Source organism: Oncorhynchus tshawytscha, linkage group LG16, assembly GCF_018296145.1.
Source record: "Oncorhynchus tshawytscha isolate Ot180627B linkage group LG16, Otsh_v2.0, whole genome shotgun sequence".
NCBI lineage: Eukaryota > Metazoa > Chordata > Actinopteri > Salmoniformes > Salmonidae > Oncorhynchus > Oncorhynchus tshawytscha.
The window spans coordinates 72,691,596-72,835,774 of NC_056444.1; the positions used below are offsets into that span (position 1 = coordinate 72,691,596).

General features: G+C 41.4%; 1 protein-coding gene across 1 annotated transcript; it reads right to left on the reverse strand.

Annotated features, from left to right (window-relative positions):
- Nucleotides 1-38,277: 38,277 nt before the first annotated feature.
- Nucleotides 38,278-116,397, reverse strand: LOC112216299 (teashirt homolog 2). The gene is made up of 2 exons (XM_024376189.2): nt 115,888-116,397; nt 38,278-42,011 (listed from the first exon to the last, which is right to left on the reverse strand). The coding sequence occupies exons 1-2, from the start codon at nt 115,925-115,927 to the stop codon at nt 38,968-38,970; spliced, it is 3,084 nt and encodes a 1,027-aa protein (XP_024231957.1). The 5' UTR covers nt 115,928-116,397; the 3' UTR covers nt 38,278-38,967.
- Between the last annotated feature and the right edge of the window lie 27,782 nt (nt 116,398-144,179).

Here is a 144,179-nt window from a genome sequence, read left to right on the forward strand (position 1 = left end):
AGAGCAGGCACCTGCAATGCCAAGGTTGTAGGTTTGATTCCCACAGGGGACAAGTATGAAAGAGTACAAAAAAGATGCACTCACTACTGTAACTCTGGATAACAGTGTCTGCTGAAGTGTAGCATGTTTGAATGTCAAGCAAGTGTACTGTTACATTAAAAAAATAAACATTTATTTTTTGTGGTGCTTTGATGTTAGTGGAGTGAGGCTGACAGTCCAGTTATAGGAGCCCTTTGCTAATTATTTTTTTTGTGCAGCCCCCAACAGTGTCCTAAATGTCTGCAATATCCATAAACAACTCTATACTGTCCAATTAGGCAGACAGAGATGTACTGGGCTGTCAGGCAGATCTGCATGGCTAAGCACCTGAGATCCAATGGATGATATAGGGGGTGGGGGGGGTCATTGAGAGAGAATGCACATTATGGGCTTTACACGCTCCCAATTACTGACAGCTTTAATTGATTATCTCACCTTTCCCTCTCACTCAACACCCATCATAGCTGTCTACTCTGTCTGTCTGTCATGGTGTAACTGTTTTCCTACCATAACACCATATTGTCTTCATTTCTTGTATCCAACCAACCCACTCTCTCTCAGGTTTACACATCCTTCCAAAGCTTTTCATGTACAGTAAAAACAACCTTGTGGGGATTTGCAAGGTGTTTTGTTAGAGAATAAAGCTTAATTGGCTTGGCTGCCATTGAGAGGACAGAAGACAGCCATTTGCACCATTGTAGGCACACACACTGGGAGTAATTAGATTTTATGCACCCTAGCTCATCATCTCCCCACCCCTCCACACCCTCCCTTCCCTTCCCTCCCCTTGCTGTAGACAGACAGCCCTGTCAGAGGTTCACCACTTCCGCTCCTGTATCAAGGCAGCCATGTCAGAGGTTCACCCCTTGCTCTCCTGTATCCATGTAACCCAGTCAGAGGTTAATCCCTTCCGCCGTATCCAAGCAGCCCAGACAGAGGTCAGAGGTTAATTCCTTCCCCTGCTGTATCCAAGCAGCCCTGTCAGAGGTTAGAGGTTCACCCCTTCTCGTCCTGTAGCCTGGCAGCCCTGAAAGAGATTTACCGGAGCATGACTCGCTCCTGAGTGCGTTTGATCTGAATGAATGTTTGTCTTTTAGATTCATTATGCCACTTTATTTGTCACTTTATCTGCCCTCCTCCTCCCTTGTTTGTCCATCCAGGAGAACTAGGTGCAAATCAGATTTGTGACTGTGCGTTAAAGGAGAGACAAGGTACATGTGTTATTGTATGCATCTTGTCATGGTCATGCCCACATAGGTAGCATGTTGGCATATATTGGGATGACTCGTACTGGAGGCAGCTCTTCAGGGTAGCCACTTGCTGGCACAGCCACAGAGTCATACAATCTGATTTTAAACTGAATCCTAACCTTAACCCTAACCTTAAACTCAATTCTAACTTTATTCCTATCCTAAACCTTAAATTAAGACCAAAAAGCACATTTTACAATATTTGCAGCTGGCCCGTCTAGGTGGAAATCGCTCAGCTCTGCCTCCAGGACAAGATGAAACGTCAACCTGAGCATACACGTAGGTAGGAGAATATAAGGCCCTTACGTGTGTAGTATTCTATCTAGGTTGTGGACTGTGATATGATGTGAATACTGCACAAATGCTTCTGTTAGAGATTTCACTGACCATCTAAAAACTCCCATAAAGCTTCACCAAAACCTTATTTTAGTGTCTGTTATTATTGCATGGTGTATTGTGAACTGTGTTCTAGTGAGGGTGAGATTATGGCTTCATGCAGCAGCCATCAAAATAGAAAAATCTAAAAAATCTAAATGCTCAAGACTTTAAATCTAATGAAATAGACACTTCACGAAAATCAGATTGCAAAATAATATGACAAAAAAAACTAATTGAACTCACGCTTATTTAAGATAAGTTAATATACAAATGAGTCCTCACTTAATTATCGCTAATCATGTGAACATCTACACACTCAAATGGCACCCTATGCTTTTGGGCGTTGGTAACAAATAGTGCACTATATAAGGAATCAGGTGCTATTTGGGACGCAGACCCTCTGGTTGAGGTTGTACACTTCTGGCATCTGTGAGTTGTGAACAGCAGGTCTAAATGAAGAGATATCCTGTTTCCTTCTCTGGATGACTGCTTGATAATATGTGTCTATGTCAGGGCTCTCCAACCCTGTTCCTAGAGAGCTACCATCCTGTAGGTTTTCACTCCACCCCTAATCTACCACACCTGATTCTAATAATTAACTGGTTGATAAGCTGAGCCAGGTTAGTTACAACTGGGGTTGGAGTGAAAACCTACAGGACGGTAGCTCTCCAGGAACAGGGTTGGAGAGCCCTGGTCTATATAGTGAGATGAACACACATTACGTTACAGTAGATACTCTGGCTTCAGTCAGGGATCGGATTGTAGGTAGTAAAATAGTCTGGTAGACTAGATTGGATTGGAGTAACAGTACCTTATAGGAACACTGGATATGAAACATTTAGAGACGTTAAGTTCTCACAATTTATATCGTACAGTGGTACTTTAACGAAATTACATTGTTTTCATCAGATCATGAACTATTAAAATGTTTTTAACCTAATGGTCTTTCTGGCTAGTATGTTAAAAATACAGTGCAATAGTAAGACATGACATACAGTACTTCAATATCCCCCATGAACATTCATTTCTGCATTTTCATTTCTATTTTCAAGGCCACTGTCCTTGTGGAGGCCGCCCAACCTAACTGAAAGGTTAGTAGTCTCTGATGCAACCAAGCTGCTGAATTTCAGATCATGTCTCAGTCTTTTTCTGTTAGCATTTGCAGCATGGTTAATAATGTAGTCACCTATCCCCAGCCATTTATAATGCTAGCCTGCTACCACCATGGTAGGTTGATATTCAGGGAAATGTGATCTAGGCCCAGACCTATACTCTCCTAAAACAATTACCATTATGGAGTGGTCAGATTTTTTTTCAAATGTTATTGTTCTGCTTCCGACTCAGATTCATCAGTAATCAAGGGTTAATTTCACATCTTAGTGGATCCCCTGCTTTAATCTCTATTCATAGACATTCAATCGGTGAAATAAAGAGAACACTTCTTTCCTCTTTATTCTCTTGCTCATCTCCTTATTTGACACCCTTCACATCTCATCTCCTTGTTTTGTTTTACACCCTTCACATCTCATCTCCTTATTTTACTCCCTCCACATCTCCTCCTCCTTATTTTACACCCTTCACATCACATCTCCTTATTTTACTCCCTTCACATCTCATCTCCTTGTTTTACACCCTTCACATCTCATCTCCTAGTTTTACACCCTTCACATCTTATCTTCTTATTTTACACCTTTCACATCTCATCTACTGAACTACATGCAATCATGCCACCTTGCATGACAGGCAGAATCTATCCTTAAAATTAAAACATTCCTGACCTATCAGATGACAAGACGGCAGGAGAGAGAGACAAGGGAGTGAGAGAGGGGAGAGAGAGAAGGGAGGTAGAGAGAGGGGAGAGATAGACAAAGAGACATGTAGAGAGATGGAGAGGGGGAAATAGGAGAGAATCGTTACCAAGTTCAGTGGATGGGTGCATAAGAACACATATCTCTATATTACATAGAACTTTGTGGCAATGAAGCTAACACATTCAGGGATCTAGGGTTTTATTTCCCTTTTTAATTTTTTATAAAATGGAATATGAAGACTTGACCCTGTCAATCAGGCCTAGTGACAAGATTAATCACAGTGTGCCCTACATCAGATCATGGTAAAATAGGAATATAAATAATGGAGCGCCGGGGCCTTTTATAAATGCTAATCAAGAGCACTAATCAACTGACATGTCCACAGATCTCCTTCGTTGAAGGAGTCACTCAAACTTCCTTTCTCTCTTTTCTTTCTATTTCGCTTTCTCATTCCAAACTCTTCCACTCTCCAGCGAGTCCACACTCTTTTTTATGACCAGAGTGGTGTAAGGGGGAAATCTGAATGCATAATCGGGCCTACTCTTCTCTTAACCCAGCTCCCGTCTCTCCATCACACTGTAAGGTTATTTCATTGAAGTCTCTCTCCGGTTTGATCTATTTACACGGTTGTAACGTGTCAATTATGGCTGCCTTTGATGTTCAAGAGTATTATTTTTCAATTCGGAGTGGAAGAAGAAAGGTTATTCTTCAGTCTTGTAAAATAATCAATCTGATAAAGTATCCCCTTTATTTTTCAAGGTGGACCAGTGAGCTGCCTATTTCTAAACCATGTTAATGAAGTCTTGCCAATCCACTCCTCTGTGCTCCGTCTCAAAAGTAGAGAGCTCCGTAGACTTCGAAATGTTGATTTAGTTTTGAGTTTTAGTATGGCCAGTTCTTGCTGCACTGCACTTAAAATCAATTGATCTGAAGTTGTATGTGTTCTTCAAAGTTGTGAAGGTTGCCTTTCTCCACAATTGTTAAGCTCCCTATTAAGGATACTTCAGCAAGCATTGATGTTGGCAGTTGACAATACATGTTCGCTGTTATTAGCTTATAAATATAAATTACGATCACAGATTATAGGAAATAGTAGCCTATTGTTGACATGGTGATATGAGGTCTCTATCTTGACTTAAACTTTGAATATGTTCAGGTTCAGCAAAAACTTGAAACACTGTGACAAAGTTACACAGTTGGTGATACAATTCATGACTGACCTGGTTTAGATACGCTGTTTTATTTTCTTCTATCTTCTCAGAATGCGCAGGCAGCCCAGAGCTACTGCCAAAAGTTCCATGCAGGAAAATGTTTGAAGTCTCACAAATATGAGGTGTGGAAAAATGTTGCCCTACCACGGCTGCGTCAAGCGTCAGTAAGGACAATATTTTTGAAGTCCACAACATCACAAGATTTGGAACAAAAGCCAACACATTGCTATAATTTTTGGCTAGTGTTTTGGATTCTGTATGTTTTTGTAGACTGTCCAATCAAATCAGGCAATGACACAAATGAGGCAGTAAAACAATGTTGTTTTGTTGAACAGTCTATACTATATTTTAATATTTAAAAAAAAGTTATATCCAAGCTGTATCACAACTGACCATGATGGGGAGTCCCATAGGGCGGCGCGCAATTGGCCCGGCATTGTCAGGGTTTGGCCGGTGTAAGTCGTCATTGTGAATAATAATTTGTTCTTAATTGACTTGCCTAGTTAAATAAAGGTTAAATAAAATTAAAATAAACTATGATTTTACAATCAAAACACAGTAGGAGTAAAGAGTATGCTACGCTCATAGTTTCAGGCTCATGACCCTCAGGGTTGAAAAAGCTTAATTCTCATTTGCTTTGTTTACAATAAAAAAATTGATTCAAAAGAGTAGAATAAATCTAACATAATTAAACATGATTTGAGATGGTTTGTCAGTCGGAATTAGGGGTTTAGAACTAGAATCTTAAAAACTATCCCACTGGGCACAGACGTCAATTCAACATCTATTCCACTTTGGTTCCATATCATTTTGACTTGCAAACAACGTTGATTCAACCAGTGTGTGCGTTGATTCAACCAGCGTGTGCCCATTGGGATCCTTCTCTATTCGCAAATAACAGTTTACAGGCTAAATCTCCTTGGCCTGTGTGAGTGCTTCCAATATATCCCATCTTCACAGGCAATCGACATAACTTAGTCTGGCAATGCCATAGGTATAAAGAGAGGTATAAATACATAGAGAGTATAAATAAAGTATACATACAGTAAATAGTATAAATAAATGAATACATAGATAGGTATAAAGAGAGCTATAAATACATTGATAGTATAAATAAATAAATAAATAAATAGTTTAAATAAATAAATAGTGTACATAAATGAATACATAGATAGGTATGAGGACAAGCCAAGATAATGAATAAGATACGATAAATACACCACTGACGTAACTCTGAAGAAAGTAAACACAACCCCTACAACTCCTGACATCCCGTCCTCGTTTTAGCTCCAACCCTAACCTGACATATTAATGACTGAAAACTGGTCCGCAGGTGCATTGATTTATGTTGATGTCTTTTGATTTGTGAGCCTTTATGAAGAAACGTTCAATGGAGAGCGTCAGAAGGGTGGTAAGTGGTCTAAGATCTACCCCAGAAGAGGCCTGAGATATGTTGATGTCACATATCACATATTTACACACAGTGAGCTCCAAAAGTGTTGGGACAGTGACACATGTTTTGTTGTTTTGGCTCTGTACTGTACTCTAGCACTTTGGGTTTGGAAATGATGCAATGACTATGAGGTTAAAGATAAGACTGTCAGCTTTAATTTAAGGGTATTTTTATAAATAAGATTAGACAAAGTTTATAAACACTTCTACATTAATGTGGATGCTACGGATCATCCTGAATGAATCGTGAATAATGATTATACCCCCCCCCCAAAAAATGCTAACCTCCCATGTTATTGTAATGGTGAAAGGTTAGCATGTCTTGGGGGTATGATATTGTGCACCAGTAAATTTCTCACTCATCATTATTCAGGATTCATTCAGGATGATCTGTAATCATGGTAGCATCCGCAGTAATGTAGAAGTGTGTAGAAATATATTATATTCTTATTTACAATAAAAGTCACTCCAAAATGACGCAATACATTATTTACCATTAATTTCTTTTGAGGATAAAAATATCTGAAACAATTATCTGCATCTAACAAATGTGTGCTATGAATATGGGACCAATGCTACTTTAATACACATTTAATCGAATTTATCCCAATACTTTGGTTCTCCTAAAATGTTCAGATCACCTTGTGAGCTGATTGCAACAGACTTGAAATGACAATGGGGCTCCCTGCTTCTGTCTGACCCTTAGAGGGGGATCAACCAGCAGACCAACTGACTGACCAGACCAGACATAAAGTAACCTGTGGCAACAACATCTTGAAGTCTACTCCCCCTGTGAGACACCACCCCTCCACTTTTACATTTCAGACTTGATTTTCCCTTCCAAAAATTGTCCTTTAATTTGAATCCAAATAATAATTCACATTTCCCATTGCTGCAGGATTATTTTCCTGCTGTGGCAAACTGGCTCAAATGAAGCACCTACATCTGTAGTACTAATGATGCCCTGAGTTTGTCAATTCACATACAGCGCTGTTTGACCAGGTAGCAGATAAATGCCCACCATTGAACCCCTCTCCTACCACTCTTCAGCACTTAGTGATCCCAGACATGAAGAGGTACCAGGGAAACTGTGAGCCTTGACTGATCTGTCAGTTTCAGCCTGTCTGTCTGTCAGCCTCTAATAGTGCTCTCTTGGTGAAGTATGAAAGTCAAAAACTGAAAAAGGCAGATATTTTATGAATGTCCATGTAGATGCAGTACAAACAAACTCTCTTGACAGAACATCTTTGTGGGCCATGGTACAGTGTGAAGCCACATAGTGTAAGGTTTACATATACTGTATATACACATTTTTTTTCTCTAATTTACGTTATGCAATTTGCCTACCAACTGTACTGTTCATGCTCCCCATAACCTTCCTTAAACAAATGGGGGAGCAACTCAGAGAGCTTTTATGCATTCTCCAGACTATCCAGTCTTCAGTCCTGCAGTGGAATGGTATGTAGACAATATGAGGACTTGAGAATGATGTAATTATAGCATCTAGATGCTGTTAGGGGGAAATTGACAGCCAGGCTAATGATCTTTCACAAAGTGGCATGGATGCAGACGAGCGGCCCTCTTCAAATGTGAGGACGATCCCTGCTGACACAGGGGATGATAGCCCAACCACAGCGATCATTGTCTGAGCCACCCACACCAAGGCATTTGGAATTGAGAAGCTCCTATCCCCCTTGAGAAATAATCCACACATCATGTCACACCTTCCAGTTCATTCCATTGAAGGGTGTAAGTTGACGCAGTTTTTCTTAACCCTGGTATTTATGTATAATTAGATTGATGAATCTCTATGTACCCCCCTCCCCTATCTCTCTCTCTATCTCTTCCCCTATGTATCTCCCTATGTATCTCTCTCATCCTCTCTCCCCTATGTATCTCCCTATTTCTCTCTCTCTCTCTTTTCCTCTCCTCCCTTTCCTTTAATTTCCTTTCCTTTCCTTTCCATTCCTTCTCTTCCCTTCCCTTCCCTTCCCTTCCCTTCCCTTCCCCTTCCCTTCCTTCCCTTCCCTTCCTTCCTTCCCTTCCTTCCCTTCCCTTCCCTTCCCTTCCCTTCCCTTCTTCTTTCCCTTCCCTTCCCTTCCCTTCATTTCTGTTTCCTTCCAATCCTTTCCTTCCCCTCACCATTTCCTTTCCACCTCTTCCCTTCCTGTTTCTTTCTTTTCCCTTCCCTTTCCCTTAGTTTCCCTTCCTTTACGTTATTTTCGGTCCCTTCTCTTCTTTCCCTTTTCTTTAATTTATTTCCCTTCCCTTCACTTCCCCTTTCCGTTCCCTTCCTTTCCTTCCTTCCCTGCCTTCTTTTTCCCTTCCCTTGCCATTCCTTTCCCTTCTCTACCTTCCTTTCCACCCTTCCCTTCTTTTCCTCTACCTTCCCTTCCCTCTTCATGACTGTCTTGAAGTGTTCCCTTCCCTTAATTTTCCTTTCCCTTCCCTTCCCTTAATTTTCCTTCCTTCCTTCCTTCCTTCCTTCCTTCCTTCCTTCCTTCCTTCCTTCCTTCCTTCCTTCCTTCCTTCCTTCCTTCCTTCCTTCCTTCCTTCCTTCCTTCCTTCCTTCCTTCCTTCCTTCCTTCCTTTTCCTCTCATTTCCTTTCCCTTCCTTCCCTTCCCTTCCTTCCCCTTCCCTTCCTTCACATTCCCTTCCTTTATAATCCCTTTCCCTTCCTTTATATTCCCTTTCCTTTCCCTTCCCTTCCTTTATATTCCCTTTCCTTTCCCTTCCCTTAATTTCTGTTTCCTTCCATCCCTTCCTTCCTCTCACCCTTTCCTTGCCACCCCTTCCCTTCCTTTTGCTATTTTCCTTTCCCTTTACCCTTTACCTTTACTTTACCTTACCCTTCCCTTCTCTTTCCTTCCTACCTTCCTTCCTTCCTTCCCCTTCCCTTCCTCCCCTTCCTTTCCTTTAATTTCCCTTCCCTTTCCTTTCCTTTAATTTCTGTTTCCCTTCCAATCCCTTCCTTCCTTCCCCTCACCCTTTCCTTTCCACCCGTTCTCCTCCTTTCCCTTCCTTTCCTTTCCCTTCCTTTCCTTTCCGTTCCCTTCCTTCCTTCCCCTTCCCTCCCTTTCCATTCCCTCCCCTTCCCTTCCTTCCCTTCCTTCCTTTAATTTCCCTTCCTTTCATTTCCCTTCCCTTCCCTTTCCGTTCTCTTCCTCCCTTTCCCTTCCCTTCCTTCCATTTCCTTCTCCTTACCCTTTCCCTTCCCTTTCATTCCCTTCCTTTCTCTCCCCTTCCCTTCCTTTCTGTTCCATGCCATTCCCTTCCCTTCCCTTCCTTTCCTTTCCTTTCCCTTTCCTTTTCCCTTTTCGTGCCATTCCTTTCCCTTCCTTTCTCTTTCCTTTCCCTTCTCCTCCATTCACTTCCCTTCCCTTCCTTTTCTTTCTCTTTCCTTTCCCCTTTCCCTTCCCCTTTTCTTGCCATTAATTTCCCTTCCTTTCTCTTTCCTTTCCCTTCTCCTCCATTCACTTCCCTTCCCTTCCTTTTCTTTCTCTTTCCTTTCCCCTTTCCCTTCCCCTTTTCTTGCCATTAATTTCCCTTCCTTTCTCTTTCCTTTCCCTTCTCCTCCATTCACCTCCCTCCCTTCCTTTCCACTCCTTTCCTTTATCTTCCCTTCACTTCCTTTCCCTCCCCTCCTTTCCATTCCTTTCCTTTATCTTCCCTTCACTTCCTTTCCCTTCCCTTCCTTTCCCTTCCTTTCCATTCCTTTCCTTTATCTTCCCTTCATTTCCTTTCTCTTCCCTTCCTTTAATTTTCATTCACTTTCTTTCCTTTCCATTTCATTCCCTTCATCTTCCCTTCATATCCCTTCCTTTCCTTTCTTTTCCCTTCCTTTAATTTCCCGTAATTTAACATATTTTTCCCTTCCTTTCCTTTTCTTTCCTTTCCCTTCCTTTAATTTCCCTTCCCTTCCTTCCCTTTCCATTCCCTCCCCTTCCCTTCCTTCCCTTCCCTTCCTTTCCTTTCCCTTCCCTTCCCTTCCTTTCATTTCCCTTCCCTTCCCTTCCCTTCCTTCCTTTCATTTCCCTTCCCTTCCCTTCCCTTCCCTTCCCTTCCCTTCCCTTCCCTTCCCTTCCTTTCATTTCCCTCCCCTCCCTTCCCTTCCCTTCCTTTCCCTTCCCTTCCTTTCATTTCCTTCCTTTCATTTCCTTCCTTTCCATTCCCTTCCCTCCCTTCCCTTCCCTTCCTTTCCCTTCCCTTCCTTTCATTTCCTTCCTTTCATTTCCTTCCCTTTCCATTCCCTCCCCTCCCTTCCCTTCCCTTCCTTTCCCTTCCCTTCCTTTCATTTCCTTCCTTTCATTTCCTTCCCTTTCCATTCCCTTCCTTTCCTTTCCTTTCCTTTCCTTTCCTTTCCTTTCCTTTCCTTTCCTTTCCTTTCCTTTCCTTCCTTCATCTTCCCTACCCTACCCTTCCTTTCCTTTATCTTATCTACCTTTCCTTTATCTTCCCTTCCTTTCACCTTTCCCTCTTCCTTTCCCCTCATTCCCTTTGCTTCCCTTAATTTCCCTTCCCCAAATCCTACAGGCAACAGGACACTCTTGTATATTAAATAAGAACTGTCACCCTGGGCAACTTGCAGCAGTGAAGTATTTATTCTTCCTCACATTTCCTGGCAATTAGAATTATTTCCTTCATGCCTGATAACCAAATTACAATATGGCAGGTTTCCCCGGAGTCACGGGATTGTTAGTGCCAGCTCACAACATACTTTCAACTGATGTGGCATTTCATGTACAGCTGCCAATCAAAGATGCGGCAGAAGGGAGAGATGTAAATGAGGGCGGGCCCGGCGGTGTTCAATTACCGCTCTTAGCCCTGCATCATCCCCCATCCCTGCTACTGACTGACAGACTGACGGACGGACAGCTGCACGTTTCCTAGGATTCCCAGTTTCTGCACCCAATTTCAATACCAATATTTTCACTTAGAGAAAGACCTGGATTAGAAACAGCCACTGGAAGGACCTTGGAACACTGTGTCAATTTGGCATTTGCTGTTGTAAAAATCTCACATTTATCCAAATGTATCCACATTTATCCATTCATATTGCATTGTAATGTCCACACAACATAATATGGTTCAGAAAAAGACTAGTCCATTTACTTGAATCATTCAAAATGACAAGAGGAAAACATGTAATAATTCCAGAGTCTTTCACATTTTGGGTGAATATTTTGTGTATTCTGCATAATAGAAAAGGAGAGGTGCTGGATGATTGCAAGACATTGACATATTTAAAACCCCTATTTCAGTCTCAAGTAGGGGATGTCTTCTGAGCTGTCTGTTCAGCATCACCCTTTAGTAAATATTCAGATTTAGAAGATACATGAATAGAGTTGGTCTTCCTTTATCTTGTGAAATTAAGCTTTTAAGTTTTCCCACTAATCGTTCTCTGAAAGGTAAGCCAGCTGAATGGCTTAAGCAATGTTCAGCAAGTGTGATTAAATGACTGCAAAAATGTGTCCCATTAGATCAGCTAGAATTAAATATTCAAAAGACAACATACAGTACCAGTCAAAAGTTTGGACCCACCTACTCATTCCAGGGTTTTTCTTTATTTTTTACTCTTTTCTACATTGTAGAATAATAGTGAAGACATCAAAACAATGAAATAACACACATGGAATAATGTAGTAACCAAAGAAATGTTAAACAAATCGAAATATATTTTATATTTGAGATTCTTCAAAGTAGCCACCGTTTGCCACGATGACAGCTTTGCATACTCTTGGCAATCTCTCAACCAGCTTCATGAGGAATGCTTTTCCAACAATCTTGAAGGAGTTCCTACATATGCGGAGCACTGTTGGCTGCTTTTCATTCACTCCTCGGTCCAACACATCCCAAACCATCTCAATTGGGTTGTTGTCGGGTGATTGTTGAGGCCAGGTCATCTGATGTAGCACTCCATCACTCTCCTTCTTGGTCAAATAGCCACTACACAGTCTGGAGGTGTGTTGGGTCATTGTCCTGTTGAAAAACAAATGATAGCCCACTATCTAAAATCTAAAATATATTTTAATTTGTTTAACAGTTTATTGATTACTAGATGATTCCATGTGTGTTATTTCATAGTTTTAATGTCTTCACTATTATTCTACAATGTAGAAAATAGTGAAAAATAAAGAAAAAGCCTTGAGTGGGTAGTGTGTCCAAACTTTGGACTTGTACTGTATGTCACCAAGGAATGCTTTTATAACATAATATATCACTGATGGACACAGTTTCAGGTTGCCTGACATTATTCCATTTTAATGAATGCGTTTTTTTTCCCATCTCTCCTGTCACCTAATTTCATGTCTGGTGTCTCCATTGTCTTACTTTTCTCCAACCGTCTCTTTTTTTCTGTATGAAATTGCTGCTTTTGTTGCAATCCAAGAGGCTGATAAATCAATCCATCAAAAAATTCTGTGCGGTGAAACTCAATCAAGAAAAGGTCATGTCGGCGGGAAAAGAACAGATTAAATTAGCATTGAATTAGACATGGAAAGTGAGCTCTGTCAAAACCATCACTGTGCTCAGCACAATTAGAATATGTTAATTATGCATTTCATTAAGGGCCTATGCGCTCTTTGAATGTGAGATGAAATGTCACTGGTGTAGGCAGCCGAAAAATGGAAGAATGCCAGGCACAACTTTCTTTGTGCAATGTGTGACACCTTCATTAACATCAGGGATTGCTCGTCTGATTAGACTTTTTGTATTATTTTAAGCCTTTAGGCTTTCTGCGTTTTGATGTGGCAGTCTGTAAAAATCTGTCTCAGTTTCCTTGCAGATATTGTCTATTGGTTTGATTCTTTGTTGAAACATTTTCAAACCTAATGCCCTGGCACTGGATGGGTGTTCGATTAGCCTATGTGAGTAAGACCTTTAAACATGTTAACATTTACAAGGCCGCAGGGCCAGACGGATTACAAGAACGTGTACTCAGAGCGTGAGCTAGCCAGCTGGCAAGTGTCTTCACTGACATTTTCAACCTCTCCCTGACCTAGTCTGTAATACCTACGTGTTTCAAGCAGACCACCATAGTCCCTGTGCCCAAGAATGCCAAGGTAACCTGTCTAAATGACTATTGCCCCATAGCACACATCTGTAGCCATGAAAAATGCTTTGAAACTCTGGGTATGGCTCACATCAACATCATCATCCCAGACACCCCGGACCCACTCCAATTCTCATACCACCCCAAAAGATCCACAAATGATGCAGTCTCTATTGCACTCCACACTGCCCTTTCTCACTGGGACAAAAGGAACACCTACGTGAGAATGCTGTTCATTGACTACAGCTTAGTGTTCAACACAATAGTGCCCTTGAATCTCATCACTAAGCTAGGGTCACTGGGACTGAACACCTCCCTCTGCAACAGGATCCTGGACATCCTGTCATGCAGCCCTCATGTGGTGAGGGTAGGCAACACCACATCTGCCACTCTGACCCTCAACAAGGGGTGCGTGCTTAGTCCCCTAGTCATGTTCACCCACGACTGCGTGGCCGCGTACAACTCCAACACCATCATTAAGTTTGCTTGACGAGAAGCTGATTAAACAGCATGATCATTACACAGGTGCACCTTGTGCTGGGGACAATAAAAGGCAACTCTAAAATGTGCAGTTTTGCCACAGATGTGTCAAGTTTTGAAGGAGAGTGCAATTTGCATGCTGACTGCAGGAATGTCCACCAGAGCTGTTTCCAGAGAATTTAAAGTTTCTCTACCATTAGCTGCCTCCAATGTAATTTTAGAGAATTTGGCAGTACGTCCAACCATCCACACAACTGCAGACCAAGTGTCACCACACCAGCCCGTGACCTCCACATCCGGCTTCTTCACCTGCAGGATTGTCTGAGACTAGCCACCGAAACAGCTGATGAAACTGAGGAGTATTTCTGTCTGTAATAAAGCCCTTTTGTGAGGAAAAAAACTATCCTGATTGGCTGGGCCTGGCTCCCAAGTGGGTGTGCCTGGCTCCCAAGTGGGTGGGCCTATGCCCTCCCAGTCCCCCCCTGCCCAGTTATGTGAAACCCATAGATTTGGGCCTAATGAATTTATTTCAATTGACTGATTTCCTTATATGAACTGTAACTCAGTAAAATCGTTGAAATTGTTGTATGTTGCATTTTTATTTTTGTTCAGTATATACAGTATGTAAAGTGCATAGCTACCTCAATTAACTCGTACCCCTGCACATCGACTCGGTATACAGCCATGTTATTTCCTCCTCCCTATATATAGCCATGTTATTTTTTACAAGTTATTTGTAGTTCACTGTGCCACTATTTCTGTTAGTCTATACCTATTGTCTATGAAACATGTTACAAATAGAATGTGATTAGATTTTTGTTGTTGATTTTGCATGGCTGACGACATCTGCCATGGCTTTGATGTTTTTCGGGTCAATTTCACTGCTTTCAATATCATTTCAGTAAGTAGCATTTGGTAAGTAGCCTATTCATTTATGAGTGGTTATTGAGTACATGCAGTTGTATTATGCTTGTTAGCATGAGCTCATGATAATGCCTTTCAAGGTTTTTGGAAATGTGTTTGTTATAGTGATGATATGGCAATTTTATGAGGACATTCTGGGAGCATTATGGTTATGTTTTGGGTACTTTATGATGTTTTGGGGACAATATAGAAACATTATAGTAATGTTATGGGGACATTATAGGAACATTTTGAGGATATTATGGGTACCTTATGGGAATGTTGTGATTTTATGGGAACATCAGTGACTTTATGGTAATGTTATTGGAACATTATGGGGTCTTTATGGGAACATCAGTGACATTATGGTAATGTTATTGGAACATTATGGGGTCTTTATGGGAACATCAGTGACATTATGGTAATGTTATTGGAACATTATGGGGTCTTTATGGGAACATCAGTGACATTATGGTATGTGATTGGAACATTATGGGGTCATTATGGGAATGTTATAGTGATGTTATGGGTACATAATGAGAATGTTTTGCTGATGTTATGGGGTAGGTTTTGGAGAGGTTATGGGAAAGTTATGGAGATGTTATGGGGCAGTCTTGCTATATTTAAAATATGTTGTTGAGGTCTGTATGATGATGCATTGTTGCTAAGTCTACCTTTACATTAAATATTCAAGACTTTCTTTTAATAGGAGAAAAGTCCAGTATATGAGAGTCACACAAAGAAGATAGAAAGAAAAACTTGGACTGGAACAGCTTACATTAGAGATCAGTCAACTTCAGAAACGTCATTAAAACAAAACGCATGTACTTCCCAGAACACTTAAATAGAAATGCTTGGGAGAAGGATGATGAGAGCTCAGAGTGGGAGCTGTCTGACAAGTTGAGTGTTCACATTATTTTATGACATAAGATGATTATTTGTGCCGAAAGTGAAGCAAAGACATTATTGTATTTGGAGGCCTGCATCTCACAGTTATCATATAGGTGTCTTGAATGTGTGACTATACCTACAGGTCAGGTTATGTAGCTATTAGCTATAGTAGCTATTTACAGTAGCACAAATAGCATCTATTGTAGCAAGATCAAGGGTGTGGAGTTTCCACGTCACCAATTCACTAACAAAACCAGGAACCAGTAACACAAATAGAATGCAAAGGGGAAGTTTATCAGGGTTTTTCATACACGGGGAAAGAAGGGAGAATTCACCAATCACAATTCTCTTTTCCAGGGGTAATCCTCACACTCGGGTCCTCAGCCAATCCGGTCCGGTACATGGGGGTAGTCTAACAGTCCAGGTCACAATGGGCACTCACGCAGATTTTTTTGCTCTCGTTTTTCTCACTGTTCATACCTCTCTTGTCTCTTACTTCCTCTGCCCCTTTGTGGAGGCTGCATCCTCCTTTATCCCGAAGCACTCCCTGGCTTAACGACTCACAGCCTTTCCTCGTTGGGGCAGGAAGTCCATATAAGGCTTGGGGGTGGAGCCAGCTACCTGCAAGATATCTCTCCTCAATTACCACTCCCCTCACCTCTAACTGCCGTCTGCCACACTATGTAGGCAAAATAAAGAAATGACAATTTAGCAATTAACACTGGAGTGATAGATGTGCAGATGAGGATGTGCAAGTAGACATACTGGTGTGCAAAAGAGCAGAAAAACAAAAACAATTATGGGGATGAGGTAGGTAGCTGGTTGGATGGGCGATTTACAGATGGGGTGTGTACAGCTGCAGCTGTAAGCTGCTCTGTCAGCTGATGCCTAAAGTTAGTTAGGGAGATGTAATTCTCCAATTTCAGTGATTTTTGCAATTTGTTCCAGTCTTTGGCAGCAGAGAACTGGAAGGAAAGGCATCCAAAGGAGTTGTTGGCTTTGGGCATGACCAGTGAAATGTACCTGCTGGAGCGCGTGCTACGGGTGGGTGTTGCTATGGTGACCAGTGAGCTGAGATAAGGCGGAGCTTTATCTAGCAGGGTCTTGTAGATGATCTGGAGTCAGTGGGTTTGGCGATGAATATGTAGCGAGGACCAGCCAACGAAAACATACAGGTCGCAGTGGTGGGTAGTATATGGGGCTTTGGTGACAAAATGGATGGCACTGTGATATACTGCATCCAATTTGTTGAGTAGAGTGTTGGAGGCTATTTTGTAAATGACATCGCCGAAGTCAAGGATCGGTAGGATAGTCAGTTTTACGAGGGTATGTTTGGCAGCATGAGAGAAGGAGGCCTTATTGCGAAATAGGAAGCTGATTCTAGAATTAATTTTGGATTGGAGATGCTTTATGTGAGTCTGGAAGGAGAGACTACAGTCTAGCCAGAAACCTAGGTATTTATAGTTGTCAACATATTCAAAGTCATATTCTAAGTCAGTATGTAGCTATAATAGGAGCTACTTAGCCATAATAGAGATCAGGAATATACAGTTGAAGTCGAAAGTTTACATACACTTAGGTTGGAGTCATTAAAACTTGTTTTCAACCACTCCACAAATGTCTTGTAAAAAAGTATAGTTTGGGCAAGTCGGTTAGGACATCTACTTTGTGCATGACACAAGTCATTTTCCCAACAATTGTTTACAGACAGATTATTTCACTTAAAATTCACTGTATCACAATTCCAGTGGGTTAGAAGTTGACACGAAGTTGACTGTGCCTTTAAACAGCTTGGAAAATTCCAGAAAATGATGTCAAGGCTTTAGAAGCTTCTGATAGGCTCATTTACATAATTTGAGTCAATTGGAGGTGTACCTGTGGATGTATTTCAAGGCCTACCTTCAAACCTACCTTCAGTGCCTCTTTGCTTGACATCATGGCAAAATCAAAAGAAATCAGCCAAGACCTCAGAAAGAAATGGTAGACCTCCACAAGTCTGGTTCATCCTTGGGAGCAATTTCTAAATGCATGAAGGTACCATGTTCATCTGTACGAACAATAGTATGCAAGTATAAACACCATGGGACCACACAGCTGTCATACCGCTCAGGAAGATGAATGTACTTTGGTGAGAAAAGTGCAAATCAATCCCAGAACAACAGCAAAGGACCTTGTGAAGATGCTGGAGGAAACAGGTTCAAAAGTATCTATATCCACAGTAAAACGAGTCATATATCGACATAACCTGAAAGGCCGCTCAGCAAGATAGAAGCCACTGCTCCAAAACCTCCATTAAAAAGCCAGACTACGGTTTGCAACTGCACATGAGGACAAAGATGGAGAAATGTCAATTTTTGGAGAAATGTCCTCTGGTCTGATGAAACAAAAATAGAACTGTTTGGCCATAATGACCATCATTATGTTCAGAGGAAAAAGGGGGATGCTTGCAAGCCAAAGAACACCATCCCAAACGTGAAGCACAGGGGTGGCAGCATCATGTTGTGGTGGTGATTTGCTGCAGGAGGGACTGGTGCACTTCACAAAATAGATGGCATCATGAGGCAGGAACATCATGTGGATATATTGAAGCAACATCTCAAGACATCACCAAGTTAAAGCTTGGTCGCAAATGGGTCTTCTAAGTGGACAATGACCCCAAGCATACTTCCAAATTTGTGGCAAAATGGCTTAAGGACAACAAAGTCAAGGTATTGGAGTGGCCATCACAAAGCCCTGTCCTCAATCCTATCGAAAATGTTTGGGCAGAACTGAAAAAGCGTGTGCGAGCAAGGAGGCCTACAAACCTGACTCAGTTACACCAGCTCTGTCAGGAGGAATGGGCCAAAATTCATCCAACTTATTGTGGGAAACTTGTGGAAGGCTACCCAAATCGTTTGACCCAAGTTAAACCATTTAACGGCAATGCTACCAAATACTAATTGAGTGTATGTAAACTTCTGACCCACTGGGAATGTGATGAAAGAAATAAAAGCTGAAATGAATAGTTCTCTCTACTATTATACTGACATTTCACATTCTTAAAATAAAGTGGTGATTCTAGCTGACCTAAAACAGTGAATTTTTACTCGGATTAAATGTCAGGAATTGTGAAAAACTGAGTTTAAATGTATTTGGCTAAGGTGTATGTAAACGTCCGAATTCAACTGTACAGTACCATGCTGTAGCTTCCGCCGTGGTACTGCCTGCCTGGGGAGAGCTGAACAAGGGCTGTCTTATTTGTCTTGAAGAGCATGTACTGTATATTTATACTTAAACTAAAATTACATTTTAACCTTAAATTATGACACAAGAGGACGTTGGAAATTAACTTTTATTATCTTTGATGATGATTTGTTTTAACTTTAATAGTTGTTTCCACCATGATGCAGTTTACTTATACTACCCAAGTATGTTGGTATGATATTTATGACATCCTGAACCATTCTGAGAGAATGTATTACAGCATATTTTGTGTGACTACTATGCTTTTAACTTTTCTGCACTGGCTGGTGTGGTCAGCATTATGTTCTACATGAGAAATGGTTCACAGAAACTCCACAAGGCTGAAGGGCATGTAAATAATGAAGTCAGATCATTCATTGTTGAAGCGCCATCTGTGTTTTGGGTTCTGAAAGTCCCAAGGTAGCACTCAATACTTTAACGTGTACAGGACAGATTACCCTGATGGGAGAAATTCAAAGTCTTAAGTTTACCACAATTGTGTCATTTGCTTATCTTGTCCTGCTGTCAAAACTTTGTCACATTAAAACTTGAACTGTTCTGACAGTCATTCCCTTTGGGGCAGCATAATAATTCAAATACAATACAAAAACAATACAATGTTTTGAGTTAATAAAGCTACTTCTTCTTCTGGTTTGAGTTCACAAGGACAGTTAACGAAACAAATAATGAAAAGGTGTATGATTAAAAAACAAGAATCTATATAACAACACCAACAATTGCTGAAAGCACTCAATTAAATAGGAGAAGTGGAAGCCTAAATGTATTCCGTGGCCGGAGAATGAACTTTCCGGCCATGTGACACATGATTTACACACGAAAGCCTACTGACTCTACAATGATAGATCTCCTCCTCAGTCTGCTCATGCTCATTCTATGACATAGAATCCTTCTCTTTAAAGCTGTAGGATAGAGATAGATAACAAAACGCTATATTGTTTTCCCTGTCTGCACAGGCTGGGCTTTATAAGAGAGCACTATAATATCATGACCATGTCTGAATGCTGAAATTAAAGATGGCTGCTATTGCAGTTATTCATTTTTTCCCCTGCTGTAAATTGTTATTATGCTTTTTACATCGAATGTTAACATATTGTATATGAATTTCTATATTCATTCAATAACAATTTTCATTTTGTTTCACACACTATCATTACATTGTAAATGTTGAATATAATGGTTAATATGCATATCACCTTTCAGTGCAATTCAATCATATTGAATTGAATTCAAATAATGGGTTGCAATACTGGGTGGAATTAGAATTTGGTTTTGTGAGAAAATTGAAAGCAATGTTTCTCCTAATCAAACCAGCCTTTTATTGGGTTTGTGGACTACTGTTTATCTTGTAAAAAAACAAACATTACTCTGAATCAAATCAAATCAAATCAAATAAAATGTATTTGTCACGTACACATGGTTTGCAGATGTTGATGCGAGTGTAGCGAAATGCTTGTGCTTCTAGTTCCGACAATGCAGTAATAACCAACGAGTAATCTAACCTAACAATTCCAAAACTACTAAATCAAATCAAATTTTATTTGTCACATACACATGGTTAGCAGATGTTAATGCGAGTGTAGCGAAATACACTTAGGTTGGAGTCATTAAAACTTGTTTTCAACCACTCCACAAATGTCTTGTAAAAAAGTATAGTTTGGGCAAGTCGGTTAGGACATCTACTTTGTGCATGACACAAGTCATTTTCCCAACAATTGTTTACAGACAGATTATTTCACTTAAAATTCACTGTATCACAATTCCAGTGGGTCAGAAGTTGACACGAAGTTGACTGTGCCTTTAAACAGCTTGGAAAATTCCAGAAAATGATGTCAAGGCTTATACACACAAGTGTAAAGGGATAAAGAATATGTACATAAAGATATATGAACGAGTGATGGTACAGAACGGCATAGGCAAGATGGAGTAGATGGTATAGAGTACAGTAGTGGTGGGTAGTATATATAAACATATGAGATGAGTAATGTAGGGTATGTAAACAAAGTGGCAGAGTTTAAAGTGGCTAGTGATACATGTATTACATAAAGATGCAGTAGATGATAAAGAGTACAGTATACACATATACATATGAGATGAGTAATGTAGGGTATGTAAACATTATATTAAGTAGCATTGTTTAAAGTGGCTAGTGATATATTTTTACATCAATGTCCATCAATTTCCATTATTAATGTAGCTGGAGTTGAGTCAGTGTGTTGGCAGCAGCCACTCAATGTTAGTGGTGGCTGTTTAACAGTCTGATGGCCTTGAGATAGAAGCTGTTTTTCAGTCTCTCGGTCCCTGCTTTGATGCACCTGTACTGACCTCACCTTCTGGATGATAGCGGGGTGAACAGGCAGTGGCTCGGGTGGTTGTTGTCCTTGATGATCTTTATGGCCTTCCTGTGACATCGGGTGGTGTAGGTGTCCTGGAGGGCAGGTAGTTTGCCCCCGGTGATGCGTTGTGCATACCTCACTACCCTCTGGAGAGCCTTACGGTTGTGGATGGAGCAGTTGCCGTACCAGGCGGTGATACAGCCCGACAGGATGCTCTCGATTGTGCATCAGTAGAAGTTTGTGAGTGCTTTTGGTGTCAAGCCGAATTTCTTCAGCCTCCTGAGATTGAAGAGTCGCTGCTGCGCCTTCTTCATGACGTTGTCTGTGTGGGTGGACCAATTCAGTTTGTCCGTGATGTGTACGCCAAGGAACTTACAATTGACTACCCTCTCGACTACTGTCCCGTTGATGTGGATAGGGGGGTGCTCCCTCTGCTGTTTCCTGAAGTCCACAATCATCTTCTTTGTTTTGTTGACGTTGAGTGTGAGGTTATTTTCCTGACACCACACTCCGAGGGCCCTCACCTCCTCCCTGTAGGCCGTCTCGTCATTGTTGGTAATCAAGCCTACCACTGTAGTGTCGTCCGCAAACTTGATGATTGAGTTGGAGGCGTGCATGGCCACACAGTCGTGTGTGAACAGGGAGTACAGGAGAGGGCTCAGAACGCACCCTTGTGGGGCCCCAGTGTTGAGGATCAGCGGGGTGGAGATGTTGTTACCTACCCTCACCACCTGGGGACGGCCCGTCAGGAAGTCCAGTACCTAGTTGCACAGGGCGGGGTCGAGACCCAGGGTCTCGAACTTGGTGACGAGTTTGGAGGGTACTATGGTGTTAAATGCTGAGCTGTAGTTGATGAACAGCATTCTCACATAGGTATTCCTCTTGTCAAATGGGTTAGTGCAGTGTGCAGTGTGGTTGCGGTTGCGTCGTCTGTGGACCTATTTGAGCGGTAAGCAAATTGGAGTGGGTCTAGGGTGTCAGGTTGGGTGGAGGTGATATGGTCCTTGACTAGTCTCTCAAAGCACTTCATGATGACGGAAGTGAGTGCTACGGGGCGGTAGTCGTTTAGCTCAGTTACCTTAGCTTTCTTGGGAACAGGGACAATGGTGGCCCTCTTGAAGCATGTGGGAACAGCAGACTGGGATAAGGGTTGATTGAATATGTCAGTAAACACACCAGCCAGCTGGTCTGCGCATGCTCTGAGGACGCGGCTGGGGATGCCGTCTGGGCCTGCAGCCTTGCGAGGGTGAACACGTTTAAATGTTTTTCTCACATCGGTTGCAGTGAAGGAGAGTACGCAGGTTTTGGTAGCGGGCCGTGTCAGTGGCACTGTATTGTCCTCAATGCGGGCAAAAAAGTTATTTAGTCTGCCTGGGAGCAAGACATCCTGGTCCGCGACAGGGCTGGTTTTCTTTTTGTAATCTGTGATTTACTGTAGACCCTGCCCATACCTCTTGTGTCTGAGCCGTTGAATTGCGACTCTACTTTCTTTACTCTATACAGACGCTTAGCTTGTTTGACTGGCTTACGGAGGGAATAGCCTCACTGTTTGCATTCGGTCATGTTTCTGGTCACCTTGCCCTGGTTAAAAGCAGTGGTTCGTGCTTTCAGTTTCACGCGAATGCTGCCATCAATCCATGGTTTCTGGTTTGGGAATGTTTTAATCGATGCTATGGGTACGACATCGTGAATGCACTTTCTAATGAACTCGCTCACCGAGTCAGCGTATTCGCCACTGTTGTTGTTGGACGCAATCTGGAACATATCCCAATCCACGTTATCGAAGCAGTCTAGAAGCGTGGAATCAGATTGGTCGGACAAGCGTTGAACAGACCTGAGCATGGGAGCTTCTTGTTTTAGTTTCTGTCTGTAGGCAGGGAGCAACAAAAGGGAGTCGTGGTCAGCTTTTCCGAAAGGAGGGCGGGGGAGGGCCTTATATGCATCGTGGAAGTTAGAATAAAATGATCTAGCGTTTTACCAGCCCTGGTTGCGCAATCGATATGCTGATAGAATTTAGGGAGTCTTGTTTTCAGGTTAGCCTTGTTAAAATCCCCAGCTACAATGAATGCAGCCTCAGGATATGTGGTTTCCAGTTTGCATAGAGTCATATAAAGTTTGTTCAGGGCCATTGATGTGTCTGCTTGGGGGGGAATATATACGGCTGTGATAAATAATCTTAGAGAATTCCCTTGGTAGATAATGCGGTCGACATTTGATTGTGAGGAATTCTAAGTCAGGTGAACAGAAGGACTTGAGTTCCTGTATGTTGTTATGATCACACCACATCTCGTTAATCATAAGGCATACCCCCCCGCCCTTCTTACCAGAAAGATGGTTGTTTCTGTTGGCGCGATGCGTGAAGAAACCAGCTAGCTGCACCGACTCCATTAGCGTCTCTCGAGTGAGCCATGTTTCCGTGAAGCAAAGAACATTACAGTCTCTGATGTCTCTCTGGAATGCTACCCTTGCTCGGATTTCATCAACCTTGTTGTCAAGAGACTGGACATTGGCGAGTAGTATGTTAGGGAGTGGTGCGCGATGTGCCCGTCTCAGGAGCCTGACCAGAAGACCTCTTTTTTTGCCTCTTTTACGACTTCGTTGTTTTGGGTCACCAGCTGGGATCCGATCCATTGTCCTGGGTGGAAGGCAGAATACAGGATCCGCTTCGGGAAAGTCATATTCCTGGTCGTAATGATGGTGAAATGCTTACTTACAGGCTCTAACCAATGGTGTGGAAAAAAAGGTATGTGTGTGTGTGTAGGTAAGTAAAGAAATAAAACAACAGTAAAAAGACATTTGAAAAAAGAGTAGCAAGGCTATAAACAGACACCTGTTAGTCAGGCTTATTGAGGTAGTATGTACCTGTAGGTATCGTTAAAGTGACTATGCATATATGATGAACAGAGAGTAGCAGAAGCGTAAAAATCAAATTAAATCAAATCAAATTTTATTTGTCACATACACATGGTTAGCAGATGTTAATGCAAGCAGCATTGTGACGTATTTGTAGGCATATCATTGGAAGATTGACCATAAGAGACTACATTTACCAGGTGTCCGCCCGGTGTCCTGCGTCGAAATTATTGCGTAATCTCCAGGTCCATGCGCGTTCCATTTCTTCAGAGGAGAAACTAAACTGCCACGAATGACTTATCATCGAATAGATATGTGAAAAACACCTTGAGGATTGATTCTAAACAACGTTTGCCATGTTTCTGTCGATATTATGGAGTTAATTTGGAAAAAAGTTTGCATTTTAATGACTTAATTTTCATTTTTTTTCTTACCCAAACGTGTTGAAGAAAACGGAGCGATTTGTCTACACAAATAATATTTTTGTAAAAACTGAGCATTTGCTATCTAACTGAGAGTCTCCTCATTGAAAACATCTGAAGTTCTTCAAAGGTAAATGATTTTATTTGAATGCTTTTCTTGTTTTTGTGAAAATGTTGCATGCTGAATGCTAGGCTAAATGCTATGCTAGGCTATCAATACTCTTACACAAATGCTTGTTTAGCTATGGTTCAAAAGCATATTTTGAAAATCTGAGATGACAGTGTTGTTAACAAAAGGCTAATCTTGAGAGCAAATATATTTATTTCATTTCATTTGCGATTTTCATGAATAGTTAACGTTGCGTTATGGTAATGAGCTTGAGGCTGTATTCACGATCCCGGATCCGGGATGGCTAGAATCAAGAGGTTAATTAAGCATGTCCCAGTTTAGGTCACCTAACAGTACGAACTCTGAAGATAGATGGGGGGCGATCAATTCACATATGGTGTCCAGGGCACAGCTGGGGGCCGAGTGGGGTCTATAACAAGCATAAACGGTGTGAGACTTGTTTCTGGGAAGGTGGATTTTTAAAAGTAGAAGCTCGAATTGTTTTGGCACAGACCTGGATAGTATGACAGAACTCTGCAGGCTATCTCTGTGGTAGATTGCAACATTGCCCCCTTTGGCAGTTCTATCTTGTCGGAAAATGTTATAGTTAGGGATGGAATGCCAGGATTCAGACACTACTAGGACATCCGGGTTGGCGGAGTGTGCTAAAGCAGTGAATAGAACAAACTTAGGGAGGAGGCTTCTAATGTTAACATGCATGAAACCAATTATTTTACGGTTACAGAAGTCAACAAATGAGAGCGCCTGGTGAATGGGACTGATACTGGGGGCTGCAGGGCCTGGGTTAACTTCAACATCACCAGAGGAACAAAGGAGGAGTAGGATAAGGGTACGGCTAAAGACTAAAAGAACTGGTTGTCTAGTGCGCTCGGAACAGAGAGTAAAAGGAGCAGGTTTCTGGGCGCGAAAGAATAGATTCAATGCATAATGTACAGACAAGGTTATGGTAGGATATGAGTACAGTGGAGGTAAGCCTAGGCATTGAGCGATGATGAGAGAGGTTTTGTCTCTGGAGGCACCATTTAAGCCAGGTGCAGTCACTGCATGTGTGGGGGTGGAACATAAGGCATAGCTAAGGCTAGCTAAGGCATATTGAGCAGGGCTGGAGGCTCTACAGTGAAATAAGGCAAAAATGACTAACCAAAACAGCAATAGACAAGGCATATTGACATTAGGGAGAGGCATGTGTAGCCGAGTGATCATAGGGCCCAGTAAGTAGCTAGGCGAGCTGGAGGCACGGCGATTCAGACAACTTGCAGGCCGGGGCTAGCAGATGGGCCTCAGGGAGACATCGCAACAAGAGTCTGTTGAAACCCCTTCGGACAGTTATGTCGGCAGACCTGTAGTGATGGATCGGCTGGGCTCTGTTTCGGCAGCAAAGGGTCCAGGCCAATTGGCAGGAGATGTATTGAAGCCCAGGAATTATCTGATGGAATTCTTTGGCTAGCCTGGAGAAGGGCCTAGCTCCAGGCTAGCTCCAGGCTAACTGGTTCTTGCTTCGGGATAGAAACCCCCTCGGACGGTTACGTCGGTAGACCAGTCGTGATGGATCGGCGAGGCTCTGTGTCGGCAGCAAAGGGTCCAGGCCAATTGACAAAAGAGGTAATTGAAGCCCAGGGATTGCTTGATGGAATCTCTTCAGCTAGCTGGCAGATAGGCCTAGAATGAGGCTAGCTCCAGGCTAACTACTAGCTAGTAGCTAGTTAGCTGGCTAGCTTCAGAAGTGGGTTCGGGTTCAAAAGTGTAAAAACAGAAAGATCCATACCACATTGGGTGAGGCGTGTTGCAGGAGAGTATGTTTAGTCCGTAGATGAAAATTTTGATTTAAAAGAAATATATATATATACCAATATACATGAAATACTGTATATACGAAGAAAAACTATATATACAAGGGACGGGGACAAAACAATCAAAACAGACATCCCCACTGCTACTCGATCTTGGTTGACAGTGAAGAGGCGACTTTGGGATGCTGGCCTTCTAGGCAGAGTTCCTCTGTCCAGTGTCAGCCCAGTGTCTGTGTTCTTTTGCCCATCCTAATCTTAATCTTTTTATTGGCCAGTCTAATATATGGATTTTCTTTGCAACTCTGCCTAGAAGACCAGCATCCCGGAGTCGCCTCTTCACTGTTGATGTTGAGACTGCTGTTTTGAGGGTACTATTTAATGAAGCTGCCAGTTGAAGACTAGTGAATTAAGCCCACATAATTATACCTACGGAGGTGCGGTTTCTTATAAAGGAACTTTGAATGTCTTTGAACTTCAGAGAGTTGGCTTAACTAACGTTTGACTGGAGCTAGCCCTTGATCATGACTCTCAGTTCCATTACATTACACATAATGCTGCCTTTTCACGAGCTAGAGCAGAGCTAGCTAACAAGCTTGTGTTTGCAGAGCAGCACCAGAATTAAAATAAAAACACATCTTTACTTTCTGTAGTTAATCCAATGTGAAAGTGATAACTATAGTATCCTTAACTATAATTTAAAAAGTGAATCCGGTGTTCTCTAATTAAAAATCTCTCCCTAATTTCTGAATCACACCTATAACGTCAGTAGCTGCAGTAGACTATGTATGCTTTGAAGGGAGGGGAGGGGCAGGTAGCCTACACACATACACACTCGCAAAGTTTTTCAGCTGGCAGGCAGACAGACACTAGAATACGTTTCTTAGTGACAGTGAAGGCTTTGCATAGGCGCTCTGTTGCGTTTTTTGTGGGACTGGAAAAAAATGCTCAGAACATGAAAAGGAGTGTATTTACCAGTTCATGCTTTTAAACTAACGGTTCTGTTGGGGAAAAGTATAGATCACTTTCCTTCTCAGTTCTGGTTTTGTTCCTTGAAAAATGTATTTATTTTCCAGTATTTGGTTCTGTTTCCTGAACCGTTTCAAACCCGTGCTCTAAATGTAAAACTGCTCTTGTGGGTCATGCACCTGTCCTGAGGCCAGTGGTTTCAGGCCATGGTGTGGTTAGTGAAGGCTGTTCTTTCGATTTGGACCTGCTATGTGAACTCTGCCTGTGTTTACAGACTGAGAGAAATGGCTTAAATCTGCTGGCGTCAACCCTGATTCATGTCACTGTGAGTGATGGGTGACCTAGTAGCTGCTCGTCTGACAGTGAGACGGATTACAAGTGAGCACAACGCCAACAACCTCTGGCCTGCTGTGGGGCAACAGATGACAGGAGAGGAGGGCAGGAGGTGGAGAGAAAACACAGGGCCTGCATTCATCCTCCCATCCTTTTTATTTATCTCTGCATGCTCTTAGACAGCTTAGGCCTAATGTACAGAAGAGCGGTTGAAAAGCATCCTAAGGCCAAAACTTCATCTTTCTGTTTTTCATCAATCTAATAATAGACATATAATCATCAAGCATAAAGAATTTGCTACAAATTATATATTTTTATGAATCATTTCTGAAAAATCCATATATAGTCGGAAGTTTACATACACTTAGGTTGGAGTCATTAAAACTCGTTTTTTCAACCACTCCACAAATTTCTTCAAAACAAATTATAGTTTTGGCAAGTCGGTTAGGACATCTACTTTGTGGATGACACAAGTAATTTTCCCAACAATTGTTTACAGACAGATTATTTCACTTATAATTCACTGTATCACAATTCCAGGGGTCAGAAGCTTACATACACTAAGTTGACTGTGCCTTTAAACAGCTTGGAAAATTCCAGAAAATTATGTCATGGCTTTAGAAGCTTCTGATACCTGTGGATGTATTTCAAGGCCTACCTTCAAACTCAGTGCTTCTTTGCTTGACATTATGGGAAAATCAAAAGAAATCAGCTAAGACCACAGAAAAAAATTGCAGTCCTCCACAAGTCTGGTTCATTATTGGGAGCAATTTCCAAACGCCTAAAGGTACCACGTTCATCTGTACAAACAATAGTACGTATAAACAATAGTAAGTATAAACACCATGGGACCACGCAGCCGCCATACCGCTCAGGAACGCGTTCTGTCTCCTAGAGATGAACGTACTTCGGTGGGAAAAGTGCAAATCAATCCCAGAACGACAGCAAAGGACCTTGTGAAGATGCTGGAGGAAACAGGTACAAAAGTATCTATGTCCACAATAAAATGAGTTCCATATTGACATAACCTGAAAGGCCGCTCAGCAAGGAAGAATCCACTGCTCAAATACCACCATAAAAAGCCAGATTACGGTTTGCAACTGCACATGGGGACAAAGATGGTACTTTTTGGAGAAATGTCCACTGGTCTGATGAAACAAAAATAGAACTGTTTGGCCATAATGACCCCAAGCATACTTGCAAAGTTGTGGCAAAATGGCTTAAGGACAGCAAAGTCGAGGTATTGGAGTGGTCATCACAAAGCCCTGACCTCAATCCTATAGAAAATGTTTGGGCAGAACTGAAAAAGCGTGTGCGAGCAAGGAGGCCTACAAACCTGACTCAGTTACACCAGCTCTGTCAGGAGGAATGGGCCAAAATTAACCCAACTTATTGTGGGAAGCTTGTGGAAGGCTACATGAAATGTTTGACCAAAGTTAAACAACTTCTGACCCATTGGGAATGTGATGAAAGAAATAAAAACTAAAATTAAATAATTCTCTCTTCTATTATTCTGACATTTCACATTCCTAAAATAAAGTGGTGATCCTAACTGACCTAAGACAGGGATTTCTTACTATGATTAAATGTCAGGTATTGTGAAGAACTGAGTTTAAATGTATTTGTATGTAAACTTCCGACTTCAACTGTAGGCTTTATAAAAGGTTTATAAAGACTTCATTAATGCATTGACAATTATATTTAGTTTAATGCTTTTGACCAAATACCATACAGACAATATAGCTACATTCAGAGTTGGTTTAGCACCCACACTGTCTTCCATCAAACAACCACATTTGATTTGACTGAACACAGACATTGTTGCAGATGTAAGCTCTATTTACATCTCAACCATGTATTTACCGAGGCAGAGTCCTCCTCTCTCCCCTCACACATCTTTACAACTGTATTAAAGTCATCTGATAAGCATAGGTGTCACCCTCATCTCTGGCGTCCAGCCATTAGTGTTTGGTCTGTGAGTCTGAAGATGCTTGGGAGGCACAAGCAGCCAGTCGGCAGGAATTAGAGAGGCGTCTGTGATTGTGCTGACGTCTGCAAGGGGGCTAGATTAGGCTCCAATAAAAATGTGTGATTTGTTGTGTTCATATTTGGGACATGTCAGCTTCAATTTGAGCCAGCATGGTGCCTTGAGTCAGGCTAGGTGACACATTTGAAGGATGCACTGATGAACTGCTGGCAATCAAGTGTTTACTCCTCCAGTAAATGATGGCAATGAAAATGTTGGCCATGCATTCCTATGCTGAAATTCGTCCACATTTCTCTGTGGCAAACTTATCCTGTTTAAAAATAAACTTTGGAAGGGGAATACAGAAATGCTAAATGTGGACTTTAAACAATATTTGAATTAAGAGGATTTGAATAGATGGTCTATGTCTGGCTAAAAATAATCACACTATCCAAAGCAAATAGGAGAATATTGGATAAACGGGGGGGACTGTTTCACCTTAGCGTCCTCTGAACTACTCAATTACCCCATGTCAGATACATTTTTTTAGATCGCCAAGTAAGTTAGTCTAACCAGATTTTGAAACCTTGTAGTCATCATGGCCAAATTACTGACCGTGCACAGTGGCCCCTGACCTTCAGGGGGCCCCCATTAATTTTGACAGTTACTCTCACTCAGATATCATATGAAGATGGCTTAAGTCATGGAAAAATGTGTAGAACTGAAGGGCATTAGCTTTAAAACGGCTAAATATTATCTCCATCCCATTGTAAAATGAGTAGAATCAGATTAAATTAGTTTTGGTCACACTTTATTTGAATAGTCTGGGTGTTCCATCTGTAGATGCTCTACAGATGATCATACTATCAAAAAACTACATTTTAATAAGCAACTGCTTGCTACGGTTAGGGTTAGTTTTAGTATAAGGGTAAGGGTTAAGTTTAGGGTTAGGATAGGAATTAAGGTTAGAGCTAGAGATAGGGTTAGTAGATAGTTAGTTGAAATGGTACCGATTGTCTGTAGATAATCTGTAGAGCATCTACAGATGGACTATCCAAATAAAGTGTTACCTTAGTTTTAACACTGCAACATTTTGTCTCTGACCCATGGAAAAATGGCAACAAAGGAGTGGCTCAAGAAGAAGCACATAAAGGTCCTGGAGTGGCCTAGCCAGTCTCCAGACTTTAATCCCATAGAAAATCTGTGGAGGGAGCTGAAGGTTCAAGTTGCCAAACGTCAGCCTCGAAACCTTAATGACTTGGAGAAGATCTGCAAAGAGGAGTGGGACAAAATCCCTCCTGAGATGTGTGCAAACCTGGTGGCCAACTACAAGAAACGTCTGATCTCTACTTGCCACCAAGTACTAAGTCATGTTTTGCAGAGGGGTCAAATACTTATTTCTAACATTTTTGACATGCGTTTTTCTGGATTTTCTTTGTTGTTATTCTGTCTCTCACTGTTCAAATAAACCTACCATTAAAATTATAGACTGATCATTTGTTTGTCAGTGGGCAAACGTACAAAATCAGAAGGGGGATCAAGTACTTTTTTCCCTCACTGTAAGTTTTCATGATTCTTTATTTACTCAGAACACCAAACAAAACAACAAAAGAATAACGAATGTCACGTTCTGCAGGCTTCACAGAGCTAACCAAAAACAAGATCCCACAAACGCCAATAGGAGAATGACAACTTATATGTGATCCCCAATCAGAGACAATGATAAACAGCTGCCTCTGATTGGGAACCACACTCGGCAAAAAAACAAAGAAATAGAAAACATAGAAATAAAGGAACTAGAATGCCCACCCTAGTCACACCCTGGCCTAACCAAAATAGAGAATAAAGCCTCTCTATGGCCAGGGCGTGACAGAGTGAGGCCTAAAAGGGTTTTATAAATAAGCATCAAACAGAGATGACCATGGCCGAAAGGAAAATAACATCTAGCCGCTCGAGAGCACCCTAACGTGCCGATCTATAAATTATGTCTCCGTAATCTAGCAGGGGTAGGATGGTAATCTGAATCAGGGTTAATTTGGCAGCTGGAGTGAAAGAGGAGCGATTACGATAGAGGAAACCAAGTCTAGATTTAACTTGAGCCTTCAGCTTTGATATGTTCTGAGAGTAGGACAGTGTACCATCTAGCCATACCCCCCAAATACTTGTATGACATGACTACCTCAAGCTCTAAACCCTCAGAGGTAGTAATCACACCTGTGGGGAGAGGGGCATTCTTATTACCAAACTATATGACCTTTGTTTTGGAGGTGTTCAGAACAAGGTTAAGGGTAGAGAAGGCTTGTTGGACACTAAGAAAGCTTTGTTGTAGAGCATTTAACACAAAATCCGGGGAGGGGCCAGCTGAGTATAAGACTGTATCATCTGCATATACATGGTTGAGAGAGCTTCCTATTGCCTGAGCTATGTTGTTGGTGTGGGACCTAGGATTGAACCTTGGGTTACTCCCTTGGTGACAGGCAGTGGCTGTGACAGCAGATGTTCTGACTTTATACACTGCACTCTTTGAGAGAAGTACTTAGCAAACCAGGCCAAATACCCCTCAGAGACACCAATACTTAGCCGGCCCACAAGAATGGAATGGTCTACCGTATCAAAAGCTTTGGCCAAGTCAATAAAAATAGCAGCACAATATTGCTTAGAATCAAGGGCAATGGTGACATCATTGAGGACCTTTAAGGTTGCAGTGACACATCCATAACCTGAGCGGAAACCAGATTGCATACCAGAGAGAATACTATAGACATCAAGAAAGCCAGTCAGTTGATTATTGACAAGTTGTTCCAACAATTTTGATAAACAGGGCAAAATAGAAATAGGCCTATAACAGTTAGGATCAGTTTGATCTCCCCCTTTAAATAATGGACGAACTGTGGCTGCCTTCCAAGCAATGGGAACCTCCCCAGGAAGGAGAGACAGGTTAAAAGGTTGGAGATAGGCTTGGCGATGATAGGGGCAGCAACCTTAAAGACGAAAGGGTCTAAACCTTCTGACCCAGATGTTTTTTGGGGGTCAAGTTTCAGGTGCTCCTTTAGCACCTCGGACTCAGTGACTGCCTGCAGGGAGAAACTTTGTAGCGGGCAGGGGAAAAAAGAGGGAGAAGCATCGGGGATAGTCGCATTAGAAAGGGTGGTAGATGTGGAAATGTTGGATGGGCAAGGAGGCATGACTGAGTCAAATAGGAATCCTGACTTAATGAAGTGGTAAGTAAAGAGCTCAGCCATGTGCTTCTTGTCAGTAACAACCACATCATCAACTTTAAGGGACATGGGCAGCTGTGAGGAGGAGGGTTTATTCTCCAGGTCTTTAACCATTTTCCAGAACATCTTGGGGTTAGACCCACAGAGAGAAAACTGCTCCTTAAAGTAAATAACTTTGGCCTTCCAGATAGCCTGAGTGTACTTATTTCTCATTTGTCTGAACAAAAGCCAGTCAGCCTGAGTATGCGTGTGCCGAGCCTTTCGCCAAATGCAATTCTTGAGGTGGAGTAACTCTGTAAGATCACGGTCGAACCAGGGGCTGAACCTGTTTTTAATTCTCATTTTGTTTATGGGGGTGTGTTTGGTAACAATACCACTGGTCCTAGCGTCTTCGACAGAGGGGATCAAGCTGATTCTATACCATTTTACAGAGGCCAGTTCATGAAGGAAGGCTTGCTCTTTAAACATTTTTAGCAAGCGTCTATGACAAATCAGGACAGGTCATTTCAGTGAACAGCCATTACGAACACAGGCTGTAAAACAGTGATCACTAAGGTCATTACACCAGACTGATACCTATCAGGATTATTTGTGAGGATTACATCAAGAAGAGTAGCCTTTTCTGGGTGTTTGGAGTCATACCTTGTGGGGTTGGTAATAATCTGAGAAATATTTAGGGAGTCTTGTTAGGACTTGGTCAGGTGGTTTAAGCATGTATCAGTCACCTAGCAGGACAAATTCAGACTTGAAACGCCAATACTATCCTCATCTCTTTCACGTTGACGAAATGGTCTATCACTACCACTATCTATCACTATCATACAGTACACATTTAAATTTTTTGTTGTCCTTGGCTACATGGCTAAATAGTTGTTCGCTAGCCTAACTTCCATACATGGGCAACATTAGCTAGTTAACATTAGCCTTCTACATCTAGCTACATATTGAACTTCCATCCTTTCAGGCCAAGGGCACAACAATGTATGAATTAATGGTTGGATCAAAATCGCCATTTTAATCATTGGCTAGTATGGCGAATTAAATAAAACTACAAGTCCAAGTCCCGATCTCCATCCATGGCTAATTTAGGAAAGTGCCAATTTTATCTAGCTAGCCACCGGAGGACAACAACACAACGAGATGCAACAATTCAAGTTTTTCTGTCAATGACGGATGCTCTCAATGGGATGTACAGTTGAGCCCGCTCAGTTTAGCTCAATGCTGATTGGCAAATTTTGTATACTTTTTTATCAAGGGAGCCCAAATGCTCTCTGGCTTCCCTTGCCTTCAATGCTACAGGTGGCAACAATGACATACTCATTTCGACAAGACAGCATCAGATAGATGGCCTACATGTAGAGAGACAGAGGGGCACAGTTTCACTTGCTCGGATGCTTTCTCCTGTGAGATACATTCAGCTCCTTGCAAATTGAAGGAAAATGATGAAATACAGAGATATGAAAGATCTTTTTTGTTGTTGTTGACATTGGTACATTTTTGGGGGGGAAACCTGGCCTCCCTTGGCATTCATGAATACATCCATGAATACATGAATACACCCCACTGCGTTGGACTCTGCGTTGACAGTGCAACATACAGCACTTCAAGAGGGAGGGAGACTCTTCAAATCTCCCTGACATCAGATTACTGACTGACACAATGGTGAAGCCTTTCAAATGTTATTCTCCTCTCACAGAGAAGTAATGATATGACTCAATCATTGACTGGCCTATGTATTTCGCATTGAACAAGAAATGAAACAAAATGAATAATTAAGGACGACCATTATAAGTTAAACCATAAGAGACAGACAGAGAAAGCACAAGGAAGAGAGGATGATTAGAAGAAAAGAGGGCAGAAATCATGAGCCGGCCTAAATTATGAAAACAATGTTTGAACTATTATGATAGAACATTTTGTAGACTTCTAATGGAATACAGCACTGTTCCTGAGTTTTCACCTGTTCTCAACTACTTTATCAACCCTTATCTTTTCTTTTTAGAATCAGGTATCAGGTTACATGATTGCTAAGACATGCATGTGCCATAATTGCTAAATAACAAGGAGTTTATAATGTATGATGCAAGATGAATATGCAGTATCATGCCACTTGATTGATGAAATGTTTTGAAGTATATTAATCGAGTGTTTGATATGATTAGCACATTTGTAACAACACAACAATCTAACATAAATAACATGATAGATAGGCCTACTGAAGGAGGCGTGTAATGGAGATGGCTACTAATTTTGACCTCATCTATAGGTAAAATCTGTGCAATGAGCGCTTTTATGTGAAAATTGCAATCCATTCTTAGCTCATGCAATAAGTCATGCATACAGTACGAGGACTGAAAATGGAGGCCTAGAAGTAATGAGGTGTAATGGTGTAAAATGGACATTACAAATCATAAAGATTTCAGGGAAGAAGAAATGATACTCAAGGGCTCGGTCTCTGTCCCTTATCTCTAACAGGTAATTATTTTCATGGTAATTCATTAAACAAATGAGATTCACTTATTATGATGATGTTGTGTGACAACCCTCTTTTCCTCTGTGATTCACAGAAAATGCAGAAAACACATCCCTGTCTAACCCATAGAAAGAAACAAAGTCAGGCATATAGTTCATGTTTTGTGTGTATCCAAGCAGGCAAATTCCAATGTCCCATTACAGCACATCAACATCATAGCGGACCAAGCAATGAGTGTACACTTATTATTTGATAACATGTTTAATGGCAGATTGACATAGCATTTGCATATGCGAGCTGGCATCAATTTTGCTAAGTTCGATTTTCACGGCTGTGTCTGCAATGCTAGCATAGTTATGTGCATAATTCGATTTTTCTACTAAGCCACTGGTAGTTTTTAAAAAGAATCTCCAAGCCCTAGCCTGTGTGGAGAGAGCAAGCTGTTTTGATGTTTCGGATCCATCAGACTGTGAATAATCAGAATCATGACATTTATAGACCTTAATAAGACAGTTTAAATGTTTCAAAAACAATTTTACAGCTAGACAAACCACATCATGGTATAGGCAGGCTGTTACTTTTCATTGACTGCAAAACATTAGACAAGAATCATTTCTTAAACCCGATATGACTAAGACAGAGAATTTCACATCAGTACTAATAATTTTCCAAAGTTTATTTAATTTACTTTTCCTTCATTCAATTTCCATGGATGAGAGGAAATGTGATGACATATAACACAATCTAGCTTTAACAATTCACCACAACTGCTGGATTTACAGTACTGTGTATACTACGGTCTCTGCTAACCAGGGTGTAACCCCCCCCACACATTCTGAAATTGTATTTTTGTCCCCCAGTTTTATTATTTTATATAACCTTTATTTAACTAGGCAAGTCAGTAAAGAACAAATTCTTATTTGCAATGACGGCCTACACCAGCCAAACCCAGACCACACTGGGCCAATTGTGTGCTGCTCTATGGGACTCCCAGGGTATGGTTCAATTCCAGACCCTGGAATCAAACCAGGGTCTGTAGTGATGCATCTGGCACAGAGATGCAGTGCAGCACCACTCGGGAGCCCGATTTTCTAATTGGAATGTGATACAAAACAAGGCAACGGTGTGCTTTAGGACCATACTGACACTTCCGAGTGGTCGGGTAGGGTGTTTGGAGTGTTCATCGGACTGGATAAAAAAATGGACATTTAATTTTTTTTTATTATGTCCCCCCCACCAAAGTTGCGCCCCTGCTGCTAACCATATATTTCAGTCCATGAAGTGCAGTAGGGATACAATACTACTACTGTCAGCCATTGCGGAGGTGCCCAGTTATTTTGCAAATGAAAATGAAAAATCTTAATAATCATGCCCGGTGTACAAAGATTAACTGTATGGAAATGGAAACATTCCATATGAAAAATCATGACGCCTGGATTGTTTAGCAACTCACTTACCAGAGTCTGTTTTTTGTTTGATAAAATGGAAATTGAACCTTGTGGAATATTTGTTTTAGCTCATGGTCACATATACAGTACATATATTTTACTTATAGATTATACACTGAGTGTATAAAACATTAGGAACACCTTCCTAATATTGAGTTGCATCCCCTTTTGCCTTCAGAACAGCCTCAGTTCGTTGGGACATGGACTCTACAAGTTGTCAAAAGTGTTCCACAGGGATGCTGGCCCACGTTGCCGCCAATGCTTTCCACAGTTGTCTTAAGTTGGCTGGATGTCCTTTGGGTGGTGGACCATTCTTGACACACACGGGAAACTGTTGAGGGTGTAAAACCGAGCAGCGTTACAGTTCTTGACACACTCAAACCGGTGCACATGGCACCTATTGCCATACCCCGTTAAAAGGCACTTAAATATTTTGACTTGCCTATTCATTCCCCCTCTGAATGGCACACACACACAATCCATGTCTCAATTGTCTCAAGGCTTAATAATCCGTCTTTAACCTGTCTCCTCCCCTTCATCTACAATGATTTAAGTGGATTTAACAAGTGACATCAATAAGGGATCATAGCCTTGGATTTATCTGGTCAGTCTATGTGATGGAAAGAGCACATGTTCCTAAGTGTATCACTTCCCTGTACAGTAACAATAAATCACCAATGTGACTGACTTATTAGACCAAATTAAGGTAAGAAACAATCCAGTTGATTGCATTGATGACAGCATTTTATCAATGGTAAGCCTTAACCTAATGTTGATCACTTGCATGCTATGCTGATAGAGCCAGACTACTATATATGCTTGTTGTCCCACATCCAATACTGCAGTGAATTTCTATAGTAATTTCACAAAGGATAAAGGAACTTAAGCAAAATTGTGACATTCTGAATGCTTACGACTGCAGCAGTACTGAGGCATATCTCCTCTTTAATAAGACAATTCAATCTCACATTTTAATTTCCATGAATAAACACAAATGATCTGAATATTGCAATCAGTTTTCCCACTATAATCTTCCCATATCTTAGATCATTTGTGCTGGTCTCAATTTAAAATAAGTTGCTGCTCTACAACATAATGGCTCTACAGACGAATTAGGGGATCCATTGGTGAGGCGAGGCATTACATAATTTATAGCTTTAATCTGCTCACTGAGGTGTGTGGTATATGACAGTAATTATAAATGCAAGAAGAAATTATAGCTGAATACTTTAACTGCATTAGGAGTCATCTGATGAACAATTGTGATTGCCTGCTCATTTCCAACAGAGGGCAAGTTGGTGTCACAGTATTCAAATCACCATAGAGCCCATGTGCTTTTCTCCATTTGCCATCAAATGTCAGCCGCCTGTTATTAAACAGAGATTTGATGGTGGTGGTAATTGAGGGACTTGATTGCTGGAAAGAAGAGAGATAAATTGTGTAAAATGTTTATGAATTTAGCAGGCAATTATATTTTATATCTGTGAAATAAAAGAGCTGAAGAAAATGTCTACTTGTTATGAAGAACACAGTCATTCCCAACCACACATTGATCTACGCATATATTGTTAATTTACAATATTTCAGGAGACGTACAGGAGACTCATGAAAACTTAAAATGAACACAGTCTGGTATCAAATGTTAATTCTTTATTTCAATTGGTAAAAAAAAAGAAGGTGCAGGTATCATTTGTCAATGTCATCCTTTTAAAATGAAACACATTTATATTAGATTTTTCCTTGTTTCCAACCTGTCTATATTTGTTGGGTTCATGTACATAATCTGAGTCTAAACTGGTGATTTAACATTTATTAAAGTGCTTTTCTGTTCTATCAATGAAACACAAAACATTTTTACATAGCAATTCACTGTACAGTTCAATGTACAGTGCAATAAATGTGTTAACATGTGTCTGGCTACCTGTTTAAAACAGCTGCATATTTTACAAAGGTGTAGCATTGGAGATGAACATTACAATTTATCCATTACATTGTCTTTGTAATAATACAATTGAAACTTGACATATTATACAAATAAATAGTAGTCATAGCCAGAGCTATTGCATGCAAACGTTAGCAATTATATTTCAAGCAGTAATACATTTCATTACTGGTGATGCATTTGAGAAGGGTGCAAAGGTATAAGTTGGTGTATTCTTTAACATTTTAGGATTTAGTCTAGCCAGTGTGTCCATGTCATATTCAATCAAATGTTTTCAATGTCTTTATTCATAATACACAATGCTACTGGAAACATGGCTGAAATATCTAACCAATGTTTCAAAAATGAACAACAACAAAAAAGATAGCAAAAATGAACAAATCCTACTCTTTATCCATTTCCACATATTGTGAATGGTTATCAGGTGATTTGCTGTGAGTTTTACTCAAGTGGAGTTTAACTGCATGGTTACTAGCAAATGTCCTACAACACAGCTTACATTTGAACTTAGTGTCAACATCCTCCTCTGTGACTAGCGTCTCTGTCGCACGGACACTGAGAGCCTTTGACAGTTCTGGCTCCTCTACCTTCGTCTGATGCTCAATAGGCAATTTGCGCATATCTTTGATTTGGAACCCTAGGTGTGATTCCAGGTGAGAGATGAATGCTGGTGGTGTCCTGAACTGGGAAGCACAGTCATTGCAGTAGAAGATTGGATGGCCAGTGTCCATGCTCTTCAGAAACTTGGTCCCCCCTGTTTTCCTAAGTTGGTATTTCACATTGGCCAACCAGTGGCTGATGGTTGTCATGGACAGTCCAGTAAACTTAGAGATGTGCATTCGTTCTTGAGGACCAAGATCTGAGAGTAAGTACTTGCCCTCAGAAGTCAGAAAGAGGCTGGAGACGAACTGGGCTTGGAGGATGATAAGATGTCGGGGGTTCCAGTTCGAATGCCTTCCCTTGCGCTTGTGAACCGAGTATACCTCAGCCGACACGTCCTCAGAGCGTCTCACGTCTGATTCCAGTTTCATGGTGGGTATCCTTGATGGCATAGAGGCTTTTGGTGTGGTGGCTTTAGGAAGAACCTTAACCATGTCAGCAATGTCAGACAGAGCGTGTTTCTGTGGCATTGGGGCAAAGGTTTGTAGATGGGAGGAACTTGGCTTGTTAGGTTTATATTTTGTCAGGTCTATTGGCTGATCATTGCTAGCAAACAGGAAGGCAATGTTAGCGCTGTTCCTAGCAGGGGTAGCATGCACCACTGCTGGTTTCTCCATACTCTGGTTGAGTTCAGCTAATATAGATTGAGAGCGAGCAGATGGTTTACTATTTTCAGATCTTGAATTGGTGGGCTTATTTGCTTTACCCAAATGGCTGTTCAGAACTGACTGCAGTGCACTTAGAGGGTTTATGCCGAGTATTTCCGGGGTGTCATTGACAAGCTCTGAAGTAGTGCTTCTTCCACCGGTGGCAGGAGGGCTTGGTGTCTTGCCTCTGTCTGAGAAATCTGGGCTCAACTTCCCTCTGATCACATCACTCCCTTCATTCAGACAGTCTGCATTGAGCTTTGAAGAGGTAGAGGAATCGTCCTGACAATCGCTGTCATTATTCTCCACCAGATCAAACTTAATATTCAGACGTTCTTTACCATCGCTAATGCCAATCTTTTCTTTCTTGGTGTCCGCTTTTCGATACGGTTGCTGTGGAGTGTCAACTCCCCCAGCACCCTGAAGAAACTTCCCCTTTGGGGCGATCGGTCTCAGCTTGTGGTTGAACGTGTGCTTTATCTGAATGGGGGGAGACGCTGAGAGATGAGTGCTGCTCTTGATGATCCCAGAGAGTTGATAGGAAGCGTGGATACTGGGGTAGGCACTCCAGCTGGGGGTCCCAGTCTGAGCCTTGTTGATTGCAGAGGCCACTGTGTTGGCTAAAGACTTGAGGATATCCCCTCCTCCACCTGACAATCCCTGCTGCTCCAGATCCTCCTCACGAAGATAGCGATATTTAATCACCCTGTTCCCTGCCTTTTGATCCTCACTGTCTGCCTTGTCATCTTTCACTTCACTTTCTTCCATTTTGTCCAATGTGTCATCCCTCTGGCTATCTTTCTCACTGACCCTTGGGGAATATGTTTTTGGAGACACTTTATCGCCATCAGTTTCGTTAGCAAGCGGCTCAGCTAATACCTGCATCTTTTCTATAACCAAGGGATCCAGAGCTAACTGTTTCCCTTTCTTAGAGGCTGAGTTTGTAACTTTCATGAAATGTCCAGTGACCATCATATGAGTGGTGAGTTGTTGCAGGGTATCGTGTGAGCTTCCACACTCCATGCATTTTAGAATCTGAGATTTGCATGTCTCAAACTGCCAAGTGTAGCTAGCCCCATTCTGATAACCATAGCGATTACTGTTAGCATTTGAAATAGCAGCGGACCGTTGGGCCTCGCTGTAGCCAGCTAACCCTGTGGTAGAATCAGGAGAACAAGGTCTGTTGGCCTCATAGGTCCGTTTCTTTGCTGGTGGCAGTAATTTCGGTGAGAGTACTGGAATAGGTTCTTTCAAAGGTACTTTTTGGTAATGCTTAGTTTTTATCATATGGACACTCAAGTCCTGGAGGGACTCAAAAGAATGGCCACAGAACATACACTTCAGAACTTTTTGTGCATCCTCTTTCCCTTCCATGTCTTGCAAATTTCGTTTCCTTGATTTGGAAGAGGATGTGGAGGCATTGCTTGGTTTGCCATGATTGTTGTCCTGGTAATGTCCACTCTTGTTCATGTGCACTGTCAAATCCACAATACTGTCATAGGCTGCACTGCAGTCCTTACACTTGAAACGGCTGGCCCCTGTAAACACTGTCCCACCTGCTTTGCTGCTTTGTCTGTAGAGGTGGACCGAGCTGAAGAGGTTGGGTTTGGACACAGGCTTTGGGGAGTGTGTTTGCTGGAAGGTTTTGGATAGTGCATCCTGATGCCAGTCAAATTCACTCTTGGTGCTAACATTGGTGCTGTCACAGTTAGCCTTGCTGGGAGTTTTGCTAATTTTCAAGTCCATTCCGATCCCTGTGCAGTAGGAATCTGAGAGGAAGTTAGCATAGGCGGCCCTCATTTTCTCCAGGCTGCTGTGCATGTCATCCTTGTATTTCGAACCGCTGCTCCCCTCGTCCTTCTGGCTTTCAGGTGGTGAGGAACTTTTGAAGTCTGAGAGTGAGAGTCTATCGCTGGCGTCGCTAAGACGCGACTCCAACTCGGCTTCTTGATGGGAAAGGACACTGACGGGGGAGTCCTGGTAGCTGTAGCTGCTTTTGTTGTCCATCTCTTTGTCCTCTGAGGCCTTGGGACTCGTCTTCTCTTCAGTTGGAGTGTCGTTCTCTCTGTTATCCTCAGGGATGGTCTCTCGCATGACGCCATGTTCATCAGGCTCGTATACTGAAAAAGAAGGAGAAAGAGAGATACAATTTAGAGGCCTTTGTTATTAAGCTTCACATAATCTCGTTCCCAGACACTTCCGTCCAATGAAGATCTGGTGGACCAACGCGTCAAACTGTGTCTTCGTTAGCCAATAAAGAAAGACCGGGAGAAACTCCCGGTGCATAGGCATTGGCTTAATCTACAACATCTTCCTTGTAACCCTCCCCACGCCTCACAGTCATGTGATAAATGATGACAAATACTTGACTCAGTAGGCAACTCCCATAGTGGGAGTGACCATAGAATTCTAAGGCCAAATTTGAATCGTTGATATCGAGGTTATTCATTACAAGACCCCTATCTCTGTTTAGACTACATAATAGTAAGAAATCACCATAGGAGAGGGAAATTAGTTGAGTTGCAATCACTTCTGAGCATTTGAAATATTTCCAAGAGTGGAAAAATATGCAAAGTACGTCAAAACAATAGGTTTTGTTTGTTCCGTTTTCAGAGAAACTGTGAAATCCACACAAGGCTACATGCACAATGCAGGCCTGAGGGGATCATGAGAGGATCAACAGTGTGGATGTCACATACCTTTTTTAACAAACTACTAGAGGTCAAGCAGCTCCTTGTGATTCACGGCGGGCCATTGACTTAGTGCTGTGTCAAAGGTTTCCCTGCCTCATGTTGAAATGTTTACAACAATCGTTGGCCAATGACAGGCAAAAGGCAACTGATTTTTTGTAGGGTTTTACTAAGTGTTATTGCAAGTGGCCTATTCCAAAGTGATTATGAGTATCTCCAAACTGCAATGAACTTGCAATGAAAAAACTGAAGCTTTCTCAGTTGGATAATATATCTTTCCATGCTTGGATCCACCAGATTGTGTTGCAGCAAATTACGAAGACTGAGCGATATTCTAATATTCCACAAGTGTTCTATGAATAAATTAAAAAGCCTGAGCCTTGCAAGATGAGGGGTTTACTTACATTTCAGATTTCAAAATGAGATGAAATGTATCCTGTCTCCATTTAAGTGGTTACAGAGTGAGACAGTCTTTCTTGACAGTGACATTTGAATTCTTTATGCAAATGTAAACCTAAATCTGGATAATTATTAACACATGAATCACAGCACAACAAAGAACCAGTAAATTGTTGAAAATATATGTATTTATCATAACAAGATCATTATCTAACATTTCTAGAAGTTGCTGGCAATCTGTCACATTGTTATATTGTCCTTGACAGTCTCAAACGGCAATTATCCATTTCATTATTCACCTGTTTGTTCACACTCATGGGGCTCAATGTTATTGCATCAATTAACTGATAATTAAACAACAATTTTTCTAATTGACATATTTAACATCATCTAATTTGCATTACATGTGATACAGCATATTAAGCCGTTTTGAACAAGGCTGGAGGATCAGATATTCATACAGTAAATTAATCAGTAAAACTATTATCAATACAAAACAGTCAAACTCTTCTCTGTTGAATTAAGGTCCCTCTCAATTTTAGCCAGTCTACAATATGAAAACAAACTACTTAAAAAATACTTTTGAAGAGACATCTTGCAGTATGTTCTCTTATTCATGTTGGAAAATTTGCATTTTGGGAGAAGTTATGGCAGATGTGCTTTTAGATAAACATGAAAAGGACACAACGGCCTTGTTTAGGAACCTATGCATCTAATATGGGTAATATTTCACCTTTGATTTAGGGGCACTCTATGGAATGCTGAATGTAAGGAGCACTCCAAGTACTACAGAACACTGGGTCAGCCCATAGAATGAAGAATGTCATCCTCCTTCGCATTTGGAAAAAAATACTGTTTTTTTTATCAGTATTTCACAAGTGCCTCAGGACAAGCTCTAGAGGTGAACTGGTTGCCAGCTAATGGATGAAGATGGTCATGGGACACAAAACTTCAAAACAAACATGGAGAACAAGGAGCCACGCAGCACACCAGAGATTCCCAAATGTGCTATGACCCTCAACCACAAGAGAAACTTCTGGATTGGCCGAGATCATTGATGGCCTCCAAAACACCCTCTTCCCCCCATGCTGGAGAGGGAGTGTTGTCAGAGTACAGAGACATGTTTTATTGATTGTTTTATACATACAGTTGAGTCGGAAGTTTACATACACTTAGGTTGGAATCAATAAAAAACTCATTTTTCAACAACTCCACAAATTTCTTGTTTAAGTCGGTTAGGACATCTACTTTGTGCATGACACAAGTAATTTTTCCAACAATTGTTTACAGACAGATTATTTCACTTATAATTCACTGTATCACAATTCCAGTGGGTCAGAAGTTTACATACACAAGGTTGACTGTGCCTTTAAACAGCTTGGAAAATACCAGAAAATGATGTCATGGCTTCAGAAGCTTCTAATAGGCTAATTGACATCCTTTGAGTCAATTGGAGGTGTACCTATGGATGTAAAGCCTACCTTCAAACTCAGTGCATCTTTGCTTGACATCATGGGAAAATCAAAAGAAATCAGCCAAGACCTCAGAATTTTTGTAGACCTCCACAAGTCTGGTTCATCCTTGGGAGCAATTTCCAAATGCCTGAAGGTACCACATTCCTCTGTACGAACAATAGTACGCAAGTATAAACACCATGGGACCACGCAGCCGTCATACTGCTCAGGAATGAGACGCGTTCTGTCTCCTAGAGATGAACGTACTTTGCTGCAAAAAGTGCAAATCAATCCCAGAGCAACAGCAAAGGACCTTGTGAAGATGCTGGAGGAAACAGGTGCAAAAGTATCTATATCCACAGTAAAACGAGTCCTATATTGACATAACCTGGAAGGCTGCTCAGCGAGGAAGAAGCCACTGCTTCAAAACCGCCATAAAAAAGCCAGACTATGGTTTGCAAATGCACATGGGGTCAAAGATCATACTTTTTGGAGAAATGTCCTCTGGTCTGATGAAACAAAAATATAACTGTTTGGCCATAATGACCATCGCTATGTTTGGAGGAAAAAGGGGGAGGCTTTCAAGCCTAAAAGCACCATCCCAACCATGAAGCACGAGGGTGGCAGCATTATGATGTGGGGGTGCTTTGCTGCAGGAGGGGCTGGTGCACTTCACAAAATACATTGCCTCACGGGGAAGGAACATTATGTGGATATATTGAAGCAACATCTCAAGACATCAGTCAGGAAGTTAAAGCTTGGTCGCAAATGGGTCTTCCAAATGGACAATGACCCCAAGCATACTTCCAAAGTTGTAGCAAAATGGCTTAAGGACAACAAAGTCAAGGTATTGGAGTGGCCATCACAAAGCCCTGACCTTAATCCTATAGAAAATGTTTGGGCAGAACTGAAAAAGCGTGTGCGAGCAAGGAGGCCTACAAACCTGACTCAGGTACACCAGCTCTGTCAGGAGGAATGGGCCAAAATTCACCCAACTTACTGTGGCACGCATGTGGAAGTCTACCCAAAACATTTGACCCAAGTCAAGCAATTTAAATGCAATGCTACCAAATACTCATTGAGTGTATGTAAACTTCTGACCCACTGGGAATGTGATGAAAGTAATAAACGCTGAAATTAAATAATTCTCTACTATTATTCTGACATTTCACATTCTTAAAATAAAGTGGTGATCCTAACTGACCTAAGACAGGGAATTTTTACTAGGATTAAATGTCAGGAATTGTGAAAAACTGAGTTGAAATGTATTTGGCTAAGGTGTATGTAAACTTTAAACAAGAACACTATCGCCTATGACAAACTTCTAGTTAAAGTCTTCTATTTTGAAAGTCTTGATCGAGACTATGGACAGAAGTCAATTATAGCACATTGCTTTTTTGGCAAATTCAAATTACTGTAGAACCTTTCACTTATATCGACCATTACCAAATATTGATTGATAAAAGAGCTTTTTCAAGTAGAAGTTTCAAGGATTGTCTGGTGACATATTGCAGATATAGCAGAACAGCTTTACTTAGCCTACTTCATGCAGATAGTGAACCTTCTAACTAATTCATGGATTAGGAATTAGCATTAATAAATATTTGACTAAGACATTTAGCAATCATACAGCAATGGAGCTGACATGCATCCAATAAATTGTTATTTCATGGCAATTAGATGATACAATTTACTATGTTCAAGTAGGTTTATCTACACTGCCATAGAGCACTATCAAACACAGCATGGCTATTTAATTAAACAAAAACTTAAGATAACTTAATTATAAGGAACTTAAATCCTAAAGAAACAGAATGTGAGAATAGTCTACATTCAGTATATTTTGTATTTCCAGACAAAATTGAGAGAAATTATCAGCAGCATTTCCTGCCCATTTGATCAGAAGTAATATCAGTGAAAAAGATGTGACGCGAGAAGTTCCACTCCCGTCCATGCGGGAACACAGACCGCCTGCCTTCCCACATTTGCGACAACCACTCCCATAGTTAGGGCGGAGAAAAGACCATCTCGTCATTATATACAGTATCTTTGGTTATCAACATCCAAAGGCACCAGGCAGTGGTGACTCCAAGATACCCACATGTCTACTTCCACTTATCACACTCTTTTGTAACTCCATTTTGCCAACCCTTGGTTGATGCCAATTAGCAATATCAAATGCAAGGGCAGAGCCTTCTCTGATGCTACTTAGGGACATTGTAGTCTACATCTCTGATATAAATGTATGATCATAATTTGATCACCTGTTGCAGAATAACTTTCCAGGAAGGCAGGAAACGTAAAACTTGTAGTCTATTTGAGGCTTGAAAAGGCTTCTGAAGATTGTAATTTCCACTAATTTCCAAATTTCAGACTTGAATTTCTCTTACAAAAAAATATAGAAACTCCTACATCGATGTCCATTAAGCATAATCCACATAATAATTCACATTTCCTGGATTATTTTCCTGCTGTAGCAAACAGTCTCAAATTAAGGTCCTAAAATTTTATGATGACAAAATGTGTCAATGCAATACTGGAACACTCCACCCTAATAGTAAATCGTCAACTGAATACCTGTAGTTTACAATTGCTACAACTGTCAAAATACAGTACAAGATTAAACAAGATGCAATAATACTGATAATGTCATCATTTCATTGATCATCAACTTTTATGAATGTTTCCTAAACTACAAAATAGACCTTCTGAGGAAATGTTGTGCCTTTTAGTCTGGTATAGGCAGCATTCAGTCTAACTAGGCTTGTAAAATGAGAGGGTTGGCATGCCAGGACTGAGATTTATCATGTCATAAACCCCTGCAAAGCCTCCAATCTGTGTCACTACAAATGTATATCTTCAGACAGGGATATGCAAAGGTCAAAAAACCTACGGTGTCCATCATAAAACAGCTACTTGAGGTGTTTATAACATGAATCCGTTAGAACAGACCCCTGGCACAACAAAGCCTGAATATCCAGGAGAAGCAGTCACTTTCTGAGCCAAGGCAATTTTAGAACACAGCCTAGTGAATGGGTAGTGGTAGACGTGGTATAAGAAATCATATTCTCACACTTACAGGAATGATTTTTTCCCCCCCAGTTAAAACAATACTGAATGGGTATTAAACATGTCAGAATACAGAAATACAAACATTTAAAAATGTATGACAATCTTGGCATTTTCCAAGTTAGCATGCTGAAATTAGTCTGTGTTTTTCCCCAGTAACAATATTTAACTTCCACTATTAGCCTGTTAGTATTAACTTTGTAATGGTAAAGATATCAACATTTATCCCATGGAAGGTCAACATTTCCCTCATTAAAGTGACAAGGCAGTCAGTGAGCAGCCTGACAGGGTTAGCTAATGGACAGCTGCCTGCAATACCCTGAATATCCCAGGTAATACTATCTTCACAGAATTGGGTAATTCATAGGTGCCAGTGACAGGTCTGCATGTCTGTGCCACTTTCCTGAACTGCTCTCCGGTTGTCTCAAGCTACAGTTTTCGCAGCTCACAAATCAATATCCCTTTTTACTTCACATTGATTGCCTGGCAGTGGGACCGACCTAAGCAGGACTGTTATGACATTTCTAGATTTCCCCCTGTCCTTGGAACAATCAATTACACGCTCATAGCAATCAAAACCTCTTTGGAAAATGATCTTGCTCCATGACATTTTCATCTCCCGGATTTATGGCACGCTAAATAGAAAAAAATAAAACAGCAGGCCCGTCCGTCTATGCTGTCCGTCCGTCTATGGTGTCCCACATAAGAATACAGCTTCTAGAGTCCACATGTTAATAAAACAGCAGGCCCGTCCGTCTATGCTGCCCGTCCGTCTACGCTGCCCGTCCGTCTATGCTGTCCGTCCGTCTATGCTGTCCGTCCGTCTATGCTGTCCGTCCGTCTATGGTGTCCCACATAAGAATACAGCTTCTAGAGTCTACATGTTAATAAAACAGCAGGCCCGTCCGTCCGTGCTGCCCGTCCGTCCGTGCTGCCCGCCCGTCCGGCCGTGCTGCCCGTCCGGCCGTGCTGCCCGTCCGGCCGTGCTGTCCGTCCGGCCGTGCTGTCCGTCCGGCCATGCTGTCCCACATAAGAATACAGCTTCTAGTGTCTACATGTTAATAAAACAGGTCGGGCAAATAAAGCAATCTACAGACTTTGTCTTCTGGAGTCACATTTTCTCCCTAACTTCTGCAAGACTTTTGTTGATATATTGTTGTAAATGAGCAGTTTCATGTTGTCGTCACTATAGATTTCAGTTCTATAATAAGGTAAGTGAGATAGATATGTTGTAGGTTCCTCTCCAGAGCCCTCTATGGAGTTGGAGTCCTTGTAGTGTGAAGGGAGACATCTCAAAGAGAGGCTGTGGGGGGCTGACGCACTGTACTGTAATTTTGATCAAATATCTACTAAAACTATACTTTTGTTGTTGACTTCATAGTGTCTGCAAGATGGCTACACGTTTTCTAGTGGTTAGTCATCATTATGTACAGTATTAACTTACGCTTAATGCACAAGCCTGTCATAAGACCGAGAGACATACCAGCTATGTAATATTTGACAGAGATGTACTATCTGACAGATGTCAGTCAGTTGAAGTCAGGTTACAGTATGCTGTTTATCTAGATCAATCTGAGACTGGATACACGGCTGACATTGCACGAGTTCATTTTTAATCCGGGCCAATAGTTTACTGTAAACTCAATAATCATTGCTTTATTTTACAGATTGTCTTTTATACTAACAGTCTCGAAACAATGAAGGGACATGTTTACAGGGTTCACAAACTGCTTAGCCTATGTGATCCAGTTAACTATTACTGGAAGGTAATAGACAAGACACAAAATATCTGTATTTTTAAAAATTGTAAATTAAGTAGGCCTAAATAACTTTTACGATCTTTCTCACACTCCACCTATAGCCTAGATGGTTTATTTGGCTTGATACAGTACATCACCCCCACAGTCATAAATACACCCAGAACACTTATGTTACCAGCAACAATAAGATTAAGTCAGAATGCAGTGGTTGCAGAAATCACAAAATTTCAAATAGTTCACCTAATTTCAGTTTGTGACAAAACAAGCAAGTCTAGTGTAGAGAATCATTGTACCATCTAAACCACTGTCAAATATATTTTTCATAACCAAACATATTTTATTTTCAGCTGTTTGAAACTGGTATACTAGATCGAAAGTAAATGATGCAAAAACAAAAAACTTAAGCATGGGAATCATAGAAATAATGCACACAGAACAGATCTTCTGCTTCTTAGACTTGCTTTCAACGAGAATGACATATCTATAACTCACATTTCTATGTCGCCCAAAAAGTTACATATTGCAGCTTTAAGATCTCGGAGGGCTCTGCTGCAGTGTGAAACCATGTGACAGAGTTTAGTGTACATTTTTGCATGCATGAATGGGATGATACTTAAAGCGCATTACCTACTTCACTAAACAGGGGCTATTCATGCAGATAAATGCCTTGCTTTCATACACCGGCACATTCAATATTTCATAGTCTAATATGATCAAATAAAGAACCTCAACATTTCAAAGCAGACAACGTGGACAATGTGAAATAAGGCAGATTGTGAATTGTGCTAAAGGCAGCACGATGTAGCTACTGGGATGGACAGATTTATATGATAGGATCACAAATATGACGCCAGACCATACCCTACCATCAGGTGGTTGATTTGGGCAAAAAACATCACAATAATTTTGGCAATCAAAACAACATTTCCACATTCACAACCAACATGTTGGTTAGTGAATGAAGGTAAAACATTGAAAACCTTACTAACCTACACCATTGACACTTGGTCTTGAAACAGCTACAATATGTTTCAAGACTAAGCCTAAAAAGGAGCTGAATCTATTTGGAGATTTTTATCTTTCTGATTTGGGGATTTTCATGTTCAAAATAAAAATGCTGTCAATCGTCAGTGTCCCTGTTTCTTCATCGATACTAATCACAATTCTCACCTAGTCACATTAAGCTGTGGCTGTCATCCTACTGTAGCTCCAGGAGTTCCTTCCCCTCCCTCCCTCAATGATGTCACTGAGCGACACTGCTCTTTTTGATGCCTGGCTGCTAGAAGCTCCTGCTCCGAGACGCATCACTCGGCCCGCTGCTTAATTGGAAGTGAATAGCAGGAGAGCAATGCAATTTGCACTCTAGCACCCAAGTCTCACCAGAAGAGGAGGGCCCCGCTTTGAGGGCTGGCAGGGGACATTCTACACACCCTTCCAAAAAATATAGATGGAACCACGAGAATATTGCCTCACTGGAAGTGGCACTACAGTCCATTGTTAAGTTCAAGGATTTTGTTTCTGGCAAATGCAACAAATACTTTCTTAGGAAAGGGAAAACAGTACATTTAATCATGAACAGCAAAAACTACTGTGAATATAATAAAAAAATGTATCTGAGAGAGAGAGCGAGCGAGAGCGAGACACAGAGAGAGAGCGAGCGAGACACACAGAGAGAGCGAGCGAGACACACAGAGAGAGCGAGCGAGACACAGAGAGAGAGCGAGCGAGACACAGAGAGAGAGCGAGCGAGACACAGAGAGAGAGCGAGCGAGACAGAGAGAGAGCGAGCGAGACAGAGAGAGAGCGAGCGAGACACAGAGAGAGAGCGAGCGAGACACAGAGAGAGAGCGAGCGAGACAGAGAGAGAGCGAGCGAGACACAGAGAGAGAGCGAGCGAGACACAGAGAGAGAGCGAGCGAGACACACAGAGAGAGAGCGCGAGACAGAGAGAGAGAGCGAGACACAGAGAGAGAGCGAGCGAGACACAGAGAGAGAGAGTGCGAGACACAGAGAGAGAGCGAGCGAGACACAGAGAGAGCGAGCGAGACACAGAGAGCGAGCGAGACACAGAGAGAGAGCGAGCGAGAGCGAGTCACAGAGAGAGAGGGCGAGCGACAGAGACAGACGGACAGAGAGAGACAAGGGGACAGAGAGAGCTGCTACTCAGTACAGCCCAGCGTGCTGCTGCTTGCTCCTCTCTGTCACTTGGTTTTTGAAGAGCTTGTGACATGGTTCTCCAGGAGTGACGTGATGAGGTCTGATGGTTCCTTTCTGCAGAATAGCAGTTTACCCCTCATTCACCCTTATCAGAGAGAACCCATCATCTTACTGTACGCCACCCATCCAAACTGTGCATATTGGAGCTGACCAGTCAAGCAAACAGAGGTACTAATAAAAGAACATCTTGCTTCGGTTCAAATTTCTCTGATTGAATGTCAGTCAGGAATGTTTGCGTGGTTTGGCAGGCAGGGTAGGGGAAAGTGGGCCATCGTTTAAAGGACCACTGCCTCGCACAGATTAGGTCTTTGTTCAAAGCTTTTATGAGCCACAGGCTGGGAGGAGGAGGATGGGACAATTATTCTACACTTGTCTGACCGGACTGGGATTTTATGATGCCCAGTAGTTCTGCCACATACAGACTAATAAAACAAATGCATTATACATTTACCAGGTAATTTGATTGCAAATAGAGATTTTTATTTAATTAGATTTTGCTATATTCTTATTTTACAAAGTGAAAGTGGTTGAATTGAATCTTTTTAGAGAAAATTCCTAAATTAATTAAATAACCTATACATTATATTTTGGTCCTTTGCTATATAACACATTGTTGTGGCAATAAGCTATTACATATCATATACATATACATATCATATGTAATTTCACATGACTGGGAATACAGATATGCATCGGTTGGTCACAGAAAGATTTTTTTTAAAGTAGGGGCGTGGATCAGAAAACCTGCCAGTATCTGGTATGACAACCATTTACCTCATGCAGTGTATAGAGTTGATAAGGCTGTTGATTGTGGTCTGTGAAATGTTGTCCCACTTCTCTTCAATGGATGTGTGAAGGTGCTGGATATTGGCAGGAACTGGAACACGCTGTTGTGTACGTCAATCCAGAGCATCCCAAACATGCTCAATGGGTGACGTCTGGTGAGTATGCAGGCCATGGAAGAACTGGGACATTTTCAGATCCTTGCGACATGGGGTCGTGCATTATCATGCTGAAACATGAGGTGATGGTAGTGGATGAATGGCATGACAATGGGCCTCAGGATCTCTTCACGGTATCTCTGTACATTAAAATAAAAATATAATGCAATTGTGTTCGTTGTCTGTAGCTTATGCCTGCCCATAGCATAACTCCACTGCCCCCATGGGGCACTTCTTTCACAACATTGACATCAGCAAACCGCTCGCTCACAGGGTGCCATACACACCATCTGCCCGGTACAGTTGAAACCAGGATTCATAAGTGAGGAGCACTTCTCCAGCGTGCCAGTGGCCATCGAAGCTGAGCATTTACCCACTGAAGTCAGTTACGACAGTGAACTGCAGTCAGGGCAAGACCCTGGTGAGGACAACGAGCATGCAGATGAGCTTCCCTGAGACATTTTCTGACGGTTTGCTCAGAAAATCTTTGGTTGTGCAACCTCACAGTTTCATCAGCTGTCCGGGTGGCTGGTCTCAGATGATTCCGCAGGTGAAGACGCCGGATGTGGAGGACCTGGGCTGTCGTGGTTACACGTATTCTGCAGTTGTGAGGCCCGTTGGACGTACTGCCAAATTCTCTAGGCGTCTTATTCTTGTGGAGGCGGCTTATGGTAGAGAAACTAACATCCAATTCTCTGGCAACAGCTCTGGTGGACATTCCTGCAGTCAGCATGACAATTGCATGCTCCCTCAAAACTGCACATTTTAGAGTGGCCTTTTATTGTCCCCAGCACAAGTTGCACCTGTATAATGATCATGCTGTTTAATCAACTTCTTGATATGCCGCACCTGTCAGGTGGATGGATTATCTTGGCAAAGGAGAAATGCTCACTAACAGATTCAGAAAACTTTAATGTCTTCAGAGAGGCAATTCATAAAACATAGCACATATAAAAAAGCAAAGGATGTTTGCAGGGTAGTGCAATTTCAGTGCAAGTGCTAATGTGCAATTAGTCCAACATTTTGTTAAGTTGCAGAATTGCATTTGGAATAAAAGAGTACTTAATAAATATATATATTTTACCTGTGGCCAGAGGGAAGGAGCTGGAATTTGGAGTGGAGTGGGTTGGAAGAGTCAACCTCTATTTTATTTGCCTTCTGTAGGGCTCTGCCCAGGGATGTAAACACATTTGTGCACAACATGAGAACATTTGTGGTCTTCTATTTCAACTCATGAAACATGGGATCAACACTTTACATGGTGCATTTATATTTTTGTTCAGTGTACAACATGAAATATAAAGGCTGCTGGTGGTCCACCTCTGTCACTACATGGTTCACTCTGTTACATTTCCTCTTCTCCTCTTCTCCGGGATAAGTGAATGTATATAGTCACAGCATCATGAACTTCACAAAAACCCTGGCCATCATGAATCTGATACTGCAGCTGCCTGGTGAAGTGTGTATTCTATTAAAACAATCTGCATTTCACTAACTCTCCCTCGCTCTTCTGGCTCTATGGATCTTTCATTCGAATCTGGACGGGAATCCAGAAGAGGCTTTCCCTATATAAGCAGTTTTGTGCCGTTTTCAGCAAAGGGGGGCATTTTTTATAGTCCAAATTCATTAATAGTAGATTGCTGCTTTTTCTCTTCATTAAATACAACAGAGGTGTGGTACTGTCAGATGGTTTCTTGTGGGACCAAAGGCTGTTTCATGGCAAGTGTAAAGGGGAGAAGCAGACCCGCCAAACCTGCAACAGCTTTGGGGGACGAGACAAGCTAAAAAGAAAGAAAGGCAGAAATGCTTCAAAACAACCCAGCCTCCCTCCCATTCATTTTAATGGCAAATTTGTTGTCAAATGTTCTTCTGCAAAAATGATTAGGGCTCGCAGTTTTTCTGGAAAGTGCAAACTTCTGGATTTGCCTGCCGCTGCGTTGTCACTTTGACAGCCCGTTCTGAGAACAATGGTTGCCCAAATAGTGACATGTGTTGGCACCAAATTTCTGAAAGTTGCCCCTCAATACTGTGGCTCATGGCTTCTTTCCGCTGTTCGTGGATATTCTGTAGCATTGATACCTAGATGTGGATTAGAATGATAAAAGAAAGAAGCTAGTGAATTGAAGCTTCCTGCGGCGGCGCATCATCTATTGTTGAGAGATTGACATTCACTCCATTGAGTCAATGTTTCAGTTCATAAAAACCTTTTTCTATAAGATCTGGTTAAAGAGTACAGTCATTGTGTCATTGTAAGCCTCGGTTTGTAAAGCATTAACGTTTCCAGTAAAGCTATATAATTTAGTGGAAGGGCCCACCACAAATACTGGTTTGAAAGTAACTTTATAACCCTGGCTACAAATAACAAAATCCTTGTGATGATATTCCTTTAGTTTGTTAGGTTATTAAATCCATAGATTTACATAGTATATGTATGTAACTGAGTAAAACAATTATGTGCACATATGTGTTCAAATATTTCCATTGCAAAACCACAAAAAAATGTTGTTTTCTATGTGCTACATCCTCAATTACGCTGAGCTTCTCAGCAGTGACATTTCTGTGGTGTTATGCTGCATTCGTAACCAAGTATGAGGTGGGAACTTACCCATTGTAAATACCAGTTGGATGCATTCATGTGCTTTGAACTTGTTGAGAAACGCAAATAAATTATAGCATTCAAAAACCATATTAATAAATTGCTTTTTATAAATAATGTTTTGATTTTGCATTTAACTGCTGAAAATGCTGTTATCAAGGTAATTTCCTTAGTAGGCAATGTCAGAGGTCACCATGTAGGAGAAGTGGGGGCTTAGGATGATATGCTGTGTTCATATACTAGTCGGAACTAGGAAACTGAAATGTCTGACTTGTTAATTGGTTGTAGTTATACAGGTGCTGCGTTCAACCAATTAGCAAGTTGGACATTTGAGTTTCCTAGTCCCGACTAGCGCGTGAACGTGGCAATAGACCGGTTTCCAACTAGTAATTATCAGGTGGGGGGCTGCTTATGTGGATTTGTCCCAGTCATATGTGGTAAATTCCCACTTCCCACTTGGTTATGAAAGCAGCATTAATGTAATGGAGGAGGAGTAGGAGCTGCCTGCCTGCCTGACGAGTACAGGGCCTTTTTATTCATTGGTTAATTTATTGAAAAGAAGGTAGGCGGGCGGACGGACGGACGGACGGACGGACGGGGCAGTGAAACGGAACTGATACCCTGTGTGGCTGTAGGTTGTGCATTGAGGGGGAGGAAAAGGAGGGAGGGAAGGAGAGAGAAAAAAAAAAGGTTGAGGAAGCCGCAGACCAGAGCAACTGAGGAGGGGTTAATGGTAATGAGTGACAGGCTTTCAGAATGATTTACAACGGGTGGCGCGGCGGCAGAGCCGGAACTTGATGGATGATCCTGAAAGACGGAGACAAACCATAAATCATGTCTTTGAATCATTGACAGAGATAAAGGAGGGGGAGAAGAAGCAATGGCATTGACGTTCATTCTTCCAATAATGTACATTGACGAGTTACACTACGGAGCCTTAATTAAAAAGTGAACATGGCGGGTCCTCGCTTTCTATCCCCTCCCTCCTTCTGCTCCTCTATCCTCTCCTCTTGCCTCGCTCTCCTTCTCTCGCTGTGGCAATATCAACGATAATTAAATATGCAGTAGCATCCACAGCCCATCCCTGTCCCCTCTCTCTGCTTCTGTCCCGTAGCCGCTTCCTCTGGCTTCCCAAAGCACAGCAGACGGATTAGATAAGTGCACTGCTTAAAGATAGTCACTCCTCAACAATATCAATGAGGGCCTAGTCTGCAAACAGACCCGACAGCACAAACTGATAAAAGCATACAGCGGGCCTACACACAAGTGATAACATAGCCATGCAAATAGTAAACCGTGTTTGAATGAGGCCTATTCAATAGAGTAATACACATCAGTTCAGTTTTTGATAACAGAAGTTGGTTGTATTTAAGATAAGTCTATTTAACCTTTTTCTTTGGATACAAATCCCACTTGCGGAGATTATGGCCTGAGAAGTGGGTTAGAGCTACTCTCTGTCCAGTACAGATGGCTCTATGGAAAAAAGGCTAGAAAAGCCCTGGGGTAGCAAGGAGGCTGAATGAGTGGCATTCCACATCAGCTAAGCTCTGTTAAAGTGCAAACAAGGTGAAAGTAATCCTAAACATCTGTCTTATGTGTCCTACACACATGCTGTTTGCTCAAGTTCTAGGAAAGACATTAGCAAGCAGAGGAAGAAGAGGGAGAGAGAAAGAGGGATATGTAATTTCATGTCCTAGCTTTCCAAAGAGATTTGGCATGCAAACGGTTATTTTGTTGTGTGTTGCGTCACTGCTCAGTCAAACAAAATGGAAATGACTGCTCTAATGGTAACACTTTGATTTTTCAATATTAAAAGCCTATGGGGTGCTCTACATCTCTGTTTGCATATGGATGCTTTGACATACTGTGACATTAAGCAGCCTACAGAATGGACTGCACCCAGGGGCATTAGTGGGTGGGCTGTTGAAGCAATAAGGCATGAGAACCTGGGAATTATCATGTGATAACTCACGACTAGGGGCAGTTATTAGGCCAGAGGCAAAGCCAAGGGCTGGTGAAAGGATGGAGTTATCACACAATAATTCCTGGGTTTGAGGAACTTATTGCTTTCATGAACCGGTTGCCAACATATAAAAAAAAGATTCATGACATTTTCAGTAGCCTTTTACACTCGTACCCGTATGTATACGGGTTGAAAATGGCTGATTTGGGCACTAATAAGCACCTAAATTGGAACATCGTGGCTCTACAGTAACATGCTATACATGATGTGAGAGCTCTGGCTCTGCACTTCACAGCAATCTATGGGTTTTGACTGAACTTAAGCGTGTGACAAGTTGCCCCCATTCTTCCCAGTATTTGGTCAACTTGCAACAAAAAATACAAATGTCTGAGTGAGGGAAACGCTATAAATTAAGATGACTCAATGTATTTTCAAAGGTGAGACGTTGAGGATTATAATAAATACTGCTTTGATTTCAAACAAGCAAACCAAACGTGCACTTTCCAAATCATATACAGTGCCATTATGTTTGATGTACAGTTACAAGATGACATGGCATCATATCCTGGGTTGTTCTGAACATAATGAGCCCGTCTCTTAATTGTGAAGAAAATTTGCCGGGGCACCTGAACGCACTCTTGAGTTCTTTCTCTCCAAAATTACAAAAACGGTTTCACTGAATTGCATTGTGAAAGCCTAAGAGTAAGATTATATTTTATAATTTATGTTGCCAATAGAACAAGCTTTCAAATTATGCCCACCTAACCCAGATTGCGATTTATAATGGACCGTTTATTTTATTGTATAAACAGCAACAGTAATTGTGTGATGGTGGGGATGCAAGGTTGTGTTTCAAATGAAACAACAAGTGTGCTTGTTCTAGACCCTCAATGGCACAGCTAGAAGAGCTACAAAAATACCTTATAAGACTGAGTCATAAAAGTGCATTGAAATTGCTTAGGAATTGTGCACACTTTGGAGAGGTGTGTGGCCTCTTGGAGACACCAGTTAGTCCTCTCACTGAGACCCTTGTCATGTTTTTGTCTTATGTTGCAGCTACCCCACATTTTCCAGGATTAGTTTTACATTACTGAATGTATCCAGATTTTCAGATTTCAATGTAAAATGCACATAATGTAAACATTTTTGGATACAGTACTGTGTCAGGTGAACTGTTGTGTACTCACATTTGGTCTAATAATTTCCCCATTATCTCCAAACTGTTCCCTTTAAATTCCTGCCGTTGTTATGCATACTGTATGCTTTTCAATTGAGCCTTATCCATATAGGCCAATTCCCACGAGTGTAAAGGGTTAAAAACAAGTATATTGAGTAAATTCCACCATACAAAATAATCTGGGCAAAAACCAATCGTTAGTTCGGAGATTCTGATGTTGATATCCAAATGGGCTGGTTGTTCTCATGTTTTGACCCAGTTGTTCATTCTATTTATTCCACGTTGCTATGCTAAACAAATCACTGGCATGTAGCTTGTTAGCTAGCTATATAGTTAGCTAGCTAGCAGAGATAAAATGATGATGAGAGACAAGAACTTCAATAATTAATGACTTAAAGACACGTTCCCGGAACTTTGGCAACTAGCAAGTATTTTTTTAAACTCAGACTTTGGGCTGTATTTATCAATGTGTAGTTCATACATGCTTAATGAGCAGAATTACTGTCTTGCCTCAATTAGTCACGAAATCCCTAGTTTGAAAGCAACTGTTTTCCAGAAGCTGTGAGCTTCAGTGCCTCACAATTTGACTGACAGCTAGCAAGATGCACATATGCACATATACAGCAGAGAGAGAGAGCGAGAGAGAAAGAGAGAGAGAGAAATGACGTGGCGCACATGTGATATAGTACGCAATCCATTTTTCGGGACCACTTTTGTCTTGTGAGCACTACTACAAAACTCCTGACTAAAAAGTATACAACAGTAACAGAGAATCACTTTAATAAATAAATATAGTAAATGGTTGGCCAGTCCATATTATAGCAAGCTAGTAGTTGGTGATGTTGATATGAACAGCAACTTGTTAGCTAGCTAGCCAACTTGTGCTAATTTAGTCACAGCAAACATTGCACTGTAATGACAGTACACTAGCTGCTTTTATTTGTTTTAGATTTTTCTATTGCTATTTAATTGGATATATCCATGATAATGATGTTGATGTGTGATTTCGCTTGGCTCAGAAAAATGTGTCTCGTCTGGGCACCGTTCACTCGTACAGGGCAGATTGCAACTTAAAAGTGAAACGTTGTTACCGAGGTCAGATAGACAGTGAGGCTTACATTAACCCCCGCTGTACCAAACCAAATGCTAGGTAAGAAGCATGGGGAAATCATTTCTAGACGCCCCCCCCTCCCACCCGTCCGAGGGCATTTGAAGTTTAATTGCCTGGCTGGGGTGCGGGACAGTGGATACATATTGATACTTGAAAAGAAGTTATGCCATTACAGCATCTTTGTATTTTTATGGAATTGTGTGTTATCTCCCTGCTATCAACCAATCAGCATCCAGGATCCAAGCAGCCAGGTTTTATAATGTGTATGGGAGGAAAGGGCTACGTGATGAGTATGTAGCAAGATTACCAAGGCCTTGTGGACTGTCCTAACTGTCCTATATTCAATGGCTGTAGAGGGAGACTGGGGACAATCAAGACACAAACAGCGTTTTGTGGGATATTCTCCGTTGTTGCTGAACGACAGCAAAAGCGCACTCATTCCAGCTGGGAAAATACATTTTGTCAGTCTAAAATGCAACTGAAGACACAATGGCCATCTCCACTCTGTGGCAGTGGAATACCGTGGATATTGAATGCAGAAGCTCACATGCACACTGACATAAACAGCTTTTCAAATACAGTAGTAATCATTTTCAGGTGAGATTTGATACTGTATATCAATCATGTTTGATTCAACAATGGATCAAAACAGTTTGATGGACAACTGAAGTAATTGCTTGCCATTCATCTGTTTCAGTTTTTCTTTCTCTGTTTTCTTATTGTTGTCCCAACTCGTATAATTATTTTTCAAATTCAAACCACCGAGGGAGATCTCAGAAGTAACACAAATAGCATATCTGCTTTAAATGAAAATAAGAATGTCATAACACCGGTGGTATGTTTATTCTGTACAGAAATAAACAAAAAAAGACAAGCACGTCAAAGAAGAAGTGCTCCTCAAGTTGAATGAATGAAAGAGCTTAATGAACATCTGAGTCTGTTGAAGTAGTCATTACTTGACTGTGACTCTGGGCACTGTGATCTTAAATGGCCTTAAAAGATGATCCATACAGTAACGAAGCGAGTGCTCATGTTGGCTCCAAGCCCAAAGTGGAACATAATCAAAGTAGAATCACAGGGATACTACTGTAGCTTTGACTACTAAACAGTGTTTTTTCCTAGTAGTGTTGCTCTTCCAATTGACGAAAATGGACAAAACAACATGCATATTTATATTCAACATATCCTGAATATTTGTATTTAAACAGGCAAATTCATTCTAAGTCCATACACCAGCAGACTGCAGTCAAGTGTACTGCGCCTACGCATATGCAGCATGTAACTATTGCTCAGCTCGGACCACCCTGTTCGCTGTGTGGCTGCAGCTGCACATGACACGACGATGCTACTCAGTCCTTGGACCCATCACATACTTTTTCTTGGACAGTGGTGAAAGCAAATAGTAGCTAAAAGGACCCAGCACTTGCAGTAAAAAACAAAAACCTGTGGAGTCATTCATCAAAGCATCAGACAATTCGCTATTTCCCAAACTCCTTACTTCCCACCCCCCGAGGCATGCCATCTCCCCCCACTCTGGGCTTTTAACTAGGACTCCACATAACTATAGAAATGACCAATTATACTTACATACACTACCGTTCAAAAGTTTGGGGTCACTTAGACATGTCCTTGTTTTTGAAAGAAAAGCTATTTTTTTGTCCATTAAAATAACATCAAATTGATCAGAAATACAGTGTAGACATTGTTAATGTTGTTGTAGCTGGAAACGGCAGATTTGTTAAGGAATATCTACATAGATGTACAGAGGCCCAATATCAGCAACCATCACTCCTGTGTTCCAATGGCATGTTGTGTTAACTTATCCAAGTTTATCATTTTAAAAGGCTAATTGATCATTAGAAAACACTTTTGCAATTATGTTAGCACAGTTGAAAACTGTCATGCTGACTAAAGAAGCAATAAAACTGGCCTTCTTTAGACTAGTTGAGTATCTGGAGCATCAGCATTTGGGGGTATGATTACAGGCTCAAAGGGGCTAGAAACAAAGACCTTTCTTCTGAAACTCGTCAGTCAATTCTTGTTCTGAGAAATGCGCAAACTGGCCCTAACCAGAATAGAAAGAGTGGGAGGCCCCGGTGCACAACTGAGCAAGAGGCCAAGTACATTAGAGTGTCAAGTCCTCAACTGGCAGCTTCATTAAAAACTACCCTCAAAACACCACTCTCAACAGTGAAAAGGCGACTCCAGGATGCTGGCCTTCTAGACAGAGTTCCTCCAGTGACTGTGTTCTTTTGCCCATCTTAATATTTTTATTGGCCAGTCTGAGATATGGCTTTTTCTTTGCATCTCTGCCTAGAAGGTCATCACAGAAGTGATGGTTGCTGATAATGGGCCTCTGTACGCCTATATAGATAGACTATAAAAATCCTCAGTTTCCAGCTACAATACTCATTTACAACATTAACAATGTATACACTGTATTTCCGATCAATTTGATGTTATTTTAATAGACAAAACAATTGCTTTTGCATTTTCTTTTAAACAAAGACATTTCTAAGTGCCCCAAAACTTTTGAACGGTAGTATATATCTTCCCAGTGCCGAATAAACAAGCATGCAAAACAACTATCCATCTTGAGAGGTATTGACAGTAGTGGTTCAGTGGAGAAGCTCTTGGTGGATTTATTCAAAAGTAGGATGTAGAGGGAGCGAGACAGTACACACAGTACATACCCTTATAAATGACAAATATTGAATGGTAGTTTAAAACCAGCCGTTGATGCCAACATAAAAACAATGGCAGCAGTCTATCTAGAAGAGCCAGGATGTAAAACATCCCAATGCAACGTGTCCTCCTTCATCCCACTAAACAAGGATGACCGACTATCCATCCATTTGTGGAAATATGTGTGACCTGCTGAACTGGGACAGGGGTTATTTTGACAGGAGCACTTGTACGTGTTTACATGGCATTCTGGAATATGAGCTGATGGCTGCTGTAAGGGCCCATCTCCTCTCCGGGCCTGTATCAGAGAAGCAGCTGACAGATAGCACTTCAGCCCAGCTTTAGCTGCAGCTCCCCTTGAGGGCCTGTGATTGATGATCACACTGCCACCTAGATCCACTTTTCTGCACAATCTGGCTACTCTACCTCAGCTAGCGGATACAAATAGTCTGTTTTTTCCTCTTTTCCCTTCTGTCAACATTCTTACTTGTTAGATATTACTACACTGTTGGAGCTAGAAACACAAGCATTTTGCTACACCCACAATAACATCTGCTAAACACTTGTATGTGACCAATAAAATTTGATCTGAAGACGGGTTGTTTTAGTTTTACAAATACCGTCACTGGAAAAGATCTAGGTTGAACACATTAAGTAGGTGGAGTTTAGGAGGACTTATTTCAACTCAATGCTTGCTAGTGAATCATGATCTCAAACAGCATTTCAAACTGCAGGATGTTAATAACAACAACAATACCATTAGTACTTAAAATATTTGGACCTCAGACCCCTGCAGGTCTAAAGGCATTTAAGAACACTTCGCTTAGCCATCTGGTAGACAATTACACAGGAACAAACACTCCGCCTCAGCAAATAAGGCTTGGGTCATCAATCACGTTGGATACAGAAGTTCAGCTGCTATTGCTCTACTGATTTTAATAACCCCATGAACTGCAGTGCTCTCCTCGTCTCTCCTCTCCCTATCTATCTACAACTAAATTTCACTCAGCTGAAGAGCAACACAAAAATAAAAAATAAACATTTAATGGGGGTTTGATTTTAAAAGAAAGCTGTAAATTACAGTTTCTTAATTTTTATATTATGATACCATAGTATCAGCTATCCTTAACATAATGTTTAATAGCAATATTTTTCAAAATGAAGCAATTTGTTTTAGACACAGGGACTATAATGAGTATTCCAGTGAAATAAAGCTCTATTATTATCTTAATGGGCAACAGGCAACAAAGATAAATTGTAGCACAGAGTCAAGGAATTTCAAGCATTCATTGTTTCCCGTTTCAAGTAGTTTACTTAATTTACATTTGGCCCATGCTTTTTAATTGCAATCATGGTTCCCTTAGGGACTCATATGGGGGCTGTTCAGTAATTGTGAATGTTGATATGAGTTCGTGACAGTATCAACCCTCCATGGTGAATTTTCAGAGTAGAAAACAGATAGGCCAGCAGGTTGATTAGTCATGCCTGTCTACGGAACATCACTACACTGGATGACAGGAAGAATATGCTCTGTGTTTCCATTCTTTCCACTGCAATAATGCTAAGTTAATATGCACAAGAACCATAGAACATATTGTTATAGAAACATTTTACCCAGGATACCACATATAGGTTACTGTAGTAAGATGCTTTTTTATCATCATACTGTACACTCTTAGAAAAAGGGTTCTTCGGGTGTCCTCATAGGATAACAGTGAGTTCCAGGTAGAACCCTTTTGTGTTCAATGTAGAACCCTTTCCACAGATGGTTCTACCTGGAACCAAAAAGGGTTTTCCTATGGGGACAGCCAAAGAACCCTTTCGGAACCATTTTTACTAAGAGTGCAAGTTAGTTAATGGTTTAATGCTGTAAAGACCGTGGCAAAATGTTGCATACACCATTTAAAACCCCCTAGATTCGATGTCTGCGCCCTGAGGAAATCTAATTAGCATATTAACAAAGATCCCCATAAAAATCTGTAATTTTAAGCTAGTGACATTGTTTTTTTTGCATTGGATGTGTCTCAATCCACCGTATCCGCCAATGTTGTACTTCCACATCTGCGGTAAAAAGGTGACAGAGCTAGAGCGGTATTTGTCAGACCATGAGCCCCCCCCAAAAAAATGGTCTTCTCACAAAATTGTCTGTAGCGTCTGAGCGGTTTGGCCTAAAACCTATTATGACCCCTCTATGGAAAGATGAGACTTGAACACGATGGTGTTCTCAGTTTTGCCCGCCCCCTCCCAGTTTAGATAGGGCTTAGTCTGTAGAAGATTAACCCACCTCAATGCATGCAGGTCATGCTTTATACAGGTGTGTTTCTGAAACAAGACAAATGGATTCATTGGGTTGTGGCACTGGCCTGCATGGAGACAGAAGAAGTAGGCCACCACCACAGTACAGTCTCTAGTGTAGATCTCCTCTCCTCTGGTACACGTGCCACCTGCCTGCTTGCTCGCCTGCCTGCCCATGTGGCCCAGTTGAGACATGACTTGAGCAGGTCTGGCAAGAACCAAATGTTTTCATTTACCTCAGGGGCAGCTACACTCTCCTTCAGCAGGCAGTGGCAGCCTTACATGTCAAGATACTGGCTCCAGACTCTATTGCTACTGGAAAAGGTCATGCACTCCGAGTTGGATTTAGAAAACACCCCGACACACCTCTGCTCTACCCTGCACTCAGTGAGAGTGAAGGAGAAATGGGGGGGCTTGGGCAAGTTGCTGTGGGGGGTGCAGGGTGGAAGGGTAGCCAGGTGGAAAGCATGGCCAGCCGTAGAAAAATGCATATTGAAATTCTCTATTATCGTGGATTTATCGGTGGTGACAGTGTTTCCTAGCCTCAGTGCAGTGGGCAGCTGGGAGGAGGTGCTCTTATTCTCCCTTGACTTTACAGTGCCCCAGAACTTTTTTGAGTTTGTGCTACAGGATGCAAATTTCTGTTTGACTTGCCTAGTTAAATAAAGGTTCAACAAAATCTTACAGCTGGTAGTTAGTGATTATGTTAATGAATACTCAATGGTTGCCATGTGTCAATTAAACAAAATACACCACAGAAACCACTGGATATCAACACAGTTTACAGAGATCAGTTAAAGTAATAAAATATAATAATAGCTCTATTTGATCACTAATCAGAATTCAACACACCTGGACGTTTTCACACTCAACAAGGTACTTCAACGATAGCTTCAATTATAAGGCAGTTATAAGTAAATGTTACTAAATTATTATGACACACACACACACACACACACACACACACTGGGGAGAACAAGTATTTGATACACTGCCGAAAATCATACAATGTGATTTTCTGGATTTTTGTTTTAGATTCCATCTCTCACAGTTGAAGTGTACCTATGATAACAATTACAGACCTCTACATGCTTTGTAAGTAGGGAAACCTGCAAAATCGGCAGTGTATCAAATACTTGTTCTCCCAACTGTATATGCATGTGTGTGTATATATACACACACACCACACATATATACACACACACATGCATACATACATGTACAGTCGTGACCAAAAGTTTTGAGAATGACAAATATTAATTTTCAGTCTGCTGCCTCAGTTTCTATGAGAGCAAATTTGCATATACTCCAGAATGTTATGAAGAGTGATCAGATGATTTGCAATTAATTGCAAAGTCCCTCTTTGCCATGCAAATGAACTGAATCCCATAAAAACATTTCCACTGCATTTCAGCCCTGCTACAAAAGGACCAGCTGACATGTCAGTGATTCTCTCATTAACACAGGTGTGAGTGTTGACGAGGACAAGGCTGGAGATCACTCTGTCATGCTGATTGACTTCGGATTACAGACTGGAAGCTTCAAAAAGGAGGGTGGTGCTTGGAATCATTGTTCTTCTTCTGGCAACCATGGTTACCTGCAAGGAAACACGTGCCATCATCATTACTTTGCACAAAAAGGGCTTCACAGGCAAGGATATTACTCCCAGTAAGATTGCACCTAAATCAACCATTTATCCGATCATCAAGACCTTCAAGGAGAACGGTTCAATTGTTGTGAAGTAGGCTTCAGGGCGCCCAAGAAAGTCCAGCAAGCGCCAGGACCGTCTCCTCTAGTTGATTCAGCTGCGGGATCGGGGCACCACCAGTACAGAGCTTGCTCAGGAATGGCAGCAGGCAGGTGTGAGTGCATCTGCATGCACAGTGAGGCAAATACTTTGAGGATGGCCTGGTGTCAAGAAGGGCAGCAAAGAAGCCACTTCTCTCCAGGAAAAACATCAGGGACAAACTGATATTCTGCAAAAGTTACAGGGATTGGACTGCTGAGGACTGGGGTAAAGTCATTTTCTCTGAAGACTCCCCTTTCCGATTGTTTGGGGCATCCGGAAAAAAGCTTGTCCAGAGAAGACAAGGTGAGCGCTACCATCAGTACTGTGTCATGCCAACAGTAAAGCATCCTGAGACCATTCATGTGTGGGGTTGCTTCACAGCCAAGGGAGTGGGCACTCCACAATTTTGCATAAGAACACAGCCATGTATAAAGAATGGTACCAGCAGATCCTCCGAGGGCAACTTCTCCCAACCATCCAGGAACCGTTTGGTGACGAACAATGCCTTTTCCAGCATGATGGAGCACTTTGCCATAAGGCAAAAGTGATAACTAAGTGGCTCGGGGAACAAAACAATGATATTTTGGGTCCATGGCCAGGAAACTCCCCAGACCTTAATCCCATTGAGAACTTGTGGTCAATCCTCAAGAGGCAGGTGGACAAACAAAACCCCACAAATTCTGACAAACTCCAAGCATTGATTATGCAAGAATGGGCTGCCATCAGTCAGGATGTGGCACAGAAGTTAATTCACAGCGTGCCAGGGCAGATTGCCGAGGTCTTGAAAAAGAAGGGTCAACACTGCAAATATTGACTCTTTGCATCAACTTCATGTAATTGTCAATAAAAGCCTTTGACATGTATGAAATGCTTGTAATTATACTTCAGTATTCCATAGTAGCATCTGACAAAAATATCTAAAGACACTGAAGCAGCAGACTTTGTGAAAACTAATATTTGTGTCATTCTCAAAACTTTTGGGCACGCACGACTGACTGACTGTATACGCCCATACATACACTTTTGCAGACCTATATGTGACACATATTAATGCCAAAATAACATGCAAAACAGGCAACAACTAAAATAAATACATTATGTTTTTAGGCTAAACAGGTGGGGGCCTGAATGACGGGTCGCCACTGATCATAATGCTATAGATTGACAACCAAATAAATACTGCAATGTCTATTAATGAACGTACCAGTAGGTTTAAAAATAATACTGCTAACGACATGTCCCAATTTTTCTGTCTTCATCGCCATACGAAACCATCTAAATCTCATTTTTCTGACACAATGAGTGATAGAGCCAAGCAATACAACAGGGCACAAAGTAACATCTAGATGAGATGCTACTTATATCCCCGCTTGAAAATCTCCAGCATTTAATCATCCTCCACTAAGGAGAATCCACACACTCAGAAAAAAATTCAAATCCCTTTTCCCACAGCCTCTTTCAACCTGTATGATAAATGACACCCTTCATTATGCCGTTGCCAAACAGCACAGAGGGGATTTGTACTGATATATGATTTGCAAGAACAGGAAATAAACTCTCCCTTCCTCTATTGCAGCGTCTCTTACCAAGTGGGACAGACCTGGACAGTGTCAATGCTCAGGCTGAAAGTTCAGCAAGGACTGAGGCACTGGCTGACTAAACATAAAAAGGAATAGACAGTGGTTTCAATACATGAACTCTAACCTTTCTCAAATGCCTGAGCTGCTACTGACTGATGATGAAATTCAAGGGTCATTGTGTAAAAAACATAAAAGAATCAAATCAAATTGTATTTGTCACATGCATCAGTGTAGACTAATAGTGACCATTGCCGTGTCGTCAGAAAACTTAATCATGCGCAGTCACGCAGTTATGGGTGAACAGTGAGTACAGGAGGGGTCAGAGTGGCGGATGTGTTGTTGCCTACCCTCACCACCTGGGGGCGGCCAGTCAGGAAGTCCAGGATCCAGTTGAAGAGGGAGGTGTTCAGTCCCTGGCACCCCACAGGGACCATATGTACATATCCCAACCAGAAGTATGGAGCTTAGCAATGAGCATGGAAGGCACTATGGTGTTGACATGGAGTTGTAGTCAATGAACAGAATTCTGCCATAGTTGTTCCAATTGTCCAAGTGGGAGAGGGCAGTGTGGAGTGCAATAGAGATAATATGTGGATCTGTTGAGGCGGTACGCAAATTGGAGTGGGTCCAGAGTTTCTTGGATGATGGTGTTGATGTGAGCCATGACCAGCATTTCAAAGCATTTCATGGCTACAGAAGTGAGTGCTACGGGGCGATAATCATTTAGACAGGTTACTTTGGAGTTCTTGGGCAGGCTGGTTTGCTTGAAACATGTAGTTATTACAGACTGGGTCAGGGAGAGGTTGAAAATGTCAGTGAAGACTCTTGCCAGCTGGTCAGTGCATGTTCTGAGTGCACGTCCTGGTAATCTGTCTGGCCCCACGACACTGAGAACGTTACACTATTTAAAGGTTTTACATCGGCTACAGAGAGCAAAATCTCACAGTCAACCGTAACAGCTGGTGCTCTCATGCAGGGTTCAGTGTTACTTACCTCGAAGCAAGCATAGAAGGCATTTAGCTAGTCTGGTAGGTATGTGACACTGGGAAGCTCATGGCTGGGTTCCCCTTTGTAATCCGTGATAGTTTGCAAGTCCTGCCACATCCAACGAGCCAGTTAGTAGGATTCAGGGAGGGCGAGAAAGAGCCTTTTGTGTTTCTGTGTATGGAGTAAAGGTGATCTGTAGTTTTGTCGCCTCTAGTTGCATAGGTGACATGCTGGTAAAAATGTGTTAAAATGGATTTCAGTTTCCCCCCATTAAAATTACTGGCCACAAGAAGCGCAGCCTCTGGATGTGCATTTTTTGTTTGCTTATGGCCCTATACAGCTTGTTAAATGCGGTCTTAGTGTCAGCCTCATTTTGTGGTGGTAAATAGACAGCTACAAAAAATAGATAAACTCTCTTGGTAAATAAGTATGGTCTGCAGCTTATCATGAGTTTTCTAACTCAGGTGATCAAAAACTTGCGACTTCCTTAACATCAGAGATCGCACACCAGCTGTTGTTTCGCTTACCCGAGGCTGCCGACCTGTCTTGACAAAAATTACAGTTCTTCAGGTCCCGTTGATAGGATTGTCTCGAACCAAGCTTGTCCAGTTTGTTCTCTAGTGACTGTAAGTTTGCAAATAGAACGGAGGGTAGAAGTGATTTATTTAGTCTCGTAGTCTCGTCAGGATGCCGGCTCACCTGCCTCTCTTGCGCCGTCGCTTCCTCTTTCGAATCCAAGGGATTAGGGCCTGGTTGAAAGTAAGCATAACGTCCAGAGCTGCGAACTTGTTGAAATAGAAATTGTCATTCTAATTGATGTTTCTGATAGCTGTTCTGATGCCCAGAAGGTCTTTTCGGTCATAGGAAATCATGGCGAAGACATAATGTACAAAACGGTTAATATCAGTGTAAAAAAACACACCAAACAGCAGAAGTGGTCAGGAGCCCATAAAATGGCTGCTATCCACTTCAGCTGGACGAGTTGAGGAAAAGACTGAAGGAAAAAAGCTGGCTTGAGCAACCTAAAGTACGTAATTATCAGAAAGAAAAGAAAAACAGAGAAAGATCAACCTCCTCCTGCCCCCAATTACCATGAAGCAAGTCAGGCTAATTACCGCTCCTTGATTATCTCAGATTCCTGTGAGAGTGAGTGATAGACAGACAGACAGACAGACAGACAGACAGACAGACAGACAGACAGGAGGGAGAGAGAGGGTTTGAGAGAGAGATGAAGAGAAAGAGGGGAGAGAAAGAGAGAGCAAGAGGTGAGAGAGAGAGCGAGAGAGAGGGGGAGATTCCTATTTGAAGTTAACGGCAGGGCACACAATACTGTATTGATAATGTTACAGTACTTAAGGAGCCCGCATGCTTCCCAGCCGAAACCGCTCAGAAGAGTTTGTGTATATACTATGATGACATTTTGTGGCGTTTTTGTTTGGACGTTGGTGAGTTTATTTGGGGCTGTTCCGGCACACAAACATTTTTCTATGCCCTTCCGTTGGTGACTGGTCAACATTAGGAATTCTTCTTTGTTGTCATTCAACGAGGGACATTTGTTTTTATTGAGAAACCCTGCACCAAACGTCTTAGTCGCACAACTTTACATTTAACTAAGATCTACTCCGCAAAAAACAAAAAAATGACAGATTTCTTGAGATATTTTAGATTAATTCTGATTATTTTGAGGAAGTGAATGCTGGCCATGGTGTCTCAAAATGTACAAACAGTACTATTGAATCTTTTAAGGGAGTATTGCGAGCATACTCGTTCGGTTCGCCAAGCCGCCAGCCGAAATGAAGTCTGCTGATACCTTTAGGAGGTTACGTGAAGACACATTTATCACATGATCTACCCCCCATAAAGTGTATCATGTTTTTCTACTACAATAAAACAATTCAGCACACCAAGTTTCACGTTTCATAAATTAATGTATGTTTCTCCCCACAGATGTAGGCCTACTATGAGACAATACCCCATTCACACTGTGTTCACGGTATAGCTGGCTGCACTGCAAGTGTTCTTTTGTCTTTGGTCTGAAAGGGAGAAAGGGTCTCTGCAGCTTTTATGCTGTGTGTGTAGCTGTATGTCTGCGACTGATCGGCCTGCGTTAGTAGAAGAGCCGCCTCAGGCCAGCCAGCCGAGTGCTCTGCTCAGCGGTAGGCCTCCCATTTGGGTGCTGAGTACAGGGATGTGCCCAGGGCCAGGATCAGGAGCACTCAATCACTCAGACAGCAACATCCTTTCGCCATCACCATCAGAGGGGCCCCTATGGGGGAGGGGATATTTATGAGCAGCGCGTTCACACACACACACACACACACACACGCCCATGCGGCTGCGATTTCGATGATATACTACCGTCTGGCCTGTGGGATGGAGCCATATAGTTCATCTCACCCCATCCCAGAGTCAGACCTGCAGGTTGGACCTGATGCAGGGAGGAAACGTATGACTCACACCCACCATATGTAAATCTGATCAGGATATGTAATTAGAATGTCTGACGAGAATTTGTTTGGTGGTTATCGAGAATTTGTTTGATCGTTATCATTTACAGTGTTTAAAAAAAGTTGTAGCTATGTACCCTATATCTCTGTTTTCAAAGCATTTTCCATTTTTGGTACAGTTCATGATCAGCAAGAGCCATTTTTAGTTGATGGTATCAATCTAAAGACAGACAACTAATACGATAGATTTACCTCAGAGTTATCTTTCTTTACCTCATTTCAGTTAGTAGAGTAATTGCATCGGAAGCCCTGTAAAGCCTGCTGACAGATAAGGGAATTAATTGGAAATGGCTTCAAATTATCTCTTAAAAGTAAAGAGGCTACTTCGCACCACAAGGGTTTTCTTTCCTCTGGGCGGGCGGGTTGAGGGACAAAAAGGAGGCAATAAAAAGGTCTCTGTAATGGCATCCGTAATGTTTCACCACCATTAAAATAAAGAGAAATATATTCTTTGTATTTTTCACTCTTGCTACTCATTTGTCTTCCTAACTATATTTGTGTGCCTTGATTTAAAAGCTCTCTCAGTTTAAAAAAAAATGAAAAGAAAAAGTTACTTATATAAACTTCAACAGATTCAGTTTTACACACAGGACAACATAAATAATATACTCAATTAGAAAAAATACAAATAAAAAAGAATAGCTTTAAAGATACCGTACTTTGGACAAGTTAAACAGATCGGGGCAGAAGGCTACCAAGGTTAAAGGGGACAGAGCAGACACCTCAACTTTGTTCCTGAAAACAGACAAGGGATAGGGGTGAAGAAATGCAACCACTCAGACAGTCATGGACAGAGACCGACCATCCACTGGACCAAAAAAAAAAAGGTTACAAATGCTTTCAACAACAAAAAAATGATAATTTTATGTAAGAGTGAACAAAACAAAAAAAATTAAAAAAACAGGGCAAAACAAGCTCACAAATTAGTCTCTGACAGGGCAATGTGAAAAAGGCACCCGCAGGACACATTCAATAAGAATCAATAGGCACATCAACCTTAATAGTATTAGTCGTCTAGCTAAAAGAGTTGTATAAGCAACAGTGTCCAACTGAAATCTTGACAGGGGGTACCTATGGGCAGTACTCCAGTAAGGGCTGTAAGGGGAGACGGATCAAGAACAGTGTCATATATATTGCTAAAAAAAATAAAGGTAACACTAAAATAACACATCCTAGATCTGAATGAATTAAATATTCTTATTAAATATTTTTTTTCTTTACATAGTTAAAATGTGCTGACAACAAAATCACACAAAAATGATCAATGGAAATCAAATGTATCAACCCATGGAGGTCTGGATTTGGAGTCACACTCAAAATTAAAGTGGAAAACCACACTACAGGCTGATCCAACTTTGATGTAATGTCCTTAAAACAAGTCATAATGAGGCTCAGTAGTGTGTGTGGCCCTCTATGTGCCTGTATGACCTCCCTACAATGCCTGGGCATGCTCCTGATGAGGTAGCGGATGGTCTCCTGATGAATCTCCTCTCAGACCTGGACTAAAGCATCCGCCAACTACTGGACAGTCTGTGGTTCAACTTGGCATTGGTGGATGGAGCGAGACATGATGTCCCAGATGTGCTCAATTGGATTCAGGTCTGGGGAACGGGCGGGCCAGTCCATAGCATCAATGCATTCCTCTCGCAGGAACTGCTGACACACTCCAGCCACATGAGGTTGTCTTGCATTAGGAGGAACCCAGGGCCAACTGCACCAGCATATGGTCTCACAAGGGGTCTGAGGATCTCATCTCGGTACCTAATGGCAGTCAGGCTACCTCTGGCGAGCACATGGAGGGCTGTGCGGCCCCTCAAAGAAATGCCACCCCACACCATGACTGACCCACCGCCAAACCGGTCATGCTGGAGGATGTTGCAGGCAGCAGAACATTCTCCACGGCGTCGCCAGACTCTGTCACGTGCTCAGTGTGAACCTGCTTTCATCTGTGACGAACACAGGGCGCCAGTGGCGAATTTGCCAATCTTTGTGTTCTCTGGCAAATGCCAAACGTCCTGCACGGTGTTGGGCTGTAAGCACAACCCCCACCTGTGGACGTCGGGCCCTCATACCACCCTCATGGAGTCTGTTTCTGACCGTTTGAGCAGACACATGTACATTTGTGGCCTGCTGGAGGTCATTTTGCAGGGCTCTGGCAGTGCTTCTCCTGCTCCTCCTTGCACAAAGGCGGAGGTAGCGATCCTGTTGCTGGGTTGTTGCCCTCCTACGGCCTCCTCCACGTCTCCTGATGTACTGGCCTGTCTCCTGGTAGCGCCTCCATGCTCTGGACACTACGCTGACAGACACAGCAAACCTTCTTGCCACAGCTCGCATTGATGTGCCATCCTGGATGAGCTGCACTACCTGAGCCACTTGTGTGAGTTGTTGACTCCGTCTCATGCTACCACTAGAGTGAAAGCACCGCCAGCATTCAAAAGTAACCAAAACATCAGCCAGGAAGCATAGGAACTGAGAAGTGGTCTGTGGTCCCCACCTGCAGAACCACTCCTTTATTGGGGGTGTCTTGCGAATTGCCTATAATTTCCACCTGTTGTCTATTCCATTTGCACAACAGCATGCACAATTTATTGTCAATCAGTGTTGCTTCCTAAGTGGACAGTTTGATTTCACAGAAGTGTGATTGACTTGGAGTTACATTGTGTTGTTTAAGAGACTGAATTACAATTTGGTTGACACACCTTTTGCCTAGGGACACTGGGAGAGACGAGCACAACACAGAAGTAGGTGAGGCAGATTTACATGATACAGACTCCATCTGGACCCAGAGTGGTCTAGGGCCAGTAGGGTCAGTCTGCAGCCAGTACAAAAGGGCTCTGAAATTTGCAGCCCAATAGTATGTCTGATCATTTTGTAGAGCTAAACCACCCAATGCTTTCGGCTTCTGTAAATGTTTTATACCAATCCGTCGTAACTTGCCATCCCAAATAAAATACATGAATGTTTGATCCAGTGAATTCAAAAATGATTTTGGAATAAAAATGGGTAAACATAGAAATAAATATAAATATTTGGGCAACAGTCATTTTATTGACATGAATCATTCCAATAAGACAAAGCGGTAGCGAATTCCAAAAAGTAAAAGATAGTTTCAAACTGTCTGCTAGAACAACAATGTTTTCCTGAAAGAAATGTAAATATTTCCTTGTTACTTTAACTCCCAAGTAGGTGAATTGATCCTGGATAATCCTAAACTGAAAACTTGTAAAAAAAGGACATTAAAGCAGCCATATTTACTGGAAAAAGCTCACGCTTGTACCCTGAGACTGATCCAAACTTTTTAAGAACAGATAAGGCATGTGGCAATGAGGTATCAGGGTTGGAGATAAACAAAAAGAGGTTGTCAGCATATAGAAAGACGTTCTGCTCTAAGATGGTCCTGATTATACCTGAAATGGCATCAACATGATCATATTACTCCACTGCTAGCCTCTCTACACTGGTTTCCTGTTAAGGCAAGGGCCGATTTAAAGGTTTTATTCCTAACCTACAAAGCATTAGATGGGCTTGCTCCTACTTATCTTTCCGATTTGGTCCTGCCGTACATACCTACACGTACGCTATGGTCACAAGACGCAGGCCACCTAACTGTCCATAGAATTTCTAAGCAAACAGCTGGAGGCAGGGCATTTTTATGGAATGGTCTGCCTACCCATGTGAGAGACGCAGACTTGGTTTCAACCTTTAAGTCGTTATTGAAGACTCATCTCTTCAGTGGGTCCTATGATTGATTGTAGTCTTGCACAGGAGTGTGAATGTGAACGGAAAGGCACTGGAGCAACGAACCGCCCTTGCTGTCTGGCCGGTCCCCCTCTCTCCACTGGGATTCTCTGCCTCTATCCCTCTAGTGGTATGGGGGCTGTGCTTTGGCAAAGTGGGTTGGGTTAGATCCTGCCTGTTTGGCCCTGTCCGGGGGTGTCGTCGGATGGGGACACAGTGTCTCCCGACCCTTCCCGTCTCAGCCTCCAGTATCTATGCTGTAGTAGTTTGTTGTCGGGGTCTAGGGTCAGTCTGTTATATCTGGAGTATTTCTCCTGTGTTATCCGGTGTCCTGTGTGAATTTAAGTATGCTCTCTCTTTCTCTCTCTCGGAAGACCTGAGCCCTAGGACTATGCTTCAGGACTACCTGACCTGATGACTCCTTTCTGTCCCCAGTCCACCTGGCCATGCTGCTGCTCCAGTTTCAACTGTTCTGCCTGCGGCTATGGAACCCTGACCTGTTCACCGGACATGCTACCTGTCCCAGATCTGCTATTTTCAACTCTAGAGACAGCAGGAGTGGTAGATATACTCTGAATGATCAGCTATGAAAAGCCAACTGACATTTACTCCTGAGGTGCTTACCTGTTGCACCCTCGACAACCACCATTATTATTTGACCTGCTGGTCATGAACATTTGAACATCTTGGCCATGTTCTGTTATATTCTCCACCCGGCACAGCCAGAAGAGGACTGGCCACCCCTCATAGCCTGGTTCCTCTCTAGGTTTCTTCCTAGGTTCTGGCCTTTCTAGGTGGTTTTCCCTAGCCACCGTGAATCTACACCTGCATTGCTTGCTGTTTGGGGTTCTAGGCTGGGCTTCTGTACAGCACTTTGAGATATCAGCTGATGTAAGAAGGGCTTTATAAATCATTTTGATTTGATCAGTTTGCAGACGGCACTACAGTGGTAGGCTTGATTACAAACAATGACGAGACGGCCTACAGGGAGGAAGTGAGGCCCTCGGAATGTGCTGTCAGGAAAATAACCTCACACTCAACGTCAACAAAACAAAAGGAGATGATCGTGGACTTCAGGAAACAGCAGAGGGAGCACCCCCCTTTCCACATCAACAGGACAGTAGTGGAGAAGGTGGAAAGTTAAGTTCCTCGGCATACACATCACAGACAGAGTGGTGAAGAAGGCCTATTCAACCTCAGGAGGCTGAAGAAATTTGGTTTGTCACCAAAAGCACTCACATTTTTACAGATGCACAACCGAGAGCATTCTGTCGGGCTGTATCACTGCCTGGTATGGCAACTGCTCCACCCACAGTCGCAAGGCTCTCCAGAGGGTTGTGAGGTCTACCTGCCCTCCAGGACACCTGCACCACCAGATGTCACAAGAAGGCCAAAAAGATCATCAAGGACAACAACCACCCGAGCCACTGCCTGTTCACCCAGCTATCATCCAGAAGGCGAGGTCAGTACGTACAGGTGCATCAAAGCTGGGCCCGAGAGACTGAAAAACAGCTTCTATCTCAAGGCCAAACTGTTAAACAGCCATCACTAACATTGAGTGGCTGCTGCCAAAATACTGACTCAATCTCTAGCCACTTTAAAATTTAAAATTGCATGTAATAAATGTATCACTAGTCACTTTAAACAATGCCACTTCATATAATGTTTACATACCCTACATTACTCATCTCATATCTATATACTGTACTCTATACCATCTACTGCATCTTGCCTATGCTGTTCAGCCATCGCTCATCCATATATTTATATGTACATATTCTTATTCATTCCTTTACACTTGTGTATATAAGGTAGTTATGAAATTGTTAGATTACTTGTTATTACTGCACGGTCGGAACTAGAAGCACAAGCATTTCACTACACTCACATTAACATCTGCTAACCATGTGTATGTGACCAATAAAATGTGATTTGATTTGAAATGTATGTCAATTGTAAAGCTTTTTTGTCTGTAATTAATTTTTCATTATGTGTCGACCCCAGGATGGCGTCATTATGTGTCGACCCCAGGATGGCGTCATTATGTGTCGACCCCAGGATGGCGTCATTATGTGTCGACCCCAGGATGGCGTCATTATGTGTCGACCCCAGGATGGCGTCATTATGTGTCGACCCCAGGATGGCGTCATTATGTGTCGCCATTTGCGTCGGCTAATGGGGATCCTTATAAAAATCCCAAAATTGTTATTTTCTCTCTCCTCCTACTAAAATACAGAATGTATAAAGCTTTGCATTCACATATATACCCAGGTCACATAATAGGAGCCAGTGTTGAGTTAACACCTTGACTGCTTTATGGCTGGCCTTCTAACCGTCAATTATAGCAGCTAGCTAGCTGCCTGTCTGCCTGCCTGCCTGCCTGCCTGTCTGCCTGTCTGCCTGTCGAAATCCAGGCCCAGCAGTAATCTTTTCCCTGCTAGCCTTTAATAAACCACAGGCCGCTTCATTAGCCTGCACTCACAAAGTGATTGATTGCTGCCAGTCAAAGAAACCCCATCCTACCTCTCCTCTCCCTCAACCCACAAAGTAAGCTACCTTTTCAGCTACCACCCATCACACTATTAAAGGAGAGTATTCACAGGGAGCCAGAGAGGGGAGTGGCATCAGCTCTCTAACATGGGCAATGTAACAGTGATGTTTTTGTTCAAACGCTTGAGTCAAAATCAATTTATGGGATGTGTATACAGCCTATGTATATTAGATTTTTTATGAGTTCACATTATGTTTTGGCACATGAGTAAAGATGAGAAAATGATCCAATGAGAGGGTTCAACAATGAGCTGTTCATTCTACTACTGTATGTTCCATTATTTATATACTGGATTCTTGACATAGCTCACTGCAATATACTGCATCTACTGCTGTACATATCATTCTTAGTATACAGTTGAAGTCAGAAGTTTACATACACCTTAGCCAAATGCATTTAAACTCAGTTTTTCACAATTCCTGACATTTAATCCTAGTAAAAAGTCCCTGTCTTAGGTCAGTTAGGATCACAACTTTATTTTAAGAAAGTGAAATGTCAGAATAATTAGTAGAAATAATTCTTTCTTTCAGCTTTCATTTTCTTTCATCACATTCCCAGAGGGTCAGAAGTTTGCATACACTCAATGAGTACTTGGTACCATTGCCTTTAAATTGTTAAACTTGGGTCAAGTGTTTCTGGTAGCCTTCCACAAGCGTCCCACAATAAGTTGGGTGAATTTTGGCCCATTCCTCCTGACAGAGCCAGTGTAACTGAGTCAGGATGTAGGCCTCCTTGTTCACACATGCTTTTTCAGTTCTGGCCACAAATGTTCTATGGGATTGAGGTCAGGGCTTTGTGATGGCCACTCCAATACCTTGACTTTGTTGTCCTTAAGCCATTTTGCCACAACTTTGGAAGTATGCTTGGGGTCATTGTCCATTTGGAAGACCCATTTGTGACCAAGCTTTAACTTCCTGACTGATGTCTTGAGATGTTGCTTCAATATATCCACATAATATTCCTGCCATCTATTTTTTGAAGCGCACCAGCCGCTCCTGCAGCAAAACACCCCGCAACATGCTGCTGCCATCCCCGTGCTTCCCGGTTGGGATGGTGTTCTTCGGCTTGCAAGCATCCCCCTTTTTCCACCAAACATAACGATGGTCATTATGGCCAAACAGTTCTATTTCTGTTTCATCAGACCAGAGGACATTTCTCCAAAAAGTACAATCTTTGTGCAGTTGCAAACCGTATTCTGGCCTCCTTGATGAGCGGCCTTTCAGGTTATGTCGATATAGGGCTCGATTTACTGTGGATATAGATACTTTTGTACCCATTTCCTCCGGCATCTTCACAAGGTCATTTGCTGTTGTTCTGGGATTGATTTGCACTTTTCGCACCAAAGTACATTCATCTCTAGGAGACAGAACGCATCTCCTTCCTGAGCGGTATGACAGCTGTGTGGTCCCATGGTGTTTATACTTGCGTACTATTGTTTGTACAGATGAACGTGGTAACAAAAGGTGTTTGGAAATTGCTCCCAAGGATGAACCAGACTTGTGGAGGTCTACAATTATTTTTCTGAGGTGTAGGCTGATTTATTTTGATTTTCCCATGATGTCAAGCAAAGAGGCACTGAGTTTGAAGGTAGGCCTTGAAATACATGTATAGTGTATGTAAACTTCCAACTTGTTAAGGTTTTCTTCTATCTCCTCCTCTGACGAAGAGGTGTAGCAAGGATCGGACCAAAATGCAGCGTGGTATTCTTGATACATGTTTAATAACGATGAAAAAACAAACAATACAAAACAAACGTAATGTGAAAACCTATACAGCCTATCTGGTGCAAACAAACACAGAGACGGGAACAATCACCCACGAAACACTCAAAGAATATGGCTGCCTAAATATGGTTCCCAATCAGAGACAACGATAATCACCTGCCTCTGATTGAGAACAACTTCAGGCAACTATAGACTTTACTATAGACTTTACTAGATAACCCTACTAAGCCACAATCCCAATACCTACTAAAACCCCAAGACAAAACACACCACATAATAAACCCATGTCACACCCTGGCCTGACCAAAAATAATAAAGAAAACACAAAATACTAAGACCAGGGCGTGACACAACTTCAACTGTATCTTGTGTAAATTCATCCGGTGTATATACGGTAAAGAATGCATTTGGACTATTTGGGTTGTTAATTCGATTTGTTAAGACATTTCTTGATTTTGTTAAATTTAATTTTAAAAAAGTAATGTTTTTTGTACTTGTTTGAAATGTTACTGCATTGTTAGGAGCTAGTAACATAAGCATCCCGCGGAACCCGCTAAAACATCTGCTACACAGTCTACACAACCAATAAAGTTTGATTTCATTTTAATAAAAAAGACGATTGAAAATGCATCATGATTGGTAGAGAACCTGTTTGCTTTAGTAGGGAAGGTTTTTGTAGATGACATTTAAATACATTTTGTTTTTGCTTTATAGCTCAACAATACCAACTCATACATCATGATCTCATTTGTAATCCTTTGTAGTCCTTGGCACAAATTCTTATTTTGTTTGTGTAAAGTAAAATCATTAATTTCAGAAACATTCTTATTTTTTTGTGGTTCATTACATTCTACATTTTAGTAATTTAGCAGACACTCTTGTCCAGAGCGACGTACAGTAGTGAGTGCATACATTTTCATATTTTGTTTGTACTGGTCCCCCGTAGGAATCGAACCCACAACTCTTGCATTGCAAGTGCCATGCTGTACCAACTGAACCACACGTTTGCCTTTTTCGTCCGGACTACTAGAAGGCAAACATAAAACATAATACAAGCCAACTCAAATGTTAATGGCTCTTTCCACCAAATCATTGCCTTTTGAGAAGTGAAACTTTGCCAAAAAAACTTTTGATTTCAACTAATTTTAACATTCTGACAATAAGAACACATATTCAACTTCATTAAAAAAACTAGTTTTCCAATCTCAAGAGTTAAATAAATAAAATAAAAGTGAGTGGCAATAAGTGAGTGTTTGTTTGTTTGTCCTCTCGTGTAATATTGTATTTTTTGTATATGTATTTCAAATTGATCTCTTTTCGATATTTCATTCGATTATACCTTCCGGTAACCTGCCTCACCCAATGTGATACGGAATCGTTATTATTTTAAATGTTAGAACACATTCAAGAACCTCCAGAAGCTAACCAGCTAATTAGCTACAAGCTATTTAGTCATTGTTAGCTACTGCTAGCGGCTTTTACCTTCTGGACAGATACCAGCCCTGTTTTTAGCCTGGATAATACTCGCTAGTCTACTAGTATCGGACTGTCTCTCCACAACAACTCCAGATTCCTGCCGTAATCCCTGGACCACTACTTCTGATCTTCACAGCTAGCTTGAAGCTAGCTTGCACTCACCATGGTACCCAGTACCAAAGCTATCCGAGGCCCACCTCCCGGCCTACTCAGCTGTTCACCCGAACCCCAATCATACACGGCTAGAGCCCAATACTCCACCGGATCCTTGCTGTAAACTCTGGACCTTGGCACCGGATCACCGCTGCTACCGATTGGATTTAGTGGCTAATGCCACTGCCACGAAGCTAGCACCAGTTAGCCATCTCCCAGCTAGCAAACTAAATTCCACAATACCTCTTTCACTATCTGTCTTGGATTCTATGTCGATGCGGCGCCCCGCCGCACCACCACGACTGGTCTGCCGACAAATACTCCATCCGCTGTGTCTTCATCCAGCCTCCGTCGGAGCAGACGATCCTACTAGCCCAGGGCTACTAACTTTAAACGCTGTGTCGCTAGCGTAGTGGCGGCTTCCCTGTTCCATCTACTGTTGCCCCCTGGACACTATAATCACTTGGCTACATAGCGGATGCCTGCTGGACTGTCCATTAATCACGGTACTCCATTCTGTTTATTTATTTTTTATCTGTCGGCCCCAGCTGCGAACTCATGCTCTGTGTGTAGTTAATCCGACCCTCTCTGCCTAGTCATACCCATTTTTCCTGCTGTTAGCTGATTAGCTGTTGTTGTCTCACCTGTTGTTTTAGCTAGCTCTCCCAATCAACACCTGCGATTACTTTATGCCTCGCTGCATGTCTCTCTCAAATGTCAATATGCCTTGTATACTGTTGTTCAGGCTAGTTATCATTGTTTTAGTTTACAATGGAGCCCCTAGTTCCACTCTTCATAGCTCTGATACCTCCTTTGTCCCACCTCCCACACATGCGGTGACCTCGCCCATTACAACCAGCATGTCCAGAGATACAACCTCTCATTATGCCCTGAATATATTCTACCACGCCCAGAAATCTGCTCCTTTTATTCTTTGTCCCCAACGCTCTAGGCGACCAGTTTTGATAGCCTTTAATCGCACGCTCATCCTACTCCTCCTCTGAGGACCCAGGCCCTGCATGTCCCCAGGCGCCCACATTTGTTGACTTCTGTGATCGAAATAGCCTTGGTTTCATGCATGTCAACATCATAAGCCTCCTCCCTAAGTTTGTTTTACTCACTGCTTTAGCACACTCTGCCAACCCTGATGTCCTTGCCATGTCTGAATCCTGGCTTAGGAAGACCACCAAAAATTCTGAGATTTCCATACCCAACTATAACATTTTCCGTCAAAATAGAACTGCCAAAGGGGGAGGAGTTGCAGTCTACTGCAGAGATAGCCTGCAAAGTAATGTCATACTTTCCAGGTCCATACCCAAACAGTTCGAACTTCTAATTTTAAAAATGAATCTCTCCAGAAATAAGTCTCTCACTGTTGCCGCCTGCTACCGACCCCCCTCAGCTACCAGCTGTGCCCTGGACACCATTTGTGAATTGATCACCCCCCATCTAGCTTCAGAGTTTGTTCTGTTAGGTGACCTTAACTGGAATATGCTTAACACCCCGGGCAATCCTACAATCTAAGCTAGATGCCCTCAATCTCACACAAATCATCAAGGAACCCACCAGGTACTACCCTAAATCTGTAAACAAGGGCACCCTCATAGACGTTATCCTGACAAAACTGGCCCTCCAAATACACCTCCGCTGTCTTCAATCAGGATCTCAGCGATCACTGCCTCATTGCCTGTATCCGCTACGGGTCCGCATTCAAACGAGCACCCCTAATCACTGTCAAACGCTCCCTAAAACACTTCTGCGAGCAGGCCTTTCTAATCGACCTGGCCCGAGTATCCTGGAGGGATATTGACCTCATCCCGTCAGTTGAGGATGCCTGGTCATTCTTTAAAAGTAACTTCCTCACCATCTTAGATAGGCATGCTCTGTTCAAAAAATGCAGAACTAAGAACAGATATAGCCCCTGGTTCACTCCAGACCTGACTGCCCTCAACCAGCACAAAAACATCCTGTGGCGGACTGCAATACCATCGAATAGTCCCCGCGATATGCAACTGTTCAGGGAAGTCATGAACCAATACACGCAGTCAAAGCAAAGGCCAGCTTTTTCAAGCAGAAATTTGCATCCTGTAGCTCTAACTCCAAAAAGTTCTGGGACACTGTAAACTCCATGGAGAACAAGAGCACCTCCTCCCAGCTGCACTGAGGCTAGGTAACACGGTCACCACCGATAAATCCATGATAATCGAAAACTTCAACAAGCATTTCTCAACGGCTGGCCATGCCTTCCTCCTGGCTACTCCAACCTCGGCCAACAGCTCCGCATCCCCCGCAGTTACTCGCCCAAGCCTCCCCAGCTTCTCTTTTACCCAAATCCAGATAGCAGATGTTCTGAAAGAGCTGTAAAACCTGGACCCATACAAATCAGCTGGGCTTGACAATCTGGACCCTCTATTTCTGAAACTATCCTCCGCCATTGTCGCAACCCCTATTACCAGCCTGTTCAACCTCTCTTTCATATCGTCTGAGATCCAAAAGGACTGGAAAGCTGCCGCGGTCATCCCCCTCTTCAAAGGGGGAGACACCCTGGACCCAAACTGTTACAGACCTATATCCATCCTGCCCTTCCTATCTAAGGTCTTGGAAAGCCAAGTCAACCAACAGATCACAGACCATCTCGAATCCCACCGTACCTTCTCTGCTGTGCAATCTGGTTTCTAAGCCGGTCACAGGTGCACCTCAGCCATGCACAAGGTACTAAACTATATCATAACCGCCATCGATAAAATACAGTACTGTGCAGCAGTCTTCATCGACCTGGCCAAGGCTTTCGACTCTGTCAATCACCATATTAATGACTGCCTTGCCTGGTTCACCAACTACTTTGCAGACAGAGTTCAGTGTGTCAAATTGGAGGGCATGTTGTCCGGTCCTCTGGCAGTCTCTATGAGGATGCCACAGGGTTCAATTCTCGGGCCGACTCTTTTCTCTGTATATATCAATGATGTTGCTCTTGCTGCGGGCAATTCCGTGATCCACCTCTACGCAGACGACACCAATCTGTATACTTCTGGCCCTTCTTTGGACACTGTGCTATCTAACCTCCAAACGAGCTTCAATGCCATACAACACTCCTTCCGTGGCCTCCAACTGCTCTTAAACGCTAGTAAAACCAAATGCATGCTTTTCAACCGTTCGCTGCCTGCACCCACACGCCAGACAAGCATCACCACCCTGGATGGTTCCGACCTAGAATATGTGGACATCTATAAGTACCTAGGTGTCTGGCTAGACTGTAAACTCTCCTTCCAGACTCTCCATTCCAAAATCAAATCTAGAATCGGCTTTCTATTTCGAAAACAAAGCCTCCTTCACTCACGCCGCCAAACTGACTATCCTACCGATCCTCGACTTCGGCGATGTCATCTTCAAAATAGTTTCCAATACTCTACTCAGCAAACTGGATGCAGTTTATCACAGTGCCATCCGTTTTGTTACTAAAGAACCTTATACCACCCACTACTGCGACCTGTATGCTCTAGTCGGCTGGCCCTCGCTACATATTTGTTGCCAGACCCACTGGCTTCAGGTCATCTACAAGTCCATGCTAGTTAAAGCTCCGCCTTATCTCAGTTCACTGGTCACGATGGCAACACCCACCTGTAGCACGCGTTCCAGCAGGTGTATCTCACGGATCATCCCTAAAGCCAACACCTAATTTGGCCGCCTTTCCTTCCAGTTCTCTGCTGCCTGTGACTGGAACAAATTACAAAAATCGTTGAAGTTGGAGACTTATCTCCCTCGCCAACTTTAAACATCTGCTATCTGAGCAGCTAACCGATCGCTTCAGCTGTACATAGTCCATCGGTAAATAGCCCAACAAATTTACCTACCTCATCCCCATACTGTTTTTATTTATTTACTTTTCTGCACACCAGTATCTCTACCTGCACATGACCATCTGATCATTTATCACTCCAGTGTTAATCTGCTAAATTGTAATTATTCGCCTCATGCCTTTTGCACACAATGTATATAGACTTTTTTTTTTTCCCCTTTTTTTCCCTATTGTTTACTCCATGTGTAACTCTGTGTTGTTGTCTGTTCACACTGCTATGCTTTATCTTGGCCAGGTCGCAGTTGTAAATGAGAACTTGTTCTCAACTAGCCTACCTGGTTAAATAAAGATGAAATAAAAAATAAATATCAGGTGGTGGGGAAAGCTCAGCCAACCAACCTGTTTCTTCTACGCCAGGAGCCCAGAGGAGAAGAATGCTGGGACAATTCCATCAGCCCTCCCCCTCTCTTCCTCTACCCCCAGAGCAATCACCCTGTGATCCCCCATCCAGGCCTCACCCCCTCAACCCCTCTGGTACAGTACATCCCCTTCATCCACCTATAGGGGGAATGCAATCTTATGTGCAACAGGGAGTGAAAACTGAATGAAACCTTCACAACAACAAAGAAATTGTTAAAAACATTTCTAGCCTATCTATGCTAGACCAGCTCAGTTTCCCACCAAAAACACCAGAAGATTGCCAGAGTGGAACCAGCTCACCTGATTTTACTCTATGATTCGACTACTAGATGTTCAAATGTGTCTTTTGAAAAGTATATATTTTAAAATGAATAGTTTCACAATATTAAAACGAGAGTTCAGTTCAAGTAACAGTGACCTTAAAATGCAGGTCAGATGTAAATTAATCACATTAAATAAATAATCATCTTCAGAGATGATTTTGTCAAAGCAACAAAATAACTAGGGCTTTACAATGATGGTGAAATTTTGGGATAAAGTGAGTGCAACTACAGTAATGTACAAGAGGACCAGGAAACTGGAACACAATCTCTGACATTATTACATCAGTAATATAATACACGGTAGGCATGGGTAATAAGACATTATGTATGGTGACTTTTCATCCTCCTATTCTGTATTGTACGTAAGTATTGTTTAAAATCTTTGCTTTGGTAATATCTCAAATGTATGGGCCATGTAAACCTTCACAATAGTGTTCAATAGAGGAATAGAGAGATACTGAGGGGAAAGGTGCTAGATGGTGTTCAGCTGCAGTAATAAAGTCAGTAATATTGCAATCTCACGCTCCTCCCCCAAGAACTGCTGTAAACCCAATTATGAAAATTGCACCCATATATTTGTGGGAGACAGTTAGCTCATCTTGGTGACAGTGCAAACTTTTAGGGTGAATTATGCCTGTGTCATTCAGGAGTTTACCAGAGCAAGTCAATTACTCACAGGCTGGAATCTCAGCTAGCCCATATACAGTATAGGCTGCCCATACAGCATCTCTCACACACACACACACACACACACACACACACACACACACACACACACACACACACACACAAAAGTATGTGCAAATAAGATAATGAACAACCTTGGCAATTTATTTTGTTTCAGTTTCCATTTCGTTATCCACACTTGAATCGCACCACCTATTACAAGAAGAAGTAGGTGTCTTTTGTAGTGTGTATTTAGAGGAAGGATACTTAATATTGTGCAAATGATAGGGTGGAAGGTAGCCTAGTGATTAAGAGCGTTGGGCTCACTTGGTGAAAAATATGTCAATGTGCCCTTGAGCAAGGCACTTAGTCCTAATTGTTCCCGTAAGTCGTTCTGGATAAGATGTAATGATACCTGAGTTTTGGATAAATAGGTAGATGCGTATGCTGTCTGTATCATATAGCAACATCAAAGTACGCCAGTAATTAAAGGGTTGAGTTACATGACTGACTTATTTTCATTACCATTAATTTACTCAACGTCCTCAGTAAGAAAATAAATATACAGCCAGCAGTCTAATCATAGTAATTTATTTCAAATCTCTATATCATTGGGCACTAATAACTTAATTTAGAGGGAGTTTTTCAGTTCAGGATGAGAAACACATCTTTAAGATGACACAAAAGTGTACTAGTATATGAAGCAACTAAGATTTGGATATCTTGAGTGATGAATGTCATTTAAAAAAAACACCCAACAAAGAGTTCACTAACACTACACTCAGTAATCACAGATCCTAACATGGAGCTTGCCTTCATCCTACCCTCTGACATGGCATGACAATCATTAACAGTCTAGGGTCTAAATCAAATGGGAATGTATAAGCTGGAACTGGAAGCCTAAGTATTGTTGTCCATTACTTTACTTCAATTAGAGGAGGGGTGGTAGGGTTAGGGGGAAATAATACATTTGAAAAATACATTTAAAAAATGTAAATGTGAATGAGTGTGCAGGTTCATGGTGTAAGTAATGCAGGCAGGAAATAAGAGTTGGGGGAAGAAACTCGCCTTTTATCATTTCCCCCAAATCAGAGGAGGAAATGAATATGAATGCCCTCCGGCAGGCGAGAGGGGGGTTCAGGACCTGATGAGGTCCTTTTAAAAGGATGCGTCTGGACACTGCCGGAACCTTCTCAGTTGGGTCCATGCCAGAATGGTGGGGCTGCCATAGTACATGTAGGGAACATGCAAAAATAAACACATACAGTATGTACGCACAAACAAGTGTGCAAACACGTCACTGACACAATGTATAAGGACTGCAATTGCGTATGTACAGTAGAGCACAAGACATACATGCAAACACACTACAAAAACAACATAAGGATAAGCGATTTTCTAAGACAATGTATAGCAGCTGTTATTTTGGCCATAGTACATGTGTCCAGACAGCTGCATGAGTCTCTTAGATTGACAAGGTAAGAGAGTGGACAGGACAGGAAGTCATGAGTCATAACTCAGCGCTTCTGGATCCACCTCTTTTGTGTTTCAGGAAATAGAAGTGGCGGCAAATAGGGTTAGGGGTTCAGAGTCAAAGTTATTCTGAAGGGGGGGTCAGGGTGTTGTCAAAATACGAGGGAAATGCACTTAACATTTAACAATGTTTACAAACACAAAGTCAAATCTATATAAACTACATCAAATGTGTTCCCAAAACACTTCACTCCTTGACTGATATAGGTGTTAAAAAGACATCAGAAATGAATCCGCTTACATCCTCCATATGACATCTGATATAACGTTTCACGTATCGAACAGCCAATCACAAAGTCCCTTTTCAAATTGAATAAACCCCTTTCTCTAAGCCTTGTTCAGCCAGCCTGTGGATGAATGCATATACTGTACAGTACTGAGACATGCAATGATTGTTGTTGGGTACATACAGAACTGAAACAGTCTGGCTCAGTTCACAACAATGATAGAGGAGCAGATTGTTTGGATGTATGTTTCCAGTAGATATGAAGAGATATGCAGTACCCTGTCCAGCTGACAAAGAGCCTGTCCAGTGTAAATGTCATGGCTCTGGGCAACGTGCTTTGATCTATGTGTGACCTCTTTTACATTGTGGTGGAGATGATCTTCCCACAGCCCTGAGCTCTGGTCATGTCACTCAGACTCACAGACAGAAGACTGCTGTGGCTTATGATGGCCAAATGGGACGACTGGCTCGTGGATCACTCCCAACATGATAACTTTCACCTCCAGACAATGGCTTCCCTCTTATCCAAACACTACACCACAGACGTCATGGAGAAAATGGCTGTGATTTACTTCACAAAATTACTTGAGGGGACTGTGAGATAATTCAAATCAAATTGTATTTGTCACATGCTTCGTAAACAACAGGTGTAGACTAACAGTGAAACACTTACTGAAAGGTCCTTTTCCAAAAATGCAGAGTTAAAGATAAAAAAAATAATAATAATAAAAATATAAAACAAATGAACTTTGATCAAAACAAAAAGGAAATGCTGAGTCAGCATGTTTTGCAGGATATGAGAGGGAGGGGGAAAAAATAGTGTCTTTTACAGCTAAAATGGCTTTGGACTCATTTTAACATTCCTTCTGAATGTGAAGACTTCCCACCAGTACCTGATCACATCACTGTTAGCTCAATAAGTATTGATATTTCCCTTTTCCACTTTCCATTTTATTGAAAAACAGTAAGGGACAAATAAATATGTACACTGTATGTTCAGGGAACAACAGTGGAAACGCCTGAGAATATTAAAGTCTGATTTCCACTGAAATGCATATTGTCGTTTTACTGCAGAATTAATTTGACTGCAGTATGATGTGGAACAGGATCCTGCTGACCGTTAATGACTCCCCCTGGCAATGTAATGGCATGTATTACACTGCTGAGCCCCCAAAGCCCTGCCTCCCACACACACACACACCCGAGGGTTTTCGTTAGGAAAATGTGGCGCCAGACAATTGACCGGGAACATTTAAATTTACCAGTCAGTTGAGAAATGTACCTGACCCATATGCATTGGGTGTGTAACCTGATTAGGGTGTCCACCCACGGTGTTCAGAATGACAGAAATCTCATTTAGATTTATGCTATTAATATTAAACAGGACATGCAAGTCGAGGTTGCAACGATGTACGGTCCTTTTTACCAAATTCTGATGCGCACTTTGAAGATGTTAGAATAACTTTACAAATGTACTTTTTTCTCACCCAACAAGACAAGTAACAAACAGAAAAATCACTTACCTGTCAATCTACTATCCCCCATAGTAGAAAAGTTTACCTATGCCATCAGTCAACTTGTCAAGAAATAAATAGCCTATTCCAAACAGACTCAGACAGTTGTGGGATGATAGATCAAATTCATACTAATGTACCAGCAGGCCCCAAAAAATACATAATAATTGCATAGGTTGCTAGTATAACTAGGATTGTGCCTTTGGCTATTTAACAATAAAGGATAGTTCATTAAGTAATAAGGCCCGAGGAGGTGTTGTATATGGCCAATTTACCACGGCTAAGGACTGTTCTTTCTGAACTTTATTTAACTCTCTGCAAACTGGAAACGATTTATCCGGAGGCTGCATTCATTGTAGCTGGGGATTTTAACAAGGCTAATCTGAAAACAAGACTCCCTAAATTTTATCAGCATATCGATTGCGCAACCAGGGGTGGAAAGACCTTGGATCATTGTTACTCTAACTTCCGCGACGCATATAAGGCCCTGCCCCGCCCTCCTTTCGGAAAAGCTGACCACGACTCCATTTTGTTGATCCCTGCCTACAGACGGAAACTAAAACAAGAGGCTCCCACGCTGAGGTCTGTTCAACGCTGGTCTGACCAAGCTGACTCCACACTCCAAGACTGCTTCCATCACGTGGACTGGGAGATGTTTCGTATTGCGTCAGACAACAATATTGACGAATACGCTGATTCGGTGTGCGAGTTCATTAGAACGTGCGTTGAAGATGTCGTTCCCATAGCAACGATTAAAACATTCCCTAACCAGAAACCGTGGATTGATGGCAGCATTCGTGTGAAACTGAAAGCGCGAACCACTGCTTTTAATCAGGGCAAGGTGTCTGGTAACATGACTGAATACAAACAGTGAAGCTATTCCCTCCGCAAGGCTATCAAACAAGCTAAGCGTCAGTACAGAGACAAAGTAGAATCTCAATTCAACGGCTCAGACACAAGAGGCATGTGGCAGGGTCTACAGTCAATCACGGACTACAGGAAGAAATCCAGCCCAGTCACGGACCAGGATGTCTTGCTTCCAGGCAGACTAAATAACTTTTTTGCCCGCTTTGAGGACAATACAGTGCCACTGACACGGCCTGCAATTAAAACATGCGGTCTCTCCTTCACTGCAGCCGAGGTGAGTAAGACATTTAAACGTGTTAACCCTCGCAAGGCTGCAGGCCCAGACGGCATCCCCAGCCGCGCCCTCAGAGCATGCGCAGACCAGCTGGCCGGTGTGTTTACGGACATATTCAATCAATCCCTATACCAGCCTATACCAGCATGTTCCCACATGCTTCAAGAGGGCCACCATTGTTCCTGTTCCCAAGAAAGCGAAGGTAACTGAGCTAAACGACTACCGCCCCGTAGCACTCACATCCATCATCATGAAGTGCTTTGAGAGACTAGTCAAGGACCATATCACCTCCACCCTACCTGACACCCTAGACCCACTCCAATTTGCTTACCGCACAAATAGGTCCACAGACGATGCAATCTCAACCACACTGCACACTGCCCTAACCCATCTGGACAAGAGGAATACCTATGTGAGAATGCTGTTCATCGACTACAGCTCGGCATTCAACACCATAGTACCCTCCAAGCTCGTCATCAAGCTCGAGACCCTGGGTCTCGACCCCGCCCTGTGCAACTGGGTACTGGACTTCCTGACGGGCCGCCCCCAGGTGGTGAGGGTAGGCAACAACATCTCCTCCCCGCTGATCCTCAACACTGGGGCCCCACAAGGGTGCGTTCTGAGCCCTCTCCTGTACTCCCTGTTCACCCACGACTGCGTGGCCACGCACGCCTCCAACTCAATCATCAAGTTTGCGGACGACACAACAGTGGTAGGCTTGATTACCAACGACGACGAGACGGCCTACAGGGAGGAGGTGAGGGCCCTTTTCCCTGTCAGGAAAATAACCTCACACTCAACGTCCACAAAACTAAGGAGATGATTGTGGACTTCAGGAAACAGCAGAGGGAACACCCCCCTATCCACATCGATGGAACAGTAGTGGAGAGGGTAGCAAGTTAAGTTCCTCGGCATACACATCACAGACAAACTGAATTGGTCCACTCACACAGACAGCATCGTGAAGAAGGCGCAGCAGCGCCTCTTCAACCTCAGGAGGCTGAAGAAACTCGGCTTGTCACCAAAAGCACTCAAACTTCTACAGATGCACAATCGAGAGCATCCTGGCGGGCTGTATCACCGCCTGGTACGGCAACTGCTCCGCCCACAACCGTAAGGCTCTTCAGAGGGTAGTGAGGTCTGCACAACGCATCACCGGGGGCAAACTACCTGCCCTCCAGGACACCTACACCACCCGATGTTACAGGAAGGCCATAAAGATCATCAAGGACATCAACCACCCGAGCCACTGCCTGTTCACCCCGCTATCATCCAGAAGGCGAGGTCAGTACAGGTGCATCAAAGCTGGGACCGAGAGACTGAAAAACAGCTTCTATCTCAAGGCCATCAGACTGTTAAACAGCCACCACTAACATTGAGTGGCTGCTGCCAACACACTGACAATGACACTGACTCAACTCCAGCCACTTTAATAATGGGAATTGATGAGAAATGATGTAAATATATAAACAATGCTACCTTATATAAATGTTACTTACCCTACATTATTCATCTCATATGCATACGTATATACTGTACTCTCTATCATCGACTGCATCCTTATGTAATACATGTATCACTAGCCACTTTAACTATGCCACTTTGTTTACATACTCATCTCATATGTATATACTGTACTCGATATCAGCTACTGTATCTTGCCTATGCTGCTCTGTACCATCACTCATTCATATATCCTTATGTACATATTCTTTATCCCTTTACACTGTGTATAAGACAGTAGTTTTGGAATTGTTAGTTAGATTACTTGTTGGTTATTACTGCATTGTTGGAACTAGAAGCACAAGCATTTCGCTACACTCGCATTATAATCTGCTAACCATGTGTATGTGACAAATAAAATTTGATTTGATTTCTTATTGCAAGACGCAATGCGGAGTGCTTGAATACAGGCCTTAGCCGTGGTATATTGGCCATATACAGTTGAAGTTTGTGACCAAGCTATAACTTCCTGAGATTGAGATGTTGCTTCAATATATCCACATAATGTTCCTTCCTCATGATGCAATCTATTTTGTGAAGTGCACCAGTCCCTCCTGCAGCAAAGCACCCCCACCACATAATGCTGCCACCCCTATGCTTTACAGTTGGGATGGTGTTCTTTGGCTTACTAGCCTCCCCATTTTTCCGCCGAACATAACGATGGTCATTATGGAGAAACAGTTCTATTTCATCGACCCAGAAGACATTTCTCCAAAAAATACGATCTTTGTCCCCATGTGCAGTTGCAAACCGTAGTCTGGCTTTTTTATGGCGGTTTTGGAGCAGTGGCTTCTTCCTTGCTGAGTGGCCTTTCAGGTTATGTCGATATAGGACTCGTTTTACTGTGGATATAAATACTTTTGTACCTGTTTCCTCCAGCATCATCACAAGGTCCTTTGCCGCTGTTCTGGGATGGATTTGCACTTTTCGCACCAAAGTACGTTCATCTCTAGGAGACAGAATGCGTCTCCTTCCTGAGCGGTATGACAGCTGCGTGGTCCCATGGTGTTTATACTTGCGTACTATTGTTTGTATAGATGAACGTGGTACCTTCAGGCGTTTGGAAATTGCTCCAAAGGATGAACCAGACTTGTGGAGGTCTACAATTCTTTATCTGAGGTCTTAGCTGATTTCTTTTGATTTTCCCATGTCGTCAAGCAAAGAAGCACTGAATTTGAAGGTAGGCCTTGAAATACATCCACAGGTACACCTCCAATTGATTCAAATGATGTCAATTAGCCTATCAGAAGCATCTAAAGCTCCTGACAAATTTTCGAAGCTGTTTAAAGGCACAGTCAACTTAGTGTATGTAAACTTCTGACCCACTGGAGTTGTGATACAGTAATCTTTCCAACAATTGTTTACAGACAGATTATTTCACATAAGTGAATAAGTATTGATATTTCCAACCTAACCGACTTGCCAAAACTATAGTTTGTTAACAATACATTTGTGGAGTGGTTGAAAAACGAGTTTTAATGACTCCAACCTAAGTGTATGTAACCTTCCGACTTCAACTGTATCAAACCCCCAAGGTGCATTATTGCTATTATAAACTGGTTACCAATGTAATTAGAGTATTCAAATTAAATGTTTTGTCATACCTGTGGTATACGATCTGATATACCACGGCTGCCCGCCAATCAGCATTCAGGTCTCAAACCACCCAGTTTATAATATAAAATCATTGCCTCAACAGATTTGGTCTGATTTTGGCTAGGCTACTTTGAAGCAAGGTAAGACATGCCTCATAATATGTAGTAAAACGTTCAGGTTTCAAACGAAGTACACACTACCGGAAAAAAAAGTTTTAGAACACCTACTCATTCAAGGGTTTTTCTTTATTTTGAATCATTTCTACATTGTAGAATAATAGTGAAGACATCAAAACTTTGAAATAACACATATGGAATCATGTCAAAATCAAAAAAAAGTGTTGAACAATTCAAATGATATTTCATATTTGAGATTCTTCAAACAGCTACTCTTCGCCTTGATGACAGCTTTGCACACTCTTGGCATTCTCTCAACCAGCTTCATGAGGTACTGTTGTCACCTGGAATGCATTTAAATTAACAGGTGTGCCTTGTTAAAAATTGTGAAATGTCTTTCCTTCTTAATGCATTTGAGCCAATCAGTTGAGTTGTGACAAGGTAGGGGGGTAAACAGAAGTTAGCCCTATTTGGTAGAAGACCAAGTCCATATTACGGCAAGAACAGCTCAAATAAGCAAAGATCATTACTTTAAGACATGAAGGTCAGTCAATGAGGAGCATTTCAAGAACTTTGAATGTTTCTTCAAGTGCAGTCGCAAAAACATCAAGAGCTATGATGAAACTGGCTCTCATGAGGACAGTCAAAGGAATGGAAGACCCAGAGTTACCTCTTTTTCAGAGGATAAGTTCATTAGAGTTACCAGCCTCAGAAATTGCAGCCCAAATAAATGCTTCACAGAGTTCAAAGAACAGACACATCTCAACATTAACTGTTCAGTGTAAATCAGGCCTTCATGGTCGAATTGCTGCAAAGAAACCACTACTAAAGGACACAAATAAGAAGAATGGACTTGCTTGGGTCAAGAAACACAAGCAATGGACATTAGACCAGTGTAAATTTGTCCTTTGGTCTGGAGTCCAAATTGGAGATTTTTGGTTCCAACCGCCATGTGAGGCACGGTGTGGGTGAACAGATGATCTCCGCATGTGTATTTCCCACCGTAAAGCATGGAGGAGGTGGTGTCAGTGTGGGGGTGCTTTGCTGGTGACACTGTCTGATTATTTAGAATTCAAGGCACACTTAACCAGCATGGCTACCACAGCATTCTGCAGTGATCGGCCATCCCATTTGGTTTGTGCTTAGTGGGACTATCACCTGTTTTTTAACAGGACAATGACTCAACACAACTCCAGGCTGTGTAACAGTTATTTTAATCCAAGATGGCAGAGCAGTCGGACGTGGGTGTTTGTCTTTTCCCGTGTACAGTGGGGCAAAAAAGTATTTAGTCAGCCACCAATTGTGCAAGTTCTCCCACTTAAAAAGATGAGGCCTGTAATTTTCATTATAGGTACACTTCAACTATGACAGACAAAATGAGAAAAAAAATCCAGAAAATCACATTTTAAAAATCCACCTTTCCAGAATCAAGTCTCTCACAGTTGCCGCTTGTTATAAACCCCCTTCAGCCCCCAGCTGTAGACACCATATGTGAATTGATTGCCCCCCATTTATCTTCAGAGTTCGTACTGTTAGGTGACCTAAACTGGGATATGCTTACAATCTAAGATTGAGGGCATCTATCTCACACAAATTATTAAAAGAAACCGACCAGGTATCATCCTGACCAACTTGCCCTCTAAATACACCTCTGATATCTTCAACCAGGATCTCCGCGATCACTGCCTCATTGCCTGTGTGCGTAATAGGTCTGTGGTCAAACGACCACCTCTTAACACTGTCAAATGCTCCCTCAAACACTTCAACGAGCAGGCCTTTCTAATCGACCTGGCCCGGGTATCCTGGAAGGATATTGACCTCATCCCGTCAGTAGAGGATGGCTGGTTATTCTTTAAAAGTGCTTTTCTCGCCATCATAAATAAGCATGCCCCATTCAATAAAAAAATTAAAATAAGAACAGATATAGCCCTTGGTTCACCCCAGACTTGACTGCCCTTTACCAGCACAAAAACAGTCCGTGGCATTCTGCATTAGCATCGAATATACTAATCGATCATTTCAATAAGCATTTTTCTACGATTGGCCATGCTTTCCACCTGACTACCACTACCCCGGCCAACAGCTCAGCACCCCCTGCAGCAACTTGCCCAAGCCCCCGCCCCCCCATTTCTCCTTAACCCAAATCCAGACAGCGGATGTTCTGAAAGAGCAGCAAAATCTGAATCCCTACAAACCAGCTGGGCTAGACAGTCTGGACCCTCTCTTTCTAAAATTATCCGGCAAATTTTTGCAACCCCTATTACTAGCCTGTTCAACCTCTTTCGAATCGAGATCCCCAAAGATTGGAAAGCCGCCGCGGTCATCTCTCTCTTCAAAGGGGGAGACACTCTAGCCCCAAACTGCTACAGACCTATATCCATCCCGACCTGCCTTTCTAAAATCTTCAAAAACCAAGTTAACAAACAGATTACCGACCATCTCAAATCCCACCGTACCTTCTCCACTATGCAATCTGGTTTCCGAGCTGGTCACGGGTGCACCTCAGCCACTCTCAAGGTCCAAAACAATATAACTGCCATCGATAAAAGACCGCACTGTGCAGCCGTATTCATCGACCTGGCCAAGGCTTTCGACTCTGTCAATCACCGTATTCTCATTGGCAGACACAATGGCCTTGGTTTCTCAAATGACTGCGTCGCCAGGTTCACCAACTACTTCTCAGATAGAGTTCAGTATGTCAAATCGGAGGGCCTATGGTACGGACCTCTGGCAGTCTATGGGGGTGCCACAGGGTTCTACTCTCAGGCCAACTCTTTTCTCTGTATATATCAATGATGTCACTCGTTGCTGGTGATTCTCCGATCCACCTCTACACAGACGACACAATTCTGTATACATCTGGCCCTTCTTTGGGCACTGTTAACAAACCTCCAAACGAGCTTCAATGCTATACAACACTTCTTCCATGGCCTCCAACTGCTCTTAAAATGCTAGTAAAACAAAATACATGCTCTTCAACCGATTGTTGCCCCCCCCTGAATGCTGTGTACACACGCACCATTTTAATTCCACTAAATTATGCAAATTAACCTATAGACCGAATAGCATTACCAGTCAAATGTATTTACAGTGCCTTGCGAAAGTATTCGGCCCCCTTGAACTTTGCGACCTTTTGCCACATTTCAGGCTTCAAACAAAGATATAAAACTGTATTTTTTTGTGAAGAATCAACAACAAGTGGGACACAATCATGAAGTGGAACGACATTTATTGGATATTTCAAACTTTTTTAACAAATCAAAAACTGAAAAATTGGGCGTGCAAAATTATTCAGCCCCTTTACTTTCAGTGCAGCAAACTCTCTCCAGAAATTCAGTGAGGATCTCTGAATGATCCAATGTTGACCTAAATGACTAATGATGATAAATACAATCCACCTGTGTGTAATCAAGTCTCCATATAAATGCACCTGCACTGTGATAGTCTCAGAGGTCCGTTAAAAACGCAGAGAGCATCATGAAGAACAAGGAACACAACAGGCAGGTCCGAGATACTGTTGTGAAGAAGTTTAAAGCCGGATTTGGATACAAAAAGATTTCCCAAGCTTTAAACATCCCAAGGAGCACTGTGCAAGCGATAATATTGAAATGGAAGGAGTATCAGACCACTGCAAATCTACCAAGACCTGGCCGTCCCTCTAAACTTTCAGCTCATACAAGGAGAAGACTGATCAGAGATGCAGCCAAGAGGCCCATGATCACTCTGGATGAACTGCAGAGATCTACAGCTGAGGTAGGAGACTCTGTCCATAGGACAACAATCAGTCGTATATTGCACAAATCTGGCCTTTATGGAAGAGTGGCAAGAAGAAAGCCATTTCTTAAAGATATCCATAAAAAGTGTCGTTTAAAGTTTGCCACAAGCCACCTGGGAGACACACCAAACATGTGGAAGAAGGTGCTCTGGTCAGATGAAACCAAAATTGAACTTTTTGGCAACAATGCAAAACGTTATGTTTGGCGTAAAAGCAACACAGCTCATCACCCTGAACACACCATCCCCACTGTCAAACATGGTGGTGGCAGCATCATGGTTTGGGCCTGCTTTTCTTCAGCAGGGACAGGGAAGATGGTTAAAATTGATGGGAAGATGGATGGAGCTAAATACAGGACCATTCTGGAAGAAAACCTGATGGAGTCTGCAAAAGACCTGAGACTGGGACGGAGATTTGTCTTCCAACAAGACAATGATCCAAAACATAAAGCAAAATCTACAATGGAATGGTTCAAAAATAAACATATCCAGGTGTTAGAATGGCCAAGTCAAAGTCCAGACCTGAATCCAATCGAGAATCTGTGGAAAGAACTGAAAACTGCTGTTCACAAATGCTCTCCATCTAACCTCACTGAGCTCGAGCTGTTTTGCAAGGAGGAATGGGAAAAATTTCAGTCTCTCGATGTGCAAAACTGATAGAGACATACCCCAAGCGACTTACAGCTGTAATCGCAGCAAAAGGTGGCGCTACAAAGTATTAACTTAAGGGGGCTGAATAATTTTGCACGCCCAATTTTTCAGTTTTTGATTTGTTAAAAAAGTTTGAAATATCCAATAAATGTCGTTCCACTTCATGATTGTGTCCCACTTGTTGTTGATTCTTCACAAAAAAATACAGTTTTATATCTTTATGGTTGAAGCCTGAAATGTGGCAAAAGGTCGCAAAGTTCAAGGGGGCCGAATACTTTCGCAAGGCACTGTATATCAACTGGTATTTACATCAATGAAGAGTCTAAAACACATTATTTCGCAACAGGATTTCTTATTCTCCCGGACAATTGGTCGGCACCAATTTAATTTCTCGCCCAAAATAATTATAATAAACGCCAAAAGCCGGCCATTACCGGAAACCCTCACACACACACACACACACACACACACACACACACACACACACACACACACACCTCTGCCTTTCAACTAACAACATTTCTTTGGAAAAAGTTGCCTGGGTGTTCTTTAGAATTGTGTGGAAATGCCAGAAACGCATTTGTCCAATCAGTCATGAAACATTTGCGGTCTCTAAAATCTCATCTGTGACATCATCACAGCATCTAACACCCACGTGAACTTTTCATGATTAGTCATGTCACTTCATACAGGAAGCCTTTGGCATCATGTTGTTTTCTTTCACTTAGATACACTTGGCCCACAATTAGATGTAGCTCTTTCCTGTACAAAGCCCTCCCTGTCTACTATTAATCATGGGAGGACAAAATTATTGAGCTTTAGATCCATCTCCTTCGGAAAACCCCCACCCTTTTCATGATCTTAAAAATGGTGAAAAGGACTTGTGTAGTTTAATCAGATGTCTGCAATCTGAGATCATACATGGGCCAAGTACTGGAATCTGCAATGATTCATGTTCTTAAGTACAGGATGATCTGAGTTAATGGTAAAAAAGAGGGGGGGGGGGCTAAGAAATGGATTCAATTTTGAAAATATTTGTGTAGCCTACTCGTCTTCATACACACACTATCTATCAAATCTACATTGTCCATACATCATTTGTGTTACTACCAGACTATAACAATGTTAGAAAATACCTAATGATTAACTGGCGATCATACATTTCCTGGTATATTTAGCAGAATTAGTGAATCTTCATGGCGAATGAAAAATGCAACAGAACCATTATTTCTTTGGTCTGCCCGCATTCATTTCCTTTCCCTAAATTATACCATTCATCATCCTCTCATTACAAGGACAGACAATTTTGAACCAATTCCAATTGCCTTTTATTGCTAGCTTAGATGATACAGAATGCATATTTTTCATAACTCCGTCTACTACGGACTCTGTTATTGTAGCTAAGATAATATATTGTGCCCTGCATGAATAAATGCAACAATCAAGTGAAAATGATTCACATTGAGTTGCATGCAAACTGTCCTGTTACTGTATAGTACGTTGTTGTTGTGCATGTTGAGTTTCCAAGGTAACACTGTTCCAGTAGAATAACAAAATACCACGCTATTACAAGATAACATACTACAAGATATTACATACATATATGAACTCATGCAGTAATTGTCTAAGATGCTCAATTATTTGTTTAGTATTGTATTTTCCTGGAAAATGAGAATGTAAGTACTAATAGGCACGTACAGCGCATTCCGAAAGTATTCAGACCCACTTTTTTCCACATTTTGTTACGTTACAGCATTGTCCTAAAATTTATTAAAATGTTTCCTACACCCCATAATGATAAATATATTTTTATAAATTTTTTGCAAATGTATATCAAATAAAATACTAGATTTACATAAGTAATTAGACCCTTTAGTCAGTACTTTGTTGAAGCACTTTTGGCAGCAATTACAGCCTCGAGTCGTCTTGGGTATGACACAACAAGCTTGGCACACCTGTGTTTGGGGAGTTTCTCATATTCTTCTCTGCAGTTCCTCTCAAGCTCTATGAGGTTGTATGGGGAGCGTCGCTGCACAGCTATTTACATGTCTCTCCAGAGATGTTTGATCGGGTTCAAGTCCGGGATCTGGCTGGGCCACTCAAGGACATTCAGAGACTTGTCCCAAAGCCATTCCTGCATTGTCTTGGCTGTGTTCTTTAGGGTCATTGTCCTGGTGGAAGGTGAACCATCGCCCCAGTCTGAGGTCCTGAGTGCTCTGGAGCAGGTTTTCATCAAGGATCTCTGTACTTTTCTCTGTTTATCTTTCCCTCAATCCTTCTCCCAGTCCCTGCCACTGAAAACATCCCCATGAGCATGATGCTGCCAACACCGTAGGGATGATACCAAGACTCCTCCAGATGTGACGCTTGGCATTCAGGCCAAAGAGGTCAATCTTGGTTTCATCAGACCAGAGAATCTTGTTTCTCATGGTCAGAGTCCTTTTAGGTGCCTGTCACGTGCCTTTTACTGAGTGGCTTTGTCAGAGTGACCATCGGGTTCTTGGTCACCTCCCTGACCAAGGCCCTTTTCCCCAATTGCTCAGTTTGGCAGGGCAGCCAGCTCTAGGAGGAGTCTTGGTGGTTCCAAACTTATTCTGTTTAAGAATGAGGGAGTCCACTGTGTTCTTGGGAACCTTTAATGCTGCAAACATTTGGTGGTACCCTTCCCCAGATCTGTACCATGATACAATCCTGCCTCAGAGCTCTACCGACAATTCCTTCGACTTCATGGCTAGGTTGTTGCTCTGACATGCACTGTCAACTGTGGGACCTTGTATAGACAGGTGTGTGCCTTTCCAAATCATGTCCAATCAATTGAATTTACCACAAGCGGACTCCAATCAAGGTGTAGAAACATCAAGTATGATCAATTGAAACAGGATGCACCTGAGCTCAATTTCAAGTCTCATAGCAAAAGATCTGAATACTTAAATAAGATATTTTTTATTTATTTTTATACATATGCAAACATTTTTAAACACCTGTTTTCACTTTGTCATAGTCTGTTGTGTGTAGATTGAGGATGAAAAACAGAATACAAAATGTGGAAAAGGGTGAGAAGTGGTCTAAATAACTTCCGAATGCACTGTAAGTAACATAACTGTTACCTAGTAAGTACATGCCTGGTAAAAAGTCATTAAACAGGTTATTCCCTTTAATGATTGACTTAATTTTACATACCAGAGTAAACCAAGGCATACAATAATATGTTCTCTTGAATCCTCTTAATCAAGTTGCAAGCACAGCAGAATTACTCTATATTCAACAAAAACACCCAAGCTGTCAGTGCTATTTAATCAGATTCAATTAAGATGTTGGTTTCAAAAGACTGGCTCAGCACATGCAGGCAAATAACTCAAGGCTTGAAATGCACACCAATGGAAAGTGAAGAGCGAAAACAGTCTGATTTGAGTAACCATACTACATTTGCTGTATTGAATTAGGAATATTGTTCAGTATGAATGTTTATTGCAATATGTTACTAAGAGGCCCATCAACTGACATTATATATCTATCTGTATATCTATCTGATATTTTGCTATCATAGCAAAATAGTTTTAAATGCCCAAAATCAGAAGAAACCGATATACGGTTCTGTTTAGTCCATTGATTGATCAATGAATTGATTGTCAAATACTGTAGTATACAGTAATTGACATTGAAAATACCATGATTTTTTGCCCACTTTATATTCCTGAATAGTTGAATACTAAGAGGTTAATGTACAAGAGTCGTTCTTTCAAGACACAAAATGTGATTGAATTGGTGAAATTCTTTCAAACGTAAAAGCCTCCGTTTGACCCCAGTCTAGAGAATGGAGAGCATAGGCCAGGGAGGTCAGCTTTTTGGTTCCAGGTAGAACTATTTTGCGTTCCTTGTAGAATCATTTGCACAGAGGGTTCTACCTGAAAAGAAAAATTGTTCTTTAAAAGTTACTCATATGGGGACAACTGAAGAATCCTTTTGGAACCCTTTTTTCTAAGAATGAATGCTAAAATATGAACAACATTTCAATGCAAATTGAACTGCCTTTTGACCTCTAGGAAAAGCATAGAGCCACAGTATGAAGTCAGCTTACCTTTATAAATTGTAACAGATCACACTATTAGCACAATATTGTCCTAGCTCCTGCAGACAGTAACTGCTGAGAGTTAATTTGCATCTTACATCTTAATTTAAGCCTATTAAGGATTTGATTAGAAGCAAATCAGGTACACCGCAGATAACTTCAGATTAATGTTTTCACTGAGTTTTAGATTTTTTTTGCATTCATTGGCACTGAGCAATTAACCAAAATGTTGATTATTTTTTGTTTAAAACAACTAATTGACCCAATCAGTTCTATTATGTGTCTTTTTACAGTGAGCTTAATGTGCACTTTGCACAGTTTCTCTAAAGATAAATCAGATCACTACTGCGAACTGTGTGATGTTGTAGGGAGTTGTAGCTTCCAACAGACCAATAATTCTACATAATTTACCACATTGTCTGCGCTAAACTAACTACAATGACCATAATCCAATGCACGCCTACTTGTCTGGTCTGTGTGTTTCTTTTACGCCTGCCACATTAGGTTAGTGTGGGGAAGAAAAGGAAAGAGAAGAATGCATGATGGAAAGGGATAGAGAGCAGTTAATTTGCGAGGTCTCTACCTGAAAATACCCAATCGAAGTGATTGATAGTAGGTATTCAGCAGTCATAAAAGTAAGCCTTATTTACTTTGAAATGATGTTTGTCAGACAGTATAGGCAGCAGCTCTATAGAGATGAGTTGATGACTTGAGAATAAAATAAATCAAGTAATCAAATGTAATATACACAACTACTGAAATATTTGATTAAAGTAATGTGAATAAATACATTATGGGTAATAACCGATTAGCAGTAATGGGCAGACACTAACAATGGGACTGGTATTAAATTGTTTTATTCTGTGTTGTTACAGCATTCAACCCACATTATGTGTAAATAAAATAATGAATTAAATCAAAACCCCCCAAAAATAAAAGATTCAAAACAAAAACAACCTCAAAAGCACTAAATTGCTCAAATGTTGTATAGTTTCGAGGTGCTGTCGTCAAATTTGAAATTTCTCTATGCTAATCTCGCACACACACACAACTATTTTTATTTTTTTCACAATTTAAGTAACTTATAATATGATGTGTATACAACTAAAATGAGAGAACATCATATATACAACACAGTATATTCTTCTGTGAATTGGGTCAAATAGAACAGATATGGATTTATATGGATGTATCCATTTGAGGCATATGGCGCTAGATACCTGATCCAGCACTGCCTTCAGAGCCATATGTCCAAAAAGTAGGTTTACAACCATACATTTCATTCAACAATTCTCAGGTAGTCCTCGCCTTTCCTGTGTTGGAGTAAACTGTGTTTTATAAGGTGATGTACAGGGTAAATGTGCTTATTGCATACTCACAAGAAAGCAGTGCTCTTGGCAAGTGGAAATCCTCCACTGTACTTCGTCATATACACACATCCTTCACACAGCAGGAAGTGTTTTATTACATTATCTCTACTAATCCTTCCCCATTTTCATCTTCAAAGTACATTTAGATGAACAGCCCTTACTCTTCAGTCTTTTCCCCATTTCGGTCATTAAACCATTGTATCTGGAACCTGGACAAAGCATAGTGCTGTGGCATAATTTCCTTGATCCTTGAGATTTAGCCTGCTTAAAATAAACTCCCAATATTCTAGTTATTGTCTGCCTTAATGAGGAACAAAAATATAACAAGAAAGCCTTTTTCTGCTACGATGATCACATGGACACCTGAATCACCCAGCCCAATGGCATATCAAATTGTGTAATTTGCCTGGAAACTAGTACAGGTCTCAGAGGGAACGCAAGGTGAATGAGCAGTTGCAAGCTGCAGTTGTAGGCTGCAGTCTCGTTGTGACTGAGGAGGTATGGTGCAACACTGCACAGGCAGTCAGGCACTCGCCTTGAGACCAATCATAACAGTCTGTTTTCCACACAGGAGAGATCATTTCGCTGGAGGGCATAGGAGTCTCTGTTCTTATCACATAGATAGCAGGGGGGCGCACTGACTCCCTCTCAGACTATTACCTATCCACACCTGCTGTCACCTCACCTCACTGTCGTGAAATGTAATGAGATCTCTATAGCTTAGCTGGTAGAGCATGGTGCTTGCAATGTCAAGATTGTGGGTTGAATCCTGCTGGGTCCACCCACTCGAAAAATGTATGCACGCATGACTGTAAGTCTCTTTGGATAAAAAAAAACATTTGCTAAAAAGGCATTTATCATTCCAAAATCATACAACACACCCCATATTACTCTTATACTAAATATGAGGACAACTCAATATGAGAGCAAAACTAAGCCATCAAGACCTTTGACAAAGTCAACACTTTTTGGTACAAAACACAATAATTAGCAACGGTTATAATCTTCTATAGAAAAATAGGACAGAAAATGTATCACTTCTACATTTGGTGGTGCCCTTACCTTTCATCTTTTGTCTTTCAAATCAAACTGCTACTCTGGACATCCTTTTCTTTTTACATGAACTAGAATAAACAACATCTGCCTAGATGATAAGATGTTTCCAGAACAAATCACTTTCAGCTTGCCAATCCCCACAAGCTACTGTCACTCACGTACTGGCACTGCAACACTTAAAGCCTTTGTTTGTTGTCCAATGTATCTTGTTTAAAAGCAAAATTGGGCTAACGGTTTGAGGCACAGCTAGAGCTACAGTATTTAGTCCAGTCATAGGGTTGCATGTGTCTGCAACATATGAAACAAAACACTGAAATGCTTTCCTATACTCCATCCCATATTCCTTGGTGCCAGGAAGGAATTGTAACTTTAAGTCACCCTTACATTCAATGAATGATGAGCAAATCTAATACTGTAACTGAAATTCGCATGAATGTCTGTCGCCTCAAACAAAATGTCCCATAAATTAATGGGCTGTAGCTGAGGACATTCTCTTCATTACACCTTCAAAATCACATTTTCACTGAGGTATAGGCCTACTACATCTGCACAAAAAACAAAAAAACTAATCCTTGCATCTCATTTCAATAGCCCTCTCTCCCGGTTCCCATCCACACATCATTAAACATATTATTGTAACATGACTGTCAGCCCGTGTCTCTCTTCGCACCATTCTTGCTCTGCCAGGTAATCAATTTGTCGTCACTCTCTGTAACCCCAGTAAAGTCATCAAGCGAAACGAGTTACAGCTGCAAAGAGCCTTCAAGAATACAGAGGGGGTAAAAAAGCGAGTCAGAAAAATGACAACGCCCAGGAATATTCAGCTGCCTGCTAGCACATCCCAGGTCTTGAAGATGAAATATTAATACACAATTTGTTTATCTGCAGGCCAACATCTCTCCGATGCCGAGCTGTTAATTTTCTATCGGCACAGACAACGGATCAGTCAGTCATGAACTCTTCACAACCATTACCGGGAGACATTTTGATTAAGTATTCCTAATGTAGTGGATAGGAAAGAATGGAAACACTCTGCCTGCCAACTTTTGATTGACCATTAAGCCACTGATGAATGTGCCTGTCAAAGAGGAGACAATTACCTCAACAATGAAGAAACTCTTCAGGAAGGCTTATTTCTCTAAAGGACTGACACATTTACCAGATTACAGACGAGGCGGCTGAGAGCGTGTAAAGGGATCTTAGGCATCTTTTCAAAAGATCCCAGGATAATAGTGGGTTGGTGACACATTGTTTTTAAGAAAAGGGATATAATACCCAGTGCATATGGAAAGCATTTAGACCCCTTGGACTTTTAACATTGTTGTTACAGCCTTATTATATAATGGATTAAATAAAAACTCTTCCTCATCAATATACACACAATACAAAGTGAAAACAGGTTTTTAGAAATTTTGGCCAATTTATAAATAATAAAAAACAGATACCTTATTTACATAAGATTTCTGACCCTTTACTATGAGACTTGCAATGAAGCTCAGGTGCATCCTGTATCCATTGATCATCCTTGAGATGTTTCTACAATGATTGGACTCCACCTGTGGTAAATTCATTTGATTGGACATGATTTTGAAAGGCACAAACCTGCATAAGTTCCCTCAGTTGACAGTGCATGTCAGAGCAAAAACCAAGCCATAAGGGCGAAGGAATCGTCCGTGGAGCTCCGAGACAGGATTGTGTAGAGGCACAGATCTGGGGAAAGGTACCAACACATTTCAGCAGCATTGAAGGTCCCCAAGAACACAGTAGCCTCCATCATTCTTAAATGGAAGAAGTTTGGAACCACCAAGACTCTTCCTGGAGCTGGCCGCCTGGCCAAACTGAGCAATCTGGGAAGAAAGGCCTTGGTCAGAGAGGTGACCAAGAACCCGACAGGTGACACTCTGACAGGGCTGTAGAGTTCCTGTGTGGAGATGGGAGAACATTCCAGAAGGACAACCATCTCTGCAGCACTCCAACAATCAGGCCTTTATGGTACAGTTGCCAGATGAAAGCCACTCCTCTGCAAAAGGCAAATGACAACCCACTTGGAGTTAGCCAAAAGGCACCTAAATGACTCTCAGACGATGAGAAACAAGATTCTCTGGTCTGATGAAACCAAGATAGAACTCTTTGGTCTGAATGCCAAGGGTCACGTCAGGAGGAAACCTGGCACCATCACTACGGTGAAGCATGGTGGTGGCAGCATGTTTTTCAGTGGCAGGGACAGGGAGACTAGTTAGGATCGAGGCAAAGGATCGAGGCAAAGATTAACGGAGCAAAGTACAGAGAGATCCTTGATGAAAACCTGCTCCAGAGCTCTCAGGACCGCAGACTGGAGCGAAGGTTCACCTTCCAAACAGGACAACAACCCTAATCACACAGCCAAGACAAAGTTAAATCTAGAATTGGCTTCCTATTTCGCAACAAAGCATCCTTCACTCATGCTGCCAAACATACCCTTGTAAAACTGACCATCTTACCAATCCTCGACTTTGGCGATGTCATTTACAAAATAGCCTCCAATACCCTACTCAACAAATTGGATGCAGTCTATCACAGTGCAATCCGTTTTGTCACCAAAGCCCCATATACTACCCACCATTGCGACCTGTACGCTCTCGTTGGCTGGCCCTCGCTTCATGCTCGTCACCAAACCCACTGGCTCCATGTCATCTACAAGACCCTGCTGGGTCAATTCCCCCCTTATCTCAGCTCGCTGGTCACCATAGCATCTCCCACCTGTAGCACACGCTCCAGCAGGTATATCTCTCTAGTCACCCCCAAGACCAATTCTTTCTTTGGCCGCCTCTCCTTCCAATTCTCTGTTGCCAATGACTGGAACGAACTACAAAAATCTCTGAAACTGGAAACACTCATCTCCCTCACTAGCTTTAAGCACCAACTGTCAGAGCAGCTCACAGATTACTGCACCTGTACATAGCCCACCTGTAATTTAGCCCAAACAACTACCTCTTTGCCTACTGTATTTAACTTATTTATTTTGCTCCTTTGCACCCCATTATTTTTATTTCTAATTTGCACATTCTTCCATTGCAAATCTACCATTCCAGTGTTTTACTTGCTATATTGTATTTACTTTGCCACCATGGCCTTTTTTTGCCAATACCTCCCTTCTCACATCGTATATAGACTTGTTTATACTGTATTATTGACTGTATGTTTGTTTTACTCCATGTGTAACTCTGTGTCGTTGTATGTGTCGAACTGCTTTGCTTTATCTTGGCCAGGTCGCAATTATAAATGAGAACTTGTTCTCAACTTGCCTACCTGGATAAATAAAGGTGAAATAAATAAAAATATATATATTTTTTTAAATGCAGGAGTGGCTTCGGGAAAAGTCTCTGAATGTCCTTGAGTAGCCCAGTCAGAGCTCGGACTTGAACCCGATCGAACATCTCTGGAGAGACATGAAAATAGCTGTCAAGCAAAGCTCCCATTCCACCCTGACAGAGCTTGAGAGGATCTGCAGAGAAGAATGGGAGAAATTCCCCAAATACAGGGGTGCCAGGCTTGTAGCATCTAACCCAAGAAGACTCAGTTTAAATGTATTTGACTAAGGTGTATGTACACTTCTGACTTCAACTGTGTGTGTGTGATATACATTGCTCAAAAAAATAAAGGGAACACTTAAACAACACAATGTAACTAAGTCAATCACACTTCTGTGAAATAAAACTGTCCACTTAGGAAGCAACACTGATTGACAATACATTTCACAACAGGTGGAAATTATAGGCAATTAGCAAGACACCCCCAATAAAGGAGTGGTTCTGCAGGTGGGGACTCTAGTGGTAGCATGAGACGTAGTCTACAACCCACACAAGTGGCTCAGGTAGTGCAGCTCATCCAGTATGGAACATCAATGCGAGCTGTGGCAAGAAGGTTTGCTGTGTCTGTCAGCGTAGTGTCCAGAGCATGGAGGCCCTACCAGGAGACAGGCCAGTACATCAGGAGATGTGGAGGAGGCCGTAGGAGGGCAACAACCCAGCAGCAGGACCGCTACCTCCGCCTTTGTGCAAGGAGGAGCAGGAGGAGCACTGCCAGAGCCCTGCAAAATGACCTCCAGCAGGCCACAAATGTGCATGTGTCTGCTCAAACGGTCAGAAACAGACTCTATGAGGGTGGTATGAGGGCCCGACATCCACAGGTGGGGGTTGTGCTTACAGCCCAACACCGTGCAGTATGTTTTTCATTTGCCAGAGAACACCAAGATTGGCAAATTCGCCACTGGTGTCCTGTGCTCGTCACAGATGAAAGCAGGTTCACACTGAGCACATGTGACAGACATGACAGTCTGGAGACGCCGTGGAGAACGTTCTGCTGCCTGCAACATCCTCCAGCATGACCGGTTTGGCGGTGGGTCAGTCATGGTGTGGGGTGGCATTTCTTTGGGGGGCTGCACAGCCCTCCATGTGCTTGCCAGAGGTAGCCTGACTGCCATTAGGTACTGAGATGAGATCCTCAGACCCCTTGTGAGACCATATACTGGTGCAGTTGGCCCTGGGTTCCTCCTAATGCAAGACAATGCTAGATCTCATGTGGCTGGAGTGTGTCAGCAGTTCCTGCAAGAGGAAGGCATTGATGCTATGGACTGGCCCGCCCATTCCCCAGACCTGAATCCAATTGAGCACATCTGGGACATCATGTCTCGCTCCATCCACCAACGCCAAGTTGCACCATAGACTGGCCAGGAGTTGGCAGATGCTTTAGTCCAGGTCTGGGAGGAGATCCCTCAGGAGACCATCCGCCACCTCATCAGGAGCATGCCCAGGTGTTGTAGGTAGGTCATACAGGCACGTGGAGGCCACACACACACCTGAGCCTCATTTTGACTTGTTTTAAGGACATTACATTAAAGTTGGATCAGCCTGTAGTGTGGTTTTCCACTTTATTTTGAGTGTGACTCCAAATCCAGACCTCCATGGGTTGATAAATTTGACTTCCATTGATAATGTGTGATTTTGTTGTCAGCACATTCAACTACGTAAAGAAAAAAGTATTTAATAAGAAAATTTCATTCATTCAGATCTAGGATGTGATATTTTAGTGTTCCTTTTATTTTTTTGAGCAGTGTATATACAGTGGGCCGAAAAAGTATTTAGTCAGCCACCAATTGTGCAAGTTCTCCCACTTAAAAAGATGAGGCCTGTAATTTTCATCATAGGTACACTTCAACTATGACAGACAAAATGAGAAGAAAAAAAATCCAGAAAATCACATTGTAGGATTTTTTATGAATTCGGTTAGGACATCTACTTTGTGCATGACAAGTAATTTCCCCAACAACTGTTTACTGACAGATTATTTCACTGTATCAAAATTCCAGTGAGTCGGAAGTTTACATACACTAAGTTGACTGTGCCTTTAAACAGCCTGGAAAAATCCTGAAAATGATGTCATGGCTTCGGATAGGCTAATTAACATTAATTGGAGGTGTACCTGTGGATGTATTTCAAGGCCTACCTTCAAACGCAATGCCTTGACAATATGGCAAAATCTTTTTTTTTTAAATCAGCCAAGACCTCAGAAAAAAATGGTAGACCTCAACAAGTCTGGTTCATCCTTGGGTGCAATTTTCAAACGCCTGAAGTTACCACATTCATCTGTACAAACAGTACGCAAGTATAAACACCATGGGACCACGTAGCCATCATACCGCTCAGGAAAGAGACGTGTTCTGTCTCCTAGAGATGAACATACTTTGGTGGGAAAAGTGCAAATCAATCCCAGAACAGCAGCAAAGGACCTTGTGATGATGCTGGAGGAAGCAGGTACAAAAGTATTTATATCCACAGTAAAACGAGTCCTATATCGACCACTCAGCAAGGAAGAAGCCACTGCTCCAAAACTGCCATACAAAAATCCAGTGTGCAGTTACGGTTTGTAACTGCACGTTGGAACAAGGATCGTACTTTTTGGAGAAATATTCTCTGGTCTGATGAAACAAAAATATAATTGTTTGGCCACAATGACCATTGTTATACTTGGAGGAAAAAGGGAGAGGCTTGCAAGCCGAAAAACACTATCCCAACCTTGAAGCACGGGGGTGGCAGCATCATGTTGTGGGGGTGCTTTGCTAAAGGAGGGACTGGTTCACTTATCAAAATACAGTGCCTTGCGAAAGTATTCGGCCCCCTTGAACTTTGCGACCTTTTGCCACATTTCAGGCTTCAAACATAAAGATATAAAACTGTATTTTTTTGTGAAGAATCAACAACAAGTGGGACACAATCATGAAGTGGAACGACATTTATTGGATATTTCAAACTTTTTTAACAAATCAAAAACTGAAAAATTGGGCGTGCAAAATTATTCAGCCCCTTTACTTTCAGTGCAGCAAACTCTCTCCAGAAGTTCAGTGAGGATCTCTGAATGATCCAATGTTGACCTAAATGACTAATGATGATAAATACAATCCACCTGTAATCAAGTCTCCGTATAAATGCACCTGCACTGTGATAGTCTCAGAGGTCCGTTAAAAGCGCAGAGAGCATCATGAAGAACAAGGAACACACCAGGCAGGTCCGAGATACTGTTGTGAAGAAGTTTAAAGCCGGATTTGGATACAAAAAGATTTCCCAAGCTTTAAACATCCCAAGGAGCACTGTGCAAGCGATAATATTGAAATGGAAGGAGTATCAGACCACTGCAAATCTACCAAGACCTGGCCGTCCTTCTAAACTTTCAGCTCATACAAGGAGAAGACTGATCAGAGATGCAAAATGTTATGTTTGGCGTAAAAGCAACACAGCTCATCACCCTGAACACACCATCCCCACTGTCAAACATGGTGGTGGCAGCATCATGGTTTGGGCCTGCTTTTCTTCAGCAGGGACAGGGAAGATGGTTCGAAATTGAAATCGAAATTGCTACCAAATACTCATTGAGTGTATGTAAACTTCTGACCCACTGGGAATGTGATGAAAGAAATAATTCTCTCTACTATTATTCTGACATTTCACATTCTTAAAATAAAGTGGTGATCCTAACTGACCTATGTTAATTGTGAGTTTAAAATCTATTTGGCTAAGGTATATGTAAATTTCCGACTTCAACTATATGTGTGTGTGTGTATACACACTACCGATCAGAAGTTTGGGGTAACTTAGAAAACAAGGACATTTCTAAAGAAACGCACATTTTTTTGTCCATTAAAATAACATAAAATGGATCAGAAATACAGTGTTGACATTGATAATGTTGTAAATGACTATTATCCCTGGAAACAGCAGATTTTTTTATGGAATATCTACATAGGTGTACAGAGGCCCATTATCAGCAACCATCACTCCTGTGTTCCAATGACATGTTGTGTTAGCTAATCCAAGTTTATAATTTTAAAAGGTTAATTGATCATTAGAAAAACATTTTGCAATTATGTTAGCACAGGTGAAAACAGTTGTTCTGATTAAAGAAGCAATAAAATTGGCCTTCTTTAGACTAGTTGAGTATCTGGAGCATCATCATTTGTGGGTTCGATTACAGGCTCAAAATGACTAGAAACAAAGACCTTTCTTCCGAAACTCAGCAGTCTATTCTTGTTCTGAGAAATGAAGGCTATTCCATGTGAGAAATTGCCAAGAAATTGAAGATCTCGCACAACACTGAGTACTACTCCCTTCACAGAACAGCACAAACGGTCTCTAACCAGAATAGAAAAGAGGAGCGGGAGGCCCCAGTGCACAACTGAGCAAGAGGACAAGTACATTAAAGTGTCCAGTTTGAGAAACAGACACCTCACAAGTCCTCAACTGGCAGCTTCATTAAATAGTAACCGCAAAACACCAGTCTCAACGTGAACAGGCGACTCCGGGATGTTGGCTTTCAAGGCAGAGTTCCTCTGTCCAGTGTCTGTGTTCTTTTGGCCATCTTAATTTTTACATTTTTATTGGCCAGCCTGAGGTATGTTTTTTTCTTTTCAACTCTGCCAAGAAGGCCAGCATCCTGGACTCGCCTCTTCACTGTTGACATTGAGACTGGTGTTTTGTGTATGTAGGTATGTACATTACAATGCATTCGGAAAGTATTCAGACCCCTTGACGTTTTGTACATTTTGTTACGTTAAAGCTTTATTCTAAAATGTATTAAATCGTTCCCCCCCCCCACAATTTACACACAATACACCATAATGACAAAGCAAAAACAGGTTTTTAGAAATTTTTGCAAATGTATAAAAAATACAATTAAAAAAATAAAATATTTAATTGACATAAGTATTCAGACACTTTCCTCAGTACTTTGTTGACACACATTTGGCAGCGATTACAGCCTTGTCTTGGGTATGACAGTTCAAGCTTGCCACACCTGTTTTTGGAGAGTTTCTCCCATTCTTCTATGCAGATCTTCTCAAGCTCTGTCAGGGTAGATTGGGAGTGTTGCTGGACAGCTATTTTCATGTCTCTCCAGAGATGTTAGATCGGATTCAAGTCCGAGGCCACTGTTCTGGCTGGGCCACTCAAACACATTCAATAACTTGTCCCGAAGCCACTCTTGCGTTGTCTTGGCTGTGTGCTTAGGGTCGTGGTTGCGTTGGAAGGTGAACCTTTGCCCCAGTCTGAGGTCCTGAGCACTCTGGATCAGGTTTTCATCAAGGATCTCTCTGTACTTTGCACCGTTCATCTTTCCCTCAATCCTGACTAGTCTCCCAGTCCCTGCCGCTGAAATACAACCCCACAGCATGATGCCATCACCACCATCCTTCACTGTACGGATGGTGCCAGGTTTCCTCCAGACATTACGTTTGGCATTCATGCCAAAAAGTTCAATCTTGGTTTCATCAGACCATAGGATCTTCTTTCTCATGGTCTGGGAGTCTTTAGGTGCCTTTTGGCAAACTCCAAGCGGACTGTCATGTGCCATTTATTGAGGAGTAGCTTCAGTCTGGCCACTCTACCATAAAGGCTTGATTGTTGGAGTGCTGCAGAGATGGTTGTCCTCCTGGAAGGTTCTCCCATCTCCACAGAGGAACTCTAGAGCTCCGTCAGAGTGACAATCAGGTTCTTGGTCACCTCTCTGACCAAGGGCTTTCTCCCCCGATTGCTCAGTTTGGCCTGGCGGCCAACTCTAGGAACAGTCTTGGTGGTTCCAAACTTATTCCATTTAAGAATGATGGGAGGCCACTGTTTTCTTCGGGACCTTCAATGCTGCAGATATTTTTTGGTACCCTTCCCACGATCTGTGCTTTGACAATACCATCACGGAGCTCCAAGGACAATTCCTTTGACCTCATGGCTATGTTTTTGCTCTGACATGCACGGTCAACTGTGGGACCTTATATAGACAGGTATGTGCCTTTCCAATTCATGTCCAATCAATTGAAATAACCACAGATGGACTCCAATCAAGTTGTCAAAACACATCTCAAATATGATCAACGGAAACAGAATGCACCTGAGCTCAATTTCGAGTCTCACAACAAAGGGTCTGACTATTGATGTAATAAATTCTATTTTTATTATTAATAAATAAGCAAAAGTTTTAAAAAAATGTTTTTGCTTTGTCATTATGGGGTATTGTGTGTAGAGTGCTTTTTTATTATTTTTACTATCCATTTTAGAATAAGGCTGTACCGTAACAAAATGTGATAAAAGTCAAGGGGTCTGAATTTCCAAAGGCACTGTGTGTGTGTGTATATAAGGATGAGTGTGTGTGTTTGGAGGTGCTTTTCTGTCGGTCTGTGTGTGTGTGTGCGTGTGTGTCCATACACTTGAGTGGGTGTCTATTAGATAAGGGTTTCACGATCTTAAGCAACTCTATTGATCTGCCATTACTGGCAGAGAACAACCACCATCTGGTGCCTACATCCGCAATCATAAAAAGGAGTGATAACTTCGAAACCCACTGAACTGCAGGGTCGGTATAATTTGTGGAACGTTCCAACAGGAATCTGTTCCACAAACTTCATAAAGTGCAAGGTTGCCAACAAACAACGCATACAAAGTAGCATGATCAATTCACCTAGCTAACTAGCTGCCGAATAGGCATCAACTCACCAACGTAGCTTATTCTTAATCTTTGTCCATAGGCTACCAGAGACATTTTTCTGAATAAACGTGGTGAGTGAAAACTATGAAATAGCTCACTCCCTACCCGGTATCTTATTCGGCCGCTATCCAACTTTGTATGCGTTGTTTGTTGGCAACCTTGTTATTTCTGAAGTTTTTGGAACAGATTCCTGTTGGAACGTTGCTCAAATTATACCCACCCCATCCTGCCACCTCCACTGACAATACCTTTTATCAATCAATTCATATCCATCATCTCAAATATTTTCAGTCCCTATTTTAATAAAGCCACTGGTCTGCACTACAATGCGTTATTACAATGGTGGAAACAAAGGACAAGGTTAAGGTTAATCATACAGGTGATGTATATGGCCTGAATTACTGAGCATTAACACCAATTATTTAGCAGAGTGAGGTAACAAAGGATGAAAGAAGGAGTAGGACAGCCTGATGGTTTTGGTAATGATCGATCTGGCTTAAGTAACCCGATTAGTAAACACTAAAATTAGTTGGTCACCATAACAAACCAAGTATTGGCACACTGATGACCTTTAGCACTACAGTACTATTTGTCATGACATGAAGAAAGGCCACACTGAGAAATATGCTTAAGTACACACACAAAAACTAAGGGCAACACAAACTCTAGCCTTATTTGAAAGAGGTGCATGTATTTTTCCTGATGACCCATAACACCTACATTTAGGCAACAGAGCTTTGTTCATATTTTACACCTTGCACTGTAGATGATGTAGGCCTACTGTATGTATTCAGTTTACTGAGTGACAGTCAGGTATAACTATTTACATAACATTTGCATTACATTAGTGGTTGTCAATGATTGTCTCAGGTGTTCTCCGTCTTGTTTAAACACATTATAACACAGTAGACACACACACGCCAAAAAGTACTCTGTTCTCCATTTGTCCGTGATATCAAATAATAAGAGTTCTTTGTGAGTTAAACTGTTTCAGACAGCCTACTCGAAGCACACATCTGAAATGTACTTTTACGCACGTCTTAATCGTTTATGGTAATACACACAACTTGTGCTTTCTAGTAAAACTATTTTCGAATGACGGACTAAATTACAAACCATAAAGTAGACTAATTCAATGAAATTACCCCCACATATGTTCGCATAATAGCCTATGCATCTCTCTCTTATTCAAAAACAGAAAACTTTAACTTATTATAAAAAAAGACTCGAGTATATTTGAATAAATTGCACCTTTGTCATCTCGTATTACCGTCACTTTGATATTCGCTTTGGGTCAGTAAAGAGGCTATATCAGTTTGATAAGAATAACATCTAATATTGTTGAATACCAATATACGTGTGAATGTCCTCTTACCCGTAGCCCTTTTCGGCGCCTGCTGTTTCCTCCTTGGCATTTTTTAACTCGTAGCTCACTCTGTCCAGGTGAAATCAGTATGCAGTCTAATAAACTAGTCCATGCAGAGCGAGCGACTCTATTTTGCTCTCAGAGTAGGCTACTTCTTTCCTCTTACTATAAAATCCAGAGTCAGAAAACGTTGCCTGGGCAATGCAGGTGTCAAAGCAATTCTTCTTCTTTCACGGTTCCTAGATCATATAGGGCGGATTGTCTTCTCCTTTTCTTTCCGTTTCGGTCCACCAAAGCCATAGGACGACGTCCGTCAGATAGATGCCAGTCAGGTTCTGAGAAGGTTCTGAGAGCACCCTGTATTAAATAGCATATATGGAAGGAAGAGCGTAAAACGTTTGGGTAATGGTACAGTAGGCTATATCACGCAAGGAGCAGGCAGGGTGAGGCGATGCCAGCAAACATCGATACATAGTACAAACTGAACATTCAAAACTCCTCCCTCCTCGCCTGGACTTGATGATGGCAGTCAGACATTTGGTCGTCACTAGCCACAAAGTCATAATTATGTCTAAACCCCGCCCATTTCTAAAATGTAAAATATTTTTTTATATTAAACCTAACCTTAACCGTAACAACACTGCTAACCTTAAAGTAAGACCAAAAAGCGACTTTATTTTGTGCCAATTTTCGTTTTATGGCTATGGAAGCTAGTGGAAACCATACATTTGTTACGCTCAATAACTTATTAAAGGGACAGGGGCCAGAGAAAATACCAGGATATGGCCCGGTAGAAACTTTTTTTAAAGAAGGTACTATACGTCATCGATTTAAATTACCTTTTGTTTACCTTTTGTGTTGAAAGGAAGAAAGAAATAGGCATTTCAAAACTGAAATTACTTCCAAACATAGTAAATGCTATATTATGAGGTTATAGAGTTGTATAAGAAGTATACAACACCTGTTTATGTCTTTGTAATCTGTGAATTAGTCTTGCGTAGCATCATGTTCATCAACTTCACATTCACCCTCACAAAAACACGTTTTGTGCTGTAATATTGTGCTCTAATATTTTAGAAATATCTTGTACATTGATAATTATGTCTAATCCCCGCCCATTTCTACAATTTCTGTTTGAGAATTGCAATGCTGCAGGAGAACTTGACCAACTGCTTCACCAGAAATGTCCTTACTAGATTATTGAGGTAAGTAGGAGTTTAGACAAATTGTGTTCTTATTACATAGAGAAGCTACTCATGACATAATCAGAAACTAGGTTTAGGTAATATGATGGATGACTTCGGTGGTCCTCACAGTGCAACATGATCTCACAAACCCTTTCGGGGGGAACTGGTTTGCCCTGACCAGTCCGTCCCTACATTACAAATGGCTTCATAATAATATTCCATCATGCCATTGATGTGGATATCAGTCATCTTACCCACAATGCCAGCGACCTCCCCTGAACTCAGCCTGAACCGGTGTGATCAATCACGGCTTAGATGCAACCCCAGCCATACCTGTCTGACAGCTTTTAACACCCACCCCGGTCCCGGCTGTGTGTTTCAAAAGAAGCATGTGTGTGTGTACACCGCCACCCAGCTCCCCTCAGTTCAAGGGTGTGTGTTCTTATGTGTGTGCGTGCGTGCGTGCGTGTGTGTAAATCATGCATTGATGTCTATGGGAGGTTGTGTGTGTGTGTGTGTGTGTGTGTGTGTCTGTGTGTGTGTGTGTGTGTGTGTGTGTGTGTGTGTGTGTGTGTGTGTGTGTGTGTGTGTGTGTGTGTGTGTGTGTGTGTGTGTGTGTGTGTGTGTGTGTGTGTGTGTGTGTGTGTGTGCATGCATTGATGTCTATGGGATATCTCTGCTATACACTGAGTGTACAAACGCCTTTGTCAGGTCATGGACTCTACAAGGTGTCGAAAGTGTTCCACAGGGATGTTGGCCCATGTTGACTCCACCACCCAAAGGACATCCAGCCAACTTGACACACACAAGGAACTGTTGAGCGTGAAAAACTCAGCAGTTTTGCAGTTCTTGACACACTCAAACCGGTGCGCCTGGCACCTACTACCATACCCCATTCAAAGGTACTTAAATATTGTCTTGCCCATTCACTCTCTGAATGGCACACATACACAATCCATGTCTCAATTGTTTCACGGCTTAAAAATCCATATTTAACCTGTCTCCTTCCCTTAATCTACACTGATTGAAGTGAATTTAATAACGGACATCAATTAGGGATCATAGCTTTTACCTGGATTCACCTAGTCAATCTATGTCATGGAAAGAGCATGTGTTCCTAATGTTTGGTACAATCAGTGTATATACAGTATATTGTATATTGCTACTAGTCTATGCTATAGTACAATTTCACATCTTTTTGTCAAGCATTTCAGTGTTACACGGCTGCATCTCTCTTACTTGGCTGCTTATGGATTTTCCACCACATAGCTGATGATCCACAACCATAACATATTTTAACAAACCAGTTTTAGTGGGATTATGTTCCTAACTGTGGACACTTGTGGCTTCAAGCTTCCAAAATGTTCAGTGTTGCAGCAATTAGATGCATTATGTTGCCTGCATGCTGAGAAGGCCGTAAACAAAGACACACTGATGTGTGTATACTTAGTTAGAATTTTGTCTGTCTGAGGATATCAAAGCCCCAACATTATAAAATCATATAACATATTCCAATTGCAAATGATGTTGCTCACATGTACTCATTCAATGATGAAACATGTAATCGATGTTCGCTTAACACAAGAAAGGCACAAACATGCACTTTGACATCAATCAGTCACATTTTTTTGTCAAAAAATCTCTCAAATGTCTCTGTAAAAAAAAACAGTTTAATGTTGGAAAGGCAGCATCCTATGACAGTGCCAATTTGAAAGTCACTGAGCTGTTCAGTAAGGCCATTCTACTGCCAATGTTTGTTTATGGAGATTGCATGGCTATGGGCTCGATGTAATACACCTGTCAGCATGGCTGAAATAGCCAAATCCACCAATTTGAAGGGGAATCCACATACTTTTGTATATATAGTGTATGTGAAACAAAATTAAAACCTTTTGACCACGACCTCATGTTGAACAAGGATTTTCTTATTTAAGGAAATCAGTGTTCTGGAATTCACTAAGAACAGTTAGTTTCACCTCCTCGTGACTGTTTCCAATGTTGCAACAACCCAACAACCCAGTACTCATTTGCATCTTTGGTTCAACTATTTAGTTACGCAGGTTGGCTACAAAACCGAGCAGCATAGCCACTCTAATTAAAATATACTAGCCATTGTCGTGTCTTTAGCTATGCCGGATCAAGTGATATGACATGCTATTCTATAAAATCCTTTCTCTGTAATTAATATTACCTGATTGAGCTAATCATGTAAATGTAATTAACTAGAAAGTCGGGGCACCACGAAATAATATTTATAGAGCAGTTATCCTCAGAATAAACTCTTAAATACCTGGTAATATTTTACATCAATAGCAGTCAATATTAATCGTTACCTTATTTCAGTCTCATCTGAAAGTTGTAAATTCTTGGTTATCTTCACAAACCCTGGCTAACAAGTTGAATCAGAAATGCAAAATTGGGTTTAATTATTTATTTACTAAATACCTAACTAATCACACAGAATTACATATACACAGAATGAACCATACATTGATTACAAATTATTTCATAAAGGAAAACGTCCGTAGCGGACGGAACAGATATGACAGTTGGTTAGACACAGAGAAAAGGGGGTTGGGTTTGAGTGAAAGAGCGGGAAGACTGAAGAACAAAGAGAGAAGTGGTATCTCTATCGGGCCGTAGGCAGCTACTCTATCGTAAATACAGGATCTTATGCATTCTAAATTATAGCCCATTTGGAAAATGCAATGAATATTTACTCTGAGCTGCGCTTCAATAGGTTGGTGGTAGATGGAAGGCCGAGTTGCCCAAGAGTGTCCATCCTTTGAAGAGCGTCTCTGGTGGTAAACTGTACTTGTTTTAGTAACGTCGTTGTGTGGTAGATGGTATACTCTGTCTGTCCTTTCCCAGTCCACGCTTGGTGGCTGGAGTGAATCAGAGTTCAAAGTTCATACCCCGTTGCCATGCTTATATGCTCATGCTATATTCTGGCTGGTATTGTCGAAATTCATCATATTCGACAATCGTCCTCTTCACGTGGGAATTCAATGCTAATTTTGTTAGGTAGCTGAGATTGTCTTTGCTCTGTAGGTGTCACCTGTCCTTCTAACGTCAAGGCCGTCGCCTTAATGTCCCCGGAACATGAAGTTATATTGTCTTCAAGGCTTTATATAGGAAGGGAGAGGAGGGTGTGTTTCATAGTTTATAACCAATGTCTCTTCACGTGGGCGGGCCACTGAGTCAGGCCTAATTCACTCATGAAAACCCAATTCTCACATTTTAGAAGCTAAAATCACATTTCATCCCCTCACAAATAATTTCATATTCAAACATTTAAATTGCACAACAATTCCATGTGGATCTGATAACTATAATGTGTTGACTTTCCACTGGACAGTTTATGACATCTTATCATTGATGAGAATGTCTCAGATGACAACCGAACTGACATCATATTCATTAAGTACCAACGCATATGTTCAACTGGTTGGATTACCAAAATATGGTTCATTTCCCCCCACCTTCTGATGTTCCCAGAATCTCTATGTTAACCAAGGGATTTTCAATAGTCACATCAGTAGGGTAGAAAGAGGGGGAAAAAAGGGTGAGAGGTATTTATGACTGTCATAAACCTACCCCTAGGCCAGCATCATGACACCATGATGAAAGAAGGAAGGCCTAGGGAATCCAAACCTGTTTTTGATTCAAAGCTGAAATTTCATGTGAGACGGACAGCCAGTGATCCATCTTGAGAGTCATAGGTTACAAAGTAGAACAACAACATATGCATACTGTTAGCAGCAGATGCCCATTTCAAAATCAAATATAGAAACCAGTTTGGGGAAAAAACTAGTCAAAAGAACTAAGAGCCTCAATAAAATATCAAACTATATTACAATTAGTTGCATGATAACTTTGTATATTAATTTGGAGTCATTTGAAATGCACATATTTATGACAATGACTAACACAATGGTTTTACTGTTTTATGCTCTGATTGCTAACCTTGAAGCAAACGCTCCACTGTGAGAAATCCTTGTCAAAGTTTGCCAAGACTAACATGTTAGAGAATGACATTGCTCAATGTCCAAGAATATTGTATTTGGATCTAAATATCTCTGTTGTTTTTAATTCTAAATTTGGTGTCTATTATCTAAGTTGACTAAACAATGGCCTTGATATCTTTAGGATAATATTTAAGCAATAAGGCCCGAGGAGGTGTGGTATATGGCCAATATACCACGGCTAAGGGCTGTTCTTAAGCGCGACGCAACGTGGTGCCTGGTGGTATATTGGCCATATATCACAAACCCTGAGGTACCTTATTGCTATTATACACTGGTTACCAATGTAGTTAGAGCAGTAAAACAAAATGTTGTGTTATACCTGTGGTATAACATGGCTTTCAGCCAATCAGAATTCAGGACTCAAACCACCCAGTTTATCAATCCTAATATATCAGTTTTGGCATAGGCTACCATCGAGTCGCTTGACCTATTTCCTCTCCTGTAATATATCGTTAAGGAAGCCTTGTGAAATTAATTAATTATTCATGCTTGATTTCAAAATGAAGCGCTTTAAGAACATGGATCCACTGGAGGATTGACACATGCAACGGTGTTCTTACAAGAACACACACTGAGGCACACTGGGACTAAGCAGCAGGGCTGTTCAAAAACATCCATTGGGTTCAGGGAGTGTGTGTGTGTGTGTGTGTGTGTGTGTGTGTGTGTGTGTGTGTGTGTGTGTGTGTGTGTGTGTGTGTGTGTCGGTCTGTGTCGGTGTGCATGCGTGTTGGTGTGTGTGTGTGTCGGTCTGTGTCGGTGTGTATGTTGTGCACTTGAGGCAGTAAAGCAGGAGTGAGGATAAATGCCCTGTCAGTGTCTTTAATGATTTATCTCAAACATTTCACTTGATCCTATAAGGTTCACCCTGTGGCAGGTAATTGCTTAAAAAGAAAAAGAGCATTTGTTTGTTAAAGTACTGAACATTGAACACGCTGTCTAGAGCTCTACATCTCACCTAGTCTAGAGCTGTATGTCAATGTATTGCACATGTTAGTGAACTGTAGGCCTGCTGTTAGTACATCGTTTTGCCTTTCCCTGAGTTTCTGCAGTTTAAACCTTTGTGATGGCCTATATGTATCTTTAGGGTATATTTAAAATAATGTGTGTGTGTGATGTGTGTGTGTGTGTGTGTGTGTGTGTGTGTGTGTGTGTGTGTGTGTGTGTGTGTGTGTGTGAGTATGAGAGCATCCACTCCGTGTGCCTATTTCTGCCTCCCTGTTTGCATGTGGGCCTACTGCAGTGGGCACTTAGGTAAGGCATCAAAGCAACCTGTCACTTGTCTCTTGGCATTGCTTTAGTCTGTGTCGACAGTGTGTCCACCCTGGGTTTGTCAGTGTCTGTTCAGACCTGAGCTGTCTTGTTCAGCACATGGCACTGGCTAAAGGATGCTGATGGACATTTCCAGTGCTCCTTCTCCGTGTCCATCACCCAGCCCAGGAAGGATGGCAGGATGCATCCCTGACGCATCTTGTTGACAGCTACAGAGGGTGGTCTGCTGTTCTGCCACCCTCAATTATGGGAGATCTGATCTGATTCTAACTTGAGAAGTTTAGGTTGGTGGTTGCCTGCTGTGCAAACATTTGCCTGATTGTAGCCAATCAATATTTTTCTAATTGACTCTGAAAATAGAAAGTAATTTGATTTGATCTCATGATCTCATAATTATGCATGCATAATGAAGATAAGACTCAGTTGATATAGTAGTATCATACAAACGCAATCATAAGTCTTAAGGGATATTTGATTTACATTTGTCCAGTTTTTATGTCTGAATTATTTTGTATAGATCTCTTAAAATAATCAACATATTTTATGGGAGTTGGAAATTAATCCCAACTCCTTTTCTATTGAAGTCAGTGACTATAATGGATCCCAACTTCCTTTCTAATGAAGACAGTGGAGACAATGAATCCCAACTCCTTTTTTAATAAAGACAGTGGTGACAATGAATCCCAACTCCTTTTCTAATGAAGTCAGTGGAGACAATGAATCCCAACTCCCTTTCTAATGAAGACAGTGGAGACAATTAATCCCAACTCCTTTTCTAATGAAGACAGTGGAGACAATGAATCCCAAATTATTTTCTAATAAAGACAGTGGAGACAATAAATCCCAAATTAATTTCTAATAAAAACAGTGGAGACAATGAATCCCATCTCATTTTCTAATGAAGTCAGAGGAGACAATGAATCCCAACTCCTTTTCTAATGAAGTCACTGGAGACAATGAATCCCAACTCCCCTTCTAATGAAGACAGTGGAGACAATGAATCCCTACTCCTTTTCTAATGAAGACAGTGGAGACAATGAATGCCAACTCCCTTTCTAATGAAGACAGTGGAGACAATGAATCCCAACTCCCTTTCTAATGAAGACAGTGGAGACAATGAATCCCAACTCCCTTTCTAATGAAGACAGTGGAGACAATGAATCCCTACTCATTTTCTAATGAAGACAGTGGAGACAATGAATGCCAACTCCCTTTCTAATGAAGACAGTGGAGACAATGAATCCCATCTCCTTTTCTAATGAAGTCAGTGGAGTAAATGAATCCCAACTCCTTTTCTAATGAAGACAGTGGAGACAATGAATCCCAACTCCTTTTCTAATGAAGACAATGGAGACAATCCGATCACAGACAGACATTGCCACCAATACTTTATATTTTTTTCCTTTTCTTGAAGAGGACAACAACTTCAGCTTTTAATAAACATGTTATAAGAACGAAAACAGCTGGCAGCAGCCGCACAGATGGCTCCGTTCCTGACATCTCCAAGGAGGAGACCACACATGCAGTCTCATTATTCCAGCATTTGGTTATGCATATTGCTCAACATTTTATTCCAATGCTTAACAACCAGTATAAGCAATACAGGTGTTACTATTTTTCACATGGCTGAGGCTCTGAGTCCACTGCACAGTAACAATTTGGGACCTGGATTTTGCTTTGGTCATAAGGCTAGCATTGGTGCAGATCAGTTGCTATGTGTCTTATGTACCAGCAGCCTTTTACTTGTATACATTTTTCAGTCCCTGCTGTCTGTGTTTGTGATTATGAGGTATGCTCTGTTAAATCTTCAGTAAGGGAATGATTCATTGGCGAACTGGCTGTCAATCTATTTCTGACTGCGACTTAGGCTCAAGCAGAGCTGCACGTTGTGTCGTTAGGGCAGTTGTGTCGTTAGGGCAGAGCTGCACATTGTGTCGTTAGGTCAGAGCTGCACGTTGTGTCGTGAGGGCTGAGCTGAGAGCTGCACGTTGTGTCGTTAGGGCAGCACACAGATATTTCAGCCAAGCATCCATTTCTTAAGACAGGGTGGAAGGTATTGATTACAAAGAGCAATAGCCAAACATGTCAGCTATAGCCAGATGTGAGCCTAGTGATTTATGGCCTTAACCTTGACCTAATGTAAAATGGTATTCACACCATAGATAGATAAGCCATCTACATGCGTTTAAGCCTGAATATACCCATAATATTATATGTATACACTTCAGTAACGTTATAAATTGTGTTACTGGGAAAAACGAAATTTGCATTAAAACAAGGCAAAAATGGAGTCCCATGAGAAAAATGTGTTTTTAGTTTAAGTTTGTTCTATTAAGGTTGAATGTTTTAAATTACATATGCTCTCTAATTGGCCGCGCAGGCATGGTCAAATAAAACCATGCTAATGAGGCATTGCATTAATTTGCTTACTTCCTTTCAAGTCTCTCTCTCTCCCTCTGAGCAAAAGTCTGCTACTCGCACACTTATACAGGCTTTTCCGGACAGGGTAGTTGACAGACAATTACGCCTGCAATGAATATGTAGATATACTACATTCTAGAAACAGAATAAATAAGACCTCCAAATGTACATGATGACCAGACAATATCATGAAGGAAAGATGAATTAGCCAGTATGAACTGTTCATTGACTGTTCCTGCATGATGCAGAATACTGATGACCCCTGGCAGGTTTCAAACCTTCTAGTTCAGAAAGACAGTAGTGAAAATCAAAAGGGCATTTTCACATTTTAACACAGCACAGCATCTCCATGAGGCACAGCATCTCCATGTCATGTCTATTATGTCTTATGTAATGAACTGGTTAAAATACTTATCTCTCTCTGTTCAATTTGATGATTAAGTGTCTGCTACTCACAAAGAAGGAAGGAGAGATCTTTCGAGGTCTGTCTACGTCTGTCCCTAAAAGATCCAAGGGATTTTCCTTCAGACTTGACACTACATGTATGCTCAAGCTGTCTGATTTCATTTATAACAGCAGGCTACGTGACCTTTATCCCAGCTATAACTATAATGCACTTTAGCACATGTCAGTCTGAAGTGTCATATGGTTTGTTTTGTACGTAATGCAATCAGCAGGGACAGCCATGGGTTTGGTTGGTGTTTCAACCTAACCAACTTGGTAACACTTAAAGATGGACAATACAGAAATCGCTCCACCATTTCCTGATTGCTTACATTCAAATAGTTCTCCTAATTTCAGTTAGTGACAAAACAAGCAAATATAGTGTAGAGAATCACTGTACCATCTAAACCACTGGGAAAAATATTTTCCATAACAGAAAAGAGTGTAATCAGCTGTTTAAAGCTGGTGTACAAAACCGAAAGTAAAAGATGCAAAACCAAAACTTAACATTTTCCAAAACACTTCATCAAGTGAGTCTGCCATCTCAATATGAATGTCATCCAGTAAATATGTATGTCTCCAAGGGAACCTGATACTTTTAAAGTGACAACAACGATGACCTTGAAATGTATTTTTGTCAGACCCAAAACTGTCTCCCTCAGCAGTGAGAGATGTGTGTCTGTCCAGATGGTTTTGTGTGGCACCGTCTTGCTAATCGTCAGCGATGCCATCAAAGAGATGAAGCAGACCTGACAACATACCTAAAATTAGAGCCAAAAGACATGCAACCGTTATTTTGTGAAGCTTACCTATGCTATAATGAAAACGCCAACTTACACTCCTGAATTTTTCACTTGTATGCCCCAAAGACATTAATGATATTATACTCACCACTTCTTTCTATGATGGTACTGTTCTGTTAGCATCTAAAGACTCATCCTGTAGTACATCAATGCTCATTTACAGTATCGGTAGGGCTGTGACGGTCATGGATTTTTTTTTAAATATGCACATTTTCTCCTCTCCTCCGCTCCTGGCTGCATGTGCTGCCATAGAAATGGAATGAATAAAACCGGCGTCCCCATTCAAGTCAATGATGGCATAATGGGTGGACTGGCGGACATTGCGAGTAGCAAAGCAGGAAGTAAAACCAGGAAGTGTACCCATCAATATGTGCTGGGATTTGTTGATTCAACTCAACTGACATTACACACAATAGATTCCTTTGCATGTGCCACATCAGTTAACATCATTTGAATAAACATTCTATATTACCATGGAAAATAGTGACTCACAATACCATGCAGCCACTGCGAGTGTACCCATGAATTTACCAGTCAAATTGCCAGGGTTAGAGGTTTCAAGCCCGCTCTATCCATTATATTTCTATATGTGCTGCTGCAGGTAGGGGTGCATTGTCTAGGCAACTGGAGACTCGTTTGCTACAACAACCTTGCTTGTTTTAGCAAGGAGCAACAAAGTTTCATCACGTTGTTAAGAGTCCATTTACTGCAGAAACACACTCAACCACATTAATTGCCTGGTCATCCCGTCTTCAGTCACCTGGTCACCCCTCCTCTCCAGAAAAAAATAATAATATATGCATACAGTTGTGATGGTTATTTTATTTTCATGACAGTCTTTATTCATAACTGTCGGTAACACAGTTATGCAGTAATTGTGCCCGCCCCAAGTTGTCATGGAGTTGGCCTGGGGGTAGGTTTCTGACAGTCATAAATACCTCTTCCCCCCTTTTTCCTCTCTCTACCCTACTGATGTTACATTTGCAAACCCCTTGGTTAACATAGAGATTCTGGGAACATCAGAAGGTGGGGGGAAATTAACTATATTCTGGTAATCCAACCAATTGAACATATGCGGTGGTACTTAATGAATATGATGTCAGTTCGGTTGTCATCTGAGACATTCTCATCAATGATAAGATGACATAAACTCTAGAGTGGAAAGTCTACACATCAGAGTTATCGGATTCACATGGAATTGTTGTTCAATTTAAATGTTTGAATATGAAATTATTCGTGATGGGATGAAATGTGATTTTAGCTTCTAAAATGTGAGAATTGGGTTTTCATAAGGTTAGGGCTCTGCTCAATCAGTGGCTGTGAAAAGTCATGGGTTATAAAACTTTTCAGACACACCCTTCTCGCTCCACTATATAAAGCCTTGACGAAAATGTAACCTCCTGTTCCGAGGATGTGAGGACGACGGTCCGATGTCAGAATGGTTCAGATAATAACAACAGAACGAAGCCAACATCAGCGTGAGCTTTGGTTGCGAATGGTATGAACTTTGAACTCTTATTCACTACAGAAGTGATACCTCCTAGCCGTTGAGTTATCCACAGCAGCTGCAAACGCGGGCTAGTAAAGGACAGACAGAGTATCCCGTCTACCACACAACGACGTCACTACAACGTATCCAATTGACCACCAGAGACATTCTTCAAAGGACAAAGGACTCGGTTTGGCAACACGGCCTTCCAACTACCACCAATATATGCATGTTATGCATGTTATTAGTAGTATTGGATAGAAAACACTCTGAAGTTTCTAAAACTGTTTGAATTATGTCTGTGAGTATAACAGAACTCATATGGCAGGCAAAAATCTAAGAGAAATCCAACCAGGAAGTGGGAAATCTGAGGTTCTGAGACATGGAAGCCAGACGAGTCAGCTGAGGCTCCCCCGGTTTCTTCGGGAGCAACACCTGGACCCAACGTCACCAACCCAAACAAGAAACAAAGAACTCTCTGTTGCTTCCAATATTGGTGTCTGCATTCTGTGAGGACAGACACTGGGAGATGAGAAGCAAGTACAGGGAGTGAATATTTAATAAATAACGGACATGAAACAAAACAAGGACAGCATCTGGACAAGAGAAACAAAACGACATTAATGCAGACATGGGGAAGATATTGAGGAAGTGACAGATATAGGGGAGACAATCAAAAAGTTAAGAGTCCAGGTGAGTCCCATGAAGTGCTGATGTGCGTAATGATGATGACAGGTGTGCGTAATTATGGGCTGCCTGGCGTCCTCGAGCGCCAGAGAGGGGGAGTGGGAGCAAGCGTGACAGAATGTCCTTTGGGTGGTGGAGCATTCTTGATACAGAATAGTTGGCGTGGAAAACCCAGCAGCGTTGCAGTTCTTGACACACTCAATCCGGTGCACCTGGCACCTAGTACCATACCCAGTTCAAAGGCACGTAAACATTTTGTCTTGCCCATTCAACCTCTGAATGGCACACATTCACAATCCATGTTTCAATTGTCTCAAGGCTTAAAAAAAACTGTCTTCTCCCTTTTATCTACACTTATTGAAGTGAATTTAACAAGTGGCATCAAAAAAGGATCTTAACTTTCACTTGGATTTAATCAGTCTATGTCATGGAAAGAGAAAGTGTTCTAAATGTTTTGTATACTCTGTGCATATCTATAATCTGTGATTTTACACAGTTACCATAACCAATAGATTAATTCATAAATACACCTGCAGTAGATACATACAGTCCATATAGATAGAAAGATATGTGGGACAGTGATATTGACACATTGGACCTGTTCCAGGCCTGGTTGATGAATGAGTGTTGGCTCTAGGCAGTAAGAGAGACACTGGGTTGCTCAGGGGTCAGAAGCCTCCAGGAAATGAGGCCTTGGCAGCTTTACTACCATTCAAACTATGATAGACCTGGCTTGTCATCTTTCTCTCTGGGAGCACACTCAGAAAAGCCATCAATTATCAGTAGGAGCGGGAAATTGATTTCCATCTTTTCCGTACGCAGCAAATGTTCCCCTTAAATACACAGTGCTTTGACATACCTCTTTGTACTAAACATGTGCAAACAAGGGACTGGTGTATTAGAATCATAGTGAGATGTACAAGATGATTAGCGTGACATGTCTTTAGGTATCTAATAGCCAAATTAGTAAAAAATGAGCAGAAACTGACCAGTAAAACCCTAAAACGTATGCAAATTCATGAAATTCATACTTCATAGGAGGCCTGTGCTGCTAAAAATGACTGTCCTTTACCTTGGCCTGGCCTGCAGTACTGTATGGTTTACTCATATACATAATGTGTGTACTCTGTGTACTCAAGCAGGACTGGTGTGGAACACAGGCTCCAGAGTGTGATGGAGACAGAGTTATCCTTCACTACTGGCTGATGCTGGCATTATTCTCATGGGCATTGTCTGACTAATAAGCATTTTCACTTCACTGTGAAGTGCTGGCTCCAGTCAATGCCGCGCCGTTCTGGATTTTTAGAGGACACCTTGTTGGAGGAAAAGGTGGCCAACAGCATTAAATGCAACCACTGATCTGGAAAACACACAGTGATTTCATTAGGAAAATCATAAAACGGTCTAAAACATTATAACGGAGTTGCGCTTTGTCTTAAAAAAAACTGTAGTGTATGCCAAATGCAATAACTTCCTCTGTCAGGAAATGTTTTGATGATTTAACGTTGAGTAAGGCTTGCAGTGGACAGTAAAGGATTGTTGTTTGGGTTTTTAGGCAGGTTGCCCAACAGACACTTAGCATTATAAGCCATCGAAATGCAGCATTGTTGTCAAATCAGTGATGTGAAGTCTCTAAAGTCTCTGAAGTCTCTATCTCAGAGTGGTTCTGGGAACATATGAGCAGCTGCCTCATCCAATGTTGGGAACATATGAGCAGCTGCCTCATCCACACGCTAAGAGTGGTTGTATTGTCCACATATAATTGGTGATATTCTCACTAGAATTTGCTGTTCCTCCGTAAGACCTGCAGTCAAGAGATCTCCTGCTGGTTGCTGGAGATCTTTACAATCCGAGTGCATCCAACAGAAGTGGAACTCCCAGCAGACTCATGAGACTCCTAATGTCATGGAGATTTCTTCAATCAGATTGTGTAGAGGATTCAATAGTCTCTCATGGTTTCGGTAAAGGTTCAACACACATGGGACGGCGTCATTTGAAAAACATCTGTCACTCTGACAATAATAAGTGCACTGGTCCCCTGGGGAAAAAGAAGTGCAAGCTACCTATTTTATGTTCTGTGTGTGTGATGCCAAGGCTGCTGTGTGTGTGTGTGTGTGGTGATCTGCACTTTATTTCGCTTGATCGAGAAACCTGGACAAATAAATATAGTAGGCAGAATGACATGAGGAATGAAATCGATTTGTATTTGCTTGATCTTACATATACATGTTACAATGTTATGTCTAAAATAAATCCCATATGAATACCTATGTATGTAAACATTTAGCCCTGTTTCAGCCTATATTACTGTATGTACAAATTTAGCCCTGTTTCAGCCTATGTATGTACATATATATCCCTCTTTCAGCCTATGTATGTACATATTTATCCCTGTTTCAGCCTATGTATGTGCATATTTATCCCTGTTTCAGCCTATGAATGTACATATTTATCCCTGTTTCAGCCTATGAATGTACATATTTATCCCTGTTTCAGCCTATGTATGTACATTTTTAGTCCTGTTTCAGCCTATGAATGTACATATTTATCCCTGTTTCAGCCTATGTATGTACATTTTTAGTCCTGTTTCAGCCTATGTAAGTACATATGTTCGCTTACGTGACCCAAGGCCTATGTACAGTGCATTCGGAAATAATTCAGACCCCTTGACTTTTTCCACATTTTGTAACATTACAGCCTTATTCTAAAATGGATTAAATCGATTTTTTTCCTCATCAATCTACACACAATACCCCATAATGACAAAGCAAAAACTGATTTTGGGGAATTTTTACTAATTCACAGCTATTTTCAGGTCTCTTCAGACATGTTTGATTGGGTTCAAGTCTGGGCTCTGGCTGGGCCACTCAAGGACATTGAGAGACATTTCCCAAGTCACTCCTGCGTTGTCTTGGCTGTGTGCTTAGGGTTGTTGTCCTGTTGGAATGTGAACCTTCGCCACAATTTGAGGTCCTGAGTGCGTTGGAGCAGGTTTTAATCAAGGATCTCACTGTACATTGCTGCATTCATCTTTCCTTCAATCCTGACTAGTCTCCCTGGTGCTGAAAAACATCCCCACAGCATGATTCTGCCAACTATCATACTTCACAGAGGAACTCTGGAGCTCTGTCAGAGTGACCATTGCGTTCATGGTGACCTCCCAGACAAAGGCCCTTCTCCCCCATTTGCTCAGTCTGGCTGGGTGGCCAGCTCTAGAAAGAGTCTTGGTAGTTCCAAACTTCTTCCATTTAAGAATGATGGAGGCCACTGTGTTCTTCAATGTTGTAGAACATTTTTGGTACCCTTCCCCAGATCTGTGCCTGACATGCATTGTCAACAATGGGACCTTATGTAGAGAGGTCTGTGCCTTTCCAAATCATGTCCAATCAATTGAATTTACCACAGGTGTACTCCAATCAATTTGAAGAAACATCTTTAGGATGATCAATGGAAACCAGGTGCACCTGAGATCAATTTGGAGTGTCATAGCAAAGGGTCTGAATACTTATTTAAATCATGTATTTCTGTTTTTTTTTAAACTGTTTTTGCTTTGTCATTATGGGGTATTGTGCATATTGATGAGGATTTAAAAAAAATCCATTTTAGAATAAGGCTGTAACATAACAAAATTTGGAAAAAGTCAACGGGTCTGAATATTTTCTGAATGCACTGTATCAGGTATCTTTCCCTTGGGTCCTAGCAAAGCCAATACAGCACCGCACTCCACTGCAGTGCTCTCATCCTCTATTTCTCCACAGTTCCTCCTGCCTTAATTGAGAATTTGAACAAACAAATGAATCATTTCAGCCCATAAAAATGACAGGATTCATGCAGTAGCATTCTTCATTCTCTGTAATTTGTTGTGTGTTGTCGTCGTCCCTCTCACCCTGCTCCCCTCTGCCATCCCTTAAACCCACACAGCATTTTTTTTATGCTGAATCTGCTATAGTTTTCCCCCTTATGAAAATTACAAATACTTGTCAAGGTTAACGAGTTAATATTCTCATTTAATATTTATTTTACGGGCAAGAGAGAGAGCATCTCCCTTTAGCGCGTCGTCCTCTTGCAGAGGCGTTCTCTTAATCAATATGACAAGGACAGTGTCCTTTTGATAATCCCCTGAATCATCGAGAATAAAAAAAATATAGAACTTTATTAATCAGCGGACTATGATTAATTGTTATGAAGTGTTGCTTGTCCATTTCCCCCTGCATTTCCATAATTTCCACAGAAACCTAACAATCTCCCCAATGATTTGAAGCCTTTTGGGCTGCATGCATGGCATTGCACTCAGCAGCACGGCAATAAAACGCTGGGCTACACATTAGCCTTAGCTGTGGGTATGCATATCTTATGTATTTTATGTCTGATGATACAGAATCTACAGCCCATAATGAGGAAGAAATCTAAAGAAAAGTTAATAACAACATTGACTATATCACGGTTCAAATGTTTGATAGAATTGATGTTTAATTGCATCTGAGATATTAAAGATGTTTTATTATTGTCACATACCCCGGATATATGCACACCGGATATATGCACACCGGATATATGCAGGGAAATGTGGAATTTTACAGGGTCAGCTGAAGTCGTATGGCACCCCTGGAGAAAATGTTGGTTAAGTGCGTTGTCCATGGTCACATCAACACTTATCAGCTTGGGGATTCAAACCAGCAACCTTTTGGTTACTGGCCCAATGCTCTAACTTCTAGGCTACCTGCCACTCTACATGAAAGTGGTTGGTCACTGAAGTCAATTAGGTAAGGTTCAAATGGACAAGTTTTGTCTAGATATGAGCTTTTAGAGAAGATACATGGTTTGGGGAAAAATGATGATTTGAACACACATGTATATATCGTATGAAGTGTGATCCCCAAACTCTCCAACCGACCATCTTTAAGATTTTTAAATAAGTAGGGCAATTAATACTGCATCCATTGAATGTTTTATAATGAATATATGAAATGAAATGCCTTTTGCATAGCGGACGGGCTCAAGGTTGGGGTTCTAACCTAATCTAATTTACATGAGCATGTCAGACGTGTGGTGCTCATTTTCTCTGAAGTTCTGTCCATGAAACAGAATACAGTATACAAGCTAGGAAAGTTTCATATCTTAAGGGTCTATCTTTTCTTTCTTTCTATCTCTTCAATGCTTATTATTACTGGAGGAGGCCATCAGACCTTAATTTACTGTGTGTATCTACTGTAGCCTACCAAATATCTGATACAATTCATTTCAGCGTCCAAAGCGATGTTTACATAATAGTGTTAGTATAAAATTGCTATTATTTTTGTTTTGCAACAAATGAGCCTATAAAATCCTGAAAACGCTTCAAAGTAAATGAATGGGTGTTGGCGGTGATTGCAGTATCTGCCCTATCAGTAGTTTTCAGAGGGTGCTGGTGGCTCATATGCAATTAATTGTGGAGGTGTTTTATCCATCAGCATGAATCATTTAAAGGAAGTGTTAATAGGTAGGCCAGACTAGGCTTGTGGAAGAGAGGAAAGCGTTGTTGAAGGACTTATCATGACTTTTCTCTCAGATCAGGCACTTCCTACAGTCTCCTGGGTCGTTTGTGGCGTTGCAGAGATCGGATGGAAAAACAAACGGCACACTACTACTAATTCATACATTCATAAGAAGGTAAATAAACTGTCAAATGATGAGATATTCTGTATTGTTTACAATACAGTGTACTGTGTATTACCCTTAAAGTCTAATGGGATTTACAGTGACATGGAAGTCAATAAACTTGAGAACATGATGAGAACATTGCTTGTTCAACAATTCCTCACGGGGAAAAGAAGAACAACCTTTTTAAAATTAACACAAAGTAAATGTTTAAACATTTCAACAGGAATACAGAATAACGGTATCTGAATCAAAATAATCAATTTGTCACAGACTGCTTTGCCATACAATGGCTGAGGTTGAGCAGCATCTCAAACAAAAGCCATTGTGCATGGTGAAAAGTCAAACATTCCAATGAAGCTAAATATTGTTCATGACTTTATATATTGTTCATGATCTCTTCCAAATGATTTAATATTAGTGTGCTGTGAGTTCCATTTGTTACACAGACTGCTGAAACATAAAACTACATGAAAATAACTAATCTATAAAATAAAAAAATCTGAATTTTTCATCATGATCCGCCAAAATTATTGTGTCCACAAACACAATCATCTTGGCCTGAATTACTGTTTCCCAAAAACACACTTCAAATCATCATCAGTAATTCAGTGATGATGGCCAAAGTTTATTGTTTGACTAAATATCTTAGTTTAGTAGTTGAACTCCCACATGCAGAGAACAGACGAAGACACTGAAAAAGTAATCTGTCAGATGCAGTAAAAAGAAGACCAGAGGTACATACTTCCCCATCCTTCACACAGTTGTATACATCACTCCAAGACATACATTAGCTAAGGTGATTATTCCTTTTTATTAACCATTCAGGACAAAGAAAGACATCTGGACAAATAGGAATATTTACTGTCATAATATATCAATATTATGACAGTATATCCTTCCTCAACCAGACATGTTTAGAACAGAACAGGGATTTCAATCTTCCATGTTGTTTTTAGACTTTCCTGAGAAAACCTTCAAAACGATGTCATGATGATTATATTTACAACTCACATTGAGTGCACAATGTGATACCAAATGGCATACAGTTTATCTAACACGTGTAGATGTAAATTATATTGCATACAAACATACATTTTTATCAGGAACATACATTTCCTCGTTGTATATTTGTTGACTTTGGGAGGATCATTTCCCACAAAAGATTTCACCATTGCATATCAGTCCTCGTGTACAGTCAGTCGATTAACATGTTGATCTATGAGTTCTGGGGAAAAAGACACTCCTTCAATGACATGTGGAGAGTACATCAGTCCTGTCCCTTTTCAAGTAATTTCAGCCCTGGCTATTCAGGGTTTGCCCTGTGGCAAAGACTCGGCACTTAATTCTCCAGAAATAGCCATAGTTCATCCTTCACAGGGACTCAGGTAGCCTTGTCATGGAGAACGATGTTCATTTTGATTTCTGTGTTTCTGTCTCTTCAATAAAACTGGCGATCATAATGCTCGGTTAATATTGAAGTTTGGGGAGCACTTGGTGTTTCCCTCCCCCAGGGCCCATACTGTAGTATGCAGAAGGAGCACGTAACTTGTCATCAAACATCTTATCACATAACGGTATCTGCCAACAATGGCCGACATTTGCGTTCCCCCACCTTGCAAAGCTGATGATCCTCAGACTTGTAGATTCTCTATTTGTCCTCTAATATCTATTTGCTTAGACGCAATAGAATCACTGTGTTTATCTCTTGGAATCAGGAAAAAAGTACAGTATAGGATGATAAAAATATTAACATAAGTCTACACAGTAATTGACCCTTATAACAATTTTGCTCTAGTGGCTTCCTGTTTATTTGTTGTCCAGTGGAATGGAGTGTATAATGTCCATATAGATTTTACATTCCCTCTGCCCCCTTTAAATAATTCACCATAAAATAATATTGCTTATCCAGTTTATCCAATATAGCCTACTTGCAAGTGTGCCACGATTACATACACACTCAAATCTGTTTTTGAGAATTAAATATGCATGGAAAAAAAATCCACACAAAAAGAATCTCATCATCTGAAAAGAAAGGCATTTTGATACATTTCAGATAAAAGGTAAGACTGTCATTTCTCCCATGACATATTTGTTCTTTAACAACAAATCAATGGCAGTGGAAGCTTGGCACCTGAATACAGAATAATGAAGGTAATGAAGGTAATGAAGCAAAGATTGTCTTCATTAAGGCACATTAATATTCATAGAAGTAGATAATCTGACACCACAGAGGACTTGGTAACCTTTTCTTATATTAGATTATTTTCTTTTTTTACTTCTTAACACAATTAAAGTCCAGCAATGACTTCATTAATTCCGCTTTCTGTCAGCTGCTTTAAAGAACTGTCAATTTGGCCCCGGCCTGCCTGTCAGTGTGGAAGAGAGACAGTCATCCCACTCTTTCTGGAAGACAGTTGGAACCACAGTGCTGTATGAAGTCACATTCCCAGACACCTTGCCAAATTGATTCTTTTAAGGTCTTTCTCTTGTATCATTTTTTCCCCTGTCTCTTCTTCATGTGAAGAGTGTCAAATCTAGGCTAAATCTAAATCTGGTGTCGGTTTTAGCCATTATCAATGTCTCCTGTTTTGCTCTGTTTTAATAGCATTTTCTGGAATTATAGGCTACTATACATTAAATTATAATATTGCTTTCTGTCAGTGATGACGGCAACTAACATAGCTAATAGCTAAAGTAGCCTATATAATGTTGTCCTTCATCATGACACAGCATTCTCTTGTGTCAAAATATAAATACTTTAATGTCTGGGTAGTGTGTTTCTTGACAAATCAGCATCTTCACAGATACACTATACGATAGGATGAGATTAAGGGTGCTTCCCAAGTAGCACATTCCCTATATAGTGCACTACTTTTGACCAGATCCACACGGGCCCTGATAAAAAGTAGTGTCCTATAAAGGGCACATTTCCTGGAGAGCCACAGCCATCGTGATGTGAGATCCGCAAGCTGTCAGTGTAAATGGCTGACTCTCCTCCTGCCTGTGTTTTGATCAGAAATACAATAGCTTCTGCTAGCTGGGGATATGGCAGTGGCCAGAATTGTACCACATCAGATCAGCCTATTCTTAGTGATGGTTTGTTATCACATCAGAGATCTTTTATTTAACCAAGCAAGTTAGTTAAGAACAAATTCTTATTTACAATTACAGCCTACCATGGCCAAACCCTAACCCAGGGCCAATTGTGTACCACCCTATGGGACTCCCAATAACAGCCAGTTGTGATACAGCCTTGGATTTGAAGCAGGGTCTGTAGTGACACCTCTAGCACTGAGATGCAGTGCCTTTGACCACTGCACCACTCAGGAAACATGATGTCATTCAAAATCTATACTACTAATATCAGTCGATCCATATTATTTTGAGAATACCATCTTATTGTAAGAAAGGAGGCATTCAACACATTAAACCTGTGGTGGCACGTCACCTCCATCAACCTGTAGTCTATAATTACAATTCTAGAAAATAATATTCAATTCGCATATGAATTTTCACAGGTGTGACCTAAGGGATGTGTATACTCCTCTCCTCTGTATTAATAAACCAATATCTGTTAAATCATATGCTACTATGTGTAATTCACCAGGTGCTGGCTTATACAGGGAAAGCAGTCTGGGCTCCATTCACTGCTGTACCTAATACAATGGTGTCTGAGGCTTCATATGTTGGTAATCATGCAATAGTCTGAGAAGAAGGCCTAATTGGAATGATACTAGAACAGGCAGAGAGCTCATTAAAAGCCGTGAACACTACCTCATGGTAAACAGTCACTTTAAGGGCTGGCACTAATGTGATGAGGCAAAGGCTTGATATCTCACTTTCCAATGAACACATCTAATGTTTAAGCTCCTTATATTCCTCAGAGGTAGCAGCTGCAGGAGCAGTGCAGTTTGGAATGTATAAAGGCTCCTAATTGCCACTGGAAATGAGTCAGATGCTTGTAGAGCTATTGAGGATGCAACGGCGCTGAGAGATTCATTATATTGTCTAGGTACTTTAGTATGACTTTGCCTTTGCTGCTCATGACCGGTTACAGGCTAATATAGTTTTATTATGTTCTTGATTGACAAATGTTATATTTCTGGTACAGTACAGAAATGACCAGGTAAGTACATGGTCTTAGGGTAATAACTAGGGCTGCCAAACGATAAAAAAATATAATTGAGTTAACTTGCAGGAGTTGCTGCATTTCTTTGTAATAAATAACACATTCTGAACATGCTACATTTTTGTAATTTAAGATATTTCATGCAAATATTACAAGAATATTGACGTCTTCCCATCAAACAAAAATTGATTCAGTGAAAGTTCCCAGGAGATTGGTTAGATCGCAGCAAATGTTCTAATAACTCAAACTGTCTAGTCATGCTGATGATTATAGAATGTTTGTAGAACATTCCTAGACCATATTTAAACTAAAGGTTCCCAGAATGTTTCATTAGGTTGTGGGAACAGTCTGGTGGGAACATTGTGGGGACATCACAAAATATATGTTCCCAAAACACAAAAACTGTATAGTTGTTTGTACAATTCTACAAAGCAAAAAAACATTCACCTGGTGTTACAAGAACCTTCCCAGAACACATTTAGTATGTTCTTTAAACGTTCCCATAATATTTATTTAGGTTGTAAAACATTGTGCGGATACTGTATACCAAGAGATAGGTTCCAAAAACACTAAAACTGTGCTGTTGTGCTGATATTCAGATAATATTTGTGTCAGGGTGCACAAAACATTCCTTTGATGTTGCAAGAATGTTGACATAACATTTTATTAGGTTGTGGGAACAATGTGGGTACATCGGTTCCTACAACACAAAATATGCTCAGTTGTGATGACATTCATGCAATGTTTAAGTTGGGTTGCACAGGACATTCCTAGCATGTTAGCAGAACACCTGGTCTAAGTTGTTTAAAGGTTCTCAGAACATTTAATTTAGTTATGGGAGTTGTCTGGGATGTTGCAAGAATATTCTTGTGAAATTCTCATAGGTTGCACAGAACATTCCCACAATGTTACACATTCCACAATTTCCAAATAAGTCAGGTTTTATGACGTTAATAGCATATTTGATTTAGGTTTAACATAATATTTATTGATCTTCATACAATATACACTACAGTTCAAAGTTCAAATTTTAAAAGCATTAAAATAACATCAAATTAATCGGAAAAACAGTGTAGACATGGTTCATGTTGTAAATGACTATTGTAGCTGGAAACGGCTGATTTGTTATGGAATATCTACATACGTAGGTGTACAGAGGCCCATTATCAGCAACCATCACTCCTGTGTTTCAACATGTTGTGTTAGCTAATCCAAGTTTATCATTTTAAAAGGTTAATTGATCATTAGAAAACCCTTTTGCAATTATGTTAGCACAGGTGAAAACTGTTGTTCTGATTAAAGAAGCAATAAAACTGTCCTTCTTTAGACTGGTTGAGTATCTGGAGCATCATCATTTGTGGGTTCGATTACAGGCTCAAAATGACTAGAAACAAAGACCTTTCTTCCGAAACTCGGCAGTCTATTCTTGCTCTGAGAAATGAAGGCTATTCCATGCGAGAAATTGCCAAGAAACTGAAGATCTCGCACAACGCTGTGTACTACTCCCTTCACAGAACAGCGCAAACTGTCTCTAACCAGAATATAAATAGAAAAGTGAGGCTCAACTGAGCAAGAGGACAAGTACATTAGTGTCTAGTTTGAGAAACAGATGCCTCATAAGTCCTGAACTTAAATAGTACCCACAAAACAGCAGTCTCGACGTCAACAGTGAAGAGGCGACTCCGTGATGCTGGCCTTCTAGGCAGAGTTGCAAAGAAAAATACACATCTCAGACTGGCCAATAAAAATAACAGATTAAGATGGGCAAAATAACACTGGACAGAGGAAGATTGGAATAAGTGTTATGGACAGACGAATCAAAGTTTGAGAGGTTCGGATCACAAAGAAGAACGTTTGTGAGATGCAGAAAAAATGAAAAGATGTTGGAGGAGTGCTTGACGCCATCTGTCAAGCATGGTGGAGGCAATGTGATGGTCTGGGGGTGCTTTGGTGGTGGTAAAGTGGGAGATTTGTACAGGGTAAAAGGGATCTTGAAGAAGGAAGGCTATCACTCCATTTTTCATTACCATGCCATACCCTGTGGACGGCGCTTAATTGGAGCCAATTTCCTCCTACAACAGGACAATGACCCAAAGCACAGCTCCAAACTATGCTAGAACTATTTAGGGAAGAAGCAGTCAGCTGGTATTCTGTCTATGAATATAGTGGCCAACACAGTCACCGGATCTCAACCCTATTGAGCTGTTGTGGGAGCAGCTTGACCGTATGGTACGTAAGAAGTGCCCATTAAGCCAATCCAACTTGTGGGAGGTGCTTCAGGAAGCATGGGGTGAAATCTCTTTCAGAAGAACTAGAAGGCCAAAGGTCTGCAAGGCTGTAATTGCTACCAATGGAGGATTCTTTGACAAAAGCCAAGTCTGAAGGACACAATTATTATTTCAATTGAAAATCATTATTTCTAACCTTGTCAACGTCTTGACTATGTTTCCGATTCATTTTGCAACTCATTTCATGTATGTTTTCATGGAAAGCAAGGACATTTCTAAGTGAACCAAAACTTTTGAACGGTAGTGTATATTTTACATTGTCTTGGAGGTCCTTAGAACATTTTGTAAATGTTATATTTAAGTTTGAACTAATATCACCACAATATTTTGAGCATGCAAAACTATAGCTCCTTAAAGCATAGGACAGCAGATTGGAATAGATCCAAATTACCTTTCTCTCCCCATTTAATGACAATTCATATTTGAGGACTGTATGTGATATACAGACACATGGCATTTTAATTGTATTTATAAGACATTTGAACAGCATTCAATCCTACAAATATTTTGTTTTTTACATGTTGTCCATCTGCACATATGGGGTGTGAACCTGCAGTGATTGGTTCCAAAGTCAAGTCTTTTAAACTCTGCACCACCAGGTAAGCTCTTTTACAGCTTATTGTTTCAGTATTTACAGTAGCTATGGCAGTATGGTCAATCAGGAATTCCATGCTTTTTAGTGTTCTTAGATATAACTAACTTATTCACTAGCACTCCACCCATCCTTTTTATATGCTGCGTACTTCTGGGCCCATATTTACAAACCAAGAGAATGAGTGCGGATTTAGGATCACTTTTGCTTTTCAGATCATAAAAAATAAGACAGGGGGGACCATATCAAGTGCAGTGCAACTGAAGCACACAATGAGTCTGATGCCAAGCAGAAATGACCAGCGTCGCCCTGTTCATTAGGCATTAGGGGCGGCGCCCCACTTGTGATTGATCGACAACAAAAAAACGTGGGCACATATGCCGTGTAAACATTACTTGAATTGTTTTGCCAGCTATTTGCTATGAGGGAGAACTGCCCCAATAAAATCACAGGATTTCATAGCAAAATTATAACAGCACAAAGTAAATGAACCATCCTGGGGTGCTCAAATATTTGTCCATTAAGTCATAACTTCTAGGTCTGCTCTACTCTCCCTCCCAATGAGTCTCACGCGCCAGACGGCTTACTTCCTCATGTGAGACTAGATCAGGTGCAGATTGTGACAAAGCAAAAAGCAAATTGAAATGAACTTGTAAATAAATAATCATAACAGTTATGGGAGCCTGGGACCTGATAAACCGGACATTTACATCCAACAGGAGTCGAAAGACAGAGGGATACACTAGCTAAAACCTCATTGCACATCTGGTAGGGCAAAAAAGCATGGCCAATTTTGTTTCCCCCCATGTTATTCATCAGGTTCTACTGTAGGTGACAGGGCAACGTGTGAAATAAAACAGCATAAAACTAGGTGAATCACAATGCATTATCAAATTAATTAGCCAGCTACAGTAATTTTGAGAAACATTGAGAAATAGTTTGGGTGATGTTTTGCTCAAATGAACAGTAATCTACAGTACCAGTCAAAAGTTTGGACAAGAGTGTGCAAAGCTATCATCAAGGCAAATGGTGGCTACTTTGAAGAATCTCAAATGTAAAATATTTGTTGAAATTTTTAACACCTTTTTGGTTACTACATGATTCCATACGTGTAATTTCATAGTTTTGAAGCCTGCACTATTATTCTACAATGTAGAAAATAGTAAACATAAAGAAAAACCCTTGAATGAGTAGGTGTGTCCAAACTTATGACTGGTACTGCACCTTTGATCAGCAACTAGCTAGCTATATCTAGCTGGTTGCTTGCCAGCTAATTACCATGCCAATTTCAAGTCTTTCTAAACTCATATCTGCCTCAGAAATATGAAGTTATTTCATAATAAAAGTTCACTGGCTAGCACAACATGCTTTCTGACATTATGTTAGCTAGCTATCCCCAGTTAGATCATATGTTTTCACTTATTGCATCTGCATGCTTTTGCGTTCTCCCTGGTTTCCACAAGCAAAAACAAAAAATTAGCTATATAGTAAAAATTCCAGATTTCTTTGTTTTGTTTGCGTTTTTAAAATCCTCAATAGTCTTAATAGTCTATTGACACACCCACGGGTCAATCTAATAACATCATTAAAAAAATCCTCATCAAAATCTGTCAGTTTAAGCTAAAGATATCATTGGCTGTATCTCAATCCATCACATCCATCTATGTCGCCATTCCGCATCAGCGATGGAAAGTGGCAGGGCTACAGCGCTATTTGTCAGACCAGGAGACATCCTGAAAATTGGTCTTCTCACGAAAAGGTCTGTAGCTTGAGAAAGGTTGGGCCCACTAACTACAATGTCACGGGACTCATCTGCAGGTTAACCATACACATTTATGGAAGGATGGAGGTAGTTTTGTGACAACAAATACATTTGTATTAAAGGCCAAATTCAATATTCTATCAACATTCTTTTTATATACTTTTTTTTTATACATACAGGGGTCCTAAAATTCCAAATTAAATAGCTTAATGATCCATGGTATGACCATCTTAAAACAAATCCATAAGTTAGCTTAGTAGTGTGGTAACTAGTGACAACCATTCTCCCTGATGCACATGTTTGTGAGCTGACCTCTCATTCTAAATAGTATAATCTATTATGTTCAAAACAGTGGCAGCATGTGCATCAGTACTCATGTTGTTTTTGACATGCAAAAGTGAAATAGGTGTATTTATGCTGTTGTTAAATTACACAGGTCACTTTATAAATCTTCTCAAAGAAACTACCGGTAGTTAGAAAACTTGGCATCATATTTCTTTCATGCTGCTTTGTTGACAACTCCAACCACCTCGCTCCCTGGGTATTCAGCCAATCAGCGGCTGTTGCTGGAGATTACAATAACAAGCAGTTTATAAAACGCAGCAAAGATATTTCTTATGTGTTTCAAAAAAAATATTCTGCATGGAAAATACAACCCTATCACAGCACAACTAGCTCCATGACAAATCATATGCTTATTAAGCACAAAGGAATGTTCTCGGAGGCGGCCAAGCAGCAGAAATATTGCTGGTGACATGTCTAGTGAGTATGCAGGCCATTGATAAAATGCAATTGTGTTCATTGTCAGAAGTTTATGCCTGCCCATACCATAACCCCACTACCACCATGGGGCACTTTGTTAACAATGTTGACATCAGCAAGCAGCTCTCCCACACAACGCCATGCACGCTTGTGTGCCATTTGCCCGGTACAGTTGAAACAGGGCTTCATCCGTGAAGAGCACACTTCTCCAGCATAACAGTGGCCATCGACGGTGAGCATTTTCCCACTGAAGTCGGTTACAATGCCGAACTAAATCCACAGTTATATCAGCTGTCCGGGTGGCTAGTCTCAGACTATGCTGCAGGTGAAGAAGCACATGTTGTCTGCGGTTGTGAGTTTATTTTTTGTGATGTCCGCACAATGTTCCCAGCAGACTATTCCCTCAACCTAATTAAACATTTTGGGAACCTTTAAAGAACAGACTAAATGTGTTCTGGGAATGTTCTTGTAACATCTGGTGAATGTTTTTTGTTCCCTAAAATATATATTTTTGAGTTATTTGCACAACTGGACAGTTTTTGTGTTTTGGGAACATATATTTTGTGTTGTCCCCACAATGTTCCAACCAGACTGTTCCCACAACAAAAGGAAACATTCTGGGAGCCTTTAAAGAACAAACAAAATGTGTTCTGCGAACATCCTTGCAACATCATGCAAATGTTTTACAGTATACAAACATTGCATAATCATAAGCACAACTAGACAATTGTTGTGTTATGAGAACATTTGCCACAACTTAATGAATGTTCTGGGAACAGAATCAATTTTGGTTTGCTGGG

Excerpts from the sequence above, each read along its gene's own strand:
- LOC112216299 (XM_024376189.2), bottom strand. The coding sequence starts at position 115,927 with ATGCCAAGGAGGAAACAGCAGGCGCCGAAAAGGGCTACGG. Across the intron at positions 42,012-115,887 it reads GGCGCCGAAAAGGGCTACGG|TATACGAGCCTGATGAACAT; the intron begins GTAAGAGGACAT and ends CTTCTTTTTCAG.